The sequence below is a fragment of the Artibeus jamaicensis genome, unplaced genomic scaffold (assembly GCF_021234435.1).
Source record: "Artibeus jamaicensis isolate MK-2021 breed Jamaican fruit bat unplaced genomic scaffold, CSHL_Jam_final contig_452, whole genome shotgun sequence".
NCBI lineage: Eukaryota > Metazoa > Chordata > Mammalia > Chiroptera > Phyllostomidae > Artibeus > Artibeus jamaicensis.
The window spans coordinates 7,542,809-7,686,987 of record NW_026521837.1 but is presented as its reverse complement, the minus strand read 5'-3'; the positions used below and the strand labels follow the sequence as shown (position 1 = coordinate 7,686,987).

The 144,179-nt window shown below is 37.3% G+C and overlaps 1 protein-coding gene and 1 non-coding gene across 2 annotated transcripts; one reads left to right on the top strand and one right to left on the bottom strand.

Moving 5' to 3' along the window:
* The first annotated feature begins 2,096 nt into the window (after window positions 1-2,096).
* LOC119062304 (U6 spliceosomal RNA) lies at window positions 2,097-2,203 on the top strand. Its single transcript, XR_005084959.2, has one exon. It is a non-coding gene; the product is annotated as a U6 spliceosomal RNA (small nuclear RNA).
* Window positions 2,204-73,662: 71,459 nt separating this feature from the next.
* On the bottom strand, window positions 73,663-143,434 carry MMRN1 (multimerin 1). The gene is made up of 8 exons (XM_037163260.2): window positions 142,758-143,434; window positions 123,491-123,610; window positions 118,390-118,496; window positions 99,978-100,088; window positions 98,575-98,748; window positions 90,462-92,444; window positions 75,629-75,775; window positions 73,663-74,507 (listed from the first exon to the last, which is right to left on the bottom strand). Exons 1-8 carry the CDS (start codon window positions 143,336-143,338, stop codon window positions 74,086-74,088), a joined length of 3,645 nt encoding a protein of 1,214 aa, XP_037019155.2. The 5' UTR covers window positions 143,339-143,434; the 3' UTR covers window positions 73,663-74,085.
* Window positions 143,435-144,179: the final 745 nt, after the last annotated feature.

The following is a 144,179-nucleotide window of genomic DNA, read 5'->3' as shown; positions in this document are numbered from 1 at the left end:
TCCATCTTTCTCAAAAATAAATTATAAAGTTCCAGTAAGGTAAGCTTCTAGAGTCAGAGGTGATTTTTAATTATTTAAAAAATTAAATTAATTTTTACCAAAAGGTCATATGTAATGGGAAAAAAATCTTGGCCTTCTTGGTATGTAAATACCCAAAGTATTAGGGAACTTTAGAATCAAAGATCTGTAGGTTTTGACTAAAAGCACCAATCGTTTCTGAAAGCTTCCGTTTGTTCCTGCATTGCTCCTTACCACGTTCCACGGACAGTTTTAAAACAGCTCCTTGATCATACTCTCCCTCCAGTCTAGCTCCATCTTTCTCCATATGTCCCCTGCTCTGTCCCCTAGCTCCATCTTTCTCCATATGTCCCCTGCTCTGTCCCCTAACAGCGGAGCATTGCTACACTCACATATGTAGAGAGTGTGGGTGACAGAATGGGCCCAGGACCATGTACCTAACCCTGGTGGCCCATTGCCAGAGGTGCTCCCAAGCTTTCACCTTTTAATTTGAGACCCCATTTACTGGCAATTGAAAAAAAAACTTCCCACCCTTGACAAGAGACAAAATTAAGTTCATATTGTACTACACTTTTACTCATACAACTCTGACCAGGTAGGTAGTGAATTACAAAATTATAACTAATCCACCTATTTTAGTCTGTTCAGACTAGTAGAACAACAACAAAAATACCTTGGATTTGGTGGCTTAACAACAAACAGTTATTTCTCACAGACCTGGAGGCTGGGAAGTGCAAGATCAGGATGTCAGCGGATGCAGTGTCTGGTGAGGGCTTGTCTCCTGTGTCCTATCGTAGCAGAAGGCAAAAGGATCTGTGAGGAGTCTCTTGTATAAGGGGCACTAATCCTACTCATGAAGCCTCCATCCTCGTGCCCTAGTCATCTCCCCAAGGCCCCACTTCTTAATACTGTCACACCGGGCACCAGGTTTCAATATATGAATTTAGGAGCACACAGTATTCAGTCTGTGGCACTGCTTCTACTGCTCACAGCATCCAGATTATAGATTACTTTAAAAAATCTTTTCTTGAGGTTATCCTCTTAATAGTTAATGGATGGAAACATTTAACACGGAGTCTGATTCATCAGTGTGTGTTAAGTGTTCATGTTTTAGCTTGATTTAAAGCCTTACCAAGACCATATAGCTCATAAAATGATACAGTGGTGTCAATTTCGTAAACTAAATTTTGGCTGCTTTTAGTAAAAGAAAAGAGGAAAGATGCTGAGAAGCCCTACAAAACACACATGTCTGCACCTTGAGCTTCTGACTGCCAAATTTCAGTCAGTCACTGACTTCCTTCTTTATTTCTTGGATTTTTGAAAATGCTCCCCTTCCCTAGCAAGCACAGTTTATTCTTTTCTAGTTGGTAAGCCATAAATCTATCATTTCATTTCTGTAGCAATGGGACTTGGCCATAAGGAAAGCTTTCTCTAAGTGAAAAATAAAAGCAAATGTACCCCAAAGAGAAACCTGAAAAAATATTCTTTCCTCAAGATCAATAGGCAACCTAGGAACTGATAATATCTGAGTTAAATGAATACATTTGTTTGCTCTAAAGAGATATTAATCTGTAACAAGTATAACAGTAACACATTTCCATTGTCTAATAAAGTTAATCTATATGTATTATTTTTAGGAATATCACTTTTCAATATAAGACAAATACAAAATACTTTGACTTTCAATCATAGTTGAAATGATGTCTCCTGAGAAAACAGCAAGGAGAATAAAATACAGTTATGTATATTTTAAACAGTGAGAACTGCATTTGCAGTAAGAACTGAATGGCAAAAAATTAACATTCATTATTAGTAGCCCTCAGGAGTGATTTGGACATTGTCATTTCATGCACTGATCAGGGGCTAAAAGGCTAGTAATAAAAAAACAATGCACTTATGAAACATAAAATTAGATACAGGCATTTCCTTTAAAATTATTATTAGGGTGCTAAAAATTAATGATATAGTTAAAGTCTGTAGTTCTAATCATAGATGGAGCAATATAGGTTTTATTTACATGCTTAATCAGTAGTTGTATACAGACATAAAAGGAAATATTTTTTTAACTTTTGTTTCTAGTGCTCACTCCAGCAGCACATACCCTAAAATTGGAACGATACAGAGAAGATAGGCATGGCTTCTGCTCAAAGATGACACGAAAATTTGTGAAGCATTTTCTGCTTTTTAGCCTTGAAAAGGCTGCCTGAAGCTAGACTGGGACACCCACCGACATCGGGGGTGGATTCTGAAAGAGAAGACAGTGGCCAACAGACAGGACTCTGCTGAGAGGAATTCACCTCCCTCTTTCTCGTCATTTCCACTATTTTCTCCCCAGCATAGCTTGGTAACATTGTTTCTTTGTCTTCAATTTTGTTTTTATTACTTCACTATTTTTTATTGTTTAGTTGATTTACATATATTTTTGTTTTTATTATTATTTTTTATTTTTATTTTAGTTTTAATTCCAATCTTATATTTTACTCTTCCATTTTCATACTCAATTTTGCCTTCATCCTTCTCTTTCTTATTTTTGTTTTAAATTTTATTTTTCCCTGTCTACACCTTGTTTCTATTCCTCACTCTATTTCTTCTCCCTCCATCCCCTCAAAACCATCTTTCTTTCCATTAGTCATTTCACACTCTTTCTCCCTTTCTTATAATAACTTTATTGTCATTCCACCTTTATTAATATTTGCTTATTTGTCATTGATACTGGAGTTGTTGTTATATTTCTCCAATTTTATCAGTATTTGTTCACTGCTTATTTTTTATTCTAAGTTCCATGTGTATTGTTCCCCTGACCTACTCTATTTCACCTTCCTTCTGCCCTATCTTATTTTCATTCTATATTTTATATTCTTCCTTTCTTACCCTAGTTTCTAAACCTTATGCTTATTATTTCTGCTCCCTCTATCCCTTCAAAATCAGTTTTCTTTCCTTTAGACATCTCAGAACCTCTTTTTCTCTCGTTTCATTTTTCTTTCTTATATGATTATTATTCTCTTTACACTGGTATTAATCTTTGCTCCTTTGTCATGGATATTGCTGCAGTGGTTGTTTTTTTAAAATTTGGTTCCCATTTTCTCACTATTTTTTTCATACCTCATATAGTACTTTTTCTTTTCTTACTCCAGTTTGCCCTATTCTCTTTCTATTTTATTTACAATGCAAATTACAATGGAAATTTCCCCTTTCCATTACCTTGTTTCTGCTCCCTACTCTTATTATTTCTCTCCCCCCTACCCACTCAAAATCAGTTTCATTTCTATTAGTCACCTGATATTTTTTTCCTTTCATATAATATTTTTATTCTCTTTCTACCTTTATTAATCTTAGCTCATTGGTTCTTAATATTATGGTAATGGTAGGCGGAAATTTTGCTGATGTGGGTATTGTTTGCTGCATTGTTTTATTTTGTTCTTAGAAGCTCCTGTATAATAGCAGGTAAGATGTGGTGTGGATTGTGACTCTCAGTCAGCCAGCCAGAGGGGAAAACCCATGAATGAAGGAGCCAATAACAACCAAAACTCACTTACAACAAGAGAGCACACATATGCTAAACAAAGGGCATCCCTAGAGTATGCAGCTCAGGAGTTCAAGGAGGCTGCACCACTGAGCCCCACAGGACTCCTACCACAGAAGGCCACCCATGAAGACAGGAAGTCAAAGCAGATCAATCAAATATGCAGAAACAAACAAAAAGAGTAACATACAATAAGGAGACAAAGAAACGACCACAAATCAAAAAGGAAGGAAGAAACCACAAATCAAAAAGGAAGGAAGAATCCTTAGAAAAAGTGCTAAATAAAAGTGATGCAAGCAATTTATCAGACATAGTGTTCAAAATAATGGTTATAAGGATGCTAAAGGAACTTAGTGAGAACTACAAAGAAGTTACTGGGAAGTACATCAGCATGAAAAAGGACATTGAAACTATGAATACGAACCAGGAGGAAATGCAGAATACAATATTGGAAATGAAGAATACACTAGAAGGGATTAAAAGCAGACTAGATGAAACAGACTATTGAATCAGTGAGATGGAAGATAAGTTTGTAAAAATAACCAGAACAACAAAAAGAAAAAAGACCCCAAAAGAACAAAGATAGTTTAAAGGAGCTGCAAGACAACATGAAATGTAACAATATTAGCATCAAAGGGGTTCCAAAGGGAGAAGAAAAGGAGCAAGGTATAGACTACCTGTTTGAAAAAATAATGACAGAAAATTTCCTTAATTTGGAGAAGGAAAAAAAATCACACAAGTTCGAAAAGCAAAGAGTGTCCTAAAAAGATGAACCCAAAGAGACTCACTTCAAGACACATCATAATTAAAATGGCAAAATTTAATGACAATATTAAAGGCAGCAAGGGAGAAAGAACTAGTAACATGCAAGGGAGCCCCCATAAGCTATCTGTTGATTTCTCAACAGAAAGACTACAAGCAAGAAAGGAATGGCACAAAATATTACAATGAATGAAAAGCAAGGACCTGCAGCCAAGACTACTCTACCAAGCAAGGTTCTCATTTAAAAGAGAGGGTGAAATGAAGAGCTTCCCCCCTTCCTCCCCACCCAAAAATTAAAACCTGAAAGAGTACATCCCCACCAGCATTGCAAGACATGCTAAAGAGACTGCTTTTAAAAAGATGAAGAAGGAGAGAGAAAGGAACACAGGCACAAAAGAAAAAATGGCAATGAATAAATACATATCAATAATAACCTTAAGTGTAAATGAACTAAGTGCTTCGATCAAAAGATGTAGGGTAGCTGAACGGATATGAAAATATGATCAACCTCAGAACAAAAGAATCTACACAAGCTGAAAGTGAAGGGATTGAAAAAAATATTCCAAGCAAATGGACAGGGAAAAAAAGCTGAAGTAGCAATACTTATATCAGACAAAATAGAATTCAAAACAAAGGCCATAACAAGAGACAAAGAAAGTCATGACCTAATACTTAAAGGAGTATTTCAATAAGAGGATATAACCCTTGTAATAATAAATGCACCCAACATAGGAGCACCTAAATACATAAGGAAAATTGTGGAGGACTTTAAAAAGATAGACAGAAATACAATCATCATAGGGGATTTTAACACCCCACTGTCAACAATGGTTTGATTGTCCAAATAAAAAAAATCAACAAAGATACTGTGACATTGAATGCACTTTAGAGAATATGGACTTAATTAATATTTACAGAGCATTTCATCCAAGAGAAGCAAAATATACATTATTTTCAAAGTACAGGGAACATTTTCAAAGATCGACCACATGGTAGGTCACAAAACAAGCATCAATAAATTCAAGAAAATTAAAATCATATCAAGCATCTTCTTGGACCACAATGGCTTCAAACTAGAAATCACCTCAAGAAAAAAACTCAAAAACATTCCAATACATGGAGACTGGATAACATGTTATTAAATAATAACTGGGTTAACAATGAGATCAAGGAAGAAATCAAAAAGTGCCTGGAAACAAATGAATACACACCAACCAAAAACCTATGGGACATAGCAAAGGCATTTCTGAGAGAGAAATTCAGAGCAAGAAAGGCATACCTGAAGAAGATAGAAAGATATCAAATAAACATCCTAAGCCTACATCTAAACATACTAAAGAAACATCAGTAAACAAAGCCCGCAGTGAGTAGAAGGAAAGAAATAATGAAGACCACAGCATAATAAACTGACATACAGACTAAAAAACAAACAAAAACAAAATCAAAGGACCAATGAGTCCAGGAGCTGGTTCTTTATAATGATACCAAAATTCACAAACCTTTAACCAGATTCATCAAGGAAAAAAAAAACAGAGAGGACCCAAATAAATAAAAATCAGAAAGGAAAGAGAAGTAACAAGCAATACCACAGAAATAAATGACTGTAAGAAATTACCATAAACAATTACATGCTAAGAAACTGGAAGACCTGGGTAAAGTAGATAAATTCCTATAAACATACAATCTTCCAAAACTGAACCAAAAAGAAGTAAAAAGCCTGAACAGACTGATAACAACTAGCATAATCAAAGCAGTAATCAAAACCTCCTGGCACACAAAAGCCCAGGACAGGATGGCTTCACAGGCAGATTTTAACAAGCATTTAAAAAAGAAGTAATTCCTATTCTTCTCAAACTATTCCACAATAATCAAGAATAGAAAAGACTCCCAAACTTTTTACAAGTCCAGTATTATTTTAATCCCCAAACCAGGTAAAGACGCAACAAAGAAAAAAAACTACAGGCCAGTATCACTGATGAACATAGATGCTAAAATCCTCAACAAAATATTGGCAATCCAGATCCAGCAATACATTATAAAAATCATACACCATTACCAAGTGGAATTTACCCCCAGGATACAAAGATGATACAATATTTACAAATCAATAAAACACAATGCACCACATAAATAAAATGAAGGACAAATACCACATGATCATATAACTAGCTGCTGAAAAAGCATTTGATAAGGTACAGTACCCATTTATGATAAAAACACTAAGCAAAGTGGGAATAGAGGGAGCATACCTCAACATAATAAAGATCATATATGAGAAATCTACTGCCAATAACATATTCAATGGAGAAAAATTGAAATATTTTCCCATAAGATCAGGAACAAGACAAGGCTATCAGCTTATACCACTCTTATTCAGCATAATAATGGAATTTCTAGGCACAATGATCAGACAAGAAAAAGAAATAAAAGGCACCCGAATTTGGAAGGAGGAAATAGAAGTAATTATTTGCAGATGACATGATAGTGTACATAGAAAATCCTATAGACTTCACAAAAAAACTACTCAAGCTAATAAGTAAATTTGGCTAAGTAGCAGGATACAACACTATATTCAGAAATCAAAGGCATTTTTGTACACCAACAATGAACTATTAGAAAGAGAACCTAGGAAAAATATCCCATTTGCTATAGTAATTGGAAAAATAAAGTACCTAGTAATAAATTTAACCAAGGATGTAAAAGATCTGTACTTGGAAAACTACAGAACACTGAAAAAAGAAATTTAGGAAGATACAAATAAATGGAAGCATATACCGTGTTCATGGATTAGAAGACTTAACATCATTAAAATGCTCATACTACCCAAAGCAATCTATAGATTCAATGCATTCCCTATTAAAATACCAATGGCATATTTCACTGATCTGGAACAAATACTCCAAATATTTCTATGAAACAAAAAAAGACCCCAAATAGCCTCAACAATCCTGAGAAAGAAGACTAAAATTGAAGGAACTGCAATACTTGATTGAAAACTAAACTACAAGGCCACTGTAATCAAAATAGTCTGGTACTGGCATAAGAACAGACACATAGGTCAATGGAACAGAATTGAGAGATCAGAAATAAACCCAAATCTTTATGATTAGTTAATATTTTACAAAGGGGGCATGAGCATAGAATAAAGTAAAAATAGTCTCTTCAATAAATGGTGGTGGGAGAACTGAACTGGTACATGCAAAAAAGTGAAACTAGATCACCAACTTATACCATATGTCAGAATAAACTCAACATGAATAAAAGACTTAAATATGTCATGATACTATAAAAGTCTTAGAGCAAACATGTACAGTAAGTTTTAGATATCCCATGTAGCAATATTTTTGCCAATAAATTTCCCAGGGCAAGGGAAATAAAGGAAAAAATAAACAACTGGGACTACATCAAATTAAAAAGCTTCTACACACCTAAAGAAGTCATCATAGAACTGTAAAAGGAACTGATTGTAAGGAAGAACATGTTTGCCACAGATACACCAGATGAGGATTTAATTTCCAAAATATATAAAGAACTCACACAACTAAATGCTGGGAAGACAAAGAATCCAATTAAAAAATAAGTAAAGGACCAGAATAGATACTTCTCCAAGAAGGAAATACAGATGGCATATACATTAGTGAAAAGATTCTCGACATTAGTAACCATCAGAAAGATGTAAAAAACCACATTGAGATACCACCTTGTATCTGTCTCGATAAAAAACAAGTGCTGATGAAGATGTGGAGAAAAGGGGACCTTAATGCACTGTTGGTGGAAATACAAACTGGTGCAGTCACTGTGGAAAACAGTATGGAATTTCTACAAAATTTAAAAATGGAACTTCCTTTTGACCCCATGATTCCACTGCTGGAAATGTACCCCATGAATCTTGAAACACCAGTTCAAAAGAACTTATGCACCCCAATGTTCATAGCAGCACTGTTTACAATAGCCAAGTACAATAGCTGGAAGAGCCTAAGTGCCCATCAGTAAATAAGGAGTTAAAAAAAAACTGTGATACATCTACACAATGAAATACTATTCAGCAGAAAGAAAGAAGGAGTTCTTACCTTCTGCAATAGCATGGATGGATCTGGAAAATATTAGGCACTAATGAGCAAACCAGAACCAGAGACATGGAAACAGGGAACAGACCAACAGTGGCCAGAGGGGAGGATGAAGCAGGATAACAGTGGAAAGAGAGGGAAGGATCTAGTCAAAGAACATGTATGAATGACCCATGGACATAGACAACGGTGTGAAGAGTTACTGTGGGATCGGGGGTGGGCCGGGCTAGGGAGGGCAAAGGGGGAAAGATTGGGGAATTGTAACAGTGTAACAATAAAAAATACAATTCTTATTTGTTCAAATAAATCTGGCTATACTGTTAAAAATAAATCCATGATTGCTGTGTTCTTAGGAGGCATGTATTAAAGTTTGTATGTGGACAAGGATATGACTTCAGGTGGTGGACACACGATGCAATGTATAGATCCACGTATCAGAGCAATGTACACTTGACATCAATATGATCCTATTAGCCAGTGTTACTCTGATAAATTTAATAAAAAAGAAAAAATGATGAATAATATTTATACACACAAAACCTTGTGTTTCTAAAACAAAAAATAATTTCTACTTACATTCAAGGTTATTAAAATTCTTAGTTTATTCATAATAATCTGTGTACTATATGTAGCTCAGAAAGAACCATATTTCATTTTTAGGATTGAAAATAGTTCATACAGTATATTATTTTTGGGCCAAAATATAAAACAAGAATAATAATTGTGGAAAATAATCTATAATTTATTTTGAATACATTTGAATGTTGGCTACAAAAATATTTCCAACTGCAAGAAAAATTTAAAACACCAGATTTAAATTATATCAGAGAAAAAGTATTATTTCAAAATGCAATGTGGAAGATTATTGCTATATTTATAGAGAAAGGAATTCCACATTGGAGTTTCCTTACACTGAGGATATTAAAAATATAAAATGATTAAAGGTGCATTTGAACTCATTTTCATAACTTATACTTTACTTGTAAAGAATGTATTTATAGAGCAGTCAGGACCTGTGGACTCATTCTATCAAAGAACGTGCATTAGGATCATGGCCTGACAGTTCCCGAGACTAGTAGTAACGCATACAAAAGTCTGGCTGAAGAATGTTAGGAAAACCATTCAGCTTTGCTGGTCTTACAGTACTCACTCGTAGAGTGCTGGGTTCTTTAAAACATCTCTTTTAGCTGAAACCTAAGAGAGAGATGATTGGATTATGGCTAATAAATATTAGGGCTCACTGTAAATCACCAGTGAGAATGACTAAATTTGGGTAATTATTTTGTGTATATTGGTTTGTTGGGCATCCATAACAGAATACCATAAATCGGGCGACTTCAACAAGTAACTTAACCTTTATTATCCTCAAATTATTTTCTATATAAAAGAAGTAATAATTGCTGCCTGAAAGATATTTTGTAAATATTAACTTAGAAAATATATTCCAAGCACCTTGTGGTTAACAAATAGAAGCTGTTCTTAGTAACATGTTTCTCTGAAGAATAACTTTCTTGAAAAAAAGTTGTTTTATTAGGTTTGACTTACATTTTGGCTTTTCTTCAAAATCCACTAATGTGTGTTGCAGTGTGTCTGGTTGCTATTACTGCCAATGAGAAAATCTACTATGGTTGCCAACTCCACCCATGCACTGTTTGTACTGTGGTACTGAACTGTTTACAATAGACTGTCGCAGTCATATACCTTCACACACCACAATGTGCCCCGCCTTCTCAGATGCGCACCCTCATATTGACCCCTCCCATACTGAGTCTAGGCTTGGCCTAAGCCCTGCTTTGGCCAATGCAATAGCAGATATGACTTAAGCAGAGGCTTGAAAAGAACTTGTCCGGTGGGATTTGCCCTCTGCTGCTCCTGGCATCACTGTGCCTGCCCCCTGTAGAGAAGTCCAGGCTAGCCTCCTGGGGGATGAGATACCACAAAAAGCTGAGGTGAACTATCTCAGGCGCAGCCCCAAAGGCCAAGAACACTTTCGGGGCCAGACATGTTCTCAAGGTCCTATTAGCTCAGTCAGCACTGCTGAAACACTACCTGGCCACAAAGCATATTTAGACCAGGAGGACTGCACAGTGGATCCACAAAATCCTGAGAAAAAACCAAAGTTTTGTTGTTTTATACCACTAAGCTTCTGAGTTGTTTATTATGCAGCAAATGATATGTCTAATTGACACATGGTTGTATCTGCAGTCTTTAGCGAGATGCCGGGACATGGTAGATGATCAGTACATACTCAAAGAGATCCGAAATCTCTATTTAATTGCCTTAGAACATTAGGTGATTAGATAAATAGCTAAAAATAATGTTTTGAATGAAAAACAACTTTTTTTCAGTAGTTGCTACAATGTAAGTTATCCGATGTGATTTCTTTCTGCCTTGGTAACTGTGAAACAAATATTTTCTTAAACTTGTGCATAATTTCTGACACACAAATATCAAATATCACTTGGATACTGTGCTAATGCTGAAATGTTGGTTTTCATACTCTAATTACAAATTATGACTGTCAGAGAAATATTTTTGTATGTATACCTATTTTTAAATGGATGTATATATGTACATGTGTACATAAGCATGTACGTGTATATGTATATATATGTAAACAGTTAAATTTTACATTGTGAGAATTAAATAAAATTAGCAATGTGGTCTGAAGAATAGTCACAGTTCAGATCAAAAGTTGTTTAAAACCGGACTGTGGAGAGACTTGAATTTACCTTGTAGGCTGACGCCTCACTCAAAACGAACACCGCAGTACTTACCGTGACTTACAAGAAAGGCCCGATGTATCTGGTGGCAGGCGACTCTCTGACTGCATTTGTAGATATGCTCTTCCTCACTCTCTCCACTACTGTTCTATTGGCCTTCTTTATTCTTCGAGCTTGCCAAATGTGATCACCTGAAGGCCTTTGCACTCACCAATTCCACTGCCTGGATACTAGTCCCAAACGGTCATACGGCTGGTTCACTTCCTTCCTTCAGGTATTTGTCCAAAACCATTTCTCAACATGGGCTTCCTTGGTTAATCAATTGAATGTCTCAACTGTCCTTAGCGTTTTGTATCTTATTTCTGTGATTTCTGTTTTCTCTTTGGCAGCCATCATTGTCTCACATGTGATATATTTTACCTACCTACCTTTCTTTTTTTTGCCTACCTCCTCACACTAGAATATAAGCCAGTAAGGGTAGGAGTTTTTATTTGTGTTCTTTATTACTTTATCCTCAGCACCTAAAATAATAACTGACATATTGTAAAGTCCCACTAATACTTATTTAGTGAATGAGAGACAGGTGTTCCTGCTTTGAGGCGTTTCAGAGTGTCTTCAAATTAGCTGGGCATTTTATAGAAATTTGGTGTAAATGTAACCATAATCGTAGTTTTATTAGGAAGGAGTCCATAACTTTCTGCAGATTAGCATATTTTTTGGTGCAAGAACTAATGCTATAAATAATTGGCCTAAATAATTTAAAATATTTTTTGAAATGGAGAGTTAAGAGTTATTGAGGCTTTTTGAGAAAGGTGGTGGCAAGAGTAGAATGGTACTAAAGAAACATTAGTCAGACAAAAAGATGGATTCAAGTCAGGAGAGATTAAAGGCAAAGGTCATTATCAGTCAGGAGGTTATTATCTGAATAAAGCAAGAATGAATGAGGTCCTAACTGGAAGCGTGGTTTGGGGAATGAAAGAAGCCTTACATCTCATCATGTGCAAATGCTGTCGGGGTGTTACTGTGTCACAGTGCAATAGCATTGCTGAAATGGAAATCAAGTGTCATGGTAAGAAAAGTATATAGTTTGGTTTAAACTAAACAAAACTTCAAATAGTGGGATTTTGTGGATGGAGATAGCCTTGTTCCATTAAAGGGACAAATCTTTCACCATAATGCCTCACCTTAATCGAAAAGTCATTGTCTCTCTCTCCCTACCAGGGGCACCATGAGTACATTTGGTCATGAGAAAGATGATGGGAACCTATTTGTTGAGTCCCATTAGAGACACTAGAATAAGACAAATTGCACATTATTTACCAGTTTCACTCTTTTGATTTGATTAGCCATGAATATATTTAAATATTTTGACTTTAGCTCAAAACCAAAAGTAACATTATTTGGTAAATATCTTTGTGGAAATTATTCGAAATGTTTCACTGAAGTATTCTCTGCAGGAGAGAAGAATAAACATGCAACCCTGAGAATTAGGGTTTAGGACCTCTTTTATTGAATTAATTCCAAATTCTATGTTTTATGTGCATTTTGTGTCATCATCAATAATTTATCTGTATAATTTTAAGAGAAACTAATAACTAAAATTATTTATTGATTAATTTTCATGAAAAAAAATTTTTAAGGATATTGATGCTGTATTTAGAAATCCCCCCAGACCCATGCTGCATATCCAATTTTGGGGGGAAATTGCCTTGATAAGAATTGTTTTCATTTTCTTACATTGTAGCAAAAGGGCCACAGTAAGGAGAACTGTGAGTTGAAAGAGTTGATAATTAGACATAAAATGAAAATGTCACCTACTATTATCATAGGAGTTCTTAGCACAGCAATACAATGGAGTGATTGGAGCGTGGGTATTCTTCACCCCTGGGTCTCTGGGCACATAGCAGGGTTGTCTTCAGACCGCGAGTGTGACACCCTCTCCCTGCGCCCTTCTTACAGGCTCAAGTCAGGTGTCCCTCCCTTCCCTGAGCAAGTTCTAGATCCCTATTGTGCCCCTTGGACTTACTTATTCAGGTGCTATATTTCTTCAGTTTCTGGACTTTGACCAGTAACTGATCCAAAGCATATATCCCTCATACCATAGTCATTGATGTCCCTCTAAAGGAAATCCCCAGCTCAAACATCTGTGCATTCCTCCCTAAAACCTATCATTTCTGGCTCTCCACTCTCATTGGCATTTCTCCACCATGACTAGTTCTTTGCATCTATGTCCAAACTGCCTTTCCAGCCCTCGGGATTCAAGTTTATCTTCCATGTTGTTGAAAATCTGATCATACTAATCACTTACTTAAAATAATCAGTGGTTTTGAAAAATTATGGTGTATAAATTAAATTATTTGTGTAATCATATACACCCCTCCAGGTCCTGGCTTTGCCTCTCATTCTTGTTCTGCCTCCCATTCTGTTCACAGATCATACGTTTTCATTCTTTTTCTGAAACATCTTGCTGCTCTGTCCATCTGCTAATTGCGCCCATTTCTCAAGTCTGGGTTTTACCAACTCCCTTCTCTTGCCTGGTCAGATTCATCCCTTTCCATTTATCAGTTCTTTGTGTATTTCTACTGAAGTAGTAATGGTTGCACAATTCCTTAGTCAAATTCTATCTCTAGTCCCTAGCATGGGTGCATACTTTGCCTTAGCAGAGATAGTACCTTTAACCAAAGAATTATTCTAGTGATGAAATTCCCAGGTTACATTTCTGAAGAGAAAAAATACATTTTTTCCCACTGGGCCGCTTAAATGTTTAAGACCAGCTTAGTCACTGCTATTCCATAGCTGCATTTGGGAAACCTCAATCTGCCTTTCACTGACTTATGTTCTGGCTTCGATAATGAGGCCACGTAGATGTCTATGAAAGAAAGCAGATAGAAGGAAAACTTTTCAGGAATGAATCGAGGAAACTGCAACTTGGCTTCTCTAACCTCATGCATAATGGCTTCTGGAGCTGAGACAGCTGGGCAGGAAAAGCACAGGCTCTCAGAGGATAGGAACAAGTGCCAACCATTTTGATCCTTGCTGTGGCTATGCAGGTAAAAAAAAAGTAAAACCACAATAACAATAGAAACCCAGTCTCTCAACAAAGAAGAGCAATCACTTGTGTACCAGGGAAATTTCAGCAGCCATGACAGCTGTCTTTATTCAGCTATTACTTTTTCTGAACAAAAATATTGGGCCATCCTGGGAATCTTGGCTGCCTGACGAGAGGCATCTCATCTCACTGCCTACTCAAGCTAACCATCTGGACATGGAACCTTCTTGCTAAGATGAGACACCTTGTGTGTATGATGGTCAGACCGGTTGGTGCAGGGGCCTTGACCCAAATCAGGGTCTCTGTATCTTAAACCAGGAAGCGTATCGTAGGTTCAACTGCTCAAGTTTCAGAAAGTGCTCTAAGCTTCAGAATGGACCTTAATACTTATGAATTAACATCAAACTGAATATCGCGTCTTAAGGGGCCAAATTTTATTTAAAAATAAAACAATGATTATTATTTTAAAATAAGGGCATTCAAATATTAATGCCTATAAATTATAGATGCTTTTAATGTTTAAACACATTTCCCTTTTTGCATAAATCAAACTTAAAATGTATTATTCACAATAAATTTAGTTTTTAAAAGCTTAGTCCACTTTACTAGCTGTTTTTATTACTAATTTTATCTACAGTAAAGTGATATAGCTGTAATATCACCCCCATTTCTATATCTTATATTGAAATAAAGCCACTTCAAAAATGGTTCTATTGAAATAAACTGTTACGTTTGTCTTCACAATCTCATGACAATTTGAAGGGACAGAGTGAACAAGCAAAACACCTACTAGATTCAGTGATTCTCCCCCTCCTTTTTCTTCCAGTAGTCCAAATGGTAACATCCAAATCATGCTTCATACAGTTCCTGAAAAATAAGGACACTGGTATAATTCGTATTCATAAACATAACAGTGTTTATTTAATCTTTAAGTTTTGTTCATTTGCAGTATTTTATTATGTTGTCCTATGTTTTTAAGATTAAAAAATTGGTCTGTGTAGTTCTAAGAAATAGATTCTAGAATAGGATTATTATGGCATTGCCAACAAAAATAGCACCAATTAAGGAATCTGTTTATCTAAAAATGGTCTAACTTTACTCCACTAGGAAGGAAAAGATGCATTCTTGGTCCTTGTCCATAACATTTCACAGAGCCCTGTTTTCTTTTAAGAGTGCTCTGTATTTTTAAAAGCTTGGGACCATATTATAAAATTATGTGGCAATTATATTTCTATTCTATGTCAATAGCAATGCTTTTCTTGATAAAAAAAAAGAACAGAAGGAGGGAGGAAAGGAGAAGAGGAATGTAAAGCTGAAACTAGAAGAGGGTTTCTTCCACGTGCTCCAACAAAACCCCTCCATCTTCAGTTGATAGAAGCAGACCTTGCTCTTGTTGGGAGGTCCAGTGCTGACGTGTGTGGTGTTTGTGGGCGCCAGGCAGGCGGGCAGCAGTAGGACGCAGTGGTGATAGAGGGGACAGCAGAGGTGGCGATGGGCAGTGGTGCTGGTAGAACTGACGAGGCACTTCCTGTGGGTTACCGGGCACTGGCGGTCTCAGAATAGAAGACTTACCCAAGGACATGCATGCGAGATCTCTTTGGGACGCTGCCTAACATAGAAAAGTATCTTTGAAAAAGATAAAAATATTGATACTATATTATGTTTCCAAAGAAACAGTTTTACTTATTCTGAATATGGCATCATTTTTATACCTGGACCAGAGTAGCTAGAAAAAAATGAAAGTTACAGGTATGAAAAAAAAAATGTTTTCCTAATGAAAATTAGAATCATAAAAATGACACAAAATTCCAAAAGTGACACCTCAGAAAATATTCACATGCAAAGAGACCACAGTCCTTTGCTAAAACAACCCATGTCTCGTTCTGAGATCTCACTCATTAGCAGTCAGTGTAAGATGCTTGTGAGGGATACAAAGACTCTGAGTACTCCCCAAATCGGGCTATGCTTCTCCGCACAAAACCTTACAAATACCAGTCACGTGAAATCTATTAGAACGACACTGCCTCTCCTGTTGATGGCTGTTTAGAAAATTTTCTGGCAGAACATTTATTTATTCTGTTCTTTAAAAGTTAATTTCATAGTTACAAGTTTATTGAAAAACTGCCATCAATTTTTGTGATATCTAACAGCTTCTGATTAGAACAAAAATGTATCTTTTAGGGAGAGAGCGACTGTTAAGAGCAGATGGAAACATTTTATCTTTAGCTTACTCATTTCAACTCAGGTGAGTTTTATGGTAACTAAAAGCAATTTTATTTGAACTTCTCAGTGACCTTTGTGAGATTAGGTGCTGGCAGTTCCAGGCTGCCTCCTGGAGGACCTGGCTCTGTTTCAAGGGCACCCATGTAATTGTCACTCCTTCCAGTAACCTTTGCAGAATCACAAGGTTAAGTGGAAACAGAGGCCAAACCAAACATTCACAATGGTCTCTCTTGGAAAAGGTTCAAGTCTTTTATTGTTTTTACATTTTGTTTTATTTTGTCAATTTTTTTGTAACAGGGAGCTTTGCCCATCAATCTGTCAATCTACAACCTTTTATGAATATTAAGATAGAACAAAATCAAACATTACATTTATTTCTTCTGCTATTTATAGTCGCTGCAAGACACACACACACAAATAGTAACCACAATTTGAACATTAAAAAGCCTATTTATTAAGATTCTTTGTATGAATGAAATAGCTAAGTGCTGAATATGAGAAAAATCAGGGGCACTATTATTTTTCTTTTTTTCATGCAGGTAAATTTTACAAATGGTATGGAAGTCATACAGCTGACAGTGTATCGCACTGCTCCTCCGTGAGTTGGTAATTAGTAGAATATACCACAGTAAATTAATTGGAGGTATTTTTTTAATGTAGGCATGGGGAGAGTTGAATTGCTCCTGCTTCCAGCCCAGTGTGTTTTGCCATCTGGACCATCGGTGAGCGCTGGAAGTGCCCCTTCCTCCCAAATCAAGAGTGAAAGATAAATGCTTTTGAACACTACCTTATGCCTGTTTAAACAGCAATTTCTGACTCTACACGGCAGCTCTCATTCTTTTCCTTTCCCCTCCCCCAACAGGCCTGACAAGAAGAAAGAAGGAAGGACATCTCACAGGTACCACATTCCCATTATGATCCCAGTGCGGTGCCCTTAAATAGCACCCCTTCTGAGTGGGTCTAATTGGCGAATATATGGTGCTTTCTATTGATGCTTTTAGTTGCTCCACAGTTCAATATACTTCCATGTATATAATTCATCACACGAAGGTCACTCTCCTCACCCCTATTGTTCTGATGTTTACATTGTTATTCTGTGTGAATTTCCATGTAATTAACTGGTTTGGTCCCAATTTCAAGCACTTCAGAAAGACAAAGAGAAGGCTGAAAGAAGGCCACGTTTGTGAATTGGTTTACATTTAGAAGCATCACTTGTCGTTTTCCTAGACCACCAGATGTCAGCCTAAATTGAAGAATGGGAAGGAACCCGTGCATCATAATGTCAGTGTCTAGTGTGCCAGATGGAGTTTTACGCGACCCTGCAGGAGGACTGAGACCGCAGCACTTAAAATTCAGTGTCAGAAGTAGCACAAGTGACGCTGCCCGCACTGCAGCTTTTTTGATTATGGAACTTAATTGTATCATAGATCACTGATAGCTTAATTTATGAGGATTGATTTTGTTAATTCAAGCAGTTCAAAAGTCACTGTTATAGCTTTAGTACACTTAATTGTATTTGACTTTAGCTTTACTTGTGCTATCAGAAGACAAATGGTTGCATTGTGATGATAAATTTTTATTTTCTTCTCTGTCATTTATTTCTGTGTCATTTAGTGTGAATTACATATCGATGAGCAATATTAAATACATCGGGTAGATTTCTTTTTTCCCCCTCAGTTGAGCTAAAAATTGCTAATGTTAAACAATGTTTAAAATGTGACACTTTTATTTCACTACAATAGGAGTACCAATAACCATAGAATGTTAAAATTTTCCTTTCAATATTGCCATCCATTTCAAATGGGAGATTACAGCTGTGACTTCTTGGGACCAAATAGCTGTGTTTTGGGCTAACCTAATGAAAGTGATCTGTTATATTTTTTATTAATATGCAACATTAAACATGGGGACTTCCATTAGTACATGTATTAAGAAAAGGAGTCTGGAACACACTTGGAGTGATTTTACTTATCTTTTTATTGAATGTAGAGGATAAGTAAATTACAGAGGAGTTAATTTAAAAAATTGAGACAGTGTATGTGTAAGAGAGAGAGAAAGAGGGAGAGAGAGAGAATATATATGTTTTGCCCTGGTAGTTTATTTAGTATTATTTACCTGTTTATTCTTGCTTGAACTGGCTGTCATCACTGATGTATCAATGAAATGACAATTTTTCTATTTATTTATGTTTGGTATTTGAACATCAACAACCAGGTTCTTTTCTTTTTTACCCTACTGAGCTATGAAAACCAAATTCCTTTTGGAGACAATGGTCATTTGCTTACCATTCTAAAAATAAAAGATCTTAAAATACTCTGCAGACATGATGTTATTAGCCTCATAATGCAGTCCTTTTTCACGCGGTGAATGTGAATATCAAAAAGGTCAAAGGCTTACACCATAGCTGACCAGCATATCGATGGGGACATCAAATTAAACCCTTTATTTTATCTCAACTATGGCTTGGACATCTGCACTTTATTTAAAATCAGTTTAGGAGGGAGGAAGAACAACATAAGAAGGTGGCTCTTTATTCCATTTTACTTAATCCTTAATTAAATGACTTTCAGAGTAACTTCATAGAAAATGAAATATGAAGACAGGTTTGATTGTATACTTCATGTTGTTTCTGTATATTTTAAATTTCATACATCTAATCTATATGTCTTCCATTTTTAGCAATTATTATAATAATCCAGAGGCTTATTAATCTCTATTATATTACAAACATCCAGGGTACAGTTTTTGGTTATTTCCAAAATAAGTTATATTCAAAGGGGGGTGATAATGATTTTCTAATAAGGATAGAACATCCTGACATCTTTCCTCACATAACACAGTGTGTGCGAAGTAAGAGTAAAGAATAGATTTGGCTTGATAATTGTAGTTTTAGAAATAATTTACAAAAAAAAAAATCAAAGGCAGAATGCCTAATACAAGCCTGTCAAACTCTCCAAAGCAATAGGTATGGACGAGACACAATGTGGCTGATTACATGGGTCTGATCAGCAACTGAATCTGAACACATTCTTTCAGACATGTAAAGGCAAGTGTTTACCACACCTAGTGGTTAGGTTGTGCTTTAGTTTGTGCTTTGTTTCACCTGTCCAAAGTGGTACAGGAAATTTTCTTCAGTGTTCTTTTGCCTACCTGTACTCCCGAAGAGTCTCAAGTATTAAATAAATAAATAAATAAAATCTAGAAACTATTTTTCTCACTCTGTAGAAGTCACAAAATTTTAAACAATAGTAGTTGAACTAGCCCAAGGTCCATCAAGTAATTGTTTAGAGCACAGGTAGCTTTGAGAATTTCCCTGAGGACTTGTTCACGCACATATTTCTCACAATCTTCTTGCAAATGAAAACCAAGACTGTGGGACCTTGTCTATCCTTTCCCACTTAGTCCAGCAACACCCCAATCTACCATGTGTAGAAACAAGTGACGATTTCCCTCCCTGTCAATATTGCATAATGTCCTCTTTCTTCCAACTCTATTTCTATCTGTTCCCTAAATCAGGCAAAATAGTTCTCAGAATAACTTTTATCCCCTTTACTTTCTGCTCAGCCACCTTTCTGATTATACCTCTTTGAATATACAGGGTCTGGCACAAATCACATCCCTTTTATTACAAAATCTTTTATCACAAAATCATAAGCATTTAATTATATATTACACTCGAGCACACCATACGGCATTTTAGATAAAATGTTGAAATTAAAACTCTAAATTATTACACCCATACACCCCTTACCAACCATGCTCAAGCAGGTATTACTTCTGCCGGACCTGCATCATTCCCAACTTCCTCCTATTGCCAAACTCAAAACTATTCAGCAAACACTAGATGCTGGGCAGCCCAGGGCGACTGAGTTGAGGTATTTTTCATGGAGTGCACAGGCCAGCAAGGACGGCACATCCTCGTGGTTCCTGCTTTATCAAAGTAATAAAACTATGCTGGGGGCAGGGTGAGGTTGGTGAGAACAATCCATTCTTTCCTGGACACAAAGGTGATGATGGGAAAACAGCCTTGAAGCTTGGGTAGGATGTTTCCATGTGAGTAGTTTGAGAGACATTATCCTAGATAGCAAAGGCACATAGATGTAGAAAAGCAGAGAGTGTTTGAAGAGCAGTGTGTATTGTTCTGGGGCAACAAAAGTCTTCAACACTGACTTTATTCACTTGTTCTACTTTAACTCATAAACCTCCTTTTAAAATGCACTCATTTATTGCAACCCCTATTTTACATCTACTAAGTGTTAGACTCTGGGGTGCTGTGTATATCTCAAATACCAGAACATTATAATTCAATTTTCTTTCATTCCTTATAAAGGTCACAAAATTCTATTTTGACTCATTGCCTTCCATGAGTTAGGGAAAGTATGTGGCTGCAACCTTTATCGACCATTTGAGTCACCTAAAGAGCTTTGTAAAAACAATCAGATCCAGAAAACCCCTTCTTCCAATTAGAGCAGATAGTCAGCAGATTCTCACTGGGATCCTCTGGTGCAGACAGTCTAGGAAGGTCTGCTCTTTTATGCAGTTGCTGTTTGCAACCAGGGCCACTGGAAAGTGTTAGCAGTGTGATCCCCTAGACGGCCCCAGGGCCGTAGGTATGGAACAGATTAACCTCATCAATCTCTTAGAGCTCTAGCCGCTTCTATTTTCCTGAGAAAAACTCTTTAATATCTTCCACTAAGTTTTTCTTTTTTTTTAAAGATTTTATTTATTTATCTTTAGAGGGGAAGGGAAGGAGAGAGGGAGAGAAACGTCAATGTATGGTTGCCTTTCGTGTGTCCCCTGCTGGGAACTGGCCTGCAGGGAACCTGCCTGCAACCCTGACATGTGCCCTGACTGGGAATCGAACCGCGATTGTCTGGTTCGCAGGCCCGCGCTCAATTCACTGAGCTACACCAGCCAGGGCTTAATATCTTCCACTAAGTTTTTATGGACTTTAGGTAAAAGTTAAAATTTTTAAAAGAACATAAAAGATCCGTCATTAATTTCTAACTGGATGCATATTCAGCCTCAGCTGCCCCCTGCACACACCTATTTTTGTCCATTGATGTAGTTACACTGTCATTCTCATGCCAGAATCTCTCCCAACTTTCAGCTTTGAATATGTTCTTCCTTCTTCCTATTTAGGTCTTATTCCCTCATTGTATTTTACACCTGTGGTTAACTAACTCCTTCTAGGTTCTATAGGCAAGTGTTTCCTGACTGTGCCCCAGTCCTCAGAGTACATAGGTCTTTCTTACTCCCTGTGCTCTGTGTGTAGGACTATTAGAGTTCTTTTTGCTCTCTAATTTAATTGCTGTTTTCATTGGTGTCCTCACTAGAAGGTGAACTGCTGAGTAGGCAGGAAGTTCTGTTTGCTTTCAAAATCCTGTATACACAATGCATGGTATATAATAGAGGCTAAAATGTGCATTGAAAAAAATTATGTGACTTTATTGAGTCATGCTTCTATTCTAAAAGTTAACAATATTTCCAAATCTTTGTATGGTTACTGAATGGTTCTTAATTTCTTGGCGCATTTAAGAGCTATATTTGCATATAAAATTCCTTAGAATTAGAATATCTTATTTGGATATTATTATCTATTTTTATTTTATATATTTTTAAAACTGAAAATGTAGACTCAGGAAATGCTAAATAGTGTAGTGATTTTTTCTTTTTATTAATATCAATTAGCTGGACAAAGTTTCTTTATTTGGAAGGAAATTCTATGCTTAAGGAATTTACTCCCTAAGTAAAGATCCTTTCTTTGCACTTAGTTCACTGTTTCTATTTCAGGCTTATGCAAAAGGGAAATGATAAAAAATTGTATTTAAACTGGATAAGCAACCTGTAGATTAGTGCTAAAGAACCTAACTATCTTTTGAAGATCACTTCCTTTTTGTTTTTCTCTATTAAAAGAGTAAAAGAGCATTGAAATTGCATAAATAATGCTAATTAATATTTAATGAGCAATTGACCAAATGCCAGATGTGAACCTACCATTACCAAAACCAAGGAAATATCTTTGAATGCTTTCCATAGCTAATGTCCTTTGGGAATCATTTTTCAAATAGATTGTTAAACCATTTATCCTCTGCTTCTATATGAACATTTTTTTATAATTAAAAAGTGGGCAAAAGACTTGAACAGACATTTCTCTAAGGAGGACACACAGAAGATCCAGGGACACATGAATAGATGCTCAATATCACTAGCTATCAGAGAGATGCAAATTAAAACCACAATGAGATACCACTTTACATTGGTCAGAATGCCCATCATAAACAAAGCAACAAACAACGAGTGTTGGAGAGGTTGTGAAGAAGAGGGGACTCTAATCCATTGTTGGTGGGATTGCAGACTGGTACAACCACTGTGGAAAACAGTATGGAATTTTCTAAAAAAACTAAAACTAAATATGGACCTGCCTTTTGATCCAGCAATTCTACTGCTGGGATTATATTCTAAGATCCCTAAAACACCAATCCAAAAGAACCTATGCACCCCAATGTTCATAGCAGCACAATTTACAATAGTCAAGAGCTGGAAGCAACCTAGGTACCCGTTAGTAAATGAATGGATCAAAAAATTATGGTACATTTACACAATGGGATTCTATGCAGCAAAAAGAAAGGAGCTCCTACCCCTTGCAACAGTATGGATTGAACTGGAAAGTATTATGCTGAGTGAAATAAGCCAGGCGGTGAAATACAAATACCATATGATCTCACCTTTAACAGGAAGCTAAACAACAAAACAAAGAAGCAAGCAAAATAAAAACAAATACACTGAAATAGAGAACAGGGGGACAGTGACCAGAGGGGAGAGGGGAGGGAATTTCAGGGGGGAAAGGGGAAGGGTTTTCAGGAACTAGTATAAAGGACACACGGACAACAACTAAGGGAGGTGGAAATGGGAGGGAGGTGGGGAGCACTTGGGGGAATGGGCTAGGATGGGAGTAAAAAACAGAAAATTGTACTTGAACAATAATTAAATACATTTTTAATGTATATGAATTTTTATTTTTATTTTTTTATGATTTTTATTCATGTTAAAATACAGTTGTCTCTACTTTCCTAACACTACTTCCCCCACCCCACCCACCCCCAACTCCCACCCTCCATCCATCCTTCCTTTGACTTTGTCCATGGGTCCTTTATACATGCTCCTTGATCACCCTTTCCCTTCTTTCTCCTGTTATCTCCCTCCCCCCTCCCCTCTGGTTACTGTCAGTCTGTTCTTTATTTCAATGTCTCCGGTTGTATTTTGCTGGCTTGATTGTTTTGTTGCTTAGGTTCCTCTTAAAGGTGAGCTCCTATGGTGTTCGTGTCTATATGAATCTTTGAGAAGTAAGAATCTTTGGACTTGTAATCAATGAGCCAAAAAATCATGGAAGTACAACCCTGAGTACTTCAAAACTGCTGGGAGCACAAAGGTAATTTAAATCCCACGTAGACATTTAACTACTGTAGAGAAATATTCCTGTGGTGTAATGAGACTTTTCTATTTGGATCATTTCCTTCCATACTATTTTATCTAGATCAATTTATTCTTCCTCTCTTATTACCAGACTGATATTGCCAAGATGTTGCAACCAAAGGTTTCATTCTAAGTGTTCAAACTCATTTATTTCTATTTATACTTCTTTCATCCTAAATAATTTTGTAGATTTCTCCACACTCATATTTTCTCCATTTCTCTCAAATTTCTCTATCTTATTCATTACATATTTTTAAATAATAAGGGGCTGTGGGCAGGTCGGGTTGGCTGAGAAGGAGACTTTAAGATGAAAATATCATTTAGAAAGTTTGTTAAAGAGTGGGCTGTGGGTTAACAATTGTGGAAAGGAAAGGTGGGAAGCTGGATTGGGCAGATGGAGAGGCTGAGCTACAACATAGTCACAGCAAAGACTTCAGCTCTGTCAGCTAGTCCCACAGGGAGCTCTCAGACTATGATGGACTCTCAAAGTTTCCTGAGGTGAAGTAAGAGCCAAGACATTTACACCCCCATGTAGAGCATTCATGACCTTGATCAAGGAGACTTCCTTCACCTATACAAGGGGTGTCAAACTCATTTTCACCGGGGGCCACATCAGCCTTGAGGTTGCCTTCAAAGGGTCGAATGTAATTTTACGACTGTGTAAATGTAACTACTTCCTAATTAGGGGCAAGGAGCTCAGCATAGACACTGAATAGCAAGGTGCCTGGCCGGATAAAACAAGGTGGAGGGCTGGATTTGGCCTAGAGGGCCTGGTGTTTGCTACCTGTGACCCAAGCCAGTTCTGATGCTCACAGAGAAAACATTACCAGCACCTGGGGAAGAAGTACTTTCATTCTTGCTTTGCAGCCTGTCAAGGCATTAATGGGCAGATCCACTCTGGGCTTGGGCAAATGAAAGAAAATACACAGAGCCATGGGGACACTTGGCATGCCTTTATTCAAGGGTGGGCAATCCACGCACACTGCAAGTCATGCTTCCCCCCTAGCAGGGAGCTCCTACCCCCTTACATACGAAATACAGACAAAGCCATTAGGAAGCCAGGATACATCATATAACACAGCATGGTTCCGTGCATGTGAGCCCACTCGCCCTTTATCCCACTGTTATGGGAACCATTTATCAGACCCAGTCTCAAGGCTATGAGAACCCTACTTATCAGGCCCATTCTCAAAGTTATGGGAAATGCTTCCCTTCATTGCCCAGATATCTGGGTGAGGAAGTCAGACTGCTTCCATTTACCCTACAATCCTGAAGGGGATCTTGGTGGCACATTAGAGTGCCCTCTAAAGACAAACTGGTTCAACTGCGCCTTATACCAAAGAAGCCCAAACTAAAACTTTCTAAGGGAATTTAATTACTTCTGCTGACTGAAGGCTTTAGGTAATATTGTACTGTGATATATGGCATGAAAGGTCTCCTTTAAAAAACAAATAATTTGAAGGACTCAATTAGGAGAAAAAAGAGCAGAGCAAATGATGTGGAAATGACAAGGAGTGAGTGAGGTAGTGTAAGTACAGTCACTCTGTGGACCAGAGAACCTGTGAGAAACCCCAACACACATGGCAGCCAAAAGGATTTTAGGAAACACGGTTGTTCGCGTTTGACTGGAAGTCGTTGGTGTTGCGTCACCGTAAATCGCCCTCAACTCCACCTCTCCCACACCAAAGCCTTCACGTTCATTCAGGCGTGTGTCCTGCGGGAGTGATGTGATTTCAGTGGAGATTAAAATATAAACTTGAGATTCATGAGTGGGTAGAAGCCCAGAACCAAAACTGACCATTTGAATTTTCTTAAATCTTATCAAATATTGTTAAATAAATCTTTCATAAGTCTTAGCAGATTATACAAAGGTATAAAATGGGGTTCAAATTTATCTTAATAGATTTCAAGGGATGATGAAACTCCAGGTGATACATTGGATACAGTTGTGAAAAAATGTATATATATTTCTATCCTATATATAGTAATTTAAAGTAATTAAATAATGAAATATTGATGATTCGGAATTTAGCAAAGGAGAAAGGTTTTGACCTCATCTCCCTCTAATAGAGGGAAGACACACCACATATTTGTAAAGGATAGTGTAGGAGACCTTTCTGCGTGGCGTGGGCCCAGCTCCCACTCGGAGATGCACAGGACCCACGTCCACAGAGAGGTTCTCCATGGGGAATCAGGCCTACAATCTGCCTAGGCTGCTTTGAGTCTTGTTTTTTGCTAAAAACTCCCTCACCCGGATTGTGGCAAACATTTACTGCAAAATAACTTCCTAAAATCCATGATAAATCTTCCAAGGACCAGTGTAACCAGTTCAACCACTTTTGCCTTTTCATTTGCAAACATCCCTCTTCTGTGATGTGATTAGCAGCATTGGCTCCTTTGTTTTCTGTAAAAAGGTAACCACCTAAAGCAACCTGTGCATAGTAAATGAGGACCATCATGTAATGTGCCAAGAAACCCAATAAAGGCCAGTCACGGCAAGGGCCATGGCTTTTGCTCCCCTTGAGAGAACAGCCATGCTGTCCCTTTTCCTCCACCAGACTTGGTAGTCCATGTGAATGCTTCATTTCATCCATAATGATGGGGAAACTGCGGGCTGGTGTCTGCATCAGATAGTTTCATTAATAGTATATTCAAACCCCATTTATCTTAGAAAATTTTATTTATCTCATAAGTTATGAGTACTGATGATATCCCTGCTGAGCTACCTATAGTAGAGGACATTTTATAGAAGAAATGTATAACAGAATATGCCTATTGTACGTGCACACCTAAGAGACCTTGACTGCCAGAATTCCATTCTTGCATTGATGTTTGTGTCAAATAACTTATTAAAGAAATGAAGTAATAAAATTAGATTGTAAAATACGAGAAAGAAAATTGTTACAATTTTGAAACCAAGCCTGGAATAAATAGATGGGTAAAAAACAAACAAACAAAATCTGACATTTATCAAGTTTCCACTCTGCATGGGTCCCCAAGTAAGGTGTCTCAGATCCTCACATGACAATAAGTGGTAAGATGTCCAGTTTTCTCTGAGGAGGGCAAGGGTTAGAGAACAGGTCACTCATCCACAGTGACAGAACTAAGATTCAAACCCAGGTTGGCCTGGCTAAAGGTCATGTTTTCTCAATTGCTGAGAATTTTTTTTTTAATTTTCTTATCAATTATGATAAAAGGAAATGATAAGTCAGATATGTTTCAGCAAAATCTTATGTAGGATATAAATGACCATGAACTAATGAAACAGAAGATGAAGAACCAGATAATCCTTATAGAACTGTTAGTCAATTGAAGGTGTCTTCAATACCTAAGGGAGAAGCTATTAGCAATTAGCAAGAACTGCATATTATTTGAATTTGTTTTCAAACACTTATTCTGTCTAGTTGACTGTAACTTGTTCATTCCATAGTGCTTCATCAATGATTAGCAACGTCCCATTGACTGTAAAAGAGATAATCTGAGTTCAAGAGCCAAACTCATATTCACACACACAAAACCGGTGTACGGTGCACTGTCCAGGCAAGGAGTGTCTTTACCGAATGATAATCTGAATCTGATCTATGTTAGTTCTGGCGTACCTTAAACTGATAGATGTCATAAAGACCTTGTTTTGAAGGTATCTCTTAATGGCTATATTAAGATCAAATTTACTTTGTGTGAACAGTTAATCGCATTACAACTCTATAACTGCTAGACAACTCTGTTGTGACAGAGTTGAGGCAGGTTTTATTTGGGGCAGGTTTTATTTAAACTGCTTCATAAAAAGTGAACTCTTGCATTTTTGTATATATAAAGTAATATTTAAATTATAAAGAATTAGTGATGGAATTTTTAGAAAGAAAGGATGGATATACTCTTTACAATTTTTATAACACCCCCCCCCATTAGTGTTTTTACTAGCTATCTGGTGCTCCTTATGCAAACTTCTTTTAATTCTTCTGCATTAGCTACCACGCCCACTTTAGTACAACTCTAATAATTTCCATCCTCCCTTCAAAGACTCAGTCATTTTGTTTTCTGTGTGGACTCTACCTTTGTGGCTTTATCTTGTTCTATTCTGCAACTCACAAAAATTAGGTAAATGAGTGTAACACTAGAATAACTTCCTACCACAGAGCCAGTTTTAGTGTGTTCACCAAAAGAATATATTATCGTACAGTTTAGAGAGAGCAGATATTTACCTATAAAATCAGGGCTGTTCCCTGTAGGTTGTAGCATCACAAAAGCTTGCATCTTCAATTACCCAGAGTCTGGTTTCAAATATGCTTTCCTTCCAGGCAGGTTTTCTGTAACAGATCCTGTGCCCACGAGACTCTCCCTTGGGCAAAAGCAAACACAAAGGTACCTTTGTCTTCCTCTTGAACAGGATTCAAGGCAACAGCCCTAGTTTCTTTGCTTGTGGGTTTGCCAAGCTGTTCAGCGTGCCAGGAGGAGACAGAGTGTGTCTGTGTTCCTCCCACCTGCCAGACAATTCAGAATCAAGTGGTAGTAAATCTTTGTGTGCCCACATCAGGCTTTCGAAAGTCCAGTGTAAAGCCCTGAAGAGGAGTTTCAAAGAACCAATTTTTTCTTTGGTTAGATTTCTATGGTTTACCTGGCATTACTTCCTGGTAAGTATATAATACAGTGAAGGCTCATTACCTCTCAAAGAAGGACACATTTAGGAAATATTAATAAATACATAATAACACATTTGCACAGATTAAAAGAAAATACACTTTTTTAAATTTTATGTATGTAGATGTCCTATGTAGTATGCCTTTCTTTCTTATAAAATCAACAAATATTGATTGAAGTCTTATGATAGGACATAAACCGCATGCTTCATATAGAGAAGGCATTTGTTTTATAAGCGAACTACAGCTTTTAGCAATTACTGCTTTGTTTGTGTGCAACTTGTGTTTCCTTGGTTACTTCTGCTACGTTGGGCTTTATATCCTCTACCTTCTAACTTGTTTGGCAAAAATTGTCAAATACTATGTGTTTTCTTCTTTGTGATTTTCTGAATTTGCTTGTTGTGTATTTAACTTACATTATCCATCATGCTATCTGCCTTTTTCAGTTTTTCACTCTAATTCTGAGGCTAAACACTTTACAATGTTTGTCTCCTATTCCCACGTTTTTAAAATCTTACAGCAATTACCCCTAATTTTTAAAGTTTTTATCCCATGCTTAGTGAATTTTATCCTTTATTCTCTCTTTTTTTTTCATTCTTGCTCTTGGGTTTACATTTTGAGACTCTGATCCTGCTGGGCAACCGCCTGTTACAAAACACAGCACGGGAATCTCCCGGGAACAGCCTGTCAAAATTGTCTACTTGGCGATTGGTTACACTGCTTGGCAGGTGGCGTGTGACTGATCATTACTTGAACAGAAATGTATTAAATGTATTAAATGAATATGTGGCCACATTAGAGTCACCTAAACAACATTCTAGGTGTAAAGTAGCCACAGAACAGAAAAATACTATTATATCAACCCAAAGCAAAATAATCAGTGAAATCATATAACATAATGATAAAATGTCAAAAGACAGGCAAAAATGCCCATGTTTTTGTTGTTTTAAGACTTACATTTTGGGAAGTTATGAAGTAATTTTGTGTACACACATGAAACAGCAGATAATATGGATATAACTGTTTAAACTGGGATTTTTTTCAAAATGTTTTCTAATTCTCACCATTGTGTTTCTCTTCCATTTCCTCTCCTAATGTTCACTACAACTGACCTAGATACTCTGCATCAAAAGCATTTACTAGAAAATAAAACATATGGCATTATGGGAGTAAAGTAGTAAGTGATGAAAACAACTTAGGAATGTACCTAGCTCCTAATGAATGCTGGTGTTTCATTTACAAAATGCAGATTCCCATAGTGTAACATGATGTTCTACATTTATGCCTTAATAAAACCAGAAACTATTTTTATATGCATTGAGTGAAGAGGAGTAAGGAATTCAATTTTGAAAAGAGAGCAAGGCAATTATATGAAAAAAATCCTTTTTTGAACAGTGATTCCCTATAAAACTAATAATTATATTTAATCACACAAATGCTTGATTAAAAGACAGCCAAATGGAAAACATCAAGTGTTGGTGAGAATATGGAGAAATTAGAAACGTCATACTTTTCAAGGAGGAATGTAAAGTGGTACAGCAGTTTGGCAGTTCCTCAAAAAATTAAAAATAGAATTACCATATGATCCACCAGTTTCATTTTAGATATATACATCTAAAATGAAAAGCTGGAAAGCTGAAAATTACTCAAGAAAATAGTTGTACATGATTGTTCAGGGCAGCTCTGTTTGTATAGCTATCAACTGATAAATGAATAAACACAATGTGGTATATACACACGATGGAATATTTTTAGTAATAGAAAGGAATGAGGTACTGACACATGGTACAACACGGATGAATCACCTTGGCTGGTGTGGCTCAGTGGATTGAGTGCCCACCTGTGAACCAAAGGGTCGCCAGTTCAATTCCCATTAGGGATACATGCCTGGGTTGTGGGCCAGGTCTCAGTTGGGGATGCACAAGAGGCAACCACACATCAATGTTTCTCTCCCTCTCTTTCTCCATTTCTTCTTTTATCTCTAAAAATAAATTTAAAAATAAAATAAAATGTGGATGAACCTAGAAAACACTATTATGCTAAATGAAATAAGTCAGGAAGAAAAGTGCCATACTGAATGATTTCATTTATATGGAATATCCAAAATCAATAAATCCATGAAGTCAGAAAGCAAACTAATGATTGCAAGGGCTGAAGGGAGAGGAGAATGGGGTGTGACTGCTTAATCAGTAAGGGGCTTTCTTCTGAGATGATGAAAATATTTTGGAATTGGGAAGAGGTGGGAGCTACACAACATTGTGAATATACTAATCCTACTTATTCTTCCTTCTCTTTCTTTTCTTACTTTATTTTTTATTTTAAAACCACCAAATTTGATATGTAAATTTTTTAATAATAGCTATAAAATTTTAAAATATTATGTTTATGATATTATATAGTGTTTAAATATAGCTCCATGATATATTTAAAAATGTTTCATTATTCTCTATCCTAAGAAGACCAAAGGTTTTCTAGTTCCTTTTGGCACAGAATCCTGTTTTTAAATTGAATCTCAAGGAAATAGAGATCCAAGATGGCAGAGGAGTAAGTAGAAGCTACACTAACTTCCTATCAGGACCAAACTGGAATTACAGGTGAATTTTAGAGAAATCGTCTGCAATAAACACCTAAACAATAGCAGGAGAGAAGCCTTATAACCATGGACAGACAGAAGAAACAGCTTCACCACAATGTGACTGGTACTGAGTGCAGAGGAGACACAGAAGGTCTGGCTGAGCTCCCACAGGTGGCAGCTGATGTGCTGGAGGAATATTTCAGTGGCCAGGGGCATCTCCCTGAGGAGTGTGGGGTCTAACTCCCAACCTAGGATCCCTAGCTTACAGTATCAGAGCCTGAAAAGAACCTAGATAACATCCAGCTGTGAAAAGCAGCAAGGTTTCTCTCTGCCAGAGACAGACAGCTGGAGACTCAGAGAGCCTTTATAGGGACAATGAATAAAATCTTATTTTCATCCAGCTTACCCTGGGCTCTGGCAAAGGAGGGGCAGATTAGACTAGAGACACTTGAGGAGATACTAGGGATGGTGGCTTTGGCAGAGAACAGAGTGAGGAGCCACCACAATTCTGGTGCAGACTCATCCACCCTACTGCAGCAGCCATCTTGCTCAGGCAGCCCACTCCCCTCCAGATACTATCAGCCTGAGAGAAGCAATAGCCTTGACCACAGAAATTAATCTGCCCATCCTACGGTGCTTATGCCTGACTGCTGATTACAGAGTGAATAGATTAACAACTGAAGGAGTCAGCCATAGGTGGTAGATCACTGGTAGTCTTGAACAGGCTGCCTAAGGCCAGACTGAGACACCATCTGTCATCACCAGAGGCATATTCAGGGAAAAAAAACCCTGCACCTGCACAAGAGCATACAGGACATGGTAGGCAGAATGACTCTCAGTCAGCAAGCCAGAAGGAAGGATCCACCAAAGAACAACCCCAAAATAATCAAAACCCAATTACAACCAAAGAGCAAAGATAAACAGCATAAAGGACATCCCAAGAGCATCAGGTTCAGGAGATCAAGGAGGCTGGACCACTGAATCCCACGAGTCTCCTACCATAGAAGTTAACACAATGAAGATAGGGAATCAAAGCAGATCAATCTAAGAAGGACAGACAAATAAGAAAAGTCTCCCCTAAGATGGGGAGACAAAGAAACAACCCTCAACTTAAAAAAAATAACAAATCTCCAGAAAAAAAGTTCTAAATAAAATAGAGGCATACAAACTATCAGACATTGAGTTCAAAATAATGGTTATAAGGAACCTCAATGAGCTCAGGGAGAACTATAGGTGAACTGTAAGTAATTTACTGCAAAATACATCAGTATGAAATAGAATATGGAAGCTATCAATAAGAACCAAGAGGAAATGAAGAATACAATTTCTGAACTGAAGAACACAGTAGAAGAAATCAAAAGCAGGCTAGATGAAGCAGAGGACTGAATCAGCAAGCTGGAGGACAAGGTAGAAAAAATTCCAGACAGAGCAACAAAATGAAAAAGACTCAAAAAAAAAGAGAAGGATTTAATGGAGCTGCAAGAAAACATGAAACATAATAATATCCATATCATAGGTATATCAGAAAGAGAAGAAGAGGACAGCAAGACATAGAAAATCTTTTTGAAAAAGTAATGATGGAAAACTTGCCAAATTTGATGAGAGAAAAAGTCACACAACCCCTTGAAGCACAAAGGATCCCAATCGACATGAATTCGAATAGACCCACTTCTAGACACATCATTATTAAAATAGTAAAATTCCAAGACAAAGAGAGAATCTTAAAGGCAGCAAGGGAGAAACAGGAAGTAACCTACAAAGGAGCCCTGATAAGGCTAGCAGCTGATTACTTAATAGAAATACTACAAACCAGAAGGGAATGGCAATAAATATTTCAAGTAATGAAAAGCAAAAGCCTGCAACCAAGACTATTCTACCCAGCAAGGCTCTCATTTAAAATGGAAGGTTGAATAACAAGTTGCCCAGACCAAAAAAAACAAAGGCAACAAGAACACAATCTACCAAGCCAGCATTGTAAGAGATGCTAAAGAAAATGCTCTAAGAAGATGAAGAAAAAAAGAGAGAGGAGTACAAGTACAAAGCATAAAAATGACAATAAGTACCTATCAATAATAACTTTAAATGTGAATGATTAAATGTTCTAATCAAAAGACATAGGGTAGTTGAATGGATAAGAAAACAGGACTCACATATATCCTGTTTATAAGAGACCCACCTCAGAGTGAAAGATTTCCACAGGCTGAAAGTGAAGGAATGGAAAAAATATTCCAAGCAAACAGACCTGAAGGAAAAAGCTGGGGTCCCAATACTTATATCAGACAAAATAAATTTCAGAACAAAAACCATAAAAAGAGACAAAGGAGGATACTATATATTACTTAAGGGAACAATCCATCAAGAAGATATAACCCTTGTAAACATATATGTTCCCAACATAGGAGCACCAACATATACAAGGAAAATCTTAGAGGACTTTAAGAAAGATATTGATAGCAACACATTCATAGTAGAGGATTTTAACACCTTATTGGCAACAGTGAATAGACCTTCTAAGCAAAGAATCAATAAGGATATTATGGCACTGAACAACACTCTAGAGAAAATAGACATAATTGATATTTAGAGAAAATCTTACACCAAAGGAGCAAAATACTCCTTTCAAGTGTACATGAAGCATTTTCAAAGATAGACCACACAAACTAGCATGTACATATTCAAGAAAATCGGAATTATATCAAGCAACTTCCCAGATCACAGCTTGAAACTGGAAACCAACCCCAAAGTAAAACTCAAAAACATTCCAATTCATGGAGACTGAATAACATGCTGTTAAATAATGAATGGGTTAATAATAAGATCAAGGAAGAAATAAAAAAGTACCTGGAAACAAATGAAACTGTATGTACAACACCCCCAAATCTATAGGACACAGTTAAGGTAGTATGGGGAGGAAAATACATAGTATACAGCCCTACCTAAATAAGATAAAAAAATCTTAAATAAACTACCTAACCTGACATCTACAAGAACTGGAGGAACAATAACAAACAAATTCCAAAGCAAGGAGAAGGAAGGAAATATTCAAGATCAGAGAAGAATTAAATGACATAGACACTAAAGAACAATTCAAATGATCAACAAGGACCTGGTTCTTTGAAAAGATAAACAAAATCAACAAGTCTTTAACCAGACTCATCAAGAAAAAAAAAAGGACCCACGTAAATAAAATCAGAAACAAAAGAAGGGGAATTACAAATGATATCAAAGAAATACAAATGATTGTCAGAAACTACTACAAACAACTATATGCCAAAAAATTGATAACCTGAGCAAAATAGACAAATTTCTAGAAATTTGTAATATTCCAAAACTGAATAAAGAAGCAGAAAGCCAGAATAGACTGATAACAATTGGTGAAATTGCAAAAGTAATCAAGAAACTCCTGGCACACAAAAGCCCTGGACCAGATGGCTTCACAGGAGAATTTTATCAAATATTTAGGGAAGAGCTAACTCCTATCCTTATCAAAATTTCCCAAAACATTTAAGCAGAGGGAAGACTCTCTAACCCTTTTTATGAGACCAGTATTATCCTAATCCCAAAACCAGGTAAAGACACAACAAAGATAGAAAACTACAGGCCTATATTGCTGGTGAATATAAAAACAAAAGTCCTCAAAAAATATTGGGAAACTGGCCCTGGCTGGTGTAGCTCAGCGGATGGAATGCGGGCCTGCGAACCGGACAATCACGGTTCGATTCCCAGTCAGGGCACATACCTGGGTTGCAGACCAGTTCCCTGCAGGCCAGTTCCCAGCAGGGGATGCACAAAAGGCAACCATACATTGATGTTTCTCTCCCTCTCTCCTTCCCTTCCCCTCTAAAGATTTTTTAAAAAAATATTGGGAAACTGGATTCAGCAATACATTAAAAAGATCATATACCATGATCAAGTGGGATTTATCCCAAAGATAAAATGAAAAATGATGGTATAATATTCACAAAATAATAAACACAATACACAGCATAAGCAAAAGGAAAGATAAAAATCACATAATCATATCAATAGATGCTGAAAAGGCATTTGATAAAGTACAGTACCCATTTATGATTAAAAAAAACACTCAGCAAAGTGGGAATAGAGGGAGCATACGTCAGTATAATAAGGCCATATACAACAAACCTACAGCCAACATCACGCTCAATGGGAAAAAAATTAAAAATTTCCCACTAAGACCAGTAACAAGACTGGAAGTTCTAGCCATAGCGATCAGAAAAGAAAAAGAAATAAAGTGCATCCAAATTGGAAAGGAGGGAGCAAAACTGTCATTATTCACAGATGACATGAAAATCTTAAACAACAAAAATATATATATAGGCTCCACCAAAAATCTACTTAACCAACTAAGTGAATTTGGCAAAAGAGCAGGATACAAAGTCGACATTCAGAAATTGAAGACATTTTTATACATCAAAATGAAATATCAGAAAAAGAACCTAGAAAAAATTTTTTCATATCCTCAAGAAAAATAAGATAACCTAGGAATAAACTTAACCAAGAAGATAAAAGACCTATCCTTGGAAAACTATGGAACACTGAAGAAAGAAATTAAGGAAGGGACAAACAAATGGGGGAATATACCATGTTCATGTATTGGAAGAATTAACATCATTAAAATTCCCATAATTCCTAAAGCAATCTATAGATCAACACAATCCTTATTAAAATATAAATGAGATACTTCACAGATTTGGAACAAAATTTTTTAAAATTTATATGGAACCAAAAATAACCCTGGGTAGCCTCAGCTATCTTGAAAAAGAAGAAGGAGGAAGGATCATAATATCTGACATCAAACTATACTACAAGTCCACTGTAATCAAAACAGCCTGGTGCTGGCATAAGAAGAGACACACAGATCAATGGAACACAATAGAGAGCTCAGAAACAAACCCATGCCTGTATGGTCAGTTAATATTTGACAAAGAAGTCAGAAGCACAAAATGAAAAAAATAGCCTCTTCAACAAATGGCACTGGGAGATCTGGAATGATATATGCAAAAAAAAAATGAAACTAGACCACCAATTTACACCATCACCAAAATAAACTCAATGTTGATAAAAGACTTATACATAAGCCAAAACACCATAAAAGTCCTAGAGGAAAACATAGGCAGTAAATTTCAGATGTCCAACATAGCACTATATTTGCTGATACATCCTACAGGACAAGGGAAACAAAGGAAAGAATAAACAAATGGGACTACATTAAATTAAAAAGCTTCTGCACCACTAAAGAAAACATCAGCAAAATGGAAAGAGAAACCGCATATGGGAAAACATATCTTCCAACAGTACCTTGGACAGGGGTTTGATCTCCAAAATATGTGACGCATATACACAACTCAATGACAGAAAGACAAACAATCCAATTGAAAAATGGGCAAAGGACCAGAACAGACACTTCTCCAAGGACATACAGAGGGCCCAGAGACATATGAAAGGATGCTCAGCATCACTAGCCATTAGAGAGATGCAAATTAAAACCACAATGGGATGGGAGTAAAAGACAGAAACCTGTACTTGAACAATAATAAAATTTTTATAAAATTATTTAAAAAAAAGAAAAGATGCCCTGGCTGGTGTAGCTCAGTGGATTGAGCGTGGGCCTGTGAACCAAACAGCCACAGTTTGATTCCCAGTCAGGGTACATGCCTGGGTTGCAGGCCAGTTCCCAGCAGGGGACACATGAGAAGCAATCATACATTGATATTTCTATCCCTCTCTCCTTCCCTTCTCTAAAGATAAATGAATAAAATATTTTTTTAAAAAGAAAAGAATAAAAAGCACACTGAGATACCACTTCACATTGCTGAGATGGTCCATCATAAACAAATCAACAAACAGCAAGTGCTGGTGAGGAACCCTGTGGGGGCAACTTTGCCCACAAAGTCCCCCCCTCACCCACCCCAAAGGAAAGTGAAACTACCAAGACATGAACTGCTTGAGGAGGAAAGGTATGGCCAATCTGTCAAAGGAGAGGGGTCAGGAGCCCCTTCTTCAGAGGCTTTTATTGGGTTCATTTGCACAAGAATACAGGTAAGGATCAAACAATAAGAACTTATTCTCAGTCAGGGTCAGATAGCTAAAGAGCCATAAAACTTTGAGAAACAAACTTCTTGCTTGGATCCTTATCATTTAAATGAGAGCATTCTAAACAAAGCAGGTTTCACAGGATTTTACATATTTTTTCTCAGGCCTGATCACCCCGGATCCCGCTCTAGCTGGCAAAGAGCTGCCCCGTCTTCCCCATCATAGGTCTTTAGGTTTAAGTGGATTAGAGTCAGGAAGAGCTTCTCCCAGAAGACATGGGGACTCAGGCTATGTCAGAATAGCTGGGGGATGAGGATCCATCACTCCCTCTTTGTTGCAGCCCCCCAAATCCTTCCATCATGGCCTCCCAAGTGATCATGTCTGGCTTAGGTTGTCCCTCCTCTGAGGGGTAGTACCCATCTCTGACTAACCAACCATGCGTTGGGGGCTGGGGAGAAGCAGTGCTTGCTGCCAGAGACAAGCTTTGTCTCCTTTAGTGGCTCACATTCTGGAGGTCGCTGACTCAGCCTTAACCATGGGGGCAGTTACAACTCCTGAAACCAGGCAGAGCGGTTCTCAACAGAACTCTAGTGCACTGTTGGTGGGAATGCAGACTGGTATAGCCACTGTGAATAACAGTATGAAATGTCTTCAAAAAACCACAGATGAAACTGCCTTTTGACCCAGGGATTTCACTACTGGGATTATTCTTTAAGAATCCCGAAACACCAAATCAAAAGAATCTATGTACCCCCATGTTCATAGCTATATTATTTATAAGAGCCAAGTGCTGGAAATAGCCTAAGTGCCTATCAGTAAATGAATGGATCAAAAAAATTTAGTGCATTTACACAATGGAATACTACATAGCAGAAAGAAAGAAGGAACTCCTACCTTCTGGAAGAACATGGATGGAACTAGAGAGTATTATGCTAAATGAAATAAGCCAGGTGGCAAAAAACAAATACCATATGATCTCACCTATTACAGGAACGCAATGAACAGAACAAACAAAAGAGAAAAATACATCCAGAAGCATGGAAATAAGGAACAAACTGACAGTGAACGGAGAAAAGGGGGGATGAGAATAAGGGAGGAGAGAAGGAGAAGGGCTTGTTATAGAATAAGTATAAATGACCCATGGACATGCACAACAGGGTGGGGATTGACTGTGGGAATGGGGGGCAGGGGAGAGCAAGGAGAAAAATTGGGACAACTGTAATAGAACAACAGTAAACAAAGTAAATAAAATACAAAAAAATAAATTTAATTTAATCTCATGGAGAAACCCAATATATAAAACAAAATAAAAATAGAACTGATCTATTTGTATCTGCCTTTTTCCAAGTGTCCTATCACATCAGAACACAGTTTAAAAACCACTACTTCAACCAGATCCATAGAGTATTTATTGACATTTCTTGTTTTACTATTTCTACATAATTTGTTGGGCCTATTACTACAAAAAGGAAAAAAATTCTCCTTTTTAATGATACTTGGACTCCAACAAGGAATGGATAAATGCATAGGTAACGTCATGAAATGAATTCCTTTAGAATAAAAGGAATCTAGAGGATCTAGTGATACAAGGAATGTAGGGATTCCTTTAGAATACATTTAGTAAATTACTTCTGAGGAAGTAAATCATACTTTGATGGCTCAAAAAAGATCATGTAATTCAAAAGAAAAACTACGTCTTATTTAATTCTTCTGTTAGGTTTTGGACATTCTGTGCACTTTGGTTCTTTTAAATATGTTTTTATGTCCATCAGGATAGGTCAGAGACCCATTCTTGGTCTCATTCTGTGTTTTTCTCTATTTTTTCAGTAATAATCTCACAGATCATCTGCCAGTGATTTCACCTAAGCACATATGACTGCGAAACTCACTGTTGGGAAATTACCAGATAAAACATAGTTAATTACAAGAGGAAAGGGCAAGGACTGCATTTGCTAATCTAACTGGAGCCACCAGGAAGAATTCATTCTAACAAAATAAATCTCCATATGGCCTGGAGGAAGACAAAAATTGAATTTGTTGTAACTGTTTGCATGAAAATGCATCAAGTTGTCCTGCCAAGATACTTACATCCTAATCAAAAATTCAGAAGCAGACCGAAGTTTACTCTGGTGGGGTGCAGGACATCTATCTAACTTCTGCAAGCATCAGAAGCTGTAAATCTTTCCAAAACTTAGTGGGGGCCAGGAAATTACAAATGGCATTACTTGTTGCCCACCTATGTTATGGTGAAGCCATAAGTAAAATTATTTAATATAGAATAGTTAACTTTGGAGAAATCTAAGTCCTTCTGCCCTCTAGCAGAACACTGCTTTGATGAGTAACTCCGGAAAGCTTGTGTCCACATTATCCTCCTGCTGTGCATGCTTCTCTTCCGCCTAGCTTCTTTCTTGTCAACATTCGTAGTACACATATGCAATGATCTTTTCATTACATCCATTTGGCAAAATGACAAATCTAGATCAACATAACTCCACCTAGTTTTTCCCATATGGGAGATACCGAATTCTCATAATTGTATCCATTGGCAGTACAGCAAATTTTTGGTGTCCAATCTTGATAGAACAAACTCTCATTGCTGACTGTCAGTCACTCTAAGAGTAATTCTCTAAATCTGTATTATGTGCCAGGGGACATTCCATGCTCTGCTGATATAGCTCTGAAGGAAAGGGTCCCTTCCCTCATGATACTGACATTCCAGTTGAGGAGACAAAGTATAGTCAAGTGAACCTTTATAAACAGGTAATTTCAGTTACTGTTGAATGCAAAGAATGAAGTCACCAGGATGATCCCGTAGAGACATGTGGAGATTGATACTTTTTCTCATGGTCAGGGAAGCCCTCCCCCTTTAGAGAAGGTGACATTCGAGTTCAGCTAGCAAAGTCAAGAACACACGGAAGCCACCTGTGAGAAGATAACTAGATTTGCAGTAGAATAGGGGTATGTAGGACAGGGAAATGAGGCCAGTGAGCTCACAGTAGAGTATTCAACAGTAAGAACAGAGTGATGAGAAGTGATCACACAGACCTTGTAACCCATGGAAATGGTATTCTCAATATAAGGTGTGAACCATGAGGACTATGAAGGGCTCCTGGTGGCTAACTGGGGTCAAATTTAACAACAACAAAACCAGATAGCAGCCATTTCTGCATAGGAGTCTCATGCAAACCGCACTTGTCAGCAAAGCCTCTGCACTAAACTCTGCTTCTGCTATCTGAGCCAGCCCTTGCAAAGGAATTCCTGGAGACCTATTTCAACCAGTAGGACTGAGGCTTTCTCCCATCAACTGGGGAGCTGCCTAGTTCCGGCCAATCAGAGCAGCTCTTTTCTGACCAATCAGAGACCAAGTATGAAGACTTTTGTCTCTGCAAGCCTGCTCCCCTCTGGCTAGGAAGCACAATTTCCACTAAAGACTGAATACCGTGTTGCCTATGCTGGAGCTGAAACATTGAAAACATCTCTCTAGGGTACATATATATAGTTCATACACATACTGTATGTATATATATATACATCCTATCTCCAAATACTGAGAGTGTTTTCAAGCAGTGACTAGCTCATTATTAAAGAAGACAACTAGGATTCAGATTTTGGTTTTTAAGTACATTCTTCCATTAAAGAAACCAGAATCCTTTGGAGAAGCTGTGATTCCAGGGCCATGACAGGAAAAATGCAAATGAAGCCTAGAGCATCTTATGATGCCAGAATGTACAATCATGTTAGAAGAAAAAAAAGAAAAGAAAGGAAGATGGAGATCAGTTTGAAAAGAAATGAGATCCAACCTGAACAAATTTTTTATTGAATCTATTGGAGTAACACTGGTTAACAAAAATACACAGGTTTCAGGTGCACAGTTCTACAACACATCATCTGTACACTGTATTGTGTGTTTTCCACCTGAAGTCAAGTCTCAGTCCGTCACCACTTATACACCCTCTACCTTCCTCCACCCCACCCTGTCAATACTCACTCTGTTATCTGTGCCCATGAGTTTCATTTCTGTTCTTTTCCCCTCAACCCCTCCACTGTCCCCCCCACCAGCTACCACCCCCTCCTCTGACAGCAGTCAACCTGCTATCCATCTATGAGTGTCTATTCCACTTGATAGTTCATTATATTCATTAGATTCCATGTGTGTGAAATTATATAAAATAATTTTTAATAGTCATATCTGGATGTATTTATTTCCAATAGAGCCACCTCTACTTATTCTGAGGTCAGAGAACTAGCCATCTATCATTTCTCACTTTTTAGAGTGTGAAATTCCTTGCTTTTTAGATTCCTACTCAGGATCTCCCCAAAGTTCTGGATGTACAAGCCAAACACTTAGCAGACTTGTGGGAACAGGCCAATAATCTGATATCCTCTAGTCCTTTGAGAGAAAAAGGGAAGGGAAGTGAAAATGCTGTGGTACTTCACCAGTTTTTCTCAAAGAAACTCTTTCTTTTTCTGTTCATTTATCTTCAAATCTTTAAGACTCAAATAGAGATGATATGGAGAGAGGTACTAGGCTAAATGTTTGAAACTGATTTCTGATTACCAACTTTATATACCCTGAATCAATATCTAACACATCCCTATGAAATGTGAAAATATTTGTAACCTGTTATGATCTCAAACTAGCAACAAGTTCTCAAACTTTTGGCCGTTGGTTAAACTTGAGGCCCAAAGGGTCCCATTTTCTTATTTAGCAATAAAAATAAACTTGCCTATTAAGAATTCTTTTCTGTTCTCCACAATAGACCTGAAAACTTTCCAAAAAGTCTTATGGGCCTCAATAAAGGCCCCTGCTTTATTAGGAAAATTAATCTACCATAAACTACCTCAGTTTTGCCAACTCAAATACAAAATATACCTACCTGCCCCCACTTTCATTCTTCCTTCCATGGAGTGCCTAAATTACAGGATGCATGTAAACCCATACCTAGATACATAATGACTATTCAGAAGACTACAGACAAGGAAAATCTTTTATAAGATTCTGGGGGTGGGGGTGGGGGGTCACAGAAAAAAGGGATATTAACAAAGGATGAAAGGCCAAAACAACTTTGAATTTCTCCATAGTCACATTGAAAGCTAACAAGGTCATAGATAATTTTCTAAGATTGCTGAAAAAATTATTTTACATTGACAATTTTAAATCAATCTGTACTTAAACAAGGGTGAGGGTAGAAAAAATATTTTAGTCATGAAGAATAGAAAAGAATTATGTTCCTGTACTCTTTCTAAGAAAGCTGGTGATCTATTAAAACAAATGACTAAAAAAATAGTAGAAAACATGGAATAGATTGTTTGGACAGACATGAAGGTAATTCCTGACCATGAGAGTAAAAAGAGGCCCTGGATGACATCTGAGATTCTGGTCAAGAGAGTAATGAAAAAAAAAAACTGAAATTGACAGAATGATTTATGAATCTGATCATTTAGGAAAACATTTATACAAATGGCAAAGGTTTTGGGGCTGAATTACTGATGAATATAGAGAAAACGAAGCAAGCAAAGAAAGATGATTTTTCACTTCAGAGAAAATTTGTGACTGGCATTTGCATAATCATCATAATAAAAAAGAAATATTAATCTAATCAAACACATGACATAGCTGTCACTGGAGGCTTGATAGTGGAGTGGGTATGTGTCTCTGGGCACAAGTGAAGAAAGTTAAATACTCATCTTGCACAGTCACCGGTGATCAAATAATTCTTAAAACTGAAATATTGAGAAGTAGGAGTACAAACATGTTCTTGAGACTGGAATTAAGTACCACAGTCATCAATTTTAACTGACTAAAAGTGCCTGTGGGAAAAAAGAAACGTGCTACGGGGGCCAAGGAACCGCTTTTCCAGAGTCACCAAGCTTATGCATTTATTTGTCTTTTAAAAATTTCTGCAAGCAGATGACAGCTAGTGGGAAGGTGTTTAGTGGGTGGAGGGATTGAGCATAAAGGAAAAAGGATTCATGGACATGGACAGCAGTGTGGTGATTGCGGGGGGGGGGATATAACGGGACTAAATGGTCATAGGAAAATATACAATAAAGATTAAATAATTTTTCTGTATATGTAAAATTTTAATGAAAGTAAAAAGCAAAACATAATGAAAACAAAATATTACCGAAGACTTACAAGGTTTTATTCCTCATAGACTCACAGGTAGTAAGGGAAACAGACAAGTCATAAACACGTAGATAACATCATGAAACGAGGTCTGAAAAACACTAGAGAGAAAACAGTGTGTCTGATAGAGACCAACTGGAGGAGGTCAGAGAGGATTTCTCTCTTTCTCCAAAGAGGATAAGTGTAAGTTAAACAAGAATAAAAAGTCACGCATGGAACATAGCTGGAGGTGTGGTTGGAGTAATGTTCATGCACAGAGAACTGTCAACTAAAGACCTTGAAACAGGAAAAACTTGATATTTTAAAGAAATTGAGGGAGAGCCTGAGTATTTATACTGGATGGAATGGAAATTTTGAGATGAGTTAGGAAAAAACAGGAAGAGATTATATAAGGCATGGAGTTTATTTATAGATAATATTTAGAATAAACTAGAAAGTTTAAGTAAAACTTAATATTATTACCTGACCACAAGAGTAAAAAGAGCTTGTACTTATTATCTTAATATAGATAATATTTAGAATAAATTAGAAAGTTTAAGGCAAGTAAATGTATCTAGAGATCAGCCTGGTGGCCATGTGGAGGATGAATTGAACACAGGCAATACCGAGTTCAAGAAGACCACCTGGGAGGTAGCCCAGGTTAAAGGCAGCAGTAGCCATGGAAATGGAGAGACATAAAATATGCTTGAGCCAGAATGTCCCAAGTTAGATAGTGGATCCAACCTGGTGGCTGAAGGAAAGAGTGTATTAAAGAGAGCCCTCAGATTTCAGGTTGGAGCAACTTGGTCACCATTTATTAATATAAAGAAAGAACACCTGGGAAAGAGAGTGTGCAAATAGAGAAACAGAGTCCTTTCTGCACAATTTCAATTTCAGATGCTGTTAGGTACTTAAGAGGAGCTTTGAATCTCGCAATTGAATTTGTGAATCTGAAGACAAACTAGCCAGGGAGCTATCAGGAATCAGAAGGCATAAAAAGTCATAGGATTGGGTAGGATCTGCTAGGCTGAGAGGGTGAAGATAGAAAAGAGGAAGACTGTGTTTGAGCTCTGAGTGATTCCGTAAATTGGAGTTCAGAGGTAAAAGGGGGTCAGAAGAAGACCAACAGGAGAGCATGGTGATGTGGGAGTCCAAAGAGGGAACTGTTTTATGATGGAGAAAAGGAATCTGTTATGTCTAATGCTGCCCAGTGGTAAAGTTAAGAAGAAGACAGAAATGTGCCCTTTGATTTTTGGCAGTATGGAGGATCTTAGTGGCCTTGAAAAAAGTAGTTTTATCAGAGTGGTAGATGCAAACAGGTAGCCAGAACTAGGCAGATTGGAATGAGAGGAGGTAAACAATTACAGACAACAATGGAACACAGAGAAAGAATGAGTTCCTAAAAAATGTTTGTTGAATGAATTGGATATCCAAACAATCAACAGGTCCATCAGTAAATGGAGAATGGTGAGCAGGCCACAGGATGAGCTGTGAGGCGAGAAATGACAAAGGTCAGGAAGGGCCAATGTCATAGGGGACTTTAGTGTAAGTATCATGATTCAGACATTAGGTCAGTTGCATACTAGTAACAAATGTCTTGTTTTATTTTCTAAGTAAAAACATTTATATAAAGTAAAAAATTCAGAGCCAATATCTTCGCTAGAGTTTGAGACATTGAAGCCCAGAGCTGTTAACACCCAGTTGTACTTTGAAAATTTAGTTTGTAAAAGCAAGTTATTCTGAGTGCTTCCTGAATTTCACATCTTCATTTGTTTTTGTCAGTCATACAATTTTAAAGCTGCAGGGGTCCTGTATTTGTTTCTTATGGCTGTTGTCATGAATTATCACAAACATGAAGGCTTTAAAAAACAAATGATACTTTCTCTGGAGACCAGAAGTCTGAAATCAGTACCACTGGGTCCAAATACAGTGTCAGAGAGGGCCATGATCCCTCCAGAGGCTTTAGGGAAGAATCTGCCTCGCCTCTTCTAGCTTCTTGTGACTCTGGCATTCCTTGGCTTCTGGCTGCATCGACCCCGGTCACATTGCCTTCTTGCTCTTCTATATTACATATCCCTCTGTGTTCCTCTTATAAAGACATTAGGATAGCACTTAGGGCTCTACAGGTAAACCAGGGTAATCATCCCCATCTCAGGACCTTTACCTTAGTCACACCTGCCATATTAGGTAACTTGCACAGGTTCCAGGAGTTATGTCTGGGGAAGAGGGGCATCATTTGGCCTACACAAGTCCTCAGAGATCACTTTAAATAACTCTCATTTTTGATGAGGGAAAACAGGTGGAGTTGAAGTGACCTGCTCAGGCACACACCTAATAACAGACAAGGCTGAAGTGGTAGAGTCTGGCTTATGTTGCTCCCCGCTGTGAGGAGGCTTTCCCATCATGGACTTCCCACCATGCTTTGGGGGCAGGGAGAGGAAACTGAGGCAGCGTTTGTGACCTGAGACAAGCTTTGTCTCCTGTGGCTCGGATTCAGGAGGTCACTCACTCATCCTTAGCCATGGGAGGTAGTTACAATCCTGAAACGAGGCAGAGTGGTCCACAACAGCACATTAAATGAAAAAAAATAATATAAGAGAACACTCAGATGAAAGTTGATTATTCCACAGTCACTCAATGCTATTATAGGTAAGAGTAATACAGGTATATTATGAAAATAATTGGGTTGGGCCTGATGCTATTTAGAACTCTCATATGTGAATATGTATTGAGAAAGCTTTTCCAAATAAACATGTTCAGCCCCACTACACTTTGTCTGAAAGATGAGCTTTGACAAATATCATGTTAGATTCTTGCTTTCTGATTTTATGCTCAGAAAAAAAATTTAATTTAATTCCTCTACATCCTGACCTATACTTGTTATTTTAATCATTTTATTTTCAGTAATTCAGTGGCATGCACATTTATTTCATTGTGCTTCTATTTTATATTTCCTTATGTTTTGCACATTTTTAAATGTTCATTGTCCACTTGAATATCCTCTTCTATCAAGTTTCTATGGATGACTTATGTCTATTTCTTTTTTAATCTTTATTACCCTTACTTATTGGTAATTCTTTATATGTTCTAAATGTGAGGCTATTTCTTCCATTATATAGGTTATCTTTTCACTTTCTTAAAGTTATTTTTGTACATGGTCCAATTATTAATTTTAATATCAAACATAATGTCTAATTTTTATTACAATAGGCTTTACCAATAATTTCAGTGCTTGATTTTAATCATATAACCAACCAGCTGAATTTACATAACTCTTTTAAAACACCTGGTTTATTGAAGAACATCATCTTAAAATAATAAATCTTCAGGTGCAGAACCAAGTTAGAATTCATTCACAATTATTCTAGTGAGAGTTACGTGGTAGTGGAGCATAGTATGTAAGGTAGTGGATTTTGGCATCACACGTGGCTCACACCCCTACTCTGTCATCTAGTTCAGTGTAGTGAATAATATAACAGTTTTTAGTCTTTCAATAACTTTTTAGGTACAATAAGGATAACAATGTCTACCTGGTAAATTCATTCCAAGTTTTAAATTGTACTATATATAAAATGCCTTAATATAATATTATTAGTGTTGAGATGTCACTTTTATGCCCTGACTGGTATGGCTCAGTTGGTTGGGCATCATCTCACAAAGCAGAAAGTAGTCAGTTCAATTTCTGGTCAATATGCCTGGGTTGCAGGCCCATCCCTGGTTGGGGCAACCAATAGATATATCTCTCACACATTGATATTTCGCTCCCTCTTTTTCTTTTTCCCTTACCTTCTCTCTAAAAATAAATAATTTTTTTTAGATTTTATTTATTTATTTATCTTTAGAGGGGAAGAAGAGAGGGAGAGAGACATCAATGTGTGGTTGCCTTTCATGCATCCCCTGCTGGGAACTGGCCTGCAGGGAACTGGTCTGCAACCCAGGAATATGCCCTGACTGAGAATTGAACCGCAATCCTCTGGTTTGCAGGCCTGTGCTCAATCCACTGAGCTACACCAGCCAGGGCTAATAAATATTTTTAATGTGTCACTTTTGTAAGCATTTAAAAGAAGTTAACTACCAAAATATTTTTAGCCTGGACTATAGTAGAATACAGTGAACTTTCCTGCTGTCACTAAATATATGAATCAAAATGCCCTGCCCTAGCTGGTGTGGCACAGTGGTTTGAGTGCCAGCCTGCAAACCAAAGGGTAGCAGGTTCAATTACCAGTCAGGGCAAATGCTTGGGCTGAGGGCTAGGTCCCCTCTAGAGGGTGCACAATAAGCAAGCACACATTGATGTTTCTCTCTCTCTCTTCCCCTCTCTAAACATAAATAAATACAAATCTAAAAAAGGGTCCTTATAGCTATAAAATTAACAAATTCCATAAATTCATATGAAAGTGAGAATTATAAGCCACTATTCATGTGATGGATGGACAGTCACATTTTCACTTTCTAAATGACACTGAGGTATTTCATTTTTCAATTGCTTTTTTAAGAGATGAAAAATAAAGTCACATATTATCAACATAGCAATGTCAACAATTTGAGTCAACAATTCTGGAGCCACCTTTATTCAAGAATTATATTCTATGGGTCTTAATGGTATGTTTAAAATGAATAGGCAAATGCTTGGCAATACTGACAGTAAGGTACTGTATATTGCATGAGCAAATAAAAAAACATATTTAAGGCAATAACACATACTATATAAGAATGTGAGGGCCCGTGACCAATCATGTCAAATACAATAGACAGGTCCAGCAACGGGGAAGCTGACAGCACGCCCTTATCAGCAAACGTGTGCAAGTGACTGTATAGTACTCAGAAAGCGGGAGCCATCATGCTGTGCAAAGATCAAAACACAGATAGAAAGTTCTCATTAAGGTTGTTACGTTGGAGGCAATTGTGCAAGTGTGTTATCAGCACTTTTAAAAATGCTCTTGGTTAGAGAAGGCAAATTGCTTGGTGAGAAAGTAGAATGACACACTCCCCACACTATCTACGAGGAATGACCTCTGCACGCTATTTTTTAAAAACTGTAGGTAGTGTTTTCCAATATATACAAATATAAAAAATTGCTTGCCTATATAAATAAGTTATATTGACCTTAATATCATCTCTTCCAAGGAAATTCACCCTCTTGGAACAATTACAAGTAGAGATAATAAGGATATAAATATGATGTTATCCATTCATATTAACATATACATTGATATTGAACATATTGTATAGTATATATTAACTATGATATCGTATATAATTGGCACATATATGTATACAGACACATATGCATATAAATGATCATATATGGGGTGGCCATAAGAAAATTTTACAGGCTGAGTGGATTAAACCACAAAAATTTATATTATCTGGAAGCAAGAAGTCTAAGGTCCAGATGTTGGCAGATCTGGTTTCCTCAAAGGCCTCCCTTTTGCCTTCCAGGTGGCTGTCCCCTTGCTGTGTCCTCTCTGGGTGTGTGTTCCTCTTCCTAAAAGGATACCAGTCAGTGGCTCAACGCCCATTCTAAAGACCTTCACTTTAACTGAACCACATTTTAAGTACCTGATTTTCAAATACAGTCACATTCTAGGTACTAGGGGTTAGGATTTCAACATAAGAATTTGTTGGGTGGGGCACAATTCAGCCTATACCAATACATTTTACATTTCTTATGGGAGTAACGGCACAATAGATAGAGTTGGATTATATATTTGCTAAGTTTTATCACTGATTAACTTCAGTGTTTCACTTTAGATTATACAGTGTCTTAAATAATACGAAACAGCCTTAGATTCATCATAGATCTCAGCTGTGACAATGGCAGGGAAAGAGGCCTACAGTGTTACCTCAAATTCTCCTTGGAGGACGCTTGCGGGAAACTGCAAGCGTTGAGGGCTGGGCGTGGCATGCTCGCTGCCAAGAGCCCGACACCCCAGCAATTCTCATGAGGGGGCTCCTCAGCATCCCCCCGCCGACAGAACTAAACTCAAGGGTGAAAATAACAGGGAAATACACTTACTTCAATATTAAGAATCCTATATGGGCCTTAGGATTCGTTTCTTATGTATTCTACCTCTCTCCCCACCCAATAAAATTCACAGCGGCATGTAGGGAACTGGTCTGTTTTGGTCTGGCAAATGTGATTCAGCTCTGCATGGAAAACCTGCAGAAGTGAAGTGGTGGGCAGGAGCCAGACCCTCAAACCGAGTTTTCCCATGGGAACCAGGCCTAGAAAATGCATCCAGATTGTTATGGCTTCCTCTTGCTAAAAACTCTCTCACCCTGGTATGAAACAGTAGATGTTTATTGCCTATCTTCAAGGTAGTTTCCAAAGCCTGTGTGAATTTTCCCAAGGATGGAGCTAATCAGCTTGCCACCTTTCCCTTCTGCGTGTTATTTTCATTTCCTTGATTGTACCTAAAATGTAGGCAACAATATTGTTGCTATTGTTCTATGTAATAGAGAACAAATCCTTCTTTGATGTAAAACCTGAGAAAAACAATAAAAGCCTGTCTAGGCAAGGGTCAGTGAGCTCTCCTCTTGAGACAGTGGCTGTGCTGTCCTTTTTTTCTCCACAGGACTGCTGTAGTCTGTGTATTTGTTCTCGTCTTCAGTCACAACAGGCGGACTCTGCTGGCCGGAGTCTGCCACAGTGGCAGGGTAATTCCCAGACTACCCTCATGAAACTCTTCTCTTCATAATTCTGTTGTTAATGTACATTAATTGGATGATTGGCACATTGTCTCAGTTCAACATATAATTCCTGATTTCTTTCCTCCCAGAGAAGAGAAACCTGTGAATAAGTAAAGAGCTGAGCGTGCTTTTGATATCTAGAGGCATTAAGGATTTCTAGAAGGCCAAAGACTATGAAATACAATGAAATAGTTAGCATCTCATTCTCCTTCAGTTTTTCAACATTTTAAGAATTTTTAATTATAAAATTAATAATTTAAAATTGTCTAAAGAGTATATATGCATAGCCCATGGACACAGACAACAGTGTGGTGAAGGCCAAGGGAAAGGGGGGACAGAGGATGGGTGGGGTGGCAGACATGAGTAATAGTGTGGTTACCGAACAAAAAAAGGAGGTTTGTCTGCCTGCTGCCACAAAAGCCAAACTCATAAGGTAGGTGCTGATGCAAAAGGAAAGAGGTTTTACTCCCACGCTCTCAATCAGGAAGAAAGGGAGATGCCTCGTCTCACAGCTCTTCTCCTCTGCAAAACCCAGACCAAGCCCGGCCATCCTCAGTCCCCAGATGCCTGCTGCATTTCAAAGTATCATCCTTTGCAGCCCACGGGTAGCTACTATGTGGTCACCCAGGCAGCTTAGTGAGTTCCTAGCTGCTGTCCAGCTTCAGGCTCTCTTCTGGAGGCTGCCTGTGGAGCTGGGGCATCACAGGTTATGCTGCTGCTTAGGGGCACAAGGTCACGTGCTGTGGGATGAGAAAGCATGTGAACACATCCGCAAATGCTTCACCAGGTGGGTGGGGGAGAGACTTCCTCCTGGAGGCCATGGGCCGTGAAGCTGCTGAGGCCACGTGGCCCATGTAGAGGACAGGTTAGTGCACCCCCTCCAGGGCAGGTCCTGAACAGTAAGTGACAAGTGGGAGCAGAGCCCATTTCTTCTCCCCTGGACTGTATCTGTTTTGAGTGTGGGATGATGAGTTGCTTTCTCAGTATGACACACTAACTCCCTAAACTTTCACACACTTTGGGGGGGGGTCCACTTTCCATCCAATCTCTTCTTTCCCCAGGCTAGACTGACAGGCCTCTTTGGTCTAGAACCTCCCGTTGCCATCATTTTGGTTTCTATGGCGCATGTGCCTGCCTTCCAGTGGTCCCCTCACAGGAAGGTACTAGAATTGGGTACTGGAAGGGCAGGGGGAACGGCCCTTTCCCTTATCCAATTGTCAGTGTCTAGTGTTTGGTTCACTCTGGGTCCTATCCATTCCTTTTCTTGGCTTTCAGTGTACGCAGTCTAAGAACCTCCCCCATCACCCTCTGGCCAGCGGGGGAGACGCTGACTCTGCTGTTTCCCATGGCTGCCCAGCTTCACTTCCTCGGGGATTGGGGCTACACCGAGGCAGCTTTGACACCTCGGAGCGAACGCTCCATTGCAGCTGGGCCCAACCTGCGCTCTCACTGGGGGAGGTGGCTCCCTACTGCTGGAGGTGTCCACCGGGGTTCCTGCCGTCTCTGGGCCAGGCAACGCTGCCGTAATCTGAGCATCTGGGCTCTGTGCCTCACCTGCGGAGGAGCACCCCTCCCCGCTGCGCCTTGGCACAGTCTGCCTAGCGTCCGGAGCCTCAGCTCCCCAAAAAGGGAAGGCCAATGGTATGGGTCGTCCATCCGTAACAGTGTCAACAATAATTTTTTAAAATTTCTTTATAGTGATTTTTTTGGTATAAAGCAGTTAAGTTCTCAGTATAAAAGCAACTATACACGGATGCATCCTTTTAATTTTTTTTCAGAGAATTAACTGTGCAATCTATTGTGTGGATGAAGAGCCATGATAGCTTATTATGGAATGTAAGTGGATATTTTGGAATAATTTCAAAATAGTTCACTTGTTCTGATATATCTGCTCTTTGTATTGTCTCTTAATTCATGACAAATCAAATGACTAGACCAAATTAAGTGAAGACTTTTTTTTAAAGATTTTTTAAAATTTAATTTTAGAGGGGAGAGAGAAAGGGAGAGAAACATCAGTGTGTGGTTGCCTCTTGGGCGCCCCCTACTGGGGGCCTGGCCCACAACCCTGGCATGTGCCCTGACTGGGAATAGAACCTGGGACTCTTTGGTTCACAGGCCTGCTCTCAACCCATTGAGCCACACCAGCTGGGACTAAATGAAGACGTTTTGTATTCCCAATGATTTAGAAAGGCCCCTTCCCTGGGGAGCTGCTGTCCAAGAGAGAAAGAAAAAGGTGCACAAGAAAGGAAATGACAAAAGAGGGTTGAGTGGAGTGACCGAATTCCATTTCCCAAGTACTGTGTGCCCTGGATGGGATCTTAAATTCAGGAATCGGGTTTTGCTTGGAGGAAGGGGAAGGAACCATCATTAGGGAAAAGAGAAATGATTTAACACCTGAATGTGTGGACTGAGATTCATACTGCTTCATCTAACGAGTAACCCAGAAACTCTTCAAATTCTTCATTAAAGGTTTTTATGAAAGTTCCATTTTCTAGGCCTGATTTTTTAAAATCTTTGACCATTAGTGATTAGCCTAATTCTTAACCCCTTTCTTCCTTCCCTAGAGGTCCAGCAGGTGGGGATGAGATTTTTCAACCCTCTAATCACATGACTGGTTCTTCTGGCAACTAGCCCCCATCCTGGGATGTGTAGGGGATCCAGACACCAGTCATCTAATTAACACACGTTCAGGCAGGGTTGAAAGGGGTGTATGAAAAACCAAAGACATTCCTCAAATCTTGACCATTTAGGAACTTATAAGAGTTTTAAAAGCTCTGTGCCAGAAGGCCTGGATTAAAGACCAAAATATCCAGCCATAATATATGAAAAACAGAGGCATTTGTTGAAGATACAAAATACAAGAAACACTGTACATAGGACAATGATGCCTCAGTCCCCTTCAAAGTAGGCACCTTGGGACCTCACACAGTTCTCCCAGTGTATCATCCACTTCAAAATGTTAGGCGGCAGCTAAGAACAAGCAGCCAGAGGGGAAAAACAGACAGGGCCCTCACCATTACAATGTAACAAAGAACTTCATATAGGAGGCTGAAAGCAAAGGGAAGACAAGTCCCACCAGTTAACTCGGCAGTCCTCAGCTTGGTTTGGTAGGTTTGCTGGGTGTCTGAGCATTGTGAGCAAAATAACACAGGAGAAGGGGAGAGTCCTTGAGACTGCCAAGAAAAGGGGCTTCTGTAACATTACTGAGATTGCAGGGTCCTCTGAACATCACATGTAGGACTTGCACAGAGGGGGAGGGGGGCCTGGGCTGGGAAAGCAGGGAGCCTCTGTAACAATTTCACTAAGACAAACAGCCTTTACTAACTGAGAAAGAAAGCCTTTGTAACTACATTATTCCCAAGGTGGAAGGAGAGGGAACCTAGAAGCCAGCTGAGGTATATAACCCCTGAACCCCAATAGCTGGTGTACTTAGATTAGCAAAGCACCCACTTATAGACTCAGCTCAAGTTTATAGAATAAACTTACTAACAAACTTACTAACAACTTTATTTCTTCTATACATGGGACATTTAGACTAGCCGGTTGCCTGCCTATAGCTTTGTGCTCATATGTGTTTCATAAATAAACTTTCTATCTCATTTCCACCATACACGTTTGTCTCTCACTTGAATTATTCTCTTACAAGTGAGCCAAGAACTGAGGCAGGGGTTGGGGCCTTTTGGCTCGGGTCTCTCTCCCCATCCATAACATTTTAGTGTCGTGACTCAATAGTGACTTGGATTCCACCCTTTGTCTGCAGCCACCCAGAACACACTGAGTAAGGGCCTTACCAGCAGTGTTTTACTGCCCGTTCACTGTCAGGGTTAAAGGAGACCCAGCAGGGCTGTAGAGGAGGGGCATTCAGATATGCTGGGTCTGTGTTTGGAGGCAGAAACAAGGATAAGATCTAAAACGAGTGCTTGGGTTCACCTGGGCTCTGAACACTGAAGACACACATCTTTCCTCTGGTCCGAGCTCTGGGAGTCCCTGGGTGAGTGGGGGCCTTGTGGCGGTGTCTGGGGCCAATCCCTGAGACATGCAGGGGCCTCATAGGAAACTCCCATCACTGCAATGTAACTTTGGCTCATCCATGGATGTGAAAAATAAGGGCTGGTCACCCAGCACTCTGACCCCCTGCCTGCTGTTTTAGGTGACCAGAGGAGAAACAGACATGTAAGAGAGCTGATGACCAGGGCATAACGGCCTTTGGGAGCCCCTGTCACAAAACAGTACCCTCTGACCTACTACTCAACTCCCTCTAGCTGTTTCCACCTCTACCCCATGGCCAGGGAACAGTAAGTTTAAATCATTAACCTGCTGCATCTCTCCCTGGAGGGGCAGTGTTGTCTTTGCCAGGTGAACATCTTACGCTCTTCCCTGCCCCTTCTAGGGCATAACCTGATGTTTCCTCTAAATTTATGGGTTCCTAGGAGACTTGCAGGCAGCAGAAGCTCCACCCAGGCTTACTCCCTTTTTCTAACTTCCAGGTGAACAAAATTGAAAGGGTCAGGCCAGGTGCCCAACCAGCCAGACTGCTAATGACCCAATCAGGCAAGTTTCCAACCCTGTGCACTGCCCATGACCCAGTTGTCCCGACTCCCTTGGTAGCCCGCAGCCTAATGGAAACTGTCCCCCACCATGTACAATAGACACCTGGCCCCAGCCATGATGGCCCATGGTCAGACCGACCCTCCTGTACCTGGGAACAGCCTGCCCTTTACCTACCCCATTGTCCTGGCTCACAGCCTGGAACCCTGAGGCACTTTTGTGTATACATTATAAGGTCTCTCATTCCAGATTTCAGAATGTTTTAAATATTTATTAAATATATTTTTAAAGCTCTCTCTCTCTGGAAACATCTGGAAGACGGAAACAGTTGAGAATGCTTACTTCGTCCACAAGAGTACTTCTCAGATTTTAGTGAATTAGAAGAATCGCTTCTATGGACATGGACCAAGATGGGAAAGGAGACGCTGAATGGCAGGCTCAGGGACCAGGGCTGGGCACACGGGTGCTCCTCCTCCGCAACAAAGGCCTCAGGGGCTGCTCCCCACCCCACCCCCCACCAGCAGCCAGGGACTGAGCCAGTGTGTCTGTCTTGCACCACTGTCCCTTCCACTGCAGCCCTACAATGGCAGTTACTGCCAACGCTGCCTGTGAGAGCGGCAGACACTATGACTTCTCCAGACTTAGTTCCCACACTATTGGAAGCCAGCTCCTCAGAGGTAGAGTCCCACGGTGGGTTGTGTGCCTCGCTGGGCTCCAGCCTCTGAGATGCTACAGTCTGGTGCAGCACGGGACGCGGGTCCTGAATTGTTTTCACTCCCACTCCCGGAGATCTCATCCATGCGGATGAGATGATCTCATCACAGAAGATGCTGCTTCCCCTGCACAACCTTGCAGGGGTATCCAACCCTCAGCCTGCAGGCCACAAGCGGCCCAGGATGGCTATGAATGTGGCCCAACGCAAAATCATAAATTTGCTTAAAACCCTTTTTCGCTCATCATTTTTTGTTAGTGTTTGTGTTTAATGTGTGGCCCCAGACAATTCTTCTTCTTCCAGTGTGGCCCAGAGGGGCAAAAAGGCCGGACGCCCCTGGTCCAGAGCGATTTGGCAGCGCACCCCAGACCGGGCAGGGGTGGGTATGGTAGGGAGAGAGAGCTAGAGAGATGAGGAGACTGAAAATCCACGGACCCGTAGTCCAGAGGGAATGGAGACCTGTTTGTGAGGCAGGCATAAGCTCTAAAAGGACGGATACGCAGCAAGGAAGAACTTCTGGGCGTGGTTTCGCTGTGCAATCTTTTCGGAGCAAGGGAGGTTCTGTGTAAAGATTCAGAGCAGGAATGCTTCCAGCCTCCCCCTCCCCCGACTCCGCAAATCGGGGACCCTGTTAATAAAAGCCTGTGTCCTTCCATACAAATCTTTGTGTTAGGTGTATACACGGCGACAGCTGACCAAACCTCATGCTGCCCTGTTATGTAATCTTTTAATTAATCCGCTTTTTCTGTAGTGTCCTTTCCCGTGTGCTAGGGTGGAGGAAGAATGTTTTTAACCACATATTTGAAAATTCTTACTTTAGATAGATCAATCAACTTTTAGGGAAGTATCTTATCATTACTGAATCAAACTTTTTTTAGAAATACAAAATGATTTCCTTCATTTTCATGCAATTTTGATGCATTAGAACAGCTTATAAAGTTCTATAGCTTTAACTTCTGCTTGTTTCGTGTGATCTGTTATTTTGACATGTATCCTTAATGTAATACCTGAAGCATCTATGAATACTATGTTAAAAGTGATTTTTAAAAGGCAATGACCAAGATAAAATCAACCTTAAACATTGATTTACGTGAGAAATTCTCTTTTATTTTGGCAATGATTTTTTTCACATCCTTTTGTAGTTAACACTTCACACCCCAGCAAGTTTTTGTGTCCTTATAACATAAAGAGAAGTAAATAATGTAGCAGCTGAAGTTCAATAAATAATTTCCTCTTGCATCTTTTTACTTACATTCCCTCATTTCCTATGTCTTTCCCCAAACAATAATGTGCTACCTCAGGGTAGGGATATGTTCCACTTTTGAAGTATGCAATCCGGCATGTAAGACTATGTTTTTATCTATTTTTTCTCTCAGTTTTCAATCTGTGAGTTGACACTGTGCAAGTTTATTCTGGCAATGAGATATCTTTTGTTCTATTGTTTCTGAACTCCACTATTTCAGTCTGTCTGTCTGCATGCACTGGCTTTAAGAAATGCATGAACAGGAGTTTCAGTATAGAAAGGTTTGTCAAAGAATCAGCTAACCTGGAGTGCAGGCAAGCTCGTACTCAATAGACTCCCCCGTGGCATGTAGGCTACAGATTATTTTGAGCAATATCACAAGGGACTAGAGGTTAGGGTTTCAGAGCTGTGTTGGGGGCCAATTGGTTGAAGGTGGGGTGAGGGTAATAAATCATTTCTTCAGGTCTTGAAGAAAGCTCTGAGGTCTGCTCTGGCATCCCTCTGTCTGGTCTCAATGGGAAAGGAGCCAGAAAAGAGTTTCACTTTATGGCTCAAGAGCTGAAATATAACTTAGGTCAAAATGTTATCTTTCATCTGCCAGATGTCCAGACCTTGTGGCCATTGGTCAATTTGTAATGGGGGAGTCCCCCTGGAAATGGGGAAGGGTAGAAAAGTACCAAAGACATGCATTGCTAGGGGAACCCGGAGGATACATGAATGACTCATTAGAAAAGAAGAAGTACAAAGGACTGATGATTGGAGATAGGGAGGTGACAGGATGGAAGGGACACACCTTCTCATCTATTTCTGCCACAGGGGATTACAGGGGGCTCCCCACGGGGGATTATATGTTCAGAGTGAACATGCAGAAAACACAGTTTTGCTATCCCCTACGGGGGCTGATTGGACAGCAGCTGGGGGCCCAGGCTCTTGAACCGGTGTGCCTGTGTCTCTCCTGGAGGGCTCCAGAACCTGTCCAGCCAGGAGTGCTGCGGGCTCTGGGCTAGTAAGAAGGGAGGGGAGGAGGCTTGGACCAGGAGCGGTTCTTGGAGATAGCTTGGAGGCAAGCCCTGCATCCCTCCTTCACACCGAAAGCCACCAGTGGTGGCCAACCATCCATCACCTCTGGGTGGATGCCCCCCCTCTGGTGGCCATCCACCTGCCTCCAGCTTGAGCATGTCAGCAGCAGGTCCTGTGCTCCTCCTTGCATGTCAGTGGCTTGATCCTTTAAAACTGCAGTTTCCCAACTGCCACCATGCACTCCTCCAGCAGAGACCCCCTCCACCTCCCCTCCCTGACAACAGCAGTTCTTGCTGTGGTGGCCACTCCACCTGCTCCAGCACAAGCAGAGCCTCAAGCCCACCACACTAACATGTGGGGCAGGGCTTAGCAGACCACCAGAGGGCCGCTGCCAGAGGAAGAGGACAACATACCACTAGTAGGACACCTGCATGCACAGACTCCGAAGGTTGAATAGAATGGTGCTTCGGATGTGAGGAGAGATTCGTGGTGCAACCTGGAAATGAACTGGCAGAAGGTGGCAGGGTGATTTTCTCTGAGGTGTTTTAAAGGAAGTGGGCTTTGAGGCAGAAACCTGCCATCATTTCAAGCTGTATATGAGGTCTGTCCAAAAAAAGTCCAGCCATTTTTAGTAAACAAGAACAGTTTGCACAACATTGATATTAACCTGGTAGCCAAGGAGAATGACTGGAATGTGCACACATGAACAATGATGACTTCACTGTACTAAGCAGTGGAGATGAGAGACGCCATTGAGTGAGCCTGTGTCCTGTGCAGCCATGACATTCAAAATGACTGACCAAGTAAAGCAATAAATTTGCATCAAATTTTATATTAAGCTTGAACATTACTCCATAGAGACTACTTAAATGATTCAGAAGTCCACAGATATGGGCAACTGGTGATTGGCAACTTCATCATGATAATGCACCTGCTCAAGCATCACATCTTGTGCAGAGTTTTTTGGTGAAACTTCAAATCACCCAGATAACTCAGCCCTGCTATAGCACAGATTTGGTGCCCTGCAACTTCTGGCTTTTCCCAAAACTAAAATCATCTTTGAAAGGGAAGAGATTTCAGACCATCTATGAGATTCAGGAAAATACGACGGCGCAGCAAATAGCGATTGGGAGAATTGTATGAGGTCCCAAGTTGCCTACTTTGAAGGAGACTGAGGTGTCACTGTCCTGTGTACAATATTGTATCTTCTTCAGTAAATGTCTCTATTTTTCATAGTACATGGCTGGATAACTTCTGAACAGACCTTGTGTAGTTTAAATAAAAGATTCCCTTTCCTTTCCACTGGACTGTGTCTCCAGAGTTTTTGCCTATGGTTGGCAAGCAGTAGGACCCCACTGGCTATTCCGGAACAGCACGAGGTTGTCTGGTAACAAGATATTGGCTATTGTTTTCTGCTGCCTCACAGTTGCTGATTACCCAGGGGAAAGGCTGTGTATGAGGGGTGTAGAGAGAGAGATATGATTCCTAGAGCTAGAATTCACAACTAAATTTAATTGAAGTCAAAGACCATGGTTTTGCTATACATTTTCATAAACTTTCTTGCTCTACTAATTCTGTTCATTTTGTTGAATGTTTTTCTTTGTTAAAACTCAAATCCACCAGTAGCAGTTATTGAGAGCTTGCTAATTATGTACTCTTCTTCTCCGTGCATTCTCCTTTACCCTTCACAACCTTCTTTATAGCATAAAATACTAGCCAATTATTGAGTATTTGCTAAGTCTTAAACTTTGCATTTAATGTTTTATATGCATTGTCATATTTAGTCTAATAAGAATGAGTGGATAAAAACTATGGTACATTTACACAATGGAATTATATGCAGCAGAGAGAAAGAAGGAGCTCCTACCCTTTGCAACAGCATGGATGGAACTGGAAAGCATTATGCTGAGTGAAATAAGCCAGGCAGTGAAAGACAAATACCATATGATCTCACTTGTAAGTGGAACCTAATCAACAAAACAAACAAGTGAGCAAAATATAACCAGAGACATGGAATTAAAGAACAAACTGATAGTAACCAGAGAGGGGAAGAGAAAGATAATGGAGGCAAAAAGGCAAAGAGTCATCAAGGAATATGTATAAATACACATGGACAGAGACAGTGGTGGGGAGGATTGAAGGCGGGAGGTGGGATGGCTGCAGTGGGGGAACTGGTGGCTGGAAAATGGAAATAATTGTACTTGAACAACAATAAAAATGCAAAAAAAATGGTATTTTGGAAAATAGAAAAAATAATTCTGATACTAAATAGGACCTTTTTATGCCTATTTATGGATAAATAAAATGAAACATGGAAAAGAAAATGTCAGATAACTTGTGACTGGAATTTGAACTTGCTCAGCTCATGCCCATTATGATACTAAACTCAGGTTCTGTTGCTTTTTGCTTCAAAAGCCCATAGTTGAGAGGCAGGTGCTGATGTAAGGAAAGGTGGTTTATTCAAGTATGGGAAGCCTGAGAACATGGAGGACTCCCATCCTAAAACTCATCTTAACAGCTTAGTGCGGGCAGAGGTTTTATTAGGAGGAAGAGGGAAAGCAGAACAAAGAAGTCAAGGAGTGGGGGCTTGAAAGTTCTCTACGTGTAAGTCAGCAGAGTTGATTCTGATTCTGATCTGGAAACTGGTCTAGCAGAGTTCTGGTTTTTATGGTTGAAAGTCAGCCAGTCTGCTGGAGCCAGAATGTCAGGTTCCTGCATTTAACTTCCTTTGACGTTTGTCCTTGAACTCTTACACACATATGCTGTTTATCTATGGGTTACATATTAGTCAACAATTTATCTTTTACAAAAACATTTTCAACAGAAATCACATTAAAAGAATGGAGGGGTGTGTGACAGTAAGATTCCCCATGCTTCACGGACTGCCTATCATTGTAAAATGCCTGAGAAACCTTGGGTGTGACCGATTGGCAGCTGACTTCAGGCTTTGTTAACAAGCCTGTTAAAGCCTGATTAATCTGACACCTCAACCTGTAATTAATTCTGGCTACAAAAACTTATTTAAAGTAAATAAATAATGGTATCAGAAATTTTAGGAACTTTTAAGTAGTCAAACTATAGTGATTTACAAGTGATTCTTGTAGCTTTCTATTAGATGTTAATCAAATTCTATAGATTTAATTTAATTGTTACACTGAATAGGAAGGTGGTTACCATCTCCCAATTATACGAGGGAGATGGTATTAATGAACATTCAATATTACTCTTACTATTCCACATACCTGCATGTATAAATTATGCAATTATTTATGGCTCTGTTCTATTTGAAGCAATTTTAGTTACTTTCTCAGGCCATATGATATATGCATAATTATACATACCTAAAACATGTGACCTTGTGAACACTTCCCCCAACTTCAGTTCAAGCATTAATAAACAAACACTAAATAAATGTTTGCATTATGTTGGTCATTTGGCTGGACCTTGCAAATACTGTGAATAACAAGAAAAACCAGTGTTAAGTCCTTGTGAAAAAAGCCTTAAAATATAAGAAATAAGTGAGTATGGTAGGTTTCTGAGTCTGGAATTCTTTTCCCCCACTGCAGAAGCTATGCCGGAATACAGATACTGAATGTCGGTGTTTCATTGTAAAAAGATGCACTAGGGAGAGAAATAGAGAAAAATGAAGACAACTGTAATTGAAAAATTAAAAATATATAATAGGGTTTCAGAAAATCTTTTCTTTTTTAAAATTTTAGTCTTTTGCAAAATAGATTTGATTATTTAGAGGTCTACCTTATTCTTTATTTAAAATGTCTATAATTTTAATAATGTTGTTTTAATTGCAATAGGTTGTAAATTTGCAATAAAATGCCGAGAAGGGAGGCTGTAACAGATGTTCTGCCAGCACGTGTGATTTCATCTAAGACAATCAAGCATTCATCATACTTAGTCTCCATTAGTTGAAATGCACTGGTTTTCAATAACATGAGGTCTGTACATTCAAAGGGCTCTGGTAGCTTTAGTAAGTTTATTTTTTTTACTGTGCCGTTATTCTTAAATAGTGGCTAATTTACTCCAAGTATTTCTTAATTCATTATTATAAATAATTTTGTTTAGTTGTGCATTATTTTTATTAGTTGATTAAAAGATAGCTATTGTTTTATATAGATGCAGTCAACTTAAAATTTATTTTTTGGTCATTCAATGTTTCTTTGAACATGAAAGGTATTTCACCTAATAAGTGAAACGCCATCTAGGTTTAAGCTGGAAGCAATTTTTAAATAATGATGTTAAATTATTTCTTTGAAATGTACTACTCAGATGGCAATTTAAGTTAATTTATTCAGATAGTTTTAGAATCCTACTGAGCAGAATGTTAGCAATAACATTTTTATTAAAAATACAATTTAGTACAGATTCAGCACCATGTACAATGAAAACAAATGTCATTGAAAATATAGTACACCCCAGGGAGTGTTTTTAATTATTATTTGATGTTAGAAAATGTAGGCTAAAAATGAAAGAAAACAGAACTATAAGATTTTATAATCAGTACATTCTTTAAATGATGGTTCATAGAAATATGTGTAAGAAATTGAGGGTGAGAAGGGGAAAGAATGGTAAGAGAGCAAAAGAGACAAAATGAAAGTACAGAAAGAGGAATTCAGAACAAAGTAGAGAAAATACAGATAGGAACAAAAGGAAGAAAAAGAAGAGGAATAAGAGGAAGAGAAAGAGAAGGAAAACAAGAATGAGGGGAAGGGCAAGTTAAAGGGAAAAGAAGGGAGACACAGAAAGAGAAGCAGAAATATAAAACTTAAAAGACTAAAGCCCCTGGCTGGTGTAGCTCAGTGGATTGAGCACGGGCCTGCGAACCAGACAATCGTGGTTCGATTCCCAGTCAGGGCACATGCCTGGGTTGCAGGCCAGTTCCCAGCAGGGGATTCACGAGAGGCAACCATACATTGTTGTTTCTCTCCCTCTCTCCTTCCCTTCCCCTCTAAAGATAAATAAATAAAATCTAAAAAAAAAAAAAAGACTAAAGCCTTTCCCTTCACTTGCAAAGCTAGACATTTTCCAGCCGATATTTAGAGGCTCAGGTAGAGAATCAAGCTGTTGGAGAATGGAAGGTGGATGGTGCCTTGAGGCTTGCTTTCACAGAAAGGAGTGAACCTGGGGGGGAGAAATGAATGAAGGTTCCTGCCAATGGGCTCTGGAGAGAAGCAGTTAGGTCTTGGCTAGTTCTCAGGTACTGCACATGCCATTTGTCTTCACATGAAATAGTCTTGGTTGTTGGCTAAATGAGAGCAGTTTGAGAAGCTCCTGAGGAATGTGAGGAGTTGTGGAGAAACACAGTGAGTGTGAATCTAGAGGTCAAAGATGTAAAGTGGAGTAAAAAAAGAACAGAATTGCCCTTATAGTGTAACATCCAGAATATCTTGCTATTCATTCTGAAAATTTTTCATTTTAATCTTGGGTGATAGGAAGGACGAACCAGAAGAATGTGCCTCTGATATGTGTTCTGAGATTTTATAGAGAGTATTTTCTCCCAAATCCACCCCACTGTTTCATATATGATGTTATTTTTCTCTTTTCCAAGAGATGCATATGGAAATCCATAAAATTTTACTTTGATCTGAGAGGAAGTATGTTTGCTATCTAAAAGACACCTTTTAAGATATTGATTATTTTGAGCTGGTTATTTTAAGAAAGAAAAGACCCAGAAAGAACTTTTAACCTCCTCCTACCCTACCCTTCCCAAACTGGCTAGAAAATTTTAGATAGAAGGCCTTCTCCAGAAAGGGAGATATTAGGATAGATAACTATAGTTTAATAGGAACTCGGGGTGGTAGGCAGGAACCTAGCAAGGCCCTTTTATCAAAGTCCTGTCTGCATCTCATTGTAAAGATGGCCCATCAAACATTTATTTACTAGATATTTGTTTTTCTATCTCCATGAAAATTGCTTCCTGCCCTTTGAAGTCCAAATCTGCTACCCTTGCTTTCTCCTTAGCTCAAGATGGCATATACTAGCTCCGTCCTCAGGTCTCATATTCTTGGAGAACCTCTGTACATACATGCATCACAAATTTGTTCATTTTCTCCTGTTGATGTACCTCCTGTTAATTTATTATTAATTCCAGCCAGAAGAATTTAGTAGAAGATACTCCCCAACAGGTGGAAATTTATTTTCCTGTACCTTTAAGAGATTTTGAGACACAAGCATATATTATTCCAAATTATTTTCTGATCAGTATTTATATAGAACATATTTTATAATAAGGGCAATTTAAATTCATTTCAAATCCACTACTTAAAAAATTTAAAAATCTATTGCATTTTCTTTATGTTTAGAGCTCAGAAAACACATTAAACATTAAATACATTTGCCAACTTCCTGCATTTATTTAGCAGCAATGCCAGTGTAGAAACTTGGCAATCCCATTCCTGGAACTGAAACTCTGCTTATTAAAAATGTGCCCATTCTGCCCATTTGTGCTTTTCATTTCAATGTGTAAAGCTGCCTTTTTGGACATCAGGAAGTAAGGTGAGCAGCTACATTGATGATCACTTTATGCCAGAAAATAATCTTGGGGTCCCACTGAAAGAAAATTTGTGAGAATGGTAAGATTTTTTTCTTGTTAGATGAATTGTAACTTTCATGAAACAAGAGGAGAAATAAAATGAGAACTCATAACCACGATTTTTGAAATTATGAAGAAATTCTTGTCCCTTTCCTTCCCAGTTTGTGACACTAATGTTAACATTTGCCAGAGAATGGCATTCTGCAAAGCATAATGCATGTCCTAAAATTTTTTCAAGACTTATTCATGATTTTCAAAATGGCAGCTGAAATGAGTAGAGACAATAACAATTTTCCTACCATAGATTCACTCTGCTAGTGTTTTACATCATGTAGGCTACAGAGAAGTTGATTAAATGGTATCCCTGTCCAACATCTCAGGTGATTTTTGCTCTTCCACACTATTTCATCCTGAGTCTGGCCATATTCTCTCTCTCAACACTGACTAGTTTGACCTGAGATTTTTCCCCTTTTCCTTCCCACTGCCCTCCTCCTCTAGTTAGCATTCTCTTCCTCCTCCCACTCACCCTCCCCTTCTCCACCTGATTTCAGTTTTGCTCTTTTTTCTTCTCATTCATCTTTTCTTTGCCATGCCATTCCTGCCAGGTGGCTGCCAGAAGCAATAGGGAAGGAAATATTCATGAGTTTTCTTCCTAAAGTTGGTGTTTCTTTTGATTTTACAAGTGTAGGGGAAAATGCTGTTATGACTTTTAAACTGTAGTGACATAGGGAAATTAGCAACTTGTGGTTACGTGCACTTCAAAAAGAAAATGGCAGATAACATTCTGCATAATTATTTACTGTTGAAAGGGGCTTCTCCCTGAGGCAGTGACTATTTGGCCCTATTGCAAATAGTTCCTTCACAAGGTCTCTTGTCAAGATAATTTTAGTGTGAAGGTGTGAAGGCGATCTTGTTGGCAAAACCGCACCAGTGTATTCAGTATTTAGCTAGGGTAGTAGCCACTGTCTGCTACAGCCAGAATGAGAATATTCTAAGAAATTTTGATGTCTTCATCAAAGGCTTAAAACCTCTAGCAAAGATAATAACATTAGCCAAATATAGTAGATGTCACATTCTAATTTTCTAGATTCAAAAATGAGAAATAAGGAATAGTTTGGGGTTGGGGATTATAAAATAAAATATGTCTCCATTAAGTTGAGTAAAATAAGTTTTACTAGGAAATTTTAAAAAATTTTTTATTAATTAATGAACTTAAGGCATTTAATTTTTTCCCCATTTCCTGCACGTTTTCAGCATTTATCGATCTCAGTGAAGTTCCACTAGCTGCAGCAGAAAGAGCTTCATTTGGGCCGTTGGGACCTGGCCTTGTGGAGTTCTAAGGGCTCTATAGGCATCTGAGTCTTTTCATTGTCTAAAATCGATTACAGAATCAGTTTTCAGATATCAGTATTGCTCCTGTGATAGAGACAATATCTTTCTCTTTTTTTGTTTTTTTAAATCTTTTTTAAATTTAATTATTGTTCAAGTACAGTTTTTTGTCTTTTACTCCCATCCCAGCCCCCCCCATGCTCCCCACTTCCCTCCCATTTCCACCCCCCTTGGTTGTTTTCCATGTGTCCTTTATACTTGTTCCTGTAAATCCTTCCCCTTTTCCCCTGAAATTCCCTCCCCTCTCCCCTCTGGTCACTGCCCTCCTGTTCTCTATTTCAGTGTCTTTGTTTTTATTTTGCTTGCTTGTTTGTTTTGTTGCTAGCTTCCTGTTAAAGGTGAGATCATATGGTATTTGTCTTTCAACACCTGGCTTATTTCACTCAGCATAATACTTTCCAGTTCCATCCATGTTGTTGCAAAGGGTAGGAGCTCCTTCTTTCTTTCTGCTGCATAGAATTCCATTGTGTATATGTACCACAATTTTTTGATCCATTCATTTACTGATGGGCACCTAGGTTGCTTCTAGCTCTTGGCTGTTGTAAATTGTGCTGCTATGAACATTGGGGTGCATAGGTTCTTCTGGATTGGTGTTTTAGAGTTCTTAGGATATGATCCCAGCAGTGGAATTGCTGGATCAAAAGGCAGGTCCATTTTTAGTTTTCTGAGAAAATTCCATACTGTTTTCCACAGTGGTTGTACCAGTCTGCAATCCCACCAACAATGGATTAGGGTCCCCTCTTCTCCACACCCTCTCCAACACATGTTGTTTGTTGCTTAGTTCATGATGGGCATTCTAACTGGTGTAAAGTGGTATCTCATTGTGGTTTTAATTTGCATCTCTCTGATAGCTAGTGATATTGAGCATCTTTTCATGTGTTTCTGGATCTTCTGTATGTCCTCCTTGGAGAAATGTCTGTTCAAGTTCTTTGCCCACTTTTTAATTGGGTTGCTTGTCTTCTTGGACTAGAGTTGTGTAAGTTCTCTGTATATTTTGGAGATTAAACCTTTGTGTGAGGTATCATTGGCAAATGTGTTTTCCCATACAGTTGGTTATCTTTTTAATTTAATGCTGTTTTCCTTAGCTGTGCAAAAGCTTTTAATTTTGATTAGATCCCATTTGTTTATTCTTTCCTTTATGTCCCTTGCTCTAGGGGACATATCAGTAAAAAAGTTGCTACGTGAAATATCTGAGATTTTCTTGCCGATGTTCTCCTCTAGGACTTTAATGGTGTCATGGCTTATATTTAAGTCTTTTATCCACCTTGAATTTGTTTTGGTGTATGGTATAAGCTGGTGCTCGAGTTTCATTTTTTTGCATGTAGTTGTCCAGTTTTCCTGACACCATTTGTTGAAGAGGCTATTATTATTCCATTTTATGTTGCTGCCCACTTTGTCGAATATTAATTGGCCATAGAGATTTGGGTTTATTTCTGGGTTCTCTGTTCTGTTCCATTGGTCTATGTGTCTGTTTTTTATGCCAGTACCAGGCTGTTTTGATTACAGTGGCCTTGTAATACAGTTTGGTATCAGGTATTGTGAACCCTCGAGACAATATCTTTCTTAAACATAAGAATCTTTTTCTTTTGTGACACTCAAGAATGCCTTTAGGGTATATGGGTGTGTTGTTCATAATGATGTTGTTTCCTTAAACATGTTCTACTTGGAGTGTACCATGTGCAAAGAAACAAACCAAAATGATGCAGAAATGTGTCAGACTGTCAGTGGATTTCTCAAAAGAGACCTTACAGGCAAGAAGGGGCTGGAAAGAAGTATTCCAAGTCATGAAATCCAAAGACCTGCATCCAAGATTGCTCTATCCAGCAAAGCTTTCATTTAGAATGGAAGGACAGATAAAGTACTTCTCAGATAAAATCAAATTCAAGAAGTTCATCATCACCAAGCCCTTATTATATGAAATGTTGAAGGGACTTGCCTAAGAAAAAGAAGATAAAAAAGATGAACAGTGAAAGGACAGCAAACTCACAGTTATTAATAACCACATCTAAAACAAAAGCAAACTAAAAGGACAGTTGATCAGGAACAGAACCACAGAAATGGAGATCACATGGAAGGTTAGCAACAGAGGAGTGGGAGGAGGAGAAGGGGGGAGAAGGTACAGAGAATAAGTAGCATAGACTAGATGGTAGGTAGAAAATAGACAGGGGGGAGGGCAAGAATAGTATGGGAAATATGGAATCTAAACTTGAGACACATGGACATAAACTAAAGGGGGGAAATGGTGGGGAAGGGGTGTGCAGGGTGAAGGGGAATGAAGGGGGGAAATGGGACAACTATAATGCATATAATGGCATAATCAATAAAATATATTTAAAAAAGTAATGAATCATAGTCTTTGTTTTTTGTTTCCATTAATTGTATGCAGTAAAGTCCATTGTATGCTGTTAATTTCATTCATTGTTTGCTGTTAATATAGAGCCTTATGATATGCTAAAACCCACTGATCAGTGTGCTGACCATTTAAGTGAAACAGAATTAGAGATTACGAAATGAAGCCATGATTCAAAAATTTAGTGACAGGATTCGGAAAGGACAATTAAGTCACATTAAAAAGACATGCAATCTCTGGAAGGCCTTTTAAATTTCTGTAAATGGGACCTAATCGACAAAACTAACAAGCCAGCAAAATAGAACCAGAGACATAGAAATTAAGAACAAACTGACAGTGACCAGAGGGGAGTGGGGAAAGAGTTAATGTGGGAAAAAGGGGGAAGGGTCATCAAGGAACGTGTATAAAGGACACATACACAAAGACAATGGTGGGAGGGGAACTAAATGTGAGAGGTGGGGGTGGGTATAGAGGGGGAAAGTAATGGGGAAAAATGGGGACAACTGTAGTTGAACAATAATTAAAAAAAGAGAATATGAAGGGGAAGCCAGCACGAAGACTGAGGCCTTAGTACAAACAACAGAGATCATGATGCCGCCCAATAAATCAAAGCATAAATTCTGAACAAACAAATAAATACATTTTGTTTGTAGAATAATTTTCATACTTTTATTTTCCTCCTCAGTAGGATTAAAGAGATCTAAACATGTTCATTAAATAGCAAATCTACAATGCTACAATGAGAAATAAAGTACAGTGGGGAATCAAAAAAGGGGTTGAGAATATGGGTGGCCTCTCTGTAGGATATTCTTTGTCCACAGCAGATTCGTTTCTGACAGCTCATGAAAATTAGTGCGCATAAATATATCTGTGAAATTAGGATAAAAAAGAGCACATGGTCTTGGCATATATTTGATGTGTGAGTAGCACTACCTTTGTGAAATTTTAATATTCTTCTTACACATTATATTATCCATCTAGCCACATCAAATCACTTTTGGAAATGGGTAGAGATAGTGTAAATAAGTGAATTTTTCCAACATATGTTTTCTGGCCAATTCCTGTCATTCCTAATTCATGAATGTCAAATAGATCTTTATACATTTTAATATTTTGCACAATTAATGCTTTGCTGATAATGACAGTGACAGCAAGGTAAATGAGAAGTAAATTACAAAAAACTTTGGAAGTCATCTGTAATGGTCTGTATGCTGGCGAAAAGAATCTAGGGAGTCAATTTCTTCTTAGTTGCTAGAGTAAGCAAAGTAGTGTAGTATTTATAAGAACATGCACCCTTCTGCTGGGTCATTTGGTGCTTTCACTCTTGACCTGAGTGGAATTGATATTTATTTGAATCTGGAAAAGAGAAAATTCAAACCGGTGTCTGAATTCAAACTTTTGGATTTGGATTCAAATGCGCTGAAAACACGCGGAGACGAGCACCGACTTCCGGGCTGTGTCACGCAGCCCTTTCACTGTGGCCTTCAGTCAGGTCAATGTGCGTCTTTTTCTGAAGCCGGCTACTAACAGGAAAGCATGCTACAGCCAGGATCTGCTCTGGGTTGATATTTTTATTTATTTATTCTTAATATTTTATTTATTTATTTTTAGAGACAAGGGAAGGGAAGGAGAAAGAGTGGGAGAGAAACATCAATATGTGGTTGCCTCTCGTGTGTCCCCTACTGGGGACCTGGCCTGCAACCCAGGCATGTGCCCTGACTGGGAATTGAACTGACGACCCTTTGCTTCTCATAGGTCCCGTGCTCAATCCACTGAGCTATGCCGGCCAGGGCAGTTGATATTTTTTAAACTATGAAAATAACATTTTTAAATATTCTAAATAACATGACATTCAACACTTGTTATCTGTAAAATGTGAGTGAAGCCTGGGCTTTACTCACATTTATGAAGCAATCTATGAGTAATAAATGTAATAAAAACTCCCAAATTTGACTTTTTCCAGAGTCTGAGATTGCTTGATTAAGCTGTCACTCCAGAGAAATGAATACGATTTTGTGATTGTTTTCTCTAAGCACAAACAGTATAACTTGTTGAAGATTTTAACTGAGCTGGGATAAAAGTGCTCAGGAGAAGGTTCTCTATCTCTATCGCTGCTCAGCTCCCCGTGAAACCCTGGGCTCGAAATCACTGGGGCAGCGCACACTTCCACCGTTAACCGGGGACATGGACCCAACTAAACACACGGCCTAAGAAGGGCAGGCCTGTCATTTCTGCTTCAATGTTTCTCACAGGGGTCTTACAAGGAATGAGGGTAAGCAAACAGTTTTGACTAATAAGATAAATTGTTACATTAAAAATTGCCTTTAATAAAGACAAAAATATTACGGGACTAGTTTCTAATGTGAAAAAATTGACAATAAACCATAATTATGTTTTAAAAAAAGGTGCCAAAGTTCTCTACCCATTTTCTTCATACTTGAATGAAGTGCATAGAAAACCTTAAGTTTTTTATATCACACTATATATAATTTTTATATATTAGATAAATATGTTTATATTATAGATGTTAGATAAATAAAAACTTTGTTATGTATGTATATATAATTATACGTTTTTATTATTTATAATGTATATTATATATATATACTGTGTACAAAATGTAACTGAACTTCTACAAATTAGAAATTCATTTGATTAAGTAAATTTACATTTTGAAACAGATGACAAAAAAACACCTTTCTCTAAGAGGATTAAATAGGCCAGTCAACCAAATATGGATTATTTTAATAATTTCATAATCCCCGAATAATGTTAGCCCATTCTTCTAAATGAGATTTTTGACTGGTGCAAAAGTGTACAGATGAGCAATATAGGTACATTTCACTTTGAATATGAACTTCTCACTTCTTGGAGGTAATGAAAGTTTGGTCAGAGGTGAAGAAAAAAGAGGGGCTAGTTGTTAAAGATTCATTCCCATTCTTACTGCGCTACTCATGATGTTGGTGGTTGTAAATACCCTCACATCTCTGAATAATGTCTTCCAAATTCAGCACCTGTCTGTCATGAGTTACTCGACATTTTAAAGCAATTTTTATGTGTGATTTCTCCTGCATGTCACAAAACAGGTGATTGTTAAATAACTGGCGAGTGCACGAATGGGAGAGTGTCATGGTAATTAGGGCCTTGGTGTACTTGAAGAGCTGGCTGGACAGGAAGGTCTGGTGAGAGAGGAGAGCTCTGCAATTTAATCTACAAAATAACATTTATAAAATTTGCTGTCTCTACAGGAAAGTCATCTAGAAAGTTCCAGTGCTATATTTTTCATTCACAGGTAAGTTCGATCATGAAAATTAGAAATACATTGCTAAACTTATTACCTTACAATATGTTGAGTGTATTTCTTTAAAAAAATAGCCAAACAATATCATAACAACTTAAAAATTATTTCAATGCTTTTTAACTTTAATAGTAATTTGTCATGTGTGTACTTCTAAAAATATTTATAAAAGTAAAAATAATATTAGTAATTAAAATTCCAAACACCAAAGCATCATTACATGCTAACTGTTTTCATCTAATTACAAAACCAATGAACTAAATTGTGCATGGCAATGACAAACACTGTCAAACTATTTACTTCCTTTTACTCTGCTAATATTAAAGAATAAGCAGGATATTGAACTCACTGGAATCTATGTTGAAATGTATTTTTATAAGACAAAAAAATTCTGTTTAGTCTTTGAGCCCTTGGAGAAAGAAGATGCAAAAACAGTTAGATTGTGATGCAACTTTAAGCAGGAACTAAATAAAACTTGCCAAATATTTTGAAAACAAAAGCAAACTAAAAGGACAGCTAGATCAGGAGTGGAAACATAGAAATGAAGATCTCAAGGAGGGTTAGCAACAGGGGAGTGAAAGGAGGAGAAGGGGGGGAGAAGGTACAGAAAATAAGTAGCACAGACAGTAGATAGAAAATAGATGGGGGGGAAGAATAGTATGGGAAATACAGAATCTAAAGAACTTGAGACATGTGGACATAAACTAAAGGGGGGGTAATGGTGGGGATGTAGGGTGGAGGGGAATGAAGGGGGGAATAGAACAACTGTAATGGCATAATCAATAAAAATAATAAAAAATTTAAAAAATAATAACGATAAAATATTAATAGTTGCCATTAAAAAAAAAGAGCACATTTTCCTGTAACAAAATGGAAATTGTCAGTCATCCAGCCACTGCTTGTCAGCATCTAGCTCACAGCTTCCCTGGCTGCGTGAGGCTGTGGCGTGAGGCTGGGGTATTAAAGCCTAGCTATTTTGACTCAACATGGAACATTCTAATGGGTAATAAATACTCCAGATAACAATATTGTATTTTACATTTGAAAATTGCTAAGAAAATAGATTTTAAAAGTTCTCATCACTAGAAAACTATCATTATGTAAGGTGATGGTTGTTAACTTACTGTGGTAATCATTTCACAATATGTACATGTATTAAATGATCATGTTAATGTTATCATTGTATTGGTTTCAAGTAATAAAATGAATACAATGTTTTATGTCCATTATATATGATTTATTTTTAAATTGCTCACTGCACACTTCCCTACAGGGGTGGCTGAAGTTCATCGGGTTGCAGTTTGAAACCTCCTCCTAAATGAGTTTCCAGCCCGTTGCAGGGTGTTCATTCCTCTTGGTTGTTGGTAGCCCTCCACTCTGTGAAGTAGCCTGAGCTCGCTTACCCCTGCGTCTGCTGCTGGACCGCCAGTGGCACCTCATTTTGGCTATTGCAGATAAGGCTCCTGTGAACATTTCTGTACAAGTCTTTGGACATAGGCATTCAAGTTGCAGCAAATTTGAAAATTTTTCAAGCTTCTGCTTATAAGTAAATTCCATTTTCACTTTAAAGACTAATGGCATTTAAAAATTGTGAATTTTGATGAGAACATGTAGGGGCTAAGAAGTGCTATTTTACATGGACAAAATGGAACTATGGATGGGTAGAAAAAATTTTGAGGGCAATTTAATAGTGCTCATCAAAATAAAAATATAATTTATTCAAGAAATTGTCCATAATTTGCTGTTATATTAGAAAAATAACTTAGTATATAGATGCTGATTTCTTATCTGTAGAAAGCACATGATAATATGCAGCATATATTTTATAGGCTTAATATGTAATTCATAGGAGAATTGAGCATTAAACAAATTAATTCAAAAATGCTTGTATGCCAAAAAATTTCATTATTATTTTTATTAGTACCTATGGAAATCTATTCTTGGGAAATATTTTGTCAAATATGTAGGAAAATATTGCTAAGGGTGTTCACTACAACAATATTGTCATACTAAACATTGGAGACAATCTCAATGACCTTTGCTAGGGATTAGTAAATAAATGGTGGTGTATCTGTAAGAGGCAATACAAGGAAAGGGTGGATGTGTGTGCTGGACAAGATATGGCCTCATTCTAAATTCTGCCTCCATCCATAGTAATTACGGAAATTGGTCCATTTATTAATCTCTCTGTGTGTCAGTTTCTTCAGCTATAAAAATGATAACAATAATACCACTTTATGAATCTTTGTGAGGAATTGATGAGACAGCACACATAAGTTTCTTAGAAAAGAATCAGGGCATAGTGAGCATCCTGTACATTGTAGCATCACTTTGGAGTATTTTGTACCCTGTTTAAAAATCCAGGCAGGTCTGAATGCGCTGCTGCAGAAGGATACCCTGAGAGGAAGGTTTACTTTCCCCTGTAGATATTGTATAATGGAGGCAAGTGAAAGATTCACTTATATATCCTTAAACTTGGATATAAATGTTCAAATATCTGTCAATTATTACTTTATCCTCTAATTACAGCAAGAGAACAATAGTTCTTTTCTTAATTTTGATTTCAAATAAAAATTAATATATAAAATTGATTAACTCAACAGTAAATAATAAATGTCAAAATAAAAAATACTTCTTAGTCTTTGAGTAATTTATTTAAATTTGTGAATTTCAGAAATACATGTCAATATTTACATATGCAAAGAATAACACAAGTTAATGCTTCATTAGAAAGGCTACTGTGACTGATGGTGCTGAGTGATTAGCATTTTATATTACTTTACATTGAAAGGACTTCGTGTGAGAAAACAAAAGTAGTTACGCTAACACATGCACTTTGTTTTCTGAGCCACCGAATCTCTTTAAGAGCAAGACCTGCTTCGCATTCAGATTATCCAAAAGATATCCAAATGACCTTATGAAATAAACAAATTTACAGCCTCAGTCAGTTTAAAAAGTAGATATTGACTTTGTGTAGAAAAACTAAAAATAGAGCAGAGGTGCATGCAAAGGTAGATAAAAACACTGGCGACTCCTGAGTAGGGGCGATAGTCCCTCTTTCACACTGATTTATGTGCGGTATAGCAAGTAACCACTAAATGTAGTAGCTGGGGGAAATCTGGCTGGAATCGTTCCTTTTACAAGTCGTAGCCACACTTCCTGCCCATAATTTAATGCCAATAAGGCATCCCCATTCAAAACCCTGTCACAATGTATTTCACTGTTAATATTTGCAGATTCAAATGCAAGCTTGTCTCTTCCATCAACCACTAAAAATCCAGAGATATGACCACTAAATGACTCAATAGTATACTTAAAAACATATACCCCAAGATATGGAATTCTGAATTTTCCAGTATTCGGAGTATATGAAGATCCATAATTGATCTCTAAATTATTAAATAGAATAGGACCAGGTGTAGTCATTCCATATGTATGAGATGCAAAAAATGCCACCATCGGTGCATATCTGTAAGATCCTTTGGAAAAATCTGTTGAAGAAAAAAATAGAACAAATTAATTTTTACATTTTTACCCTGTTTTGCCTTTCTTTATATCTGTAACATTTTATCTCAGATACAGAAAGGGTTAGATGAAGAAAAAGGTCATTCATCATATTTAACAAGGGTTGGTGTGTCTGTGTACCTCCCTGTCCTCCTGGCTGAGTTACCTGAAATCATTTAGCATCTCTGAGCCTCAGTTTCTCCATGTAGATCAGAAAAAAATAATAGAAACATTCTACTTCCTCATAAAAATATCTCAAAGATTAATTTGCATATTGCTTTGTTCTCTCCGGAGATAAAGGAATTCAAAGCCCCTTGAAGGAATTGAAGCTGACATGATGTAGAAACAGTTTTTCCAGCACCTTGTCAAAGAGTATATAGAGGCTAAATGGAAAGCAGATTAAGTCATATGCACCATAGAGAAGTAGACAAAAGAAATTCTCTATGTAATTAATGCCAAACATACTAACAAAGGCTGAGATTTAAAAATAGACGACAAACTTTACTTTTCACTTTCTGGCATATTAAAAGCCTGATTTGAATATGTTTTTTGTTCTCATTAAAGAGAATACATTTTAAATGTTGCATATATTTTCTTGGACAAAAAAATCAGAAATGATATATTCTTGAAGTAACTTTATAGCAACCAATACTTAGAAAAGCAAATGGCCAAAAAGACATCCTACTCTACCCAACTAATTTGAGCATGTTCTAACAGTCCTTACAGTCAAAAGGCGAACAGATGCTCTGTTATTAAGCACTTAAAAAAGCTTCATTTAAATGACCATATTTGATATGAATAAAAAGTATATTGCTTAACAACTTGTTTAAGGAGGGTTTATATTATATTTTAGGATGCCCTGGGGAGAAAAACACCTGTCTCTATTACACTAATATTGAAAATTTCAACAAGTGTACATCAGTGTGAATTTACTTGACAAAATGATGTTTCTACGTGTAAATCATGTGCATTATTCAGTTAAGTTTCAGAAGTAACAGGTATTAATGCTTCTGAGTCCAGATAAAACAAGCTTAAATACTCAGACATAAATATTTCCAAAAACGTTTTGTATATGACATTGAACCCAAGGGTGTTTGCACTTTCTTACCTGGAGCTAAAGCATTGTCCTCCATGAGCTTGATGGTGCAGTTGTGACCAGTAAAAGGGTGTCGGCAGGCACAGACAAAGCTAGTCCTTCCACTTATGCACGTGCCCCCGTTCTGGCATGGGGACCTGCTACACACTTCTTCTGTTACTGAGAAAAAGTCGAGATGAAAGAGGACAAAAGTGACCTATTTTCTGTGATCTCAAATTATAGTTTGCAGCACAATGAGAAAAAAGTACTAAGACATAAGAAAAATGGGTTCTCAGGTCCAGGCTGGCCTTCACTGTAGTCATGGGACTTCTTGAAAATCCCTTAACTCTCCAAGCTCTCTTGCTTCTTGGAAGTGGGAATAATTCTGTGGTCCATTGCATTTATTTGTGTGGGAATATTAACATCTTGGTTAGCTGTTCACAGAATCACGTAAGTTTGAAACTGGTACATGATAAGGATACTATTTCAAATCATTGGAGAAGCAAAGCATCTATTCAATACACTGTGCTCAGATAATTGGATAGCCATAAAAATGTAAATTCTACATGCATAAAAATACTAAATGTAAAAACACCTCACATGATTGCATCGCAGCCAAATAAAAGAAATATCTTCACAGAGATTTAAATTTTGGCAAACTTTTTCAAGGCAAAACAAAACAAAACTAAGAAGTTACAAGAAATAAAATCCAGAAGTTTGTCGCTGAAAAAATTAAAACTCATTTGCAAAAAAAACCCCACCATTATCAAAATTCAAAGATAAGTGACAGATTAAGAAAAAACAAAATAACATAACAACAGTCTAGTGACTAATATCCATAACATATGAAAAGTCCTGACCAATCCAAAACAACAAAAAATGTAACCCCCTCGAAAAGTGAAAAATAAGCAAATGAATAGAGCTGGCAAATTACTAAACAAAAACATGAAAGCTCACAAAAAATTAAAAGCTATTCAACCTCACTACTGATGAAGGAATGATGAAGTATTACCACCAACAGTTTTGTATTAGGTGGTGACATTTAAAGAGACAGAAAATGTCCCGTCATGGCAATACAAGAGAAAACCAGCACTCACATATACAGTGTTGACTGGAGCTTTAATAGGTAGGACCTTTGACTAGGACAATCGGACCATGTTTACTAGAACTTAAAAGGTTCATTTACTTTGAACCAGAAATTTCTTCTGGTAAAATATAGACTCCAGACACACTTCCTATGTATTTAAAGGTAATTGTTCAGGAATGTTCTTTATGACATCATTTGCATTAGTAAAATATTGTAAGACATCAGAATGAGCTTTGATGGGGGACTTGTTAAATGAAGTGCAGTACCTTTTCACTAAGGAATAGTCGACAGCAGTTTGAGAATGAGGACATTCGATTTATTGAAGACAGTAAGTTTCAGTCTATGCATTAGGTATAGGATAATTTTACTGATTTAGAAAGCCTCAAGTTATAGATATGGTTATAAACGTAATAGTTACATAAATGCAGAGAAAAGGTTAGAATACTGATATTACTGGCCACAATTATCCCTATGGCACCACCTTGTGGTAACAAACAGTTTACAGTACATGCATTTCAATTATTTTTTTTAATTTAGGGTTATTTGCTTTGTTTAACATTTTTCTCAAGAAGCACATTCTATAAATATTTTATATACATTGAATTTTATATTTAAATAATTCAAATCACATAAAATGTGACCACTGCATGCTTCTATTATTAGAATTTTTGGCAAAGAAAATACAACTTATACAATTAAAAATGATTTAAATTATATTGGTATATTCTCTGCAATATGCCATAAACTATTTTTCCAATTAAGATACACATCAAAATATTACATATGTTGTATCTTTTAACAAATGTTTTATGGCCTGCATTTCTTTAACATTATTTCTCAACCATGTGAATAGATTATTAAACCATACCATTTGCTGCTAGCTATCATTCTAAAATCTAGCCCGTTGCTTGCTGGCTTTAAAAACTTTAATGATTCTCCATTACCTATACTGAATTGTTATGTCAAAACACCGGCTTCATCTGCTTTCACACTCTCTGAATCCAGCACAGTAATCAACTCACAGGATAGTATTCAGTTAATGTTTTTCACTGGGAATGAATCAACTGTGTGGTGGGGCTGAGGGAATACTGACTTATTTATGTAACCTGATTAGCTCTGTAATTTTTATTTTCTTAGATGGGAAAATGCTACTGTCACCTGTAGTCTGCACTGCCTATGAACCAGGGATAAAACCTGTCCCTAGGCAGGAGAATTTTAGAAACTCTCAGAAATGTATTTTTCTGCATTGCTGTTAGCTCTCCTGTGAGTCTACATGATCAAGGCCATTGGCTTCTGTTTAATGCCCAGGACACACATTCCATTCTTCTCCACCTCTTGTCACATTACCTCTAGAAATTGGGTCTTGTCTTTTTCTCTTTTTGAGTCATTTCAGAGGGTGCCATTTATTTTAGTTTTTTATAGGGTCATTCATCTAGAGCAGGGGTACCCTTGAGTCTAATAAGGGCCTGTGCTTCCTCTAACGGCTGCGGTAGCTCAAGTTTGCTGAGACCACACACAGTTCACTTTGCAGATGTGACAGTTCACATCTGTCATTGTGCCCACAGAGCATCTGCCTGGGGTACCTCACCCACTGCTCTGCATCTGCTTCTGCATGTGTTTTATATGCCTTTCTTTGCCTTCTTGATGTTTGATATACCTCTGGTCTCTAGGTCCCTGCCAAAATAATCTACATTACAGTATATAAAATGATGCCTATGGCTCCCAGAACTGGACATGCTGTGAACTGAGTCTTATCAGAGCAAGCTATGGTAACAATTGTCATAAATTGATATCTCACACTTCTGTTAATATCACATAAGCATTAAGTGTTCATTGTCTATTTTTGCATCTGTATCACATTGTGTCATAACAGGATGTCTATGCTCCAGTGTCACTGGTGGTACTTAATACCCCATACTTATTAACTCATTTTAACAAGAATTCACAATTATTACTGATAATTAAATGTATCTTATTGCATTTGACTTATCATCTCTGGTCTTTGTTTTAATTCTGTATGCAATGTTTTAACCACCCCTCCCAGCTTTGATATCATTTTTAAAGGTATGTTTTATGTGTCTATCCAAGGCATTGATACAAATACGTTATGAATCAGTGTCAAGTATATAGCTTTATAATGCACATCTAAAGACTGATTGACAGAGATTTATCAATTGAAACTATTTGTACTTTGTTATACATTTAGCTACAAATATCTTATGAATTTATATGACTTTCATTTTTCTACTCGATTTCTAAAATACTTAAAAATTGTTAGGCACCTCTATAAATTTCTGTGCATATCTGTGCTCAATGGGTACTTTGTTTTTGAATTAACGACAAAAGTAAGACTTCAACAGAACATCATTTTCTTTTTGACATCTTTCCTATCCCTGTCAAAAGTCTTAATTACATGTAATTCCCTTAATTATAGTATGATGTTTGAAAGTTCACTTCATAAATGTCCTTCTTAATCCCAAGTAAGTGTGAACTTTGTGAGTAAGGGCTTGGGTCTTTTACTTCTTGAACTTCGTGTCCCCACTGAACAGCACAGTGTCTAATACATGGAAGTGCTGACATGTCCTTCTGCAGAGGAATAAACAAAGGAATGAAAGGCTCACTAGCTGACCACATCATTCTTACCCAATATTTTATTGCTTCTTCACAGTTTCTCAAAAAATTACAGTTTTCTTGTTTCAGTGAACAAGCAGTGTTCCTTTATTGTGCAATTCCAGTCATTATTTGTGGTGCCTTAGTTTACAGCGAGTCTTCATAGCCATTTCTACTGCTTAGTTTAGGCTAAAAGTAACCATCTAATTATAGATCTATCAATTTCATGATATTTTTTCAAACATTAAAGGACTAAAAGTACTTAGGATTTATAATTTACAAATATTTTACAATTACGCAGATTTGATATAATTATTTATTTTATGAAATAAAGTGATTTTGATTATCTGGAAGAAAATTACTGAAAGGGTCCTTCCAATATAGCTATGACTTCTTTAAAAGTCTAAACCAAAAGCAGAATAATGATGAAATAAAGATTTCTCAGTCACCAGGAATGTGCCAACTTTAAGATAAGGCACAAGCTGGTATTTTTATCTTTTTTCTGTTTTCGCAGCGTGCCTGCCGGTGGCATCATGCTCCAATGCCACCGGCACGCTTTTCTAGAGACAGGGACTCATTTCAAGCATACTTTCCACCACTTTTCTACTTTTGGCTTCAAACCTTTTAAACCCTTTCTAATTCACCTATTTTCTTTAATGCAGATTAGCACAATTAGTTGAACAGCTCTGCCGACTCAACATCCTGTTGTCTCGTGCAGTAGTACCACGGATCTTTCAGTACCCATTACCCTGTGCTGAGCACGACTAAAGTTACTCTGCCATTGTCTTGCAGTGTTTCACGGGTCTCAGTTTGTTCTGGGTTTTGCTTTCTGGATCCTGGTAAATGTGCTCAAATTACACTTTTCTATAATCCTACTTTCATATATCATAAATATCCACATTAAGTTTGAAATGGAGAGCTCTCCACATTTTCAAATCGTTCTGCCTTTGCTAACATTTGCCGTTCTTATTACATTATACTTACTTGCTTAATGTATAAGCTCCATGAGAAAAGACACTGTGTTGGTTTTACCACTCTATTTACTCATTCTTTCTGTGCCCATTCAGAATTTACTCATTAGGTATTTAATAAATAAAATGAAGAGGCACATAGTATTGATAGCTTCTTCTTCATTCTTATTTTTATTTATATTATGCATACTGTTATATATAATATGATTTCTACATTATTTTACTTTTATTTATTATGTATTTGAAATAATATTTCATTGACATTTTATTGTTTAGTTCTGTTTTAGCATCAAGATGTTATTTTTCATTTCTTTATTTAAACAATTTTTCGGCAGGCAGATAACTGATCCCAACCGTGGCAGAATGGTTTCCAGCGGATTAGTGAGGGGATCTGTCGTTGCCTCTGGGTCAGTTGTGCCACGCATGGAGGAAAGCATCCCCTACACAATTCTGCTCTAGGTCATGTGCCTGTGCAAAGTTGGCACTTTTTCTTTCATCCTGGAGTGTTTTGCCTGTCGTACTATGACTATTTTAATTTTCAATGCTATTATGTCTCCTCATTATCAAAATTGTGTCTGTTAAATAAGGCTTATCTTTCTGGTGCTCCAGAAATATTTCATAGGACCCTTCCAGCAATTTCTAGAAATACCAATATTCGTTTATGTTAAAACTTTAAATTCATTGATTTAGTTCCTCACATCTGTTCATGGATGTACAGGTGGATGAAAATATTATTTCCAACTGTCTTTGCAACTTTCCTTCAAATTATCTGTTTTAATTTTGTTCTTATTATACTCATCTGTTGTTCTTGATAATATTTTGTGGGATATTTTCCCCAACTTTTTAAATTCTGTCAATCAGCAATCTTTACCAAATGTATTAGCTTTGTCCCAAAAAATTTACCCTTCTCATCAAACTATTATCCTTTTATCTTCAGCCATGACCGAGGAGATTCAATGTTTTGTGTTGAAACACATTACACAAGAGGAGATAGAGAGCCTGAGTTTGAATCTTGGAGCCAAAACTGACAAACTCTGCAACTTTGTACAAGCTATTCAACCCTTCTGGACACAGTATCCTCATCTGTGAAGTAGAAATAATAATAGCACCATGGACAGAAATTATTTTGAAACTCAAATATATTAACCATATGAAGCAATATAAGCCTAGTACATAGCATTAGAATACATGGGAAAAACATTTTGGATGAAAATATTAATTATATAGTAAATGCTTAGGATAAATAGTAATTATTATAATTATTATATAATATGTGTAATAAGATAAAAAACTGACTTTATTTGAGGGCTTACTACATGCCTATTTTCTTTGTATTTTAGGGACATTCCATACTTTCCATAATGAATATATATGACTCATGGAGCCAGAAAAAAACATTTTTAACCCCTCCCCAAACTCCAGTTGCCTTTTCACACTGAAATATAAGTACCACTTTGTGGACGGGCATTCTGACGTTCTAATCATATTTGTCAGTAGTCCCTGAGATGGCCCTTATGTTCTACTCTGCTCTAGTTCTTATTTCCACAATTTTTTCTCCATTATTTTGTTTACACAAGTCCTTCTATCTCTATGGGATTTCCCCACCTTTTTTAAAAAGAGTTTGAGTTCCAGGACACATGCATTTTCCTTGTTCCAATCATGATTTCTCTTTATTTTTAAATGAGATCTCTCGATCTTGATAGCTCTCTCACCCTCTCTCCCTGCCTCTTTCTTCTGCTCTCTTCCCATATAAGAAATCTTCATGTTTATATCTTCAGTTTTATTCTTTTTCTCCGGCTATCTAATTTACTTCTGTGTCCACAAGTAATCACCTCTGGGTACATAATTTCCAACTCTTATCTGATTTCAGATCCATATTACTAATGAGCTTTCGAACGTTTCTGCAGAGATAATAAATCTTTAATGTATCACAGACTACGATTCTCTTCCTGTGTCCATCTGTGCTTCTTCCTTGACCTTCCTATTTCTAATAGTAGAATGATTAACTTCTCAATTGCTGATAATTTATTTAATCTTTGGGGTTATTTTTTATTCTGAGCGTGTATTTTCAATTAGTTGTTGTTTTCTGCTATACTAAGGCTATGTTCACATTTAACTAACATTTCCACATTCCATTTCATTCCTGCCTCTGTCAACTCATTCCTTTAGCTGTTACCAACAGAATACATTTAAACATACTACACTCAACACAGTGTGAAAATGGCTGAATGAATGAATGCCCAGCTCAAGACCACTGTTTGCATGAGATTTGCCCAAACACCCAATTCTTAACAAGACACTAAACTTTTAAAATAATGAACTATAACACACATCCAATGTTTAGTGTAGTCTGTGGCATCTATTTTTTTTCACATTCGGAATAGTTTTATAATAACATAGCCTTCATAAACACATGACAAAAATAAAAAACATAAAATGTAACCAAACATCACATTGCTCCACAGTACATTTTCCACTATCAAATTTTTCTAAAACCAACTTACAAAGCTTCTGAGCCAGGCCCTTGTTTTCTATTCCTTTCTTTTCCCAGTTTCTTCCATATTCCACTTGTTTTCTAACAAATCATCTTTAATAATGCTGAAACCTGCTCCAAATATACCACAGTACTCTGATTTCTCTTACTTTTCCCTGATTTTTCTTTTGTGTGTAGCATTTATCATCTTTGAACATACTATATAATTTATATTTTTATTCAGGAAGACAGGGATCTTTTAACATTATGATACACTGAAGGCATTTAGAATACTACCTGATACAACGTGGCTCTTAATTAATACTTGTTAAAATGAATAGCTATGAATTATTATGATTTTCTAAAAAGAATAACAGATTCAAGATAGTTTATCTTGATTCTAAGACAAAACTGCTTAAAGAAGTTTAAGCAATATCTTTTGAGCTGATATAACATTGTATAATAAAAATGATCTTGTACTTTTCCTATCTTTCTTTAATCAAGGAAAATGTTTTAAAAACATTTTGAGGCAGATCTTTTTCTGTTTTAAATTTTATAATTTTACTTACTTAATTTAGTTTTAGCAAAAGGGGAAGAGAGGGAGAAAAAGAGGGAGAGAAACATGAATGTCTGGTTGCCTCTCACCCACCCCCAAATGGGGACCTGGCCTGCAACCCAGGCATGTGCCCTGACTGGGAATCAACCAGTGACCCTTTGGTTCTCACGCCAGAGCTCAATCCACTGAGCCACACCAGCCAGGAAATGAGAAAAATATTTTTAAATCAAAATTCTTAACTACTACACATAGTTTTACAAACACTTAATTTGCAACAAAGGTACCAAGTTTAGATTATATTTGACAGGTAATGCTGATGTTTCATTATTTTTCACAATTATTTATTATTTTTCATAACTTTTAATTTATGCTGGTAGTGTTAGAAAATACTCAGATGCTAATGTCCACGTAAACCATGTGCATCCCACTACGTCTTTGTCTCTTCTCAATATTCTGTCCTGACTTCCCTCCCCCAACTGCCCTGTAAAGGATGCTGTTTGCTGACTCTGCATCTTTTTCTGGTCTCTCTGTGGCATGCTTATTCCCCCAGTTTAATCTTAATTACATCCAGAGTTTTAAAATACCATTCTTCTGTTGATGTCTCTTAAATCTTAACTTCAAAACATAACAGCTATTTAAGATGATAAAACCTAGAATATAGAGAATTCTTAAAGGGGTGTCGATTAGCCACAAAAACTGACTTTCTATTTTTTGAAAATTTAAATGTGTATTTTTGTTTGCTATATCATTCTAACACATGACATACATTAACTTTCTCTGATTTCTTTAGTTCTCCAAACAGTGTAATAATTTTATTGGTAATTTATTTTTGGAGTTGTAGAGATGTGAGTTTAGATCAATCAACAGAGAACAATAAAGTGCCATATGATTTTTCTCCTAAAATGACATTCAAAGTAGATTAGAATAATTCAAATTAAATTTATAGTAAAATACTTATTTCTTCTCAAAATAATTAATAAGCTATGTATAGGAAAATTGACAATTAGAAACTGTTAAAGTATGTTTTCAAACTTCATATGCAGTTAACTTATGGCACAGCTATTGTTTTTTAAATTTTATTTTCATCGTTTATGCTGTTACATTTGTTCCTGCTTTTTCCCCCTTTCTCCACCTCCACCCAGCCCCACCCTTTCCCCACCCCAAGCCAACCCCCATTTTGCTGTCTGTGTCCATGTGTCATGCATAAATATTCTTTGGTTAATCCCTTCCCCATCTTTCATCCTGTCCCCTCCTCCCTTCTGGCAGAAGTCAGTCTGTTTTGCATACCTAAGCTTCTGTCACTGTTGTGTTTGTTAAAAATACTGTAGCATAGAAATACAGGTATTATTTTTGTGCTGCATTTTTTGTCAGGACGCAAGTATCGTGCTCCCTTGGATGGCTGTGCAACAAGTCCCCACTATGTGACAATCATCCCTGCACCTGCATTTTCATGTTTAATAATCAATATAGTGCAAAATAATATCATGTGCAAGTTTGAATTTATAATGTTTTTAGTGACCAGTAGAAAGACATCTATTCATTGTATTTGATTACAGGCTAGTCTATAATCAAATTTTGTTTCAAGTCTTTGTTGTCAAAAAATATATAAAAAACCAAAACAGTTGAGAAATAGCTCCTGTAATCCTTGTTAGAGAAAGAACCCAAGCACATGCAGTGATGACGTAAGATTTTGGTTGAGCTATGAGTATCCAATGCATGGGTTTCTGACTGGTCACCTTAGATATCACAGCCACTTCATTGCAACATGAGATGCAGAAAAGGGTTGTCAATTTGTTGGCATTCTTTCTTCAACTGTCATCTTTCCCATGAAGGGGAATCTGATGAAACACTAGGGGAGTCTTTTTTTCCCCAGGGAACCATGAACAAAAGGTAGTTCATTTAATATTTGCTTAAACACTAATATACTTTATCGACACAACTGGGGTGGCTATCCCCAGCAGACCGGCTTGCTAATCAGTTCTGGTACAAAGAATATCTTCAAGATCATGAGTAAAAAGAAGGGTCAATATAGCGGGCCTGAGAACATAAGTAAGTACATGAGGAAGCCTGTGTGTGGATTTCCCCAGACTCTGCTTGTGTCATTTTCCCTTGCTTAGCTGTGTGCAGAGCTAGATGCTGAGTCCCAGGAGTGCTTCTGTCAGGCCTCCAAAATTGGGCGGCTTTGGAAACCTTATAGAACGCATCATAAATTCTAAATTCAAGCAGGTATCCTTCAAAATTTAATTAGCTTATGTTAAACTACTTTGTACAGAGTAAATTTATTAGTTTTCTTGAGGTATATTGGAAAATATTATTTTTTATTGTATGGAAAACATATAAAGAGTAGAAAATATCTTGGGGAAAAACACAAATTTTGTAGATACTTTCAATGTTTGTCAATGCACATCCACTCTATACAGTTAAACTTTTACATTTTGTATCCTATTTTTTTCAATTTATCATTATATAACTATAAGCTCATTCATAAATGGTACATTGAATTTAAAGCAATGAATGATAAAAGCAAAGATAGGGAACTACAGAATACCATGAGTCTGCAAATGATGTTGGTGTATGGAAATAATTGCATATGAAATATTAAGTAATAAATAATATTACAAAAAATAAAATATAAACTTTAACTACAGCTAATAAAACTGTATCAGACATTAATAATGAAAATTTATGTTGCATGCAGGTTATTTCCTTGATCCCTGAAATAAACTTGTAAGGCGGGTGTGTTATTCTTATTTTATAAATGAGGTAAGTGAGGTTTAGAAAAATTACTTATTATAAATAAATATGTTGCCAAGCAAAATTTGAACTTGGTTTCCTGATTCCAAATTCAGTGGTTTTTAGTCATCCCTACTGCCTTTTTTGTAGTTACAAAAATTTAGAAATGGTTTCAGAATCATATAATAAAACATTTAAATATCTACTAGGTTCTTATTTTTCTTTTAAACTGCTTAGATTTACAATAATTATAATTTAAAAAGCTGTATTTGGTACATGACCAAATCTTTTACAGAATGTAATCTATCTTAGAAAGAGTGAGGCAATAATTATGAATAAAAAATATTTATTAAGGAGCACCAAAGACATTTATGTTACAGCAGGATTCAGTTCCTCCTGGTAGGCAAGCAGTCAGACTCTCTCTGCAGGGACAATTCTGACAATTGTTATATAAACAACTCTTCAAAGATGAATTAAAGTTCTCTTGGTGTCTACTAGAATATTGCTTAGAAAAAAATACTTAGTGAATCAACTGGAACAGCTTATCAGCATTGGCCTAGGAAGAATCACAATTAGTATAGCTGAATGCAGAAATGCCTCAATTGGAAGTGATAGGGATGAATGCTCTACATTTTGCCTTTCAGCACCAGTCAGACGGAGATCTTGTAAATAATTGATGGTGACTTTCAATGAAAACTGCTTATTGGCCATATCTAGAAAATTCAAACTGAGAAGTAGCAGTTTCACTTCCTCCTGATCAGTGTAGAGATAATGGGCAATATTTGGATCCTCAAGAAAGGGAACTCCAGAGCCGGGAGTATTTGCTCTGGCTGTATAGAATATTCAGATATGGTCAGACTCTTGAATAGAGGTCATGCATCAAACAGAAGCAAAAGGAAGAGCACAGCAGGTGAATGTACTCTACAGTCTCTTTGAGTACAGTGGTTGAGGACTGGACCCTGACTCCAACAGAAAAGCAGTCAGGCTCAGTCACATACTAGTCGCAGGACCTTAGGCACGATGTTCACCTGTCTGGGGGTTAGTTTACTCACCTTCAAAATAAGAATTATAATACTCAGCTCACAGGTATTGTCAAATAATGTATAGAGTATAATTGATTAGTTCTTGGGATATAGTAAGTGCTGAATAGTATCTGATATTATGTTATCATGATATTACTATTATTAGGCTTCAAAGTAAATTAGGTATTAAAATTAAGATTAAATTTTTAAAATACCATGTTTATGAGACTTTTCTTCCTAGAAATTGTACTTATTCTGTAAATGATGGTGGCTACAATCTGAATAATATTATTGAGAGATTTATAAGATGATGATGAATTATCTTGTGTTGTTTGTTATATAGGGGAGTAAGGTGGCTCTACTTTATTTATAATGCAATAGCAAAAGTCAAAGGAAATGCAGCCAAATTTAGACAGTGTTTCAGTGTGTTCAACACCTGGTATAAAACAGGATGTCAAAGAAAGTAGTTGATTTTGCAACCGATTTATACTTATACGAGAACTTAGCCTGAGTCCACTGGCTTCAGCACTGTGCATAAACTTTACCTGCTCAGCTGTCCAATGAATGCCATCAGTTTTATGGCCTACAGAAGCAGAGGTGGCTTAATCAGCATGCATACCTATGCACCCACTTGAAATTACGTTACTGATCCTACATAAACTGAATATCTACCCCACACATGAAAGTAGGTCAATACATCTTTACTGCCCTGACATCTTTATTATCTTCACTGATAAAAATAAAGAACTGTTCACTTTTAATTTTTAACCTATAAAAATTCTATCTACAGTAAATGAAGGATTAGGAAGCAACATTATCAGGGCATCATTATAAAAAAGAATTAGAACTGAGTTAATTATTAGGCCATTAGGCCCAACAATGATAATCTCCTAACTGTAGGGAACCAGTTTGTTTGAAGTTGGCGATTGTGACTCACCCCTGAATCAAAAGCTGACAGGAGCTAAGTGGTAGGCAGGAGCCAGACCCTCAAGCTGGTTTTCCCACGGGAACCAGGTCTAGAAAATGCATCCAGACTGTTATGGCTTCCTCTTGCTAAAACTCTCTCACCCTGGTCTGAAACAGTAGATCTTTATTGCCTATCTTCAAGGAAGTTTCCAAAGCCTGTGTGAATTTTCCCAAGGATGGAGCTAATCAGCTTGCCACCTTTCCCTTCTGCCTTTGTTATTTTCATTTCCTTGTTTGTACCTAAAATGTAGACAACAACATCGTATGTAACAGATAATAAGACTCAAGAGAAATAATAAAAGCCTGTCCAGGCAAGCGTCAGGGTGCTCTCCCCTTGACAGAAGTGGCCGCAGGACTCTCATCTTAAGGGAGTACCTGTACTGTCCCTTTTTCTTCACAGGACTGTGTAGTCTGTGCGTTTGTTCTTGTCTTCGGCCACAACACCAGACTCTGCTGGCCGGAGTCTGCCACACCTAACATGCATTCTTCCTGCTATGTAAGTCTATAAGTTCTTATGTTTTATTAAGCCCTTTAACTCAATTCATTTTGAATTAATACTCAAAATTTTATACTTAACTGCATAGACACAAATATTTTTGGCTTAAGGAAGAAAAAGATGCAGTTTTCCTGGCATATTGTAGATTAACATAGTATGGAAAAAGAACAATTCATTATTTTTTCTAAAATTACTATTATAAGGACTTCTAAATATTAAAGTGCCACCTTCTCTTAGAAACATATATCTAAATAATTTGTTCTATAATTCCACTGGGCAAGGATAGTTCTGGGTCAGATTGATTTAAAGGTATACAAATAATAAATACAAAAATTTAAATAGTCAACAAACAATTCAACTTAGCATATTTTGTGACTTTAAGTACAATCAAATCTTCTAGAGATTAAATATGAGTTATACTAGGATAATGATCACCCTTTGATAGTTAGAAAGCAATGAAATACAAAAATCTACCCAAACGAGTATAGAATTGAACAGCAGATGTGTGTGAGAAGAGCGCCCCCCGCTCCTGTAGTAGGAATCGGAAACTATTCTTTGCACTGTAGAAAGGTTATTTAATATCGCTTGTGTACCAAACACATTCCTAAATCCTTCATACAGGGACTATTAAGTAGTTTATATGCATTGCACTGAATTTCCCTTCTTCCCAAGTTTATGCCCCTTCTCCAGTGTTTACAAACATCTGTTAACAGTGCTGCTGCTTTCTCATTTTCCAGATTCAAAACCTGAGAATATTCTAGGCCTCTCCTTCCCCAAGTGCCAAGTATTGAGGCTGTGAACAACTCATTTTTTGTTTTACGATGATGCAATCTACACCATAGTTCTACCAACACACTCAGTAAAATACCTATCGCATTCCAATTACATAAAGGGAAGACACGGTTTCTTCAGAGAGATGAACTTACTGAAGCAGGAGAGAAACTTACCAAAACAATGAGGACCAGAGTGATGGTTGGTTGAGCCTCAGATCATAAATTTTTCTACATCCCTCTGCTTCTGTTGATTTTACTTTCACAACATTTCTCACAACTGTTTCAACTACCTCTTCCTTCGATCTGTCTGCCATTGCTTTTGGCAGTGACGTCCTGACTGGCATCTCTACTCCACTGTTTGCAGGCAAGCTACACATCACTGCCAGCTTTTTGCTTCTGAGGCCCTGCTCACCTCCACCAAACCTATGTTCCAAATTTTCAAAGACCACTTTATACAAAATCACATTTAAATGCCTTAAACCCTTAGTGTTATGATCAGCATCCCCCCAAAATTAATATTTTGAAGTCCTAAGACCAAAGTTGATGATATTTAGAGCCGGGGCCTTGGGAGGTGCTTAGTGCATGAGGGTGGGGCCTTCATGACTGTGGTTAGTGCCCTGATGAAAAAGACTCCACAGAGACCCTTCGCCCCTCTCACTATGTGAGGATACAGTGAGAAGTCACCAGCTGTGAACCAAAAAGAGACCCTCACCAGAATATGACCAGGTTGGCACCCTGATCTTGGACCTCCTGGCCTCTAAAACTGTGAGAAACTTCTGTTGTTTATAAGCCACCCGGCCTGTGGTATTTTCTTTGACAGCCAGATAAACTAAGATACTTAGCTAGGTACCCATGGCCTTCTGTAATCTACCAAAATGCAAGTCCTGCTTACTTACACATTCAGTTTGTCAGTCATTCAACAGACATTATTGAGTTCTAACTGTATACCATACATTTTGCCAGGTAATGCCCAAATGAGTAAGATATAGTCTGGTCTTATTCATCAAGGAGCTTTCTTTAATAAACTATGCAGAGAAAAATGTTCCACAGAGGTGAATTTGGTAGATGAACTAAGTTGATGAACTTTAGAATTTAGAGGTGAACGCAACCATACAGCTCTACTAAGTACCATTTAAATAGAAAGAAAGATTAAAACCTATTTTTTCACTGATAACTTACCAGGAGATAGAACATTGTTGTCCGTGTTTCTTTGGGTTCGGCCAATGAGGATAGTGGTAACATTCACTGTTGGTTTCTTAAGTGCATTGGGTTTCCTCAGCAATGACTTTACTTGCTTCTGAGACTTGAAAACATTTGCAAGACTACTAGACAATGATTGATTTATATACCAAGTTAAATTAGATAGAGCAATTTGAGTTTTTATTTCAATTACTGATTCTACAAATTCTGTCAGACCTTTCTGCAGAAGTCGAACATCTGGTGGAGAACCACTTACCCACTTAGGTATGGTAGCGTTCAGTTCTGATACATGTGTGGAAGCATTTTGACACACTGTTAAAACTTCAAGGAGAGTTTTGTTAAGTAAAGAGAAGTTAATTGAAAGATGAGTGGATTTTGTTTCCAGGGCCTTAAATCTAGAATTTAATACCCGCAGTTGGAGAGCCTGGTCTTTCTCATTTGTGGCCACACTGCCTGGTTTTAGTGAAACGTAATATGGGGTGAGCATCTTAGTCACTTTAGACTCGATGCCTTGCAACCGTGTTTCAAAATGTTTGGAAATCTTTGTGGCTGAGAGCACTTTCTCCTCCAAATGACTCATATTTTCCTGGTATTGTTTCACTTGTGAAGCAGTTTCATTGACAATTTCATAAATCTTTTGTAAATTGAACTGACTTAGTTTTTCTTCTTTAGGAATCTCCGCAAGGGCCTTGGCAACTTGCAAAACAAAGTTATATCTCTGATTGTCGTTGACTAAAACCTGAATGGAATCATTCAAACGTTGGAACTGAGGGATAAATGTCAAAATAGTTTCCATATTTTGCGTACATTTATCATTGGCTGTGGGATTGCACTTTATTGTACTTAAAGTCTCTTTTAACACATAGTTATCTTGAATGAAATCAATGGCATTATTTATAATAGTCATTGTCTTATTTAGGCCATCTTCCAATTCTGAGGCGTATTCATTGATACGTCTGTCTAAGGCATCACTACGACTCTGTGCTTCATTTCTCAGTACGTTGTATCTCTTTGTAAGCTCTTTGGTAAGAAAATTTAGACTGTTGATAGCATTTGTCAGCCTTTCCACTTTTTTCTTTATAGCTATTACTTCTTTTGGCTGTTCATATGCCATTGTCTTTCCAAATGATGTTCCCTGCTCCAGCAGGGGTTGAAGGATCTCCATATCGTGAGTCAAATCATTTAGTTGCTCATTCATTTTATCAATTTTATGGGCCATGGGAAAGAGCACCTCAGCCAATGTTTGGTTTAAAACTTGTAAGTTCTCTTCTGTGTCCATAATTTGAAATTTAATATCATTTCTGCATTTGGATAACATGTCTTCACATTCGCCCCTGAACAATTCTTTCTCCATTTCAAAAGAAATGGTGAGATTGTTAATCTTGCTCTCTTGGATGTGCAAATCACTGAACATTTGGAGCATCATCAAACCTTGCTTCTTTATGTTCACAGGCAGAGTAGACAGGTACTCGGTGATGTTACTGCTAACTGGTTCAGCAGCTGGAATGCTCTGATGGGATACTTGTTCTGTTAATTCTTCATGTACTTCCTTCATTTTAGAAAGACTCTTATTGAAGGATTCATAATACAGAACATTCCTCCAGTGTTCCTGTTCTAGCGCATCTTCTAAATGAGTCTGTTTTGCTTCTAGTTCTTTGATAGGCTTCTCACATGTAAAAGACATTTCTTGCCTTAGATTTACAATGTGATTTTTAAGATCTAGTATATCAGTCAAAGTGGGTCTATTTTCCTGCATTAAAATAGACTTTTGCTGGACTGCTATTGAGACCATGGATTTATTTACCTGTCGAATGACATGTTTGGTGTCTTCAAGGTCCTCTGATAGTCTTGAGACATTCTGGAAGAGCTGTGCTATAGTCTCTTGCATGCCCTTTTGAAAAATTTTAAGTTGTTGTCTAACTATGTCCTTTACCAGATCATTAATGTTGTTGGATTTTAGATCTAGAGAAAGTAATAAAAATAAACAATAAATGACACATGATTTTGATGATGTAAACTTTAGATATCTCTAAAAAAGATACATTTGAGGCCAAACACTAATAGCACATGGTAATAAAAATATTCCTTGACTATGCTTATGAAATTTTTTAACATTACTGCAGTTTATAGAAAATGATCACTTTCTTTGTTGATAAGTCTGAAGGAGGAAATCAGCTGCAGTGCAGAATATACCAGAACCATAAAACTAAGTTTCTTTGGACAAAAGACGTGAGACAACTACTACTGTCCTCAATTAACAGGCTCTTGTGTGCAATGATTCTAAGTCTGGTTCTAGTCTCCTATGAAAAGCGATGACTTTGGGCTTTCTACCTTAGGTAATAATACCTGGTGTTATGCTTGTGTTGCTAGCTTTCTAGTAATTAAATTTATGAGCTTGTGCCTTGAGGTTATAAAAACTAATAAATTGACTAAGAGAAATAATTTTATAGATTCCCAAATGAGGAAAATATGAATAGTCACAATATTCAACAATAGTTTATAATAATAATAAAATAATAATCATAGTAATAATAATAGGTATGGAGATCAGTAAATCAAATGAAAACAGAAATTCAAGATATACCCTGATTATTATAATATGACATTAATTCTTAATTAAAGGAGAAGAGGCCACTCCCCACTAATGGAGCACATAGTAGCATCTCCAGTATTAGAAAGCATGGACTGATCACAGCCATAGATAGTTCTAAAAGCAGCATTAAAAAAAGGAAATTAAAAAGGGCCTGCACTATTTTAGAGTGTTTAGAATAGAAAATGAATATTTGAATATTTAAAAATGTAAAAAATCAAAGCAAAACTGAATGAAACAAAATACATATTACAAAAAAAACAGAAAATGAGAAAAAAATAAAACATAACATATCCTTGAGACATGTTTATAATACACATGAAGCACATACAAATGAAAGATACATCCATTCTGAAATGTAGGCAATGACGATACCAGTAACAAAATACAAAGAATTTTAAACAACAAGGTCTGGACAATGAGGTATTATGAAATGAGCTATGGCTACTGTGAGGCTTATTCAAGAAAGATGATTATATGGCTAAAATATAGAGCCTCTACATGTATAATTTGTTAGCAAGTTCCTAAAAATACTTAGAATGCACAAGAGACTTACAGAAAATTATTATGAAAGACAATTATACCAAATAGAATGATGTATTACTTGAGCATCTTATTACTATTTAATCTGGTACTAAGACAAAGCTGTAAATGTTTATATGGATAAATATTTTCCTGGAAATCCTAGACCCTAAAGATCAATGTTGGAAATCCTAGACCTTTAACCTTTAAGGTCTAGGATTTCCAACATTAAAAAATATTATATTTCTAAACCTAGTGAAAACTGAAATAAATTTAAAAGGCAAAAAAGTGAGTAATCGATTTCCATATAATAAAAGATAAAACAGGAAGCATGGAACAGCACTCAATGACACACAGTGGCAAAGTACTGAGGAAAGGTTAATCAATCAGAGAAGATTACACAACCACCATTAAAATAACTTCTACTGAAATAGTCCTAGCTTTTGTATTTAACAACATGAATAATTATGCCAGAAAGGCTCTTTAAATTATTTTTATTCTCCAAATTTTACTTAGAATTTAACCAATCACCCATTAGTAAAACAAATCTTGAGTATATTCTATATGCTACACATAAATCGATATTTAGAAAATTTGATTTCTGACATCATAAATAAAATATATTAGCTCCACTGAGTGAAGGTGCTTCTTAATAGCAAAGTTATTTTTATTACACTTTCTACAGAACCATTTAGTTATTTCCTGTTTGTTAACATTATCTCTAATTCTTATGACAACTTGATGAAATACAATAAAATACACAAGATTAGAAATCAGACTTTCTTAAAAATTATAATCTTATCATTTTGGCTTCGAAATGATTTTCAAGATTACAAAGGTACACTAAAAATACTTGAATTAATTAATGAATTGTGGACAATAACAATAGGTGTTCAATTTCAGCAAGTGAAAAACAATGTGATTTGAAAGTTCAAAAAAGAATGACAGTAGAGAAAAATACTGTAAATAAGTAAAGATCAGTACAGAATCTTGATTAAAGTGATTCCTTTAGCTGTTATTTAATCAAAAAATACAGATCAAAACATGGCTCAAGAACAACTGAGAGCCCCAGAGCTGAGAAATCTAAGCAATGAAGAAATAGCCAAACTTTCAGATGCACAGTTCAAAACACTGGTGATCAGGATGCTCACAGAACTGCTTGATTTTAGTCACAAATTAGAGGAACATATGAAGGCTAAACTAATTGAAATGAATGGAAATACACAGGAAACCAATAGTAATGGAAAGGAAACTGGGATTCAAATCAAAGGAGTGGACCCGAAGGAGGAAGAAATGACCAAACAGAAAAAGATGAAGAAACAAGAATTCAAAAAAAATGAGGAGAGGCTTAGGAACCTCCAGGACATCTTTAAACGCTCCGACATCTGAATTATAGGGGTACCAGGAGGGGAACAGGAACAGCCACAAGTGGAAACCTTATTTGAACAAATAATAAAGGAGAACTTCCCCAATCTGGTTAAGGAAATAGACTTCCAGGAAATCCAGGAAGCTCGGAGAATCCCAAAGTTGGACCCAAGAAGGAACACACCAAGGCACACCATCATTATATTAGCCAAGATTAAAATGAAGGAGAGAATCCTAGAAGCAGCAAGAGATAAGGGCACAGTCACTTACAAAGGAGTTCCCATCAGACTGTCAGTGGATTTCTCAAAAGAGACCATACAGGCAAGAAGGGGCTGGAAAGAAGTATTACACTCATGAAATCCAAAGACCTACATCCAAGATTGCTCTATCCAGCAAAGCTTTCATTTAGAATGGAAGGACAGATAAAGTGCTTCTCAGATAAGATCAAATTCAAGAAGTTCATCATCACCAAGCCCTTGTTATATGAAATGTTAAAGGAACTTACCTAAGAAAAAGAAGATAAAAAAGATGAACAGTGAAAGGACAGCAAACTCACAGTTATTAACAACCATGTCTAAAACAAAAGCAGATTAAGAGGATAGCTAGATCAGGAGCAAAACCATAGAACAAATGAAGATCACAGGGAGGGTTAGCAACAGGGGAGTGGGAGAAGGAGAAGGGGGGAGAAGGTACAGAAAATAAGTAGCATAGATGGTAGGTAGAAAATAGATAGGGGGGAGGGCAAGAATAGTATGGGAAATATAGAATCTAAAGAACTTGAGACACGTGGTCATAAACTAAAGGGGGGGAATGGTAGGGGAAGGGTGTGCAGGGTGGAGGGGAATGAAGGGGGGAATAGAACAACTGTAATGGCATAATCAATAATATATATATATATATATATATATATATATATATATATATATATATATTGGGTAAAGAGTAAAATCACAGAACTACCTGAAAATACATAAGATTATAAGCTTAAAAACTTGTTTCAGGGTAAGAAGCTTTTCAGGTGACATATCTATAATTTATAACTAAAGGAACATCTGTGCTAGGACCTGGTTTTGCAAAAATACATAAAAGTGACTTACGTTAATAATTCAATGGGCACATCATTTTAACCCTATTTGATTCTCATGTGTTTCTTTTACTTTCTAAAAATGATATTGTGTTTGGTGACTTAAGAGATACATTTGATATTAGACACCTTGACCTGACACTTCTGTGGCTGTGAATTACGACCTATTCATAACACTCAAATACCTCTTAAGAAGTGGGGGTATTTGATTTTGAACACTTCTAGGGCTACTAGCAGATAAAACAGTGTTTCTCACCTCAGAATTAGACTAAGCAAGAGAAGAGGTTGTGGTTTTGCAAGGTGAGCACAGTGTCTGGAAGAGTGAGTTTAATTTTTGTTGCCTGTACCAACATTCATTAACTATAAGCCCTCTGATTCTCATAATGGATTATGCTCAGTACATAATTAATGCATCCTAATGAGGAAGGAATTTTGTTGCTTTATAAGTGTATACTTTTATCTGTGTTGCTGTCAGATTTTTGTTAGTAAGTTCATAAGAAGCAGGTGACAGGCTTAATTCTCTCAGGTTATGATAATCAAATTTTGCTACACAAATTTTATTATGGTGGTTATAGTCAAGTATATGCTGTGTCTTTTTGACTTTTGGTTCATGCTATCACTTTAGGAAAAATTTATTTCTGTCTTATGCTTGTCATCAGGAAGTTCCGGCCACAGGGGACATGCCAGAAATGTAGGACGGGTCTTTCTCTCAGTGGCTTGCTTACTACTACCAACTACTTACATTATTAAAAACAATCATGGTTGATTCTATACCGGTAGATGATATGGAAATAGAAAATGCCACCTTTTTTATATCTTTTATCTGTAAACCACAGGTGAAAATAGAAAACAAAGTTGTGAGTGATGCAGTTGTACAGGCAGCATCCCTTATTTATAGGACAAAGTGAAAGGGATCAATAATTCTGAAACCTCAAAACAAACAACAAACCCAGTGAACTGAGAAGTTCCTAGTAGCCAAGATACTTTAGTAGAATATCCATGCTTTACCTGAAACCACTTTGGCTAATTAATTCCTCCTGATTAATCTTTAATTCTTTGAGATGATTTCTCTTCATTGAAGCCTTCCCTAGTCTCCTGACACTGGATTTGTTGAAACTATCAATCAGACCCATTATACCCTGTGCTTAGCATGGCTCCAGCAATTATTCATTATCTACAAATATTTGTGGGGGACAGAATTATGCTGCTCTGTCCAAGATGTCCACACCCTAGTTCCCTGGAACGGTGAATATGTTATTTTACAGTACTTGGCAGATAGGCCTTACAAAATGGGATTAAGGTTGAGAACTGTGAGATGAGATTAGTCTGAATTATACAGGTGGGCCCAATGTAATCCTGTGTGTCCTTAAAAGAGGAAGGGGAAAGTAGAAGAGTGTGTCTGAGAGATGGTAGAAGGACTCAGCAGTTGTTGTAGGCTTTTGAAGGTGCAGAAAGAAGTCCATGAGCCAAGAAACGTAGTGGCTTCTAGAAGCTGGCAACAAGCCTGAGTCCTACTACCGCAAGAAAATGAATTCTGACAACTTGAATTAGCAGGGCACAGATCATCCCATCGAGCCCCCAGAAAGGAACACAGCCTTCTGCTTTAAAAGCACAAAATTCATTTAGCAGGTTGTCTTTTTGTTGATGGTTCCCATTACTGTGCAAAAACGTTTTAGTCTGATGTAGTCCCATTTGTTTATTTTCTCCCTTTCCTGAGGAGACTCATAGATGGAGAGCAGACTGACAGGTCTTGTAGAGGAGGTGAGCTGGGGAGTGGGGGATAGAGTGAAAAATAAGAAGGGCTCATGGATGGGGACAACAGTGTGGCGGTTGTAGGGGGAGAGCATAGGTGGAGGTGGCAGAGGGTGTAAGGGGGATAGATGGCAATGGGAAAATACAATAAAAAATAACAGCTGTTAAAAATAAAAGTACAAAATTCAGGCAAAACTGATTCACACTAATAAAGAAATCATTATTTCTCTGACCTGAGATATTTTAGAATATATTTTATTGATTATACTCCAGGAGCTAGATATTGTATCTTCATCAGTATTACTGAGACAGCCATGAATCTAGCTATCGTGTTAATCATCCCTTAATCTCATCTGTATCCTGAACTGGAAATGACAATAAACGTAAATTAAATATGGCTCATAGTCACATTTCTTTTAAATATAAAGGAATACTAGTCAGTTAAGCTATAACTAGGTATATAACATCAATAAATCAGGTGAAATATTTAGTCAAAGATCTGACTATATAGTGAAAAATATTTAGTTTTTTCAAATTATTTCAGAAATGAAGTTATTTAAAAATATCTTATTTAAAAATCTATATCAAATTAATGTACCCCCCAATCCGTGCAGGGTGGAGGGGAATGAAGGGGGGAAATAGAACAACTGTAATGGCATAATCAATAAAATATAGTTTAAAAAATTTTAAAAAGCAAAGATACCTAAGTAATAAAAGATAAATGAGTTATTTGCCTTTTGTCTGGATCGAATGAATGATTTACTTGGTTTTATTTTTACCTTTTAGAAAAGATTGAAATTCCCTGCCTTTATCTTCATTGATTTTCTCTTCTAGGGAGGAGAATGTGTTCCTTACATCCGTCACAGCCAAAGACATATCATCAATCTTGTTCTGCAAAAGGGTCAGTTTCGCTGCTTGGTGGTTTATCTGGTCAGTCGTTTTTTGTGCCACAGCTGCATGCGGAGGAAGAGAAAATTGGAAACATTGAAAAGACTTATGTAAAACCTTTCAAATATTATGATAGGTTTAAAGGTAATTCAAACAAATAAAGTTTGCACTATATATTAGAAAGTATAGGCTATGTGCAAATGGCAACCAGAATTTTATACTATTTAGGGGTAGAAATTTGTAAGAAAGTTTTATAATAGCTTAGAGTTCTAAAATATTTTAACTAAAATAGCTTAGTTTTAAAATCTTTTCTTCTCAGTCGATAAAGAAATGATGGGGCAAAACATAAAAATGACTCAACTGAAAATACTTTGCTTGGCACCTGCCTTCAGAGCCAGCATTGACTATGTTTAGCTGTGTACTTGCACGTAGGTAGCTGTACCTGCATTCCGAGAACTTTGCCCCTTCCTGAGGCATTCTTTAATAGGAGATAGCTCTCAGTTTAAATAACTGTATATAGCACTGATACTTTTCATGCCTTTTGAAATGCACTTCAATAATTCAAGGATGATTTTATGATGTTTTATGAAGATATTGAATTTCCTCAAAAAAAAAACCCTCAAGTACAGTTTCTAAGCTATATTCACCTGCATTCTTAAAGAGATCCCCTAAGTCACATTTCTTAATTGGATTGAATGATTTTGTATGACTATTCCAAATGCAGTGAAGAGATGTTTTATCAGTAACCAAACTCTGTTTCTAAGAAATTAAATGCAGCTTAAAAGAAATGGTATTTATGATTGGAAATATGAGAGTATCTGTAATAGGACAGTTTGGGATCAACAGAAGAACCTTCTTGGTTCTTAGTCACAATCCTTCTCTCCAGTCAGTGATCACTGTTCCTTAGTGATCTCCCTTAGGCAGTGGAAGGAAGCCTTGTAGCTCCCTTCAAAGAATCAAGGCATTCCTCCCACGTCAAGTGTCTCCCATGATTGCACTCTTTGCAGGACAAAAGTTTGAATTTACTTTGGAAACCTGTGATTCCCTAGTAGCGGCATTTGTATTCTGTGTCTGCGCACAGAGCTTCGATAGTTACACTGGGTCTCTCCGGGCTGGGAACCTGCAGCTCAGCCAGAGGTTCTCTCAATATGCAGCACCAATAGCCAGGGGTTCAGAAGTATGTTAATGTATCATTAACAAACATTTGACAGCCAAGTGATTTCTGGTTTGGAAGTTGTCGTAAATAGCATTGACAAGAAGTGGGTTAGGGATGATAGTAATTATAATCCGTGACCTGGGTCACAACAGTCTTGCTGCTGCTGTCGCTGCTGCTCGGCTGTCCCTCCGCCAATGGCTGCGTGACTCTCAGCCTGGTGGGTGTGTATCAGCTGCTGCTGTTCCTGGGCTACACAGAAGCAAAAGAGAGGAGAGAGAGTTACATATTGAGACTGCCCCATCTTCCCCAGTCCTGAGCAATGCTGTGGCTGAGATTCATTTTCTCATCTCCTGAAGCCTGCCCGGGTGATTGCAGAGGACGCGGCTCCACCACACCCACAGGGCAGTGGGCGACCACATTGATGTGGAAGTGCTGGCCTCTCATTGTGTTCTCAGAAAGTATTCAGGTCTCCTCTCAGACAAAAGTGGTTGGTAGTTGGGGGAAACTGCAAACTGACAGGCATAAACTGCTGCATAATGGATGGGACTCTAAGATCAGCTGTGTTAAAAGCCATAGCAGTTTTGTAAGTTGTCTGCTGCAGAGGCTGCTTGTTTAACAATGCAGTTTCCAACTGGTGTCTACCTGGAAATAAGGGAGAGCTATGGATTCCTGTAACAGTGCCAAGTAAGTGGTTTTTCCCAGATTGTTAAGGACTACATGGGCTCAAAACCTAATAACTACAAGTAAAAGGAAACTATTACAGGACATGCCTCAATAGGATCAACCTGTGAAATCAGTGACATTTCAAAAAAATAGAAAGTCTTACAAAATAAACCTCTCTGTTAAAAAAATTGTTTCTAATTGCCCATGAATCAAGTACTATTTAATATGGCAGTACACTTTTTTGGAGGGAAACAAGTAAAGGAAGACATTAAAATATTCAACATATGAAGTAATGTATATCTATAATTTGTAGACTTCTAATGGACAAATTTATTTTTTGAAGTCTGCATATCAAACACCAGAAAACAAGTGTCTGGTGTCTGTACTTCTTCTCATGTGAAATTATGTACCAATGGAATGACCCCTTTTGGCACATGTCAATTATTCTCTCTAAGGTACATGCAGCTGTGACAATAACGCTAAAGCATCTCTACTCCATAGAAAGTATAATATATTTGACACTAATCCGAGGTAGTCTCTGTTGTCAGATTGAATTTTGTGTTGCTTTTCTTCAGAGTTTTGAGCTAAATCAGTGAATTTCCATTCTCGTCCAAGGTTTTTATTTTGAATTTTTTTCTCCCTGCCTTCCCTCTCCCTGCTGTATCACAGATAGTCCTACAGAATTGGATTTATTTGGTTGGATAAGACAATCTGCAGCTTGGGAAAAAGTGTAGTTATTTGGGGGCTGCTGTATGTGGAGGAAAGTGTTAATTTTCTGCTAAGTCCTAGCAATAAAGTTTTATACTCTAAATTCAAGTTAACTCTTACAAATATATCTAATAAATAATTGCACACATTTTTAAAATCAAGATTCCTCCTTAGATAACACAATAAAGCATTTTTTCTGGCAGCTAAAACCTGCCTACCCAAGAGGATACTTAGAGCAACGGTTCTGGAACCAGGGTCCTTCAATCAGCCATATCAGCATCACCTGGGAACTTTCCAATATGCAACTTCTAGGCTCCACCCCTACACCTGCTCATTTAAACAATTGACGTGGGCCAGCAGCGTGTGGTTTAACAAGCTCTCAAGGTGATCCCAATGTACACTAAAGTGTGAGAGCCACTGGATGAGGGTGTAAAGATTAATCTTCCTTAGCAACTTCCCACTTCCCTAACTTCCCTGTTTCCCTCAGCAGTGAAGGAGTGTTCATGATACAGATTTGTATTTACAGCAAAGGAACAGGTGGGTTTATCAGGATGAACAAATGTTCTCTTCACGTTCTTACCTTTTTGAGCTAGATCACAGGAACACAAAAAGAGCTGGTGCTTTAAAAGACATACCATCACTTAACAGAGAGCAGGTTCTTTGTTAGGAAGTCATAAATAATTAGTAAAAACAGAGACTATACTGTTCTGTGGCATACAAGCAAGGTTGCTAGGAAGATTTCCTTTTCTTTTATAAACTTTCATCACATTATGGATTTGTTTAACATTTCTTTACAATAGTGGTTTTTCATCAGTTATGTAAATCAGAAGCACCAGAGAACTTTGAAACATGACAAGTGTCAAATGTTCTTTCCAGTTCCCTACTTGAAGATTATGATTCAGATCAGTTCAGGAGAACAGAAAAATTATATATATATAATTTGAAAACTTTACAGGTGATTTTGAAGTGTGACCCTGCTTAAGAAGCACTGATTTAGAACAACTTCCAAACTTTTCTAATTCTAATAAGTAAATTTATTGCTTAAAATACCAGACATTTTTATATTAAAATTGCAATCCAGAAATTGATCTTTATCCATTTTTAAATAGTCACACACACTTGTTGATAACAAGAGCATATGTTAGAGCATTTAGTTTAACTCCAGTGAATGAAAACCTGAGTCTCCTACCACTCACTCCGAAGTGAAGTTGAGCCTTAACAAGGAGGAGGTGAAGTAGGCCGGGGTTGAAGGTGCTGTTCACAGTTCCGTGATTATTTCCTCATACAGACAATTCCATTCTCTCTCTCGTTAAGATACAAGATCCCTGAGTATGTACTGCTAAGCCTGGAAGCATATGAAGAGAGTTTGAGCCACCTTCCCAGAAATCAAACATAGAGCCTACTGACAATTCTGAATGTCGCAGAAATAAAAGGCCCTTTCCATGAAAAACCTGGGTTATTACTCGTTTTAACCTAGGTATCCTATTTAACATTGGTATCTCGCAATGTTCTGTATACCTCACCTCCAAGGTCATATTTAGTCCATATGCACTAATGTGGCCTACCAATTATTTAAATGTTCAAATGAAGCCATACCTGTTGGCAAATATGCAATAATAAAGTGTGATAACTAATAAATTATTTATAAATATAAAATAAACTTGTTGCCAGTTACTTGTGGATGCATAATAAAGGCTATGTCTTGTAGAACAGATGCCTACTGGAATTCCTATTGTGAAATATCTGAGAAGTAAGCACTCCCAGAACTGACAGTCTGCTGGGCTGGGACCATGACAGGCACTACTACACCAAGTTTATGAAACATGCAGTGTTTTAGCAGAATCATCAAATTGTTTGGTGCTTACTTTAGTTTATTTGTTATTGAAAACTAATTGTTTTCAGTGCATGGTTTTCATAAGTATTATTTCAGAAGTTATAATAAATTATTAAAACTAGTTAGCATGGAACAATTTTTGATATACAACTGAATTCGTTGTCCAATGTTTGAATATGGCCCCAAGCCTTGCTACCTGACCCTCCTAATTGAGAGACAGGTGGGCCAAGGTGCTCATAACCCTGAGTGAAGTGGTGGGACCTCAGTGAATATCACAAGCATTTTAAGTAGAGTTTATTTCTAGAGGTTCATAATACTTTGCTAAAGTTTATCATAAATCATAAGGCATCTTTATATTACATTATTATATTCTAATGAAAACAGGTCTCATCTCACTGTTTATAAAGTGCTGCATGTTGTACATTGAATGTGGAGATTATATCAGTGTATTTCATTAAGTTTCCTTCTCCATTTGAGAAAGACTGGGAAAGCAGGGAATCATACCACACACTCACGCAAGTGTAGGCGGGGGTGTTACGAGTCTCCCAGGGTCATATTTGGGTGGGGGCACTTTATCCCCACCGTTCTCTCTGTGCCTCCCAGATGAGGTAAGAGCCTGCATGTGCAAGAAGTGAAAACAAACCTGGGCATGAGGTCAAGTGTCAAGAATAGAAAGGAGGTAACTAAAGAGTTAAAACCTAATTTTCTCTTGACCTTAGGGTCAAAAGAACTTAAATGTTATTCTGTGATCTGGAAAAATGCTGTTTTTTAACAAACAAGGGAAAAGAAAGTGACATACTAGAGAAAATCACATTAGAAATAAAACCTAAAAAGATTAGAAAAAATTAAATCAATGACAAGTCATTTTCTTTAGAAAGAAAAACATTGAAAGGGTTAAAGAATAATACATAGAAGTGTTGAGTGAAGGTCTCTGGGTTTTTTGGACACTAATTTTTGGTGATTCACTCCTCATGATGTGGATACATAATATACATGAAATATATATTAAATATATAATATATTAAATAAATTTCTCTGTAATGTTGTAAAGTTTTGAAAAGACTGATTTAAAAGAATATGTAATCAGAAAATAAATAAAGAAAAGAAAATATAATTAGAAAAATACTTCAAATATTGAGTGACAAAACTAATGTGATTTAATGTATACATTAAACTTTCCCTTTATTCTTAGCTATAGTTATGTTTAAATTAATTGCTTTAGGAGGAATTGCTGTACTCCTAAGGTTAAAAAAAAAAGCAGGAAACATCACACAAAGATCTTTGGGATTCAATTGTCATATGAATCTCTTTTCCCTGGAAATCTTGGGATGGGGTCTCTGCCAAGACTGTTAAAGACTTGAAATGTCTGTTTAACAAATTCAGTAGTCTATGTTATCTTTTTCTAATTCTATGTGTTGACCTGAATTCATTTATCCCAGTTTACTGCTCGGGATTTAGCTTGTGGAGAAGTGCTGATAGAATCTCTGACCGTGGAGTCAGTTATTCTCCTGTGATAAAGTTCCTGGATGATTGATTGATGCTCTTTATTTTTTCCTTTAGCAAACTTTCTGTCCTTTCAAATGTATTCTCTGCCACTGATCCTAGGTTTTTGAGGCAATCTCCTGCTTTGTACACTTAATCACAGACCTTTGCTTTGTCCCACAGGGCATAGATTTCTGGTTCTAAGAAACAGGAGCCGAGACAAAAAGGCATTTACTTATGAGCTTCAGATTTTTAAATAATTAGATATATTTAAAAAGTTGGATCCCTTTTTTCTCTTCTCCCAATACAATTACTGTTTTCCTTACACTATAGACTTAGAGAAGAAAGCAAGGTTGGCAAATGTCAAGAGCTGCAACTTACACACTAGGTGAATTTTCTTCCTTCCTCCCTCCTTCCTTCCTTCCTAATTATATGGGTGTTATTTGTGAATGCTTTTTTCCCCAGACCTTTTAGACAAATGGAGGAAGTCATTAATGGCAATTCAGTAATGAAGAAGTTTGCTCTCTTTCACTTAGAAGCAGAAATGTTCCTGTGTAACTTGACGAGAGGTTTGCAGCTGATCCTCCAATATCAAGTGAATGCTTGCATGGCTGTGGGGGTGACTTTCCTTGCAAGTCCCCCCGTGCACCACAGATGCGAGTAAACATGACTGAGACATGATGTGATCTGCTTGGGGAGGAGAGGTGGCCAGTTTCCCAGAGGAAAAAGGCCTTGAGCCCCTTCCTCTAAGAGCTTTTATTGGGTTGTAATACACAGGAATACAGGGCACCAAGGATCAAACAGTAGATAACATTTCAAAGAAATCTGATGGTTTAGTACGGGTCAGAGTCTGTCAGAAACAGAGTTTTAGGGTTTCCTGCTTGAACCCTTATCATATGAATGAAAGCACTCTTAGCAGAGCAGATTTCACAGGTTTATCAGGAAGTCTGTAATGCCAGATTTTCCCCCAGGACATGCTCTAGCAAGGCAAGGAGCAGCACCTCTTCCCATCAGGTAGGTATTCAGGCTTAAGGGGATTAGAGCCAGGGGGTGTTTCTCCCAGAGAACATGGGGATTTGGGCTTTGTCAAAGCCGGTGGGGGGGAGGGGAGTTGAGAGTCCATTGCTCTTTGTTGCAGCCCCCCAAATCCTTCCATGATGGCCTCCCAAGTGATCATGTCTAGTCTAGGTTGCCCCCCTCTGTGAGGGGTCTTACCCATCAAGGACTTCCGACCATGCTTTGGGGGCAGGGAGGAAACTGAGGCAGCATTTGCTATCAGAGACAAGCTTTGTCTCCTACGGCTCTCATTCCAGAAGTCGTAGCTCGCTCATCCTTAGCCACAGTGGGCAGAGAGTTACAATTCCTAGAACCAGGCAGAGTGGTCCGCAAGACATGGTAGAGTTCAGTACATATATATTTACAGAGATTTAGTAGTTCAATTGAATAAGGCAGTTTGGAGCAACAAAGACATAAGGTACATGAGTTTTTTTATGAAATGTTATGATTTTATTGAGCAACATGTTTACAGGAGGAGTTCTTTTTTTTTTTTTTTAATTTATTTAGTTATTTTTCAAGTACAGATTTTTGTCTATTTTTCCCATCCCAGTCTCCCCTGCCCCTTGCTCCCCACCTCCCTCCCATTTCCTCCCCCCCTTAGTTCTCGTCCCTGTGTCCTTCCTATTTGTTCCTCCAAATCCCTCCCCCTTTTTCCCCTTAACTTCCCTTCCTTCTCCCCTCTTGTCACTATCCCCTTGTTCTCTATTTCAGTGTCTTTGTTTTTTGGGGTTTTTTTTTTCTGCTTACTTGGTTGTTTTGTTGTTTAGCTTCCTGTTAAAGGTGAGATCATATGGTATTTGTCTTTCAGCACCTGGCCTATTTCACTCAGCATAATGCTTTCCAGTTCCATCCATGTTGTTGCAAAGGGTAGTAGCTCCTTCTTTCTCTCTGCAGCATAGAATTCCATTGTGTATATGTACCACAATTTTTGGATCCATTCATTTACTGATGGGCACCTAGGTTGCTTCCAACTCTTGGCTATTGTAAATTGTGCTGCTATGAACATTGTGGTGCATAGGTTCTTTGATATTGATGTTTTAGGATTCTTAGGATATAATCCTAGCAGTGGAATTGCTGGGTCAAAAGGCAGGTCGATTTTTATTTTTCTGAGAAAAATCCATACTGTTTTCCATAATGGTTGTACCAGTCTGCACTCCCACCAACAGTGAACTAAGGACCCCGTTTCCCCACAACCCCTCCAACATTTGTTGTTTGTTGCTTTGTTTATGATAGCCATCCTGACTGGTGTAAAGTGGTATCTCATTGTGGTTTTAATTTGCATCTCTCTGATAGCTAACGATATTGAGCATCTCTTCATGTGTCTCTGAATGTTCTGTATGTCCTCCTTGGAGAAGTGTTTGTTCAAGTCCTTTTCCCATTTTCTAATTGGGTTGGGTGTCTTCTTAGAGTGGAGTCGTGTAAGTTCTTTGTATATTTTAGAGATTAAACCTTTGTCTGAGGTATCATTGGCAAATATGTTTTCCCATACAGTTGGTTGTCTTGCTAATTTAATACTGTTTTCTTTAGCCATGCAGAAGCTTTTTATTTTGATGAGATCCCATTTGTTTATTCTTTCCTTTACATTCCTTGCTCTAGGGGACATATCAGTAAAGAAGTTGCTGCGTGAAATATCTGAGATTTTCTTGCCAATGTTCTCCTCTAGGACTTTAATGGTGTTATGACTTACATTTAAGTCTTTTATCCACCTTGAATTTATTTTGGTGTATGGTGTAAGTCTGTGCTCAAGTTTCATTTTTTTGCATGTAGCTGTCCAGTTCTCCCAACACCATTTGTTGAAGAGGCTATCTTTACTCCATTTTATGTTACTGCCCCCTTTGTCGAATATTAATTGACTGTAGAGAGTTGGATTGATTTCTGGGCTCTCTGTTCTGTTCCATTGGTCTATGTGCCTGTTTTTATGCCAGTACCAGGCTGTTTTGATTACAGTGGCCTTGTAATACAGTTTGATATCAGGTATTGTGATCCCCCCTACTTTGTTCTTCTTTCTCAAAAGAGCAGCTGCTATTCGAGCTCGTTTATGGTTCCATATAAATTTTCGAAGTGTTTGTTCTATGTCTGTGAAATATGCCATTGGAACTTTAATAGGTATTGCATTGAATCTGTATATTGCTTTGGGTAGTATGGACATTTTGATAATGTTAATTCTTCCAATCCATGAACAAGGTATATGTTTCCATTTGTTTGTGTCTTCCTTGATTTCGTTCTTCAGGGCTGTGTAGTTTTCTGCATACAGGTTTTTTACCTCCTTGGTTAGGTTTATTCCCAGATATTTTATTTTTCTTTTTGCTATATCAAATGGGATTTTTCTCTTTATTTCTGCTTCTGCTGATTCACTGTTGGTATACAAAAATGCCTTTGATTTCTGGATATTGACTTTATAACCAGCTGTTTTGCCAAACTCATCAATTAGTTTGAGGAGTTTTTGGGTAGAGTCTATAGGATTTTCCATGTACACTATCATGTCATCTGCAAACAGTGACAGTTTTGTTTCCTCCTTTCCTATTTGGATGCCTTTTATTTCCTTTTCTTGCCTGATCACTGTGGCTAAAACTTCCAATACTATATTGAATAGAAGTGGTGAAAGTGGACAACCTTGTCTTGTTCCTGATCTTAGTGGAAAAGCTTTTAGTTTTTTCCCGTTGAGTATGATATTGGCTGTAGGTCTCTCATATATGGCCTTTATTATTTTGAGAAATGCTCCTTGTATTCCCACTTTGCTGAGTGTTTTTATCATAAATGGGTGTTGTACCTTATCGAAAGCTTTTTCTGCATCTATTGATATGATCATGTGATTTTTGTCTTTGCTTTTGTTTATATGATGTATTACATTTACTGATTTGCGAATATTGAACCATCCTTGCATTCCTGGGATGAATCCTACTTGATCATGGTGTATGATCTTTTTGATATGTTGTTGGATGCGATTTGCCAATATTTTGTTGAGGATTTTAGCATCTATGTTCATCAGCGATATTGGCCTGAAGTTTTCTTTCTTTGTTGTGTCTCTATCTGGTTTTGGAATTAAGATGATGCTGGCTTCATAAAAAGAATTTGGGAGTTTTCCATTCTTCTGAATTTTTTGAAATAGTCTGTGGAGAATAGGGGTTAGCTCTTCCTTAAATGCTTTGTAGAATTCTCCTGTGAAACCATCTGGTCCGGGGCTTTTGTGTGATGGGAGTTTTTTGATTACTGCTTCAATTTCTTTTGCTGTTATTGGTGAATTTAGATTTTCTGCTTCTTTTTCATTGAGTTTTGGAAGATTGTATTTTTCTAGAAATGTGTCCATTTCCCCTAGGTTTTCAAATTTCTTGGCATACAGTTCTTCATAGTAATTTCTTACAATCTCTTCTATTTCTGTGGTATCAGTTGTAATCTCTCCTTTTTCATTTCTGATTGTGTTTATTTGTGTCCTCTCTCTTCTTTTCTTGATGAGCCTACTTAAAGGCTTGTCTATTTTGTTTATCTTCTCAAAGAACCAACTCCTGGATTCATTGATCCTTAAAATTGTGCTTTTAGTTTCTATGTCATTTAATTCTGCTCTAATCTTGGTTATTTCCTTCCTTCTGCTTGCTCTAGGCTGTCTTTGTTGTTGTTCCTCAAGTTCTTGCAGGCGTATGGTTAGGTTGTTTGTTTGAAATGTTTCTATCTTCTTTAGGTAGGCCTGTATTGCTATAAACTTCCCTCTCAGGACTGCCTTCGCTGTGTCCCATAAGTTTTGGGTTGTTGTGCGATCATTTTCATTTGTTTCCAGAAATGTTTTGATTTCTTCCCTAATTTCATTCTTGACCCATTCATTGTTTAATAGCATACCATTCAGTCTCCATGTTTTTGGGTGCTTTGGGTTTTTTTCTTTGGGGTTGGTTTCTAATTTCAGTGCCTTGTGGTCAGAGAAGATGCTTGGTATGATTTCAATTTTCTTGAATTTGTTGAGGCTCCTTTTGTGTCCTATCATGTGGTCTATCTTTGAGAATGTTCCATGTACATTTGAAAAGAATGTATATTTAGCTTCTTTGGGATAAAGGGCTCTATATATATCAGTTAAGTCCATTTCATCTAGGGTGTTGTTTAATGCCACAATGTCTTTTTTGATAATTTGTTTGGAAGATCTGTCCATTTTTGATAGTGGGGTGTTCAAATCCCCTACTATGATTGTGTTGCTGTCAATATCTTTCTTGAAGTCCTCTAAGATTTTCTTGATATATTTGGGTGCCCCTATATTTGGTGCATATATGTTTACAATGTTAATGTCTTCTTGGTGGATTCTTCCCTTGAGTATAATGAAATGACCTTCTGGGTCTCTCTTTACAGCCTTTTTTTTGAAGTCTATTTTGTCTGATATGAGAATTGCTACCCCAGCTTTTTTTTCTTGTCCGTTTGCTTGGAAAACTTGTTTCCAGCCTTTCACTTTTAGTCTGTGATGGTCTTTTGTCCTGAGGTGAGTCTCTTGTAGGCAGCATATGTGTGGGTCATGCTTTCTTATCCATTGAGCTATTCTGTGTCTTTTGATTGGAGAATTTAATCCATTTACGTTTAAGGTTATTATTGATAGGTACTTATTCATTGCCATTTTTGTACCTGTGTTCCTCTCTGTCTCCCTCTTATCCTTCCTTCCCTCAAAGCAGTCCTTTTAGTATTTCTTGTAGAGCTGGTTTGGTGGAGGCATATTCTTTTAGACTTCTTTTGTCTTGGAAGCTCTTTATTTGGCCTTCTATCTTGATTGAGAGCCTTGCTGGGTAAAGTAGCCTTGGTTGTAGGCCTCTGGTTCTCATTACTTGAAATATTTCTTGCCATTCTCTTCTTGCTTGAAGTGTTTCCATTGAGAAGTCGGTAGCTAACCTTATTGGGGCTCCCTTGTATGTTATTTCTTTTTTTCTCCCTTGCTGCCTTTAACATTCTCTCTTTGTCTTGGAATTTTGCCATTTTGATGATGATGTGTCTTGAGGTGGGCCTCCTTGGGTTCCTCTTGATTGGGACTCTCTGTGATTCCTGGATTTGTGAGACTTTTTCTCTTATCAAATTAGGAAAATTTTCTCTCATTACTCGTTCAAATACGTTTTCTATCCCTTGTTCTTCTTCTTCTCCTTCTGGTATTCCTATTATTCGTATATTATTACGTTTCATATTGTCTTGCATTTCTCTTAATCCCTCTTCATTCTTTCTGAGCCTCTTTTCATTTTCTTGCTCTTTCTGTGAGATGCTTTCTACCCTGTCCTCCAACTCACTAATCCTATCCTCCGCTTCATCTATCCTACTTTGGAAACTTTCTACTGTGTACTTCAATTCGGAAATTGTATTCTTCATTTCCTCTTGTCTCTTGGTGATGGTTTCCATTTCCTTTGTGATGTTGCTGTAGTTTGCAGAGAGATCATTATAATTTCCCTGTAGTTTCTGGTAGCTCACTGTGAGCTCTTTGAGCTCTTTGAACTTCATAATAACCAGTGCTTTGAATTCACTGTCTGATAGTTGATCAGCGTCTATTTCATCTAACATTGTTTCTGAAGTTTCTGCTTTTTCTTTCATTTGGGGATTGTTTCTTTGTCTTCCCATTGTTTGAGACTCTTCTTGTTAGTCTCTGCTTCCAAAATTGATCTGGTCTGAAACACTGGTTTTATGGTGTAAACTTCTGTGGTATGTTCCTTGTGAAGTTCAGTGGTACAGACTCCTTGAAGTTTCTTGATGTTCTTCGTCTCCACCTACACTCACACTGGTCCTCGCACTGGTCTCTGCGTTGGTCACCTACCACTGCTGAATGTCCCGGCTCTAGTAGCCGCCTCCTCAAGCACCCAGGCCCGTTACTAGGGCAGTGGCACAGAGGCTGGGAATGTCCTGGCTCCCGTATCTGGCTCTCTCTGCCGCCCAGGGCCGTCACAGGGGCTTGGAGTGTCCCGGTTGCCGTACCTAACTCCCCCGGCGTCTAGTCCTGTCTCTATGGCAGTGGCACAGAGGCTTAGAAAGTCCCAACTCCCGTACCCGATTCCCCAGTGTCCAATCCCCTTGCTATGGCGGCAGCACAGGGGTTGTGACCCTCCCAGTTCCCGTAGAGGGATCCTCTGCCACCCCGGGCTGTCTCAGGGGTTTGGAGTGTCCAGGCTTCCGTACCTGACTCCCCCACGTCCAGTCCCGTTGCTATGGCAGCGGCACAGGATTTGAGAGCTTCCAGGCTGTAGCTGGCTCCTCAGCTGCGTCACAGGGGCTTGGAGAGTCCCAGCTTCTGTACCTGACTCCCCGACGTCCAGTCCCGTCGCTATGGCAGTGGCACAGGATTTGAGATCTTCCCGGCTCCCGTAGCTGGCTCCTCAGGGTCCAGGCCTGTCTCTATGGCGGCGTCACAGGGGCCTTTGGTGTCCCAGCTCCTGCAGCTGACCCTTCCGTTGCCCAGGCCAGTAGCTATGGCATTGGCACAGGGGCCGAGAATGTCCCCGCTCCGGTTCCTGACTCCTCTGTCTCCCAGGACCGTCACAGGGGCTTGGAGTGTCCGGCTTCCGTACCTGAGGCCCCGGCTCCCAGGCCTGTTGCTCTGGCGGCAGTACAGGGGCCGCGTGAGACCCAGCTCCGGTAGCTGACTCTGCCGCCGTCTGGTGTTTCAGCGTCGGTCACAATCTCTGGTCTTTTAATTTCATAAATGCTGGGTAACCGATGGTTTATTGTGCTGTTTCTCCATAGATCTGCCAGGATTTTCACCCATGAGTACAGGAGCTAGTATCCGCTCCATCTTACTCCGTCGCCATCTTCCCAGCATCGGAGTTCTTTTTTAAAGAACATTAATCACCACTTGGAAGAATCAGGCAAAAATTTAAGAAATATGGGGCTTTTTTCTGTTTTAAAGATTATAACTTTCATTCCGTATTAATTTAAGTAATATTTTAAAATAATCTTATTGGAGAAGCCCCATTTTAAAAGTGTTAGTTAAAATAGTTGTTACATAATTTATTGAATTATTTCACAGTACTTGTGAAATGAAATGTTTTCATACACTCATAACATATGTTAGGGATCAGTTATTCCAATAACTGCACAATTACATTTTTTCAGCATTTAGAATATCTGTAACAGATTTTATATAAGCAAAATTTTATGAAATACCTTTTTGTTTTTTACTTTTTTCCTATATAGAGGATCTGACTAAAGCTGACTGGATTATTTTTTTTTAAGATTTGCAAAGAAGTCTTTCTTTTTCCTCTCTAATCTAGCATTATTTGAGCTTAAATTCCTGTTCTTCATGGCATTAGAAAAAGCCACAATTTCCTTGTTCTACTTCAGTACAGTATAGAGACACCTACTGGGAAAGCACATTATTGCAAATTTTATAAAGATTGGTTTAAAAAGTGTTGCTACTAACATTTCAAAAAAAAAATCTCAAACATCATATCACCAAAGTAGATTCCTTTCTGAAGACAAACTATCTGACCTTCAAAAAGTATAACAAATGTAAAATACATCATGACTATTACATTGCCATTAGATTGATGTTCCTCCTTTAAACAAAGTTCTATTTACTTAGACTTTTTAAAAATTGGTTTCCTCTTGAAAGTATGACCAATATTTTAAATAAGCTAATCTAGAACTTATGACAAGATTTTTTACTTTCCGAGTTACAGCAAAAAAGCCATATGTAGAAGTTCGGTAATCTTATAAACAGTACATTGTAGAATAAGACAGAGGAAGAGTTGTCCCGTGAAATTTTTTTTGGTCTCATAGATTTTGAACGACATGTTCCTTCCTAACAGGTTCCAGATGGACATACAGAGGCAGAGGGAGAAAAAAAAAGACGGATGGGCACTGAGTAGAGAAGTGAAAGAGTATAGTCACTAGCAGCTCCAATTTATTCCTCTATATCACTTTTTACATAATTAAAAAAGATCTTCCTTCTGCAATATAATTTTAAAGGGAATCATTATTTTTATTTTGTTAAATTTATTTTGTTTGTGAGGAGGAACCTTGCCGGGAAAGCAGAGATTTGTGAAATTTATGTAGTATTTTATGATTTTCCATGAGTAAAATAACCTCCTGATGCGAAGCACTAACACTGTAATTATCACAGTAGTGACATACTCAGGCTATTCCACACCCTTGAGGGATCTGAAGAGATTTAAAGACAGATCAGCTACACTGATTATTCTTGCCATACGTGGGGCCACCTGCCATTTGAGACAGCCTGGAGACTGCTGTCCAAGGAAACCTGACAATTTTTTCTACCGTATAGGAATAAAAGACTGTTGGCACATATATCAAGTGGATAAAAAGAGGGGGACTTGATATGTAATTGGATGAGAATCAGAGGAAAAAAATGTACAGAAAAAAAATGAAACAAAAAAGCCCTGGGATAGATGAGATAAGGAAGAATTGTTGAAGGGACAAAGGATGCAGGAGTTCTCCATTCCACCAGTGCATCAGTTACACTAATTAAAAATTCAACGGCTTATACTGCAATAAAACTGAAGAGCAGGCTGGTCAGCATACTGTAGGGAGCAACTAGGTTCTTTTGGAATTGAAATGATATTAGAATTAATTGCATGACAATATCATATAATGAGCATACTTGCCATCAAAAATGATTCCAATAGGAAAAAAAGAGCTTTCCACAGGAGATAAATCAGAAAAATACCTGAATCTGAAATTCTAATTACAGTATTGTAACAAAATGTCACAGTCTTGGACCTTATTGTTGATGGGGATTCAATGTAATAATTTATAAATCCAGTATTAAAGAATCCATAGGTTGCTGCCACTTAGAACACAAGGTGTCACTAAACAGTCAAAATTAAACTATTTGAACTCAATTTAAATATTTTACATAGTATTGTGAGAAAAGGGAAATGACAGTATATAGCAGACATTCAAATTTTCAACCAGTCTTGCTTCTTGTGTGTATATTTATGATGATGAAATTCTTACTTGTTTCCTTCCTTTGTGTAGATACTCTACCATAGTGATTGATCATCGATTAGAGTTGACATCTGTACAACATGGGCTTGAACAGTGCAGGTCCACTCATAAGTGAATTTGTTTCAATAAATAAACAGCTGGGCCTCTGTATCCTCTGTCTCCAACCAACTCATGTGGAAAACTATTTCTCACTGGTGCAGAGGGCCCACTGTATGCACTGTATTACTCCACTTCACATAGGGGATGTAAGCTTCTGTGCATTTGGGTATCTCTGTGGGAGTCCTGGGACTAATCCCCTTCGGAGGGGTGACTCTGGTGCAGTTAGTGGGGGAGTCAAAAGTTATGCATGGATTTTCACCAATGCAAGATGTTAGCTCCTCAAACCCCTGCATTGTGCAAGGGTCGAGTATAGTTAAGTATAAAAACAAACCAAAACGTGAAGCAGCAGCAGCAGTCTCTATCATCTAGAGCCTAGGACACCCTTTGACGTAGACTGTGCTCCCTGCCATGTATCTGCATTCAGCCTCTCTCTGCACTAGGATGTGTAATGACTCTAAATCCCTAGAAACCCATGCTGTGAACAAAGACTTGAATCTCTAGAAAGCATAATGGAATTAATATTTCTTAGAAATCTTTCTTCATATGAGAAGAGAAACATAAAAACTGATTTTAGGCTTTAGAAATATAATTCTAAGTACAGCCCTGAACTTTTATCTGTCTGGCAAATAGAGACTATAAATAAATATGTCTTACCACTGTGAGTACATCTGTGAATCTCGTGGAATTCCAAAGTCCTATGAACATATTATCATACTTGGGTTTTTAAAGAATATGCTAAATGATATTGTTTCCAAATATCTTTGTATAGATAATATTTTGTTTAAATGTTTATTTTACTTGATTATAAATGAAGTACATATTCATGCTACACTTTGAAAATATATTATTTTTTAACATCTCTGAAAATCAGGCTAGACCCGGAGCAAATAGCATTGCAATTAAATTTTTCTTTAGATTCTCATTGAGTTGGGCTAGAAGAACCATATATATTATCCCTACTAAACTGTAGGGTTCCTACTGCTTTTGTATTACAACTTCCTTTTTTCAAAATATGAATCATAATGGTTTCTCCACAATTATATTAATTGTTAATCGCAATCTCCTAAATAGCTGATTAAATTCCCCACCATAGTTAATGGTCTTTGTTGGAATATTAATTCATTTAAAATGTGAATGCTGATGCCATATATTATTTTTCAAAGAGAACTTGTTTAAAGCCATAAGCGAAATACTAGTCACACGGATATTAGGTCACAGCAGTTTACTGTGTGTTTTATCAGCCTTGCCACCAGAAAACCTTTAAAATCTCAGTTGAAAAATGGCTACATTAGCCATTAGGATTTTTTTTAAAACACAGAATAATTCACACCATATTTGTGCATATTCTTTAAAACCAAATTTCACTTATAAATGATAGTATTTCAAAAAATTAAACTGGAAGAAAAATAGAGGATGATTTTTTATTATTTTTTAAAGGCTCATATTGAAGACTATACTTTCAGGGATAATTTCTATAGTTCATTACTAAAATGGGTCATGTTGACTGAAAATCAAACTGTATGGAAGTCTGACAACCAAGGAGTTAAAAAAAATTCATCCAGACTGGTAGGAGAGGTGGAGACAGGCAGCTGGGCAGAGAGGACTCTCGGCAAAGCAGCAGCTGGAGAACCTGGGCAGGTGAGGTGGCAGCTGGCAGACCAGGCAGTCTCATATGTGTGTGCAGATAAACCAGGAAGAACAACTGGGGAGCGAGACAGACCACACAACCCAGGATTCTAGCATGGGGAAATAAAGCCTCAAAACCTCTGACTGAAAACACCTGTGGAGATTGAGGAGGCAGCAGGAGACACTCCCAGCTTCACAGGAGAGTTTGTTGGAGAGACCCACAGGGTCCTAGAACACAAGGTGGATACACAAGCCCATCCACCTGGCAATCAGCACCAGAAGGGCCCACTTTGATTGTGGACAGTGGGGGAAGTGACTGAAATCTGGCAGAGAGTGGAACAAGTGCCATTGTTCCCTCATGGACCCCTCCCCAACATACAGCTCACAATGCAGTGACATGGGTTGCCCTGACCTAGTGAACACCAAAGGCTCTGCCCCTTACTATGTAACAGGCACATGGAGAACACACAAAAAGATGGCCCAAATGAAAAAAACAGATCAAAGCGCTAGAAAAAATACAACTAAGCAATGAAGAGATAGCCAATTAATCAGATGCAAAGTACAAAACACTGGTAATTAGGATGCTCATAGAACTGGTTGAATATGGTCACAAATTAGATGAAAAATTGAAGGCTATGCTAAGTGAAATAAAGAAAAAATGTACAGGGAACCAATAGTGATCGGAAAGAAACCAGGACTCAAATCAATGGTGTAGAGTAGAAGAAAGAAAGAAACATTCAACCAGAACAGAATGAAGAAACAAGAATTTTAAAAAGTGAGGAAAGGCTTAGGAACCTCCAGGACATCTTTAAAAGTTCTAACATCCAAATCATAGGGCTGCCAGAAGGGGAAAAGGAAGAGCAAGGAATTAAAACTTATTTGAACAAATAAGGAAGAAGAATTTCTACAATCTGGCAAAGGAAATAGACATCCAGGAAGTCTGGGAAGCTCAGAGAGTCCCAAAGCAGTTTGGACCCAAGAAAAAACACAAAAATACACATCATAATTATATTACCCAAGATTAAAGATAAGGAGACAATCTTAAAAGCAGCAAGAGAAGAGACAGTTATCTATAAAGAAGTTTCCTATAGTTAGAAGAAGTTTCCTTCTTCTACAAAAAAAGACTCTCAGCTGACTTCTCAAAAGAAGCCTTGCAGGCAAGAAGGGGCTGGAAAGAAGTATTCCAAGTCATGAAAGGCAAGAACCTACATCCAAGATTACTCTATCCAGCAAAGCTTTCATTTAGAATGGAAGGGCAGATAAAGTGCTTTCCAGATAAGGTCAAGTTAAAGGAGTTCATGATCACCAAGCCTTTATTATATGAAATGTTGAAGGGACTTATCTAAGATGAAGATCAAAAACTATAAACAGTAAAATGACAACAAACTCACAGTTATTAACAACTAAACCTTAAAGCAAAAGCCACCCCCCCAAAAAAATTACCCCACAAAAACAAACTAAGCAAACAACTAGAACAGGAATAGAACCATAGGAATGGAGATCTCATGGAGGGTTATCAGTGGGGGAGGGGGAGAGAGGGGGAAAAGGTACAGAGAATAAGAAGCATAAATGGTATGTAGAAAATAGACAGGGGTAGGTTAAGAATGGTATAGAAAATGTAGAAGCCAAAGAACTTATATGTATGACCCATGGACATGAACTAAAGAGGGGGAATGTGGGTGGGAGGGGGTGTGCAGGGCGGAGAGAAATAAAGGGGGGGAATGGGATAACCATAATAGCATAGTCAATAAAATATATTTAAAAAATAAAAATAAAAACAAACAAAATCTTTGAAAATTAAAAATTGAAAAATTAAGAGTCATGTAAAATGATAATTTGCTTTAAAATTAGGATTTTTGGTATTTTACTAAGACACACTTCTATAGCATAAACTTAAGCAAAAAGTAAGATATTTAATCAGATCTCCATTTATTTATCATGTAAAAACTAACATAAAAATGAAGGGGGAATTTTAAAGAATAGCTTATGAGATTTGGGGGTGCAACTATTACATACTAAGTTAGGAAGCTCTAAAAGAGTAACAGTCCTAATGGTTTGTTTAGAAATTAATTAACTCATTCAAAGGGGAAAATGAAGCTTTATGGGAATCAGTTGCATATTCTTTAGAAGTTTTATGCTTCTAATTGTTATAACAAAATTCATATTAGGTGATACCTTTTAGCTGACATTTTGCTCCACTGAATCCAGGACAACACTTCCATTCCAATGAGGTAACTATTTTATGTTGCATCCTGTAGACAAGATTTGATATCCTCTGAGATCTAGAGAGGAGAGCAATCGGAGGAAATGGATTATTTATCTCACATTAAATTACAATCTGCTGTAATAATGAATGTAAAGTGTTTGGGATGGTTCTGAAATATATTCAATAATAAGCATTCCATGTTATCTGTTGTTATTATCATTACTATTATTATATTTATCATTAATATTATTTTCAAAGTTTGGTTTCTTTAAACACATTGCAAAATATACTAAAGGTCATATGTTTTGGTATATTTAACTTTTACCTACCATTATATTTCTAAAGATAATATAACTTTTCCCTTGATAATGGTTTTAACTAAACCAATGTTAACAGTTATTTTAATTTTAATTTTAAATAGTTTGTGGGGATAATTTCTTTCAATTCTTGTTATTTCTTATGTTGTTGTAGCTAAAAAGGATCCTTTTTACTCATTACCAACATCAAAAAACTTGTAAGAAACTGGATATTAGTCATCTAACTGAAATAGTGATTCTCACTATGACTTTCAACCTGAACTTTCTCATTTCTCAAGTTTTTTAATCATACTCTATAATATTTCTTTAATACGGTATTTCTTTTTGAGAGAGAAGGTGTGAGGGAAGGAGAGAAAGAGACAGAAAGAGATGGGGGTACAGAGAGAGAGAGAGATCTAACATGAGAAAACATTTCTGAGAGGAAACCGTCAAAGGGAAATCAAGAAACTATAACATTTTTTAGCAATATACAAAATAGGACACACATAAAAATCAGGAACTGTCTTGTGGAGGGCAGGTCCCTTGTAGTACAGGCTTTCCCAACTAGGTGACTGTTCTAGGAACCCATCTGTGGTCAGTGTACCAGCTGACATTGTAAGATGCCACATCTAGCTTCAGTGATTTTTTTGAAGACTCTTTGAGAACATTTGCCCATTTCATGATGGGTGGCTTATGAGCACACCTGCTCCTGCCATCTGAGTGTTCAGCAGTTTTTGAACAAAAATGGCGTGATTCCCATGCTCCACCCTTCCTATTCGCCCAGTTTAACTCCAACTCACTTTTCTTATTATTGTTACCCCAATGAAAAAAGTCATCAAAGGGAGATGTTTTACTGATGTAGGAGAGATGAGGAAAAAAATGGCAAAACCACTAAAAGGCATCAAAATTGATGAGTTCAAAAACTGTTTTGAGAAGTGAAAAAAAGTCTTGATAGGTGTATTGGGTGCATGGCATCAAATGGAGAGTACTTCAAAGGTAAGTGAAGTTTAAACATGTAAGAATACATACATTTTTATAAATAAATTTCATTTTGGGGGGATCTTCCTTCATAAATAGTGAATGATACTCAATTGCAGGCTCTATGTACATAAACGCAAACATTTTTATCCTTACAACTTCAATATTTAGTTAATATTTATCTAATGAGTTTATGAAATTGGTATATATTATTTTGTTAATGCTCATATGAGTTCTATAAAGAAACTATTATTACCCTGATTTGTTAATGAGGAACCTGAGAGAAAGAGAGATGAAATATTTGCTTGAAGTTCCATATCTAAGAGATCAAGCTGGGGTTTTAATCCACGTGGTGTGGTTAGCATCCCCTGTGTGATCTAGAGTTTGTCATATACATGTGGAGACACTGTTGCCACTGTCCTGAATGAACCTTGATTATGTGAAGGAAATGTTTTATAACAGACTTGGCTTTGCTTTAGGAGACTTAGATTTTAATTTCTGCTTGTAACTTGAGAGGTAATTCAAAATGTGTGATGTTATTCTTTAATTTTAAGATGAACCCTAAAGTTCTGGCCAAGAGAGAGGTATACACAGATACACTTCACTTCCTTGCACAACAAAAAGAAGGATAACAACCAGTTTTAAAACAAGATGAAAAAAAAAACAGAACTGCCAGAAAATCAAACTGCATGGAAGTCCAACAACCAAGGAGTTAAAGAAACACTCACCCAGAATGATAAGAGGGGCAGAGACAGGCAGCCAGGGCAGGCAACTCATGGCAAGGTCAGGGCTGGATCAGGTAGTCCCACACTCATGTGCAGTTAAGCTGGGGGAAACTATTTGAGAGCAAGACAAACCACACAACCCAGGGTTCCAGAGTGTGGAAATAAAGCCTCAAAACCTCTGGCTATAAAAATCTGTGGGGGTTGTGGCAGAAGGAGAAACTCTCAGTCTCATAGGAGAGTTCGTTGGAGAAACTCACTGGGTCCTAGAAGGTATACAAAACCACTCACCCAGGAATCAGCACCTAAAAGGGCACAATCCGCTTGTGGGAAGTGAGGGAAGTGACAGAAAGTGGGGCAAGGGCTGAGCAAATGTCATTGTTCCCCTTCTGATCCCTCCCCCACATACAGTGCCACAACGCAGTGAGGAGGGTTGCCATGCCCTGGCAAATAACTAGGGTTCCACCCCTTAATTATAATAGATGTATTATTATACATCTATTAAATAAATAAAAGAACAGATCAAATAAAAGAACAGCTCAAATAAAAGAATAGATAAAACTCCAGAAAAAGAACTAAATGGTGAGATAGACGATCTACCAGATGCAGAGTTCAAAACTGGTAATCAGGATGCTCACAAAGATGACTGAGTGTGGTCACAAAATAAAGAAAGAAATGAAGGCCATGCAAAGTGAAATGAAGGAAAATATAAAGGAACCAATAGTGAAGGGAAGGAAACTGGGACTCAAATCAACAATTTGGAACAAAAGGAAGAAATAAACATCCAACCAGAACAGAATAAAAAAACAAGAATTCAAAAAAATGAGAAGAGGCTGAGGAACCTCTGGGAAAACTTTAAACATTCTAATATCTAAATTATAGGAGTACCAGAAGGAGAAGAGTAAGAGCAAGAAATTGAAAATTATTTGAAAAATAATGAAGGAGAACTTCCCCAATCTGGCAAAGGAAATAGACTTCCAGGAAATCCAGGAAGTTCAGAGAGTCCCAAAGAAGTTACCCAAGAAGGAACATACCAAGGCACATCATAATTATATTAGCCAAGATTAAAGTTAAGGAGACAATCTCAAAAGCAGCAAGAGAAAAGGAGACAGTTACCTACAAAGAAGTTCCCATAAGACTCTCAGCTGACCTCTTGAAAGAAACCTTACAGGCAAGAAGGGGCTAGAAAGAAGTATTCCATGTCATGAAAGGCAAGGACCTACATCCAAGATTACTCTACCCAGCAAAGCTATCATTTAGAATAGAAGGGCAGATAAAGTGCTTCCCAGATAAGGTCCAGTTAAAGGAGTTCATGATCATCAAGCCTTTATTATATGAAATGTTGAAGGGACTTATCTAAGATGAAGAAGATCAGAAACTATAAACAGTAAAATGACAACAAACTCACAACTATCAATAACTGAATCTAAAAAAAAGCAAAAAAAAAAAAAACCAACCAGAACAGGATCAGAATCACAGAAATGAAGATCATGTGGAGGGTTACCAGTGGGAAAGGTGGTTGGGGAGAATGGGGGGAAAGATACAGCAAATAAGAAGCAAATTGGTAGGCACAAAATAGACAGGGGCAGGTTAAGAACAGTATAGGAAATGGAGAAGCAAAGAACTTATATGTACAACCCATGGACTACAGGGTGGGGGATGCTGGAGGGTGGGTGAGGTGTACAGGGAAGAGTGGGAGGAAGTGGGGGAAATGGGACAACTGTAATAGCATAATTGATAAAACATACTTATCAATATGAATGCTAAAATTCATTCCATCTCTAAAAGTAGGGTAATGATTTACTTCTACTTATTTCAGTAAGTTATATTCAGTAAATAATTTTGTCCAGTGAAATATCATCTCCAGGCCTGTAGCTAAAGGTAAATACAAAGTAAGGCAGTTGGGAAAAGGACTCTTTGGAGTTTACAAGGACAAACTCAAGCAGTTGCATTATTGTTGGAGTTAATGTTCCTGATTTGACAAGCGGAATTTTTGCTGTATGTGGCTCAGACATAATGAATGAGAAAGTAACAAACACTGTATGCATATTGAAATAGTGAGCAAATGGACAGATGCCTTCAAAGGTGGAGAAAAATAAGAGTTCTGGTTTGTTTAAAGAGATGAAAAAAAAAGCTCACCTTGAACTCAGAAGGGTGGTGTGATACAGGTGTCTGTGGTAATATTTTCATTACCAGAGAATAAACAAGGCACTCTTTGTACCTCAGCTGAAGGCAGAACTGGAGCTCAGCTCTCCCAGATCCCTGAGATGTGCTTAGCTCTATGGACCATGAACTGTAGTAGCTATTCCTCCAGGGACTAAGAAACACCTAGATTTTATGTATTCTTACTGCACAGTGTTCCAGATTGCGATGTGTCAGATTCATTGCCCGAGTTATTTGTATGACAATTTGCATAACATTAGCCATCATGAGCTGAATAACAATTTTAGATTTCATTGCTGGTTCTTTTGAAATATGCCCAGCTGAGCCACTAGGACTGTAGGAATTCAGAGAATTTATCAGTTACTCAGCCTCACATTTTAGAACAATTACATAGATTTAAAGAAAAAATTTAAATGGAAACTAAATAACACAGGTCATTAAAATATACACAAGAAGAAAGGCCCCACTGAGCTGCTTTGCTATACATACTTGCAATTGGTGGCTTTCCCAGTTGTGGTCTTATTTGAATATAGAATGAAAGGGAAATCAGGGATAAACCTTTAAAACCATGTGTGAATTTCATGTATGAAAGGATAAGATTGTTGATAAAGGTATTGAGTAAAAGTAATAGTAGTACTAAAAATAGAAACAAGCATGAGAGTTAACATTTATTGAAGACTTACAAAATACCAGGTACTAGTATAAGCATATCCTTGCATTATTTCACATATTCTAAAAACACACATAGGAGGCAAATATTATTAGTATCTAAATTTTACTTATTCAAGATCATACATCTAGTTCAATGTGATGACCCTACTATACATATATATCTGGAATGACTAACTTTATATTTCAGGCCATACATGATTATGATGGAGAAATTACCATTTTCAAAAACCATGACATACCTCTGGGGACAGGAGCCACTGTTCCAGGCACAAGGCCCTCTCGCACTTGGAGCATAAGTAACTTGGTTGTCCACTGTCACTGTGGGAGACAGTCTGGTATGTACATAAGCACACCAGTTCCTAAAGAAGAGAACATTTTTGTTACAGAAAAATAATTGTCAAAGAATTCTTTTTATCAAAATCATTTTCATAAGACCATATCTATTAGTGCCAGTGCTACAGATCAGATACCTTGAAATATTGATAAAATAGCTTTAAAATTATCTAGAGATGAGAAAAATACATTTGTTACTGCATTATATTATTGTACTCATGGAAAGTAAAGGAATACTGAGAGATCAAAGTAAATTAAAAATAAATCAGCCCTGGCTGGGTAGCTCAGTTTGTTGGATCATTGTTCTATATACCAAAAGGCTGTGGGTTCAATTCCAAGTCAGGGAGAGAGAGAGACTGATTGGTTGACTCCCGTACATACCCCAATCAGGGGTGGCACACACTACTAGGTTGTGCATTCCATCCCTGACTGGGGTATGTATGGGAGGCAACTGATCAATCTCTCTCTCCCCACCCCCCCTCCTTTCCTGCTTCTCTAAAATCAATTTTAAAAAATCCTTGAATGAGGAATTTAAAAAAGAATAACTCAGAAATAAAATCAGAACCTGTGTGGTTTAGCTGAAGCTAAATCAAGATTCAAGATTGCCCTTATGGCAAATACCAGTATTAGGACTGAGATTGATGATTCAGACCTAAGTTCATTACTTCTATATAATAACACATTGTATGTAGTAAGAGAGAAATAAAGAAATAAATTGTGTAAGGATCAAGAAGAGGAAAAAATAACTTTTTAGCAGCAGATGATATGATAATGAAAAAAGAAAATGTGAAATAGTCTACATACAAATGATTACAATGAATAAGAGAGTTCAGCAATGTAGATAAGATTAATATAGAAAATTTTATAAATAATAAAAAATTCAGCCACATCTTTAAGATCAGTTACAGTTCCAATTATGAGCAATAAATTTTTAAAAAGTATTTACAATAGCAAAAACAACAATATTATCTTATTAAATCCACCAAAAATTATAAGATTTAATATGTGGAAATTTTCAGTTTTATTGAAAAGCCAAAAATACCCAATTTTTATGTTCATTCATAGGATAATCCAATGTAAAGATATCAATTCTCCTAAATTTAATCCATAGATTCAATGTACTTTTATTTTTATTTTTAATGTGATCATTTCATTTTGTTTTCTTTTTTAATTATGGTTTATTATATTATAGTGTCTCAATTTTTTCCCCCTTTGCCCTTCTCCACCCAGCACAACCCCATTCCTACAGTCACTCCCCACACTGTGGTCCATGTCCAGGGGTCATTCATACATATTCTTTCTCAAGTCCCTTCCCCTTCTTTCCACCATTCCCCCCTCCCTCACCCCTCTGGTGGCTGTCAGTCTGTTCCATGTTTCCATGTTTCCGGTTCTGTTTTGCTCATTAGTTTATTTTGTTCATTGGATTCCTCTTACAAGTAAGATCATATGATACTTGTCTTTCATTGACTGGCTTATTTAAATCAACAGAACAGAATAGAGAACCCAGAAATAAACCCTGGTCTGTATAGTCAATTAACATTTGACAAAGAGGGCATAAGCATACAATGGAGTAAAGACAGTCTCTTTAATAAATGGCGTTAAAAGAACTGGACTGGTACAGGCAAAAAAAAAGAGTGTAGACCACCAACTCACACTATACATCAAAATAAACTCAGTGTATAAAAGACTTAAAAATAGATTGTGATATCATAAAAGCTCTAGCAGAAAACATAGGCAGTAAAATTTTAGATATTCCACATAGCAATATTTTTGCCGATAAATCTCCCAGAGCAAGGGAAATAAAGGAAAAAATACATAAATGGGACTGCATCAAATTAAAAAGCTTCTGCACAATTAAAGAAACCATCATAAAAATGAAAAGAGAACCAACTGTATGGAAGAACATATTTGCCAATGATACACCACGTGAGGATTTAATCTCCAAAATATACAAAGAACTCAGTATGACTCAACACCAGAAAGACAAACAATTCAATTAAAAATGGACAAAAGACCTGAATAGATACATCTCCAAGGAGGACATACAGAGGGCCCATAGACACATGAGAGTATGCCCAGCATCATTAGACATCAGAGAGATGCAAATTAAAACCACAATGAGTTATCTACTCACTCCTGTCAGAATGACCATCATTAACAAATCAACAAACAAGTGTTGGAGAGGTTGTGGAGAAAAGGGAACCCTAGTGCACCGCTGGTGGGAATGCAGACTGATTCAGCCACTGTGGAAAACAGTATGGAATTTCCTCAAAAAACTAAAAATAGAACTGCCTTTTGACCCAGCAATCCTACTGCTGGGATTATACCCTAAGAATCCTGAAACAGTCAATTCAAAAGAACCCGTGCACCGCTATGTTCACAGTAGTGCTATTTATAATAGCTAAGTGTTGGAAACAGTAAATGAGTGGATTAAAAAACTGTGGTACATTTCACAGTGGCATACTGCTCAGCAGAGAGAAAAGAGGAATTTCAACATTGTACAACAGCATGGTTGGAATTGGAGACTATTATGCTAAGTCAATGCACTTTTAATCAGCCTTAGTCTGATACAAATTTAATAAGCTTATTTTATCATTTTATGTGGAATAAACTAAAAACATAAATTCCAGAAATTTCTGGCTCTGGCTATAAGAAAGCACAGATTTACCTCCCCTTGGTAAAAATTATAAAGCTGGACAAAGTATCTAAAGCAACAGTTTTCAGATATTAGACAGCAGACAATGCAGTGATGTGATTATTGCCATAAGGGACACACATGCAGGATGTGAACTATATATTCAATCTAATTTTCTGCCTGCATCTTTGGGTGGACCCCAAAAGAGAGAGAATACTGGGTGAAGAAAACAGAGACCTGAGTCTGGGCCTGCTGAAGTGGTTAGAATGTCTGGCAAAAGTTAAGTGAGACAAGGGGCAGGTCATTTTAAAAGTCAACATTGGTGTTCCTAATGTCTTGGGCTGCATACTGTGCTTGCACAGCGTGGCCTTTGCAAGGCTGGCGGAGAACATTCTGGGGAGCGGCATGAGCTGAACTGACCACTCAGCTATCACTAAGTAGTGGAGGATTCTGAGCAGCCGAGGAGCAAAGTTCTTACTGAACATCCCTCACCATTCACCTCAAGAAATGAAAAAATTATAAAATATCTTTGAATTTATAGACAGTCTAAATAAGTAGAAAGTTTTCATCAATTGGAAGACAATATTGTTAAGATGACAATACTTCCCAAACTAACCTACAGCTTCAACATAATTCAGATCAATATCCCAGCTGCCTTTTTTGCAAAAATTTAATGTTGTTCTGAAAATTTATATGGAAATGAAAGGAACTCAGAATAGTCAAAGCAGTATTGAAAGAAAAGGACTCACTACTTACATTGCCTAATTTCAAATCTTACTCAAAGCTACAGTAATGAAAACTGTATTTTATCTGCATACGGATAAAGATGCAAATCAATGGAATAGAATTTAGGGTTCAGAAATAAACCTTTATGTTTATGGTTAATTCTTTTGACAAAGATGCCGAGCAATTCAATGGGGAAATAATTTCTTTCAACAAGTAATGGCATGACAAGTGGATAGCCACATGCAAACAAATGAAGCTGGACCCCTATCTCACACCAGATATAAACATGAACCCAAAAATAGGTCAAAGACTTACAAGAGTTAAAACTGTAGAGCTCTAAGAAGAAATCATGGACACACACAACAGTACGGTGCTTGCCAGAGGGAAAGGGGAGGTAGGAGAGGGTAAAGGGGGATGAATGGTGATGGAAGGAGACTTGCCTTGGCGTGGTGAACACATATGATACATAGACGATGTACTGTAGAATTGTATACCTGAAACCTATATAATTTTATTAACCAATGTCATCCCAATAAATTCAATAGCAAATAAATATCAGTGTAATAAGATAGGAGCCATAAAATTATGCAGACTGAAAATTAAGAGGCAAAATTATATTTATTTGCAGAAAACATAAGCTTTATGAGGAATATCATAATCTACAAAGAAAACTATTGGAGGTAATAGGTTAAATGCATAAGGTTTTAAGATATAAGGCCAATATAAAAAATTAATTGCTTTTTTAAGTAGTAACTAAAATACTTGAATATGTAAAGCTGACAGATTTTTGTTTATGTGAAGACACCAGGAGCAATTTGAAAAGAGAGGCCATCTATCTGGAGAAGATATTTAGCACACATGAAAATATGTACCAAATTCCTATCAGTAATTAAGATAAAGACAAGAAAAAATAGAATAGAAAAATGACAACCTATCTGAACAAGCATTTTACACAAGGAAATACCAATGGCCATAAAAAAACATAAAATAAGGTCAATTTTGTTAGTATCAAGAAAATGCAAATTAAGATCATGACAGAATAATATGTTATACCTCGGTATGAGCCAACATTGAGAATTTGACAATCTCATTTGGTCAGAGGATATACAGAATTAGAATTTCTTATATAGTATTGGTCGAAGTATAAAGTGGTACAACCACTCTGAAAGAGCAATTTGTTTATATCATGTAAAAATAAACATCCATGTACTTTTGACCCAGTGGTTACACTTCTAGAAACATACTTACCACTGCACGTGTACACCTGGAATTATGTACCTGAATATAGCAGAAAGCATTGTCCATCATCAACAGAACTGAAAGTAACTCAAATGTTCATTTATCATAGAATAGAGGAAGACATTCTGTAATGCTTATTCAATGGATATTATTCACCCACTAACCCAACCTTCTAAAAAACTTGTGTGATACACACAAGTTACAGAGGAAATACAGTATGATGTCTTTTATATAAAGTTAAATAATAAAAGTTAATGATATGTTTAGTAGTATATGTGCGAATGGTAAAATTATATTTAACAATGTATCTACTTTGCATTTATCAAATATAACAGTTTAAAATATGATTAAGAATACCAAATCCTCTTATAGATTCAGCTGATTTGCTGTTCTGATTCCAATTTTTATCAATTAAACCATATTGTATCCATAACTTTCTCAAACCAATTTCTGAAAAAGTTTGTTTATAGTTATCAAGAATGTTCATTCTCTTTAACATGTAAGTTGGTATAGTAATATGATTTGACTGCATTCCAAAGAAGTTGAGAAATTTTAAGAGCACCAAAGTCATTTGCCACAAAAATGTCATGATCAGACAAAAAAAAGCCTTTATTAGAGTACCTGTTTTTACATGATATTTTGGTGGAAGCCATGCAAAATGATATATTTACAGACAGTTCTCCTCTTAAGAAAGTTTAAATCAAAAGTACGTATTAATACTACATATAGAGTTGTGTGGAATGAAGAGGGAGTTAAATGTTAACTATTAAATATATGCCAACACAGAGCACATTATTTGCTATTACATAAAAATAGTAAATATAAATCAAATAAGAATATGTTATTAAACACAAATGGATAAAACCTTGTGGTTTTGGGACTATGGAAAATTTTTATGCTGTGCTTGTAATACGTGACATAAGTTACTCTTCCAACTCAAGGCAGACAGTAGAATATAAAGACACTACTTAGGAAAAGAAGGAGCAGCCTCATTCCTGGTTGCAATACCAGGCATTTTATCATGAAATATCCTATAATGAGCTAGAGAAAGTCCTCAACAACTATAGGTTGAATGAATAATCGGATATATATGGGGCTTTTCTCCTCCTTTTTGAGTTCTATGATTATTTTTTCCATTGCAAATACACATCTTGCTACATTTAATTTATATTTTTTCCTCTCATCTATGACTTAGATCCCCCCACCCTGCAACCTGGGGAGCAGAGATGATTTGCAGAACATAGTACTAAAGGAAGTGTTATGTGACTGAAATCAAACCAGTACAAGCTCACATCAGTGTGAGATATACGTCTCTGAATCAGTAGAATGTAAGAAATCTACTCTGCTTAAAACTAAAATGAATAATTAAAATGATGTAAAAATCAATCTGACTGTTAAAGATCACAGAGAAAGCACACCAGGGTAGAGCCACTAAAGCTAGTAATCATCTGCTTTGGGATATTTAGGCTTCTTAGAACCCAATGTTCTCCTACAAATAAAGCTGAATGTGTCATTCATCCCTCTAAGACAGGACAATTGAGCAGCATCTATCTTATTGGGCAAGAGTCTTTAGAATTAAAGGTTTAAAAATTCAGTCCTGTAAAGACATGAAAAGACCCTTTGGCACATTTTGTTAAAGTATGGTAGTACTTGCAAAAGTAATGGAAACAAATAACTGGGAAAAGTGAGAGATAAAAATAACAAAGATTTGAAAATAAGAGGACTACATAAAGAAATATATATTTTTTAAATAATTAGATTCTTGGTGCAAATCCATTGATTATCCCAATTACAGTGAGTGACTAACTGCCAGAGAAACAGAGTTAAACTGTATGTCACATGGCGGGTGAAATGTGAAGCAGGAAAATGAGAAGTACCACTCCCCCTACATATGCTGGGTTTTTAAAAGAAATAGATAGATGCACACACACGGACAGATGGGCAAACATACATACATTACACACGTACAGATAAGGTTTGTGAGAATAAATAACAGGGTCATCTTTAGAGATCTTTTAAAATCCTGAGTAGTAAAACAGTCTCAGACTAAAACAGTAGAGTAGGCAAAAAAATCATCAGCATATTGCTAGTGGCCCAGCAACCTTTGATCCAGTGTAAAATGGAAGAACTATCCACAGCTGAAGAGCCCCTGGTGTGACTTGTAATTAGATTTATGCTATGATGCAGTAAGCTCATTAAGGGATGTTCAACATATAAATACAATTTTTAAATCAAATTATCCAAAGATAAAAGTTTAAAAATAGGACATTAGGCATGGTAAAATGGCGACAGGTAGTATAAAGACAAAAGTAATGATCCAGACCAGCAATGTGCTTAAATCTAGAAATCCTTTGTAGTTTTCCAATCTGACTGTGGTGGATGGAGAGCAGTTGCTTCAAAGTGGTTAGATCTCCGTGGGGCTGTAACCCTCCAACAGCAGACTGCAGTGGGGAGTCTCTGTAAGGGTAACAGCGCTGTTGCTTCTGTGCAGCCACATTTACTGAAAAAGCTTGTACTGATTCTCTGGTTTTCCAAGTTAATAGGTAAAAAGTTTTTCCTAGGGTGCTGATTTTTCAACCTTTTGCATCTCAAGACACACATAAACTAATTACTAAAGTTTTGTGGCACACCAACAAATACACTTTTTGGTGATGTGCCAAAAAACTAGGAACAGCTACTGTTGTGTTGGCTGTTGTCATTTTTTTATTGACAATCTAAGGGAAAAGAGATTAGTGCCTCTGACTGAATTCTCAGGTATTGCATGCTTTAAAAATTCTTGCAAATACAAGTTTTTTTTAAATTCTTGCAGTACACTAGTTGAAAATTGCTGCTCCAGGGAAAAGCAGACATCTTTGGTTATTGACAAACTTGAGCTTGTGGAACACACAAAACAGAAGGTAGAAAAAGGATTCTTATCTGACTTATACTACTTGAATCTTGGGAATAATGAACTAAGAGAGGGATTATAAATACATAATTTACTGTCCTTTTGATTAACACATTTTCAAAACCCCATCTTGCAGGAGGTAGTGAAAAGATTAAATTAAAAAAAATTTCATCAATTGGTCATTTGCCACATAAAGTGTACACTGATCTCACAACAGCTCAATCATATCCATTCTAATCTGCAGCAGAGAACAAACCAAAGAAACAAAAAATTTATTTAAATAATGGCCACAGCAAATATCTTTCTTCAGAACTCTTAATTTGCACTGTTCATTTATACTAGTCCTTAGAACTCAGATTAATAAACTGCTTGTCAAGCAGTTGGTAAAAGGCTGAACATTTAAACTTTGATACTGATAACCTGTGGCTTGAATTGGCACAACATCATAAGAAAACTATGTTCTGAGGATACTCACTAGAAATCTCTGTAAACCACCAAAATTCCACCATAAACTAGCCAATACTATGTAATTTTCTCTTGAAAATTGGATTTACAGAAGCAGTAAAGACTTATCAAAACATGACATACATGTTTATCTCACCGTCATTGAATTTTGTAGGGATTTAATTGCTGTGTATGGAGGTTTAGCACAAAATTATGTGCTACACTGAAATTTCATAAATTTGCTGTTAGTAATGGTCAGGTAGGTTTTTTGTTGTTGTTTGTTATTGTTGTTGTTATTATTATTGTTGTTTTGCCATATTCTCAGTGTAAAATTGTAGGAGAATGAGCCTAATGTATCCACATCCCGGGGTGCACATGCCTTTGTGGCCTTATAATTAAAAAGTAGTGTTCCTCATAAGATTAATTAGTGACAACATAAATTAATTATTCTTAGAGGATTAATTATTTTTCTCTTTAAATTAAATTCCATGGGAAACTTAGTCCTTTCCCTTAGGCATTTATTAATTCATTAATGCACATATAGATTGTTAGATTTGTAGACAGCAGTTATCTTTAGGTACAAAGAAAATAAATGGTTATTTCTTATAAAGATCTTATACTTTTTTAAGTCAGAGAGGCATGACTGAGTGTTAGGTAAAGCCCATGAGGCTGATAATATTTAAAAATTCAGAGAGTTCAGTAGAATCTTTAATGAAGAGAATAGATGTATACATCTTCCCAATTTTTTGCCTCAGAGACATAGTTCCATTTTGACTTCTTTCATAACATGATAAATTTGTCTTAACCTAAACCATGTGCATGTATGTGTGTTTGTGTGTACATCAGGTCAATAAAAATTTCCAGAAATTGATTTGAGAAGATAATTATAATCATTTATATTCAATTCATATGATGAAGCTTACCTCTCAGAAGAAATATATTCAAATGTCTCTATAGTCTCAGGAAGTTATGAACATAAATATTTTCCAAATATTATATTATAAAATCTTTATTTTATAAGAATTTCAATTTAACTAAAAAGAGAAGACCTTTATCAAATCATTAATTTGAGAGACTCGGAGTTACATGTAGCTTACCAGTCATAAATGAGAAAGTAGTCCAAGGAAAATATATATCATATGAAATAATAAACACCAGAAATAAGTACTGATTTAGTAAAAAGAATCTGGATATGTAAAAAACACATCAATTAAGTATTAGATTTGTTTATATTTATTTTTGGCTGATAGTCTAAAAGCTAAGTTTTACAAATACTAATCTCCTTAAGAAAATGAACTATTTGCAAATGAAAAATCATGTTTGTAATTTTACAAACATGTAATTTTATTTTACATTAGTGTTAAGTGCCCTTACACAGTCTACCTTTTTTCAAAATGCTACATAATATTTATTTTAAATTACATAAATAAATATTTGAAATAAATTAGTTTTATAAAAGAATCATGTAAATAAATATTTGAAACATTTTGAAAGGCAATCATGCAAAGCTCAGATCATGGGAAATTTTGATACATTGAAGGTTAATTAAGTTTTTTAAGAAGAAACCCCTTTTTATATACCAACTTTTGCAATTAAAGTCTTTTGTCAGCCCTCATTAATTAATCTTCCATAGTAGGCATGGTATGATGAATATAATCATGTTTTGATGGTAAATGACTATTCAGTGCCTCAGAATCACAAACTCTTGTGCATGTGCCATATTCTCAGTGTAAAATTGTAGGAGAATGAGCCTAATGTATCCACATCCCGGGGTGCACATAAAGCTTCCTTTTTGGATCCGACCTGTTTTCCAAGTTAAAGCCAATAATAGTACATTTTAAGAGGTGCATTAAATTAGATATGTACAACATATACATAGGAAACAATTTTTAAAGTTACTTCAATACAATCTTTCTCACAAATTTGTCTTATTTTACCTAGCTTTCTTCCTTTCTCTCTCTCTCTCTGTTTTTTCTTCCTCCCTTCCTTTCTCCCTCCCTCCCTCCTTCCTTCCTTCCTTCCTTCCTCCCTCCCTCCCTCCCTTCCTTCCTTCCTTCCTTCCTTCCTTTTTTTGCTTCTTTCTTTTTTTGTTTCTTTCCCCCACACTGTGACTTCCACATATTCATAGACAAAAGTAAATTGTTTGCTCCAGCAGGTGTCGGGCTTTCCCAGAATGTGGACCATGAAGTTTCCAGAAAGGCAGGCTAACAAGAGGCCATGATGCTTAATTCTGTACAGAATCCAGTTTTTCCTGAAAATGGACTCTTTCAGCATTTTCCCCTAAATTACACATTTTTAAATAATGTTTTCATATTAAAAAAATAAGGTATGGGAATATATAAATTTCTTGCTTCATTACCTGGACTAAATACTTGTTAAATTCTAGCATGTGTAATACAATATGTACTTACATACTCAGTAGTCATTTATTGAGCAGAAATATCAAAGGAGTAAAATAAAAGGAAACTGAAGAAATTGAAATATATAATATACTCTATTTAGTATTAGTTTTCACTGCAGTAATACAGGAGATGCATTTATTTTCCAAGGAAACAAAAAAAAAAGACTCTTTAATGGCATGGTTCTCTTCAGAAGTTTAAAACATGGGAGAATATCTCCCTTTGGATGCCAGTAGGCCTGGCAATAACTTTGCAAACTGCACCTGCTATAGATTGAATATTTGTGCCCCCACCCCGTTCACACGTTGAGATTTAAATGCCCACTGTGATAGTGTTTAGACGTGGGTGCTTGGGCATGATTAGGTCATGAGAGCACTCCTGCATGATGGGATAAGTGCCCTTACAAAAGAGGCCCCAGACATTCCCCTCCCCTCTTCCATCATAAGAGGCTAGAAAAGCTTGGAACCTGGAAAAGGCCCTCACATCTCGATGTTGGCGACCTGATCTCAGACTTCCAGGTTCCAGAACTGTGAGAAATAGATTTCTGTTGTTCACAAGCCACCCAGTCTGTGTTATTCTGTTGCAGCAGCCTGAACGAACTAAGACAACAGATGAATTTTATTGATCATATTATTTATATCTAAAATCTACTCATAATTCACAGAAATACACAGAAAAGTACATATTATGATAGAAGAATTAATTTAAAGTTTTTATAATTTTCAAACATTAATTTCAAAAGTCTGATACTTACATTTTTCTCTTTACATATAGTCTAATAAAGACTCATAGAACTTATGATTTTACGTATTATATTAGAAGTCATAGTTCATTTGATTTAAGCCACTACTTGCACATACAGCAAAATATGTAGCTTACAGAAAAAGAATAAATCTAAAAATTCTAAGAAATAATGATTCCATACTTCCCTTTCTTATTAGCATGTAATATAGCATGTCACACAATAGATGAGTCTAGCCCTGGCCAGGTGGCTCGGTTGGTTGGAGCGTCACCCTATATACCAAAAGGTTGCAGGTTCAGTTTCAATCATGGCATACACCTAGGTTGAGGGTTCCATCCCCAGTCTAAGCACATACTGGAGGCGACTGATCAGTGATTCTCTCTTACATCAATCTCTCTCTCAAATCAATAAATATATCCTCAGGTGAGGATTAAAAAATTAGATAAGTCCTACATCCAATGAATGCATTAATAAAATGATTTAAAAGTTTAAACACCTTAAATTTAACCAATGTCATATGTCAAACCTATTCAATAAAAAAATTAGAAGATCTCTTCATTGGGTGGAGCATGAATTACAGAAGGTAAGAGTAGAAATGTGGACAAGTTAGGAAACTAGTGGTAAATAAGGGAGGCCAGGAATAGGATGGTGTAATGAAGGTGGAGAACAGCTGAGGAATCTGGAATATACTGGAAAGGGAACCAAGAATAACTCCTGGTGAAACAGATCAATGTTGGAAGGGAAAGAAAAATATCAAGAATACATCTAAGTTTCTAGTTATGAAACTGGTCATTCACTGAGATGGTGAAGATTCAAATCCAAGTTATGTGTGTGCAGGGGTTGGGGGTGCGGGAGAAGATAAGTAACCAGCTGATGTGTACCAATGCCTCATTTTACCTCTTATCCTCTCAAGGAAGGTTTGCTTACCTCCAGCGTAGGCCATGCCCCTTGTTATAGACTCATAAGCTTCATTCAACATCAACATTTGTTGTTACTATTTTTCCTCCCCATGTCCCTCCTACTAGTTTGTAGATTCCATGAGAGCAGAACACTAGGAGTTTTTGTTCATTGTTTTACTTTTAGTACAAGCACAGTGCTGGGGACAGATTAGGTCCTCAGCAAATATTTGTTCAATGCATAAATGCATTAATCCTAAATTCTTTCTTTATCATGCTTATTTCAAAGTGTTTGATCACTGACAAAAACCCTGCTAGACAGAAAACCCCATCTACAGTGTAGCCAGGGGTCACTACAGTGCTAAGATGAGAAAGAATACAAGATGAGCCAAAAATATGCCAAAAAAAACTATAGAAAAAAGTATTTATTTAGAATCACTATAAAATTTCAAGAGCAGTCGAAAAAAATTTGTTATTTTTTAAATCTTGAATTATCTCAAATGAGTTAACCCAAATTAACCAGGCTTTAACCTAGAGAAATAAAGATATTTCTTTTGGGAGGATTACTCTTTATATTCACATACTGATCCATACATTTTTATATTCAGTTTGTTAAATATTGTGTACCTATAAGCCAGAGACTGCACTGGCACTGGAAATATGTCCCTGTACTCAAGAAGATCACAGGTTCACTATAATACACTTTTGCAGTGTAGTCACAGAAGAATTCAAAGAGAACTGTATGAACAGTTAGAGGAGTCACCTAACAGCCTGAGAAGGCTCCTTGAGGTATTACTATAACGTATAAAAAATGTAGGTGATGGGAGGAGAAGACCAAAGAGGGAACAAAAGTAGTCTAATGAACATCATATTTTGGACCAGAGAACTACAAATTTTAATGACCAGAAAGTCACAGAAGATGAGGCTGAGGAGGTAAGCAGGAGTCAGAAAAGGGTGGCATTGTATGACTCACGGGGTAAGGGATCTGGCCTTTACTCTATAGGCAAAAAATAACTTCTAGTGGTTCATAAGCAGGGAAATAAACTAGTTATTTTATTTTTCCAGCTAGGTTAAAATTCTATACTAGCTAAAGAAGTATAATATAGGAATTTCGAGCTATGTCTCTTAAACCAGCTAGCCTGGATTTGAAACTTTGCCTGAAATGGACTAAGTGACCTTTGTTAAGTTACTTAACTTCTCTATAAAGAAGTATGTGGATGATGTGGCTTCAGTGGATTGAACAGAGGCCTGTGAACCAAAGGGTCTCTGTTTCAATTTTGAGTCAGAGTACATGTTTACATAAACATTTTTTTCAGAACACAACTAGGAACAAATTCCATAAAGTGGTTGTTTTTATTATTATGATTTAATAATCATATGAAAATATGAAGCCTTTTGACCTTAAAAGGCTTCTTTGCATCAACGCTGTGTCCATAAAAGAGATTGAACTTTTCTATATTATTATTAATTGCATGTTCTAATTATCCAGAAGTCTTGAAGACTTGAACCTCATGGGAAGGATTACCCAAAGAAAACCTCAGGCCCGCCCTGGCTGGTGTACTCAGTGGATTGAGTGCAGACCCGTGAACCAAAGGGCTGCTGGTTGATTCCCAGTCAGGACACATGCCTGGGGCATAGGCCAGGTCCCCAATAGAGGGTGCATGAGAGGCAACCACACACTGATGTTTCTCTCCCTTTCTCCCTCTCTTCCTCTCTGTCTAGAAAGGAAGAGATAAAGAGAGAGAGGAGAGGAGAGAGAGAAAGGAGAGGAGAGAGGAGAGGAGAGGGAGAGGAGAGGGAGAGGAGAGGGAGAGGGAGAGGGGAGAGGGGAGAGGGGAGAGGGGAGAGGGGAGAGGGGAGAGGGGAGAGGGGAGAGGGGAGAGGGGAGAAGGGAGAGGGGAGAGGGGAGAGGGGAGAGGGGAGAGGGGAGAGGGGAGAGGAGAGGGAGAGGAGAGGGAGAGGAGAGGAGAGGAGAGGAGAGGAGAGGAGAGGAGAGGAGAGAGGAGAGGAGAGGAGAGGAGAGGAGAGGAAAGGAGAGGAAAGGGAAAAGGGAAAGGAAAGGAAAGGAAAGGAAAGGAAAGGAAAGGAAAGGAAAGGAAAGGAAAGGAAAGGAAAGGAAAGGAAAGGAAAGGAAAGGGAAAAGGGAAAAGGGAAAAGAAAAGAAAGGAAAGAAAAAAGAAAAGAAAAGAAATCCTCAGGCTCTCTAGCACCTCAGGCTATAAAATCTCTCAGTAGAATTGATACTTTTCTCTAGAAATAATTTAATATTATTTTCATGGAAAAACCCATGGAATAAAATATAGTTCAGTAGGTTACATTTTTAATGATTTGTCTCCTTTTAACACTACATTTTAGAAAATATGATTCATATGTTGATGCTTACCTTTTATATGACATATTCCTTGAAGACAGGAATTATTTCTGTTTTTAAAATTCTGTGTATCCCCAGAGACTAGCACAGTGTTAGGCATATAGTAAGCAATGTGTAAAGAATAATCCAATAAATAAGGTTTCACTCCAAAAGCTTTAAAAGTGAGGTTTTTTAATTAAATGACTAGAATTTACTTAATGCTAGTATTATTTAGATAAAAACAAAGGCATGGATACATGGAACAGACTGACTCATCTCAGGGGCAGGGGGATGGGGAGACTGGAAGAGATTAGCCAAAGAGCATACACACTTAGATGCATCGCCGTAGAAGCGGACAACGATGCAGGCAAAGGTGAGCAGGGTGGGGGGGGGACGGGGAGGGGGGGTAAAGGGGGGTAAAATGGGGGACATCTGTAATGGTGTCAGCAAAAAAAATTTAAAAACTGGCATTATTTTAATGATCAATTATTAGGTTTAATTATGAAACAACTATATGCAACTTTCTATAGGCTATATAAACTTTAATGATATTTTAATCAGAATCATCTTTTTTTTTAAGATTTCATTTATTTACCTTTAGAGGGAAAGGGGGAAGGAGAGAGGGAGAGAAATGTCAATGTATGGTTGCCTTTTGTGCTTCCCCTGCGGGGAACTGGCCTGCAGGGAACCGGCCTGCAACCCAGGCATGTGCCCTGACTGGGAATCAAACCGCGATTGTGTGGTTCGCAGGTCCGCGCTCAATCCACTGAGCTACACCAGCCAGGTGAATCATCTTCTTTTGATCATATTTCCTATTCAATTGAAAAATCCCTTGAAGACAACGTCTCCAAAATTTTTAAGTAATTTCCTGAGTGCCTAAGAGTTCTATATGATTGGTTTAAAATGTTATATTATAGAGTTTAACAAAACATGGTTAATAGCAATGATCAAGTAGGTGACTTAGAAAAGGCTCTTCATAAGTGACATTATTATTTAATAGATCACATTCTCTTGTCACTAAACATGAGAAAGTTTAATTTATATCTGTTAAAATGTCTATTATAGACTAAAGTTCTTCACCCAAGTTGAACATGGTACAATTTGTAACATTTGTTTTATAGTAAATGGGATTTTTCCAAATTCCACCAGCTACCGGTATATGTTTTTAGTTAAAATGAGATTTACTTAAATATTTTTAAATTTTCTATAACCATGGAAATACAATGAATGAAAAATACATAAATATGAATCGATTGGCTTGTATTTTCTCCCATGTTTCTTCATCGTTAGATTGACAGCAGCTTGGACACAATGTCTTTCAGACAGCAGGTGTGAGCTACTATGATTAGCTTGAATTATCTGTTACAGTTAATAAGGGGTTTAACTCACTTAAACTCCTAAAGCATTTTTTTGGTATCATGAAATTATTTTATTATAGGTAAAAAGTATTTGAAAGTTCAGTTTCATAACACTAAACTTTTAGTATTCTAAATATACAGATAAATTAGATGAATAATAAAAAAGTAAAATATTGACCTGCATTTTTTCACAGGTTTTTTGGGGGGGTCTTTTTGAAAGTCTTTAATGATATTCTTCTAAGTTCTGTTTTATAAATTCATTTCAATGATTCAACTTATTGCTCTAACTTTAAATCAAAATCAATTTGAAAATTGGCTTTTCTATCCCTCACATTCATGATGATGGCATAACTCAATATAATACCACTGGTAAAATAGAATTTGTTGAGCATCTCTCTCTGAGAGGAATGCATCTAAGCACAGTTCATTAATTTGAATCTTGCATGATTAGCCTGCAAAGTTATATTTTTCACTTGTACTCCTGATACCATATCTGTATTTCTCATATGAAGAAACTGAAGTTCAGAAAGATCAATTAACTTGCTCAAAGTTATGCATCTAGATAGTACTGGAGCCAGGGTTCCAACCTAGGGCTACGTGGCTTGATAACAGTATATTTTCCACAACACCAGGTTGTTTCAATGTTTATATCCATTTACGTTCCAACTATATTGATATTTTTTCTTTCATGTTGTGGGTGTAGTTCTGAGCAAATCAACATACCTCTGAGTTAAACTAACTACACCAACAGTCACTGTGCTGTTACGTGCTTTGTTAGTAACTATCCCAACTAAAAGCACTCTACAAGTGACTGACAACTTCAATTGACATAGAATTGTTGACTTCCAGTTAAGATGGTGGCAAGGTAAACATGGCCTTCCTCCTCGCATCAAAATTACAACTAAATTATAGGACAAACATCACTCAGAACTGGCAGAAATGAGTTGAACTGAAATCTGATAACTACAGAATTAAAGAAACCACATCCATCCAGACTAATAGGAGGAGCAGAGACACAGAACAGGCTGGTCCCACATACATGTGTGGTAGATGAAAATTCAAAAGGGTATCTCAGGAGCGAGAAGTCCCAACCCCATACCAGGCCCCCATTCCAGGGTACCAGTGCGAGGAAAATAAGTCCTCATATCATCTGGCTGCAAAATCCAGCAGGGATTGAGCCACTGGGAGAAACTTCTAGAGTCCCAGGCAGCTCCTTTTAAAGAACCCATACACAAACTTACTCAGACTCACTGCCTTTGAGATCCAGCATGGAGTAAAAGCTTGAAAGGCACTAGTGGCATATAGAAAATGCCTGGCATCAAGGTGGGAGCTGGGGGACAGCTCTCTCCTAGACAGAAATGTGGGCAGAGCCAAGAGCTAGCAGGCAGGTGCCATATCTGAGACTCAATCCCACCCAATTTATAGCTGTTAACAGTTGCTTTTCCATGTAAATGACTGGTCTTGGCTCAAGCTTCACAACTTCCTAAATCCTTTCAAACAAATAACAGCTGGCCTCAATGGGTCCCCAACCCCTTGTACCTCTTGCTAAGTGGCACACTAGCAGCAGCCAGCCTAGATTTACAGCTTGGCTTCACCTGGGGTCTCCAAGCCCAGCACAAGTAACAGCTATCTCAGATGGCTTAATACCTCAGAAAGGTGACCCCAGGCAAAACACAGGTGGGCTGACCTTGGCCTCCACCACGTTGGAAATGCCAGGGCCTGTGTACCCAGTGGATAGCTACAGAACACATCATAGAACCACCATCCCGCCCCTGCACAGCTCTCTTCTACAGAAGGTAGAGGTTGGTGGTCAGTGGTCACATCAATCCTTGCAATTGACTGGCCTTGATAAATCCCTACCATAGACCTGCCAACAGCAATGAAGCCTCAACTACAAGAAGAGAGAGTACTCAGCCCACACAAAGGGCATGTCTGGAGAACCCAGCTAGAGTGATAAGGGAGCCTGTGCCACTGGGCCTTTTAAGACACCTACTACATTAGACCACTCTACCAAGACAGGGCATCATAGTAGCTCTGCCTAGTACATAGAAACAAACAAAAGGATCTGCCGAAATAAGGAGACAAAGAAACATGGCCCAAACGAAACAACAGATCAAAACTCCAGAAAAATAACTAAACAAAATGGAGATAAGCAATAAGATGCAGAGTTTAAAATATCGGTTGTAAGAAGGTTCAAGGAACTTAGTGAGAACTAAAACAGCATAAAAAAGATCCAGTCAGAAATTAAAGATACACTAATTGAAATAAGGAACAACTTATAGAAAAACAACAGTAGTGAATAAACTTGAGAATCAAATCTATGATTTGGAACATAAGGAAGCAAAAAACAGCCTATCAGAACAACAAAAAGAAAAACAATCCAAAAAAATTAGGATAGTATAAGGAGCTTCTGGGGCAACTTCAAACATTCCAATATTTGCATCATTGGGATGCCAGAAGGAAAAGAGAATGAGCAGGATATTTAAAATCTATTTGGAAAAAGTAATGAAAGAAAACATCTCTAAATTGTTGAAGAAAATAGATATTCAAGCCCAAGAAACAAAGAGAGTCCCAAACAAGATGGACATAAAGAGGCCCACTCAAGGACATATCATAATTAAAATGTCAAAAGGTAAATAAAGAATCTTCAAAGCAGCAAGAAAAAAGAAGTTAGTTACCTGCAGGGGAGTCCCCATAAGACTGTCAGCTGGCTTCTCAAAAGTAACTTTGCAGGCTAGAAGGGATTGGCAAGAAATATTCAAAGTCATGAAAAGCAAGGACTTACAGCGAAGCTTGCCTTACCCTGGAACACTATCACTTAGAATAAAGGGCAGGTAAAGAGCTCCCCAGAGAAGAAAAAAAACTAAAGGAGTTCATCATCACCTAACCATTATTATATGAAATCTTAAAGAAACTTATTTAAGAAAATAATGTCAAAACTATAAAGAATAAAATTTCAACAAATACTTACTTGTCAAAAATTGAATCTAAAACACAAACTAAGCAAAAAGAACAGAGACAGAATCATGGATATGGAGAGCATTTTGATGGTGGCCAGATGGGAGCGGGATGTAGGGGAATGGGTGAAGAGGTGAGGGGATTAATAAATACATATAGGTAGTTACAGAATAGCCAGGAGATGTAAAGTACAGTATAGGTTATGGGGTAGCCAGAGAAGTTATATGCATTACCACGGACATGAACAATGGTGGGGAATTGCCTGAGCGAATGGGGGTGCTGGGTGGAGGGCAACAAAAGGGGAAAATTGTGACAGCTGTAATGGCAAAATCAATAAAATATAATAAAAAATAAAATAGAATTGCTGCATTTTGTTTGTTCATTTCTTCCCCACTAGGTAAGATAACTTTATCTTCACTGAAATATGTTTTAATTTCACCCTGAACATAAAAATCATTTTCTGGGACAGTTAAACTGTTAGCTTGTAATCTTATAGATCTTATATTTAGGGAGAAAAAGGAGAAAAGAATGTTTCTTACTTTCCTCTAGTCGTTTCAAAGCTTGACTTTTGATAGTTGGTTCTCTGGCTTTCTCTGGTATCACCTCTGCTGAGATACGTTTCCCGAGGGGATCGATTTCCCAAACTGCCATCTGAGTTTGGAGAAATCACTTGTTGATTCGACCTTCTGGCAAAGCTCTGAAGAAATTTCAGCGTGGAGTTGGAAAGGACCACTGGCTGTGCTCCCGGACTGAATTTGGTGCTAGATTTGGATTGGGAGGGTAGGGTTTGTAGCTTCAACACCCTCTCTGTCTTCTGTGTGGATGTGAGGGTCGGGCTTCTCACACTCTCCGGAGAGGCGCTTGTCTCTGAGGGAAATGGTGCTGACTGTAGAAGACTCTCTTTGGTGGTCCCTTCCTCGGTGGCTGTCTCAGCTGACATGATCTGAGTGGTTGGAAGCATCTGGAGACTTCGTGTTTCATTTAAAGGAGCTGAAGCAGAGGTCCCATTCTTCTGGGAGTTGCCACCCTCAGATGCAGTCCAAGCCTGTGTAGTGCCACTAAGCCCAAAGCCCCCACTCCATATACTAGAAAGCAGGACAAATAGCCTTGCTCCCTTCATCTCAGCAGTTTGAAGCAAGAAGACTCATGTAAAATTGGGGATTTGAGTCCTTCTAGCCTTTTCAACAGCTGCTTCCACACTGAATGTGCTAAGACAGAGTTCTGCCAGTGAGATGTGTAGAGGAAACAGGTTTCTGTGTTTTGCAGTGGACTCAGGAAGTCTGTTTTCCTGTTACTGTAGGTTTGCTGTGATCTGTGACCTCTGGTTGAATGGATCTATGGAAGCACTGAAGGGTCTCGGACGAGGCTACGGGGAAATGGGAAAACACGGGAAACTGTTATCAGGAAAACCCACGAGAGAAATATGAAGTAACTTCGCTTCCCGAGGTACACTCATGTTTCATATGTTGCTGATTCAGAAGAGGAACTTCATGTTGATGATGGGGAGTATGGAATTTGTTTGGGTGAACCGAATAAAAGAGTTTAACATTTTGTTCTGCTACACAAGGAAATTGAGGAAAAAAATTGTGACACTTCTTTTCCACTGTGCCCCATCAACAGAGCCACATTGTATTCCAGTGCTTGTCCAGATGCACACACACAGACAAAACTCTCCGCCCGTTCTCACATCACAGGCCGAATTCCTGAAAAATAGGTAACCCCATTTTTATAGATACACTTCAGCTATAGTGTTACTTGAAGTTAATCTTAATCATAAGTAATGAAAAGGAAAAGCATAAATAATTGAATTATATGGGTATACAGGAATTCACCTTAAATTTGCTCTCAGAACTTTTACCATAGCTAATTAATGGGATGAATAAGCAGAATTTTACTTCCTTTGTTTTCTAATTCTGATCTTCTAGTGGTTGGGGATAGTAAGTATTTTTACCACTAAGATG

Bases quoted from the DNA above. Each gene is read 5' to 3' on its own strand.
- MMRN1 (XM_037163260.2), bottom strand. From the start codon at position 143,338: ATGAAGGGAGCAAGGCTATTTGTCCTGCTTTCTAGTATATGGAGTGGG. The intron at 92,445-98,574 runs GTAAAAATAAAA...TACTTTCTCTAG, and splicing joins ATTTCAATCTTTTCTAAAAG to ATCTAAAATCCAACAACATT. The intron at 75,776-90,461 runs GTAAGTTATCAG...ACTTTTTCTCAG, and splicing joins CAACAATGTTCTATCTCCTG to TAACAGAAGAAGTGTGTAGC.